A 142,782-nucleotide genomic window follows, 5' to 3' on the forward strand; every position below is an offset into this window, starting at 1 on the left:
TACACTTACACAGGGTATTCGAATTTATTTAAGGAAAAGGTAACGTTTTGTTTGATTGAAATGAAAAATACCTCATTTTGGGATGAGTTTTGTTAGAGCTAAGATCTAAGAGATGTGAATCTGAAATGTAGCTGATTTATGGGTTTAAAATAAAACAAAACTTGATTCAAATATATTTCTTGACCAAGGAATCTTCTTGATTGTGGTGAGTTCATATCAATGAGAGTATATATGTAATTCTGTTGAAACTTTAACTCCTTCCTTCAACAATTCCAAAAACCTTTATTACTACTTCGTTTCCAACAAGTTTTTTGAGTACCAAAGAATCTTATATATATATATATATATATATATATATATATATATATTACTGAACTTAGCTTTAAACTTTTAAAATGTTTGTCAATTTCAAGTTTTTTTTTTAATCTCTAAAAAGCTTAAAATTTGCATAAAATTTTGAGGTTTAACAATAGATTTTATGTAACTTAAATAAGTTTCACTTGATTCGAAAAGGTTGGTTAGTCTTACATTTACTCAAAGTTCAGACTACTTGGAAGTGTATTCAACTATTCGGCAGTTCTGAGGTCAACTCAATTTTTTTACTGCTGCAACTTGGGGGTGACTGCTGACTGCTGGCTGTCGTATGGGTTGAAGTTTTCGAGTGGCCCGCTAGCTGCCTGGCGAATGTGCCATACAAGTGGCTCACATCAGCGGGGGCAAGAACAGTGGTCGCCTTCCCAAGAAGTCGCTGGGCAGCAGCCGAACAGCAGCTAGCCCAAGTCCAAGTGCAGTCAAAGTTCAAAGATGCTGACGTACCGCTTCCGTTCAATTGACAATTGAACTTCTGGAAGCTGATGGAGCTGATGCTCAAAATGTAGCTGAAGCCTGGCCCCAAGTCGTGTACTTAATTTCCCGTTTAAAACGCCATTCATTCAATTAAGCCAATGAATTTGAGGCACGACTCAAGAGAGCGAGAGCGAGGGAGAGAGAGAGAGAGAGAGTGAGCGAGAGCAAGGGAGGAGGTGGATGCTCGACAGATCTTCAAGTTGTCGTGTTTTCCACTTTTACTAATCAGACGCGGGTCAAAATATTTACCACTTGACCCTATTGATTTAATTAAATAGTTGCAAGACATTCAACCATTTGTTGTCGCACAATCCAGAAAACTCAATGCGGAATATGCTGAGAGAGATAAATACGAGAATTCTCGTTCTGTTTCGCGCTGTTCACGATCTTTGGCAAGATCTTCGTCATCGGCTGTCAACACAGATTTCGCTTTGCTGCCCAACTAAAGACGTGTTAATTAACGAGAGTTAACTAATTGTTGTTAGCAAAATATTTTCGTAATTTGATACTAAATTAATGCTACGCTCAACTGGCTCGTTCTGCGCTTTTGTGTCGTACCAGTTCACCACACGCACAGTGGCACCAGACCACTGTAAAATATAAGCCGATTTTAATTGAGTAAAACAAAAGATTACTAATGATCGTATGTTCTTTATAGACCATACTTTTCCTGTTGATATCAGTTATAAAGAAGTTTTAAATTAGATTTTATTCTTTTTTTTTTATGTCAGTGTGATTATATTTGTATGCAAATAAATAATCTTAATATTTATCAAATATTGTTAAGTATTTCATTTTTTGCTCATTAAGCCACTTTATATAAGTAAGCCACTATATATATACATATATATATATATATATTTGATATCTAGAGTCGATATAGGTCTGTCCATCTGTTTATCCGTCCGTATCTTTCAGAACCTATAAGAGCTAGAGACTTAAAAGTTTTCCTTGCGGTTTCCCGTAGAGCGCGTGCGAAATGCAGATGTTAAATTCAATCTCGCACAGCCTAGCTACTTTCCTTGTTGGACTTATGCCTCTCATGATGGCTCCATAGAATCCACTATGACCCTGGGCAAAAGATATTAACAGGGAGGCATAAGGAATAATATTAATAATAATAAAATGGATTTAATATATTATATGTAAATTGTTGCATTTTCATTGCTCTTGCTCCACTGTGCCTCCAAAGAGCCGCCTCCAATGCCGCCAACAGGTAACGTGGTTGTCAGTTTTGTTGTTGCTGTTGGCGCTGCGCATGTCTTGGACGTGGGGAATTGGATACCTGAGTGCTGGCCAATGGCCATAGAAATGTTTGTGTTCGCAATTCGCGCGCGCCTGCCTCATGGCCTCAACCACGCTGTCTGTCCGTCTGTCTGTCTGCCTTTGGGGAAAGCGGGCTCCACGAGGTGAGCCACATGCAGAAAGTGGAGAGCAAAGCAATGAGCGGAGCGCAGGAATCGGCCGGGCAACGCCTTAAATGTTTTATTGTTTTAGCAGTTCGCGCAACGACGAGCGCCGCCTGCAGCAGGCATTGATCTCGAGCGGAGATCTGCGCAGGACATGAGTTCGGGACATGAGTTCCATAAATCAAATGCATTAAATGCTTAAATATTCATGAGCAACGTGTGAACAACGGGCGAGAGGAGGCAACGGCTCGCAGGGCAACGGCGTAATGTATTAATTTCATTTATTGCCATATTTATTCACATGACAAGCGGAGAGACAGAGAGAGAGAGAGAGAGAGAGAGTGAGAGCAGGGAGGAGAGAGGGGCAGGGGCTGAGGATGCAGCGCGCGCAATTTAACGGCATGGCTGGCAAAAACGGGAGCAGACATTGCGACATATAAATGACAAGGACACACCCATATTTAGCACATTTAAGCATTCACGCACAATGGCAACTGTGGCCAGGATATACGGTGGTGCTCGGCCCGGTGCTGTTGGTGCTGATGGTGCTGATGGTGGTGGTGGTGGTGGTTCATCCTGTGGCACCCTAAATTTCGACAATCACAGCGCGGGTTAAATGAAATGGAGAATGCCATTCCTAATTATGTGTTCCTGCCTGCCCAACTCCCTATCTCACATGCCCTCTCTAGCTCTCTCTCTCTCTCTCACTCTATATGTCGCTTTTACTCTGTCCTGCACCCTTTTGTTGCCGCTTGGGCTGTCGTCGCAGCCATTGTTGCTGGCAGCCGCAGGATGAAGGAAATTTCTGTTTCAGTTGCTGCCTTCGCGCATCCTGCCTCTGCCGCTGCCGCTGCCGCTGCCATCGCAGGATTCGTTTTGTCCGCCAGCCGCTTTTATTTATTTGTGTTTATAATACAACAAAATCAGCTACGCTTGCACCCTGCCATTGCCCATTACCAATCCCCGACATGGCCGCTCTCTGCCTCAACATTAAACTGGTTGCCACAGACTCTGCTCCTGCCTGCCCCTGCCCCGTCCCCGTCCCCTGTCCCTGGCACTGCCTGCACCCCAGCCCAGCTCAACATCCCAACATTCAGCTTTCAGCTTCGTCTCGCTTGTTCGACTGTTGTTGGTTTTGACTGCAATCGTCGACGTGATGTTTACATTTATGGATTATTGTTTCCGTATGTCCTGGGTCCTTGTTTTACGCCGTCGCACCATCGCCTGCCGCCTCATAAGTTCCGCACAATCATGCTCATCAGCATTTTTTGTTCCTCCTTTCCTCCTCTTGATTTGCGTGCCATGCTTCACTTGAGACCACAGCTGCACAGTGGGCCGCAATCGAGCAAATTTCAGAGACCATTTCGAGTGCTGTTAAAGTTTTTTAAGATCAAAAGTCTTAGTGTTAGAGTTTGTAGCTTCAGCCAGCGTATTTATTTCTGCCTAAAATTCTATGATTCTGGAGTTCATTAAAAAATTATTCATTAAATTTTTGTTTATATATTTTATTTTAATATTATTTGCTGGTTTTCGTGGCAACTCATTCTAGTTTTATGTATTATGGAAAATAAGGTTAATCATACTCTTATAGTTCTCATAGCCAGTTCTGCTATAGCATCTCTATCAGCCCTTCTCATGAACATGAACGCTAACGCATCTTTACTTAATTTTTAAGTCCCATGAAATATTAACATCATTTCAAGCTTTGTGGAACGCATTCCTCACACACACATACAATCCACACATATTTTATCCCAGTTTTGCACCACTGTGCGTTCTGCAATTGCCAACATCAACGCTGACGGCTTCTTCTTGAGCTGCTCTACCTTTTGGCTTTGCGTTTTCCACTTGAATTGCATTTGATTTGCTTGCGACGGCTGCTTCTAAAGTTTTCTTTGATATTCCACACACACACACGCACACACATTTATATATATACGCACACTTTTGTTTCATTTGTTGGGGTCGCATTGAGATTCAAATAAATAAAATAATATTTGGAATTTCGCACCCTAAATACCGAGGCGAGTGAGGCCTGTTACCCCTACCGCCCCTCTCCCATGGACGCGTTAAGCGCTGCCAACTGCTTTGCCCCGGCATTAGTTCGGCTTTATAACTGTTAAAGAGACGTTGACGTTGAGGTAGTTGTTAATATTTCTTTATTTTCGTATTTTTTTTATGATTGTTGTTGCTGTTGTGATTCGCTACGACATACAACTATGCCCGAGTGTGTGTGCGTGTGTGTGTGTGAGTGGATTTCTATATGACATTCAGGGCCCGCTGCGCTGAGGTCTTAATCTAACCAAAAGTGTAAACCAGCCAACCAACCCCGAGGGGGTTTCTGCTTTCGAGGCATATGCAGAGGCATATGCAGCGCATATGCTATGTTACACTAAACCTTCTCTCCCCGTCTCTGTCCATGTCTCTCTCTATTCATCGTATTACAGGGATTTATATTACGCTCTATTGACTTTTGCCTAGCTGCTGCCAAGTGGCCTTTGGTTAACGAGTGGGCTTAGTTGGGAATTTGGGATCAGGACTGCGATTCGAGTTTGCTATTGGCATTACCTTGCATTACTCTCATTCTCTCTCTCTCTCTCTCTCTCTTTGCCTCTCGCTCTCTTTCCATCCATTTATTGGGGTGTTTGCCATAAATGCAGATTAAGACATTAATTTAATTGCCTGACATTGCGAGGTGCGAATTCTGTTTTGCAAAAGTTGGCAACAAATTTTGGTTGTTGTTGGCTTGTTGTTTGCGCATTTGATTAGCAGCTCCTGTCACACTGTCAGCCGGGAAAATGGCTGTTGATTTATGTACTGTTAGTAAATGTTGATTTTTCCCATGGACATCAAACTGCACTACATTAGCTCATCGCAATTACCAACTGGTTTTCGACCGTGAAAGTGGGGAAGTTTGAAGAGCTTGGCAACGTGGAGAGAAGAGTGAAATGGGTGTATGTGATGTAAGGGAAAAGTTCTATAAAATATCGTATTCCTCTCACTCTCTCTCTCTTTGTTTTATTATTCATATACCTTTTTGTTTATGATTCCACTCCAAATGATTCAAGTATTATGTAAAGGAAATATTTTCTGGAAATTGCTTCAATTTTAATGATTGAGCTCACTTTACGATCGTTATCTTATCGATCATTCAGGGATACGCATAATCAATTAATCCGCTTGACGCTCGTTGTTGCAAAAAGCGTTGACTCATGCGGTTTTTACGAGCTCTTCAACTGCTGCCTTAGTATCTATCTTCCCTCTCTCTCTCTCTCTCGCTCCTCGTTTTTTTACCTTCAACTCTCTGCTTCTGTTAGCTATTTTTTTTTGGCTCTCTCTTATGATACCTCAAAATAAGCTTAAGAAATTTTTTTTTAAAAAGACTTTTGAAAAAGTTCAATAATTTGTCTCTCTCCTTATACCTTTTCTTGAAGCTTTGGCCTACATAAAGATAGCTAATAGGATTTATTATTATTAGTAAGCTTGTAAAATATCGTTAAAGCCATCTAAACTGCTCAAGTCACACCGAACAATCTCGAATGATCTAGTTAGTCTGAAGCTAAGCCACTCTGAAATGGAATTTATATTTAGATTGCAACTATTTATAGCTAACACTTAATGCAAAGGCTTCATCTATTTGACTCTATCTAAACTGCTTTTACATCAATCTATTTTTAAATCGGGCTTTAAAGCTCTCTTCTAACAGCTGAACTGCTACTGATTCTTGAGCTGCCTTTCGGCCACATGTGTGTGAGTGTGTGTGTGTGTTAAGAGTCAACAAATTGAGACATTTGCTTGGCACTTGGCTTAAATGCCAAAGCGGCTCGTACCTGTTCGCAATATCTCAGCGGCCGGCACTCGGGGATCAGTTAAGTGCCTGGCAACGAAAATATTATCAATAATAATTTTCACATTTTCAACTGCAAATTTCACACAGCGCCTCAGCTCGAGCCGTATGGCTGGTTGTCTGCAGTTGGCTAAGTAGCCGGATTGGCCAACTGGCCAACTGTTGGCCGAGTGGTTTGCAACTGCAACTGCTTCTCGTAAATCGCGCTGTGAAGCCAACAACAGCAACAAAATTAACAACAACAACAACAACAACAGCAGCAGCAGCAGAAGCAACAGCAACAATAACAACACGATACGAGCCACAACTGGCAAATGCTTTGGCTGGCTGGGCAAAAAATGTTAATTAACTTTTCAATCCTTAAATAATGAATGATCAACGCATCCGCGGCGACACGCTGAGTTCCTTTTTATCACTGAGCCTCAGCGAGTGTCTCCGCCCGAGCCTGACCGAGCCAACTAAATGAGCTGCCGCCAACAAGGATGACGTTAATATGGAATCATGACTACCGAATGCCCTTCATATCAATGAGTTTATTTATTTAGAATTATCGCATTTTCTCATTATTTTGTATATGAATTTATAAATATTCAAGTGCTTCAGTAAATATATATATATCCCTGAACGTAAAAAATCTTAAAGAGCCCAGTCGGCATATTAATTGTCCTATTAAAAATACCGTCAGATTGTGGAATGAGAGCTATAAAAACTACATTTGCTTATCGTTGAATATTCAATGCTTCTATTTTGCATGTTTCTATAACACACAAAATATGCATAAACATAACGATTTAACGTCTATATAAAGAATCGATAAAGATAAACACCTATGTTATGTTAAGATAAGCTAAAGGTAAATATAAAGATGAATGAGTAAGGAGAAATCTACATTATTTTTAGCTCTCAAAAATACAAAAATTTTTGTAAAAAAAAAAAAAAAAATAAATAAAAATATAGAATTGTTCTGGATTTTTTTTTTTTTTAAACCTGTCATATAGAAGCAAATATTATATATTATATACCACAAAATCAATAAAAAATTTAAAACATTCGTTGCTTTTAATTCATTAAGAGAGAAACCTTTTTAAAAAACGAAATATTAATGTTTCAAATAAAATCAAAAAGTGTTTCAAAAATAAAAACAATATGTGTATATAAATAAATAGCTATATAAATATTTATTCATTTTTATTTATTTAGTTATTTATTTTTTTGCCCAAAAATAAAATACCAAATCCTCAATAAAAATGGCTTTATGCTTTAAACCTGCATAAGTTCTATGACAAACTTATAAGACCTGTGCTAAGGGTATTACCAGAGTGTGTGAGTGTATGTGTGTTGGTGTTGTTGTTATTATTGTTGTTGTTGCTCTGGTGATCTGCTGATATTGCCTTATATATAATTTATATGCAATACGATAAATTTATGCGCTGTGCGCGCGCATGCGCCTGGAACAGCGACTACCGACTCAGAGAAGCAGGAGAAGCAGGAGTACGTGGAGCTGGAAGGGGGCGAGCAGGAGTTTGAATTTGGAGTCCGAGTTGGAGTAGCTGCTGCTGCCGCTGCTGCTGCCGCTGCCGTCTAGTTGCCGGCACGAATCGCATTCAAATGCGAAAGGGAACGTCTCTACTATGGCCAAATGTCAGCGGGTGAGCCGAGTGTTTACACGCAAATTTACACTCTCATTTGTTGCCAGCGAAATTGTGTTGTTGCACATCCGCAAATCGGTGGCTGCCGCTGCTGCTGTTGCAAGTTGCCTCAGCCACCGCTTGCCATAAATAAAGTTTTGTATTATGCGCACTCGCATTTGGCAGCGCATCCCACAACAGCACCGCTTGCACCACTTGGCACCACTTGGCACCGACGCACCACAAGTAGTTTCGGCTACATGGCAATTATCGCTCACTGTGCTGAGAAATTGGTTTTTGCCACTTCGCACTTTCATGATTTTCAATCAAGTTCAATTTTAATTGAAAATATTTTCAAAAGCTGAGAAAATAAAAAAAAAAAAAAATTGAAAAGAAAACCTAATCATAACTAGAATAAATGATTTGCAACATTGTAAGCTGGCAAGCACTTTGCTCTAGTTAGAGCCTGTTTACATATGAGGCAGCTACCGTGGCAAGCACTACCTGCAGGAGTGCTTCTAGAAAAAATTAACTGGTAATGATGATGAAAGTAGTTATTAAGCTAAAAAGTAATATATTTTTAATTGCTTACAAAATTTTTTTGAATGATTTTAAAAATTGAGGAAAAAAGAAATCTGTATGGAGATCTAGAGATCTTCGACCCTCATAGTGTATTTAACTGTAGCACATTTTTTTTTAAATAATTAAATATTAATTTACAATTCTTAAGTATAAACAATAGTTTATGCTGAAGAGCTGCTATAATTTTTTTATATATACATATGCACATATATACTTATCAGCAACAAATATTCTCATTTAAACAAAAAAAAAAAAATTCTTTAACATTTTTTATGACTAGAAATTTTGTATATCCATTTTTTATTAGCTTTTTAAAGAATTTTTAGCACATCTATTTTGCATATTTATCAGAACACAACAATTTAACAGCAATTTATAGTTTGTTTTCAGTTGATTAAAATTTCATTTGCATACGCTTCAGGTTGATTTTATTATTGCATAGCCGTAATGCTGTCTCAGTCGCTCTCTATAATCATCCTCTGTTTTTCCGCTCTCTCGCTCTTCCTTGTATTAATTTGCATAGTTTTGCCTACAGCAATTAAATAGCTGACCACATGGGCACAATGGGCGATATCATGGCTGTTCTACTAAGTATTTAAGTAGTTCCGGAGTTCGCCGACTCACTCACACCCCATCTCTCTCTTTCTCTCTCTCTCTCTCTCTCTCTCTCTCTTTGCCAAATAATTGCATAGACGATTATAAAACATAATACGCTGGGTATTTTGGAACGAAGCCTGGCACCTTTTGCCCGCTCGTGCTACCCTCTTGGGCTGCCAGGCTCTTGGCCCGGTTAGTTGCATAACGTGTATATAAAATGTATCGAGTTACGATCGTAGCCGATAAGCAGTCGAGCAAATACATGTATAATATTTATACGCAAACTTGCTCAAACAACAAACGGACAAACAGACAAATGTGAGCTGCGTGCGCTGATAAAAGCAATAAAACAAATACGCACAAATAGAGATGGGCGCGTGACATAGAGCGTGACACGACATCTATGAAATTCAGCTAGAGCTGACAAGCTTCAAATATATACATTAAAATTGCGATTTTTACTGAATATTGTCAATTAGTGACAATTCGTTTTATATTTAAATAATATTTATATTTTTATTATTATATTTTTATTTTTGTGACCATCTCTAATGCAACAAATCGGTATTTTGGTATGGGAAATCTGCAAATTTGTAACGATTTTCTAATATTCAACAAACAACCCTCCCCTTCTTGATTGGCACAAACAAAACTGATGATGATGTAGTTGTTGTTGTTGTTGTTGTTGTACATGAACGATATCTGTTGAAAATCAGCACAACAAACACAGCAGCAGCAGAGGCAGCAACAATGAAACTAGAGAAATGTAACAAAATGCGGATTACTTTTGTCTGATTGCCTAGCAAGCGAATGCCCTATACCATCACCGTAATCATCATCATCATCATCATCATCGTCATGATCATCTAACGTGTCCGAGTCGTTGCCGCCGTGTACACATTAATGAGAATATTGTTAAATTAGTAGGCTTTGAAATGTGATATGCCCAACCACAGGCAGAGCTAAGCCCAAGGGTCCTGCGTCGCGTCGCCTGCTTGACTCTTACGAAACGAGCAGCTGTGCTCAAAGGACCGAAAGGCCGAGCGGACAGAGGGAAAGTTGTATATGGAGTGTATACATAGATAGACATACATTTTATTCGCATTCGTAATGTTTGTAAATGTCATAAAAATGGGTTATTTCTATAGCTTCCCAATGCGCACACGTTGCCTCGTAATCTTTGCTGCAAGCTTCACGAGCTGCTCTTGGCCTAAAGCTCCCTTAATAGGCTTATGATAAACATGACACTTGACTTTTGTGTGCTGCCCAAATTGCCAGTTGACACTCAATTTGACACATGAGACCCGCAAAATGCCTTGACTAAAGCCGCGTCCTGCCACGGAGCACAATAAATTGTGCCGCATGTGGCACAACCTCAAGTGTGCTCCATGGTTACACGGCTCGGCTAATGATGTGTCCCGTTTTGCCTAGCTAGCCGGCTTGGGCTACAAGGCTTTTGCTTTCGATTACGCTTACGGCTACAATTTCCAGCCCAGACATTCGTATGGCCAGGCATTCGTCATTATGGCACCAGCCCAGCCAGCCAACCGACTCAACAGCAGTTACAATTACAATTGCAACAACGTGTTGCTACTGGGGGGGATTTGTGTCGAGTTGTCTTAAAGTTTTGCACGAGAAGTGCCTGGCTGAGCACACTTCAACTAGTGAGAAGTAATAGAGCGGCCAGACAGGTTGACATACGAATGAAAGTGTTTAGAAATTCCAAAATAGACATATATGTGAAGAAAACTAGCACAGTTTTTATGTAGAGTTGAAAAACTTTTAAATGTTAATCTTGAATAATATAATTGATTATTGTTAAAGCTTAAATAGGCTTCAAGAAATAAAAAAAAACTTTAAATAAAATTTAATGTATATCTTAAATAGGAGAATCTGACAGAATAAAAAATTGGTGAAAAATAATCACTTTAAAATTACTTTTCATTGTTATTATATTATTTAATAGTCAAATATACTTCAATTTCGCATCTATTTTGAAACAGAAACTGGAATCAGAATAATATTAAATGATAAGTAATAGGAAACTCTTTTCAAAATAATTTAAATATTTTGTAATATGGAGCTTCCCTGATACAATACAAATACTATAAATTATATAATAAAGTAAGCAATCAAATTCGAATACATGTGTTTTCCCTTTCGATTTCTCCTTCCCCTTCCTTGCCTTTTCATCCTATCCATACCCCCTTTTTTTAGTAAACCAAACAAAAAGGGAAGTATATCATTTGAGTATTATTACTAGGCAGCTTCATTGCGTGTATTGTTAAACATTAAGCCCAATGGAGCTGTCGACACCGTCAACCAAATCGCTGGAAAATCGCTCCAAATAGATCCCAATCGAAACACTTTGGGCATTGGGCATTGGGCAACGAACCAAGCGGCACCTCATCAACACATCAGCATTATCATCAGCATCGGCATCGACATTGGCATCGGCAAGGCATCGTCCGGGCATATGTATGTAATTTAGCCCCCCCGTCTCCTTAGCATAATGATAGCAATAATAATAATAATAATAAAATGGGGAACCTTTGGCTTTCTGTGGCATTTAGGTACAAAAATATTTATGATTATGAGAAATACACGGCAGGCTTATTATAAGATCTACAACAACTTTTCCGAAATCAAAAGAAAAATCTGGCAAAGCCGACGCACAATAACCGATCCGAGTTTATTTAAATATGTCTACCACAGCTCGCTTAAGTAGCCTCCAAACGGTTCGCTCACTCTGTCCGTCGCTTGGCCATATCGACAGGTAGCCCAAATATTTATAGTGTTCAATAATTGAGATACACATTAATGAGTCTGGACCTCGGAGCTGGAGTTGAAGTTGGAGTCACAGTTGGAGTCGGGGTGAGGGTTTGCTCTTTGAGTTTGAGTCAGAATAGTAGTAGCGCCCATTATTTCATATTGAATAGAGCGGACTTTACCCTATGGATAGACTAGTGTGAAATTGGGTATTATAAAATTTTCATGCATTTGGTGACGCACTAAACCATATGCAGAAAACACTAAATGTAAATATACTGTAGATAAATCATCAGTATCCTTAAAAAGTCAAATGTTTTTTAATAACTCTTCTCTGCGATTCTCATTACACACTTCGTTATGGTTATACAAGATATTGAACTGAAATCTGATGCATCAGAAAAATACAAAATGTTTGTAAAATAGATCTCTTCTTTGCGCTTCTCATGTATACATAAGCTATGCTTAAAAGTGAATATACTTTAATTATGGCTTATATAATAAACATTAGTCCACGATAACATTTAAGCTTTTCTATATCCAATATACCTGCAAAATATTTTTGGATAGAATAAAATTTCCATTGATAGGGTATATTAACATCGTTGCTCCAGTTATATACGTGTTTCTCATCTTGTTTTCGGCTCGATTTCGGTTGTTTGTTGTTGTCATTGTCATTGTTAATTTAAATAATAATTTTGTTGTATATATTTTATAGGGACTCGACTCTTTTTGGCTGGCATTTCTCACTTTGGACCAAAACGTGGGCAGCTGCTGCGCCGTATCTTTGTATCTTTCGGCTTGTGTATCTGTGTAACTGCAGCGCGGTGCCTTTTGTCGGCTCGCAGACGCTTTGATTGCGCTGCAACTTATTAGTTGTTGTTATTTGTTTGACTAGACAGAGTCATATATATGGCAGCAGTAGTAGTAGTAGTATTAGCAGTATCTCAACGATTCCGTTGGGGAAGCATTATTATAATGTTGTCGAATCGCCCCGGGGCGACAGTTGCTAGTTGCCAGTTGCCAGTTGCCAGTTGGAAGCTGCTGCTGTCTGTGGTGATAATGGGACAAATGTCGAGAGAAGAAATAACCAGGCTTAATCTTCCAGCTATCCCTCTCCCTCTCCCTTACTCTCGCCCTATCTTATTTGTGCCCTTTTCTTTGGCGTTGTCAACATATCTGGCTTATATGTGAGTCAGAATTATGTGACGATCGTTTGCTCTCAGTCGTCGGCCTTTTTGAGGTCCCATCGAGTGACTGCGGCCTGGCCACATGTTGTTGCAGCTTTAATAAAGACATCAGCCGCGTATAATTATGGATTTGTAGTAGCTGTCCCAGTGCCCAGTGCCCAGTGCCCAGCTCTCAGTTCTCCATTCTCCATTCTCCATTCGCCGTTCTCAGTTCTCGATTCCCCGTTTACCAGTTGCAGTCTCCGATTCTGGACCCGGCCACAAATGCAATTCGTTCAGCTTCGTTTTTCAGTGCTTCATAAGTCGTAGATTGGCATTATTGTCATGAGTTTGGCTCTGGATGTTGTGTCTGGGCCGCGTTCAGCTACCCCCAGCTACCGGCCCAGTTATCACTTAATTCTATTGCATTCCATTTCCATTTGCAGTTGCCGTCGCTCTTGATTTCTCCCCTCCTCTTCCTCTTCTCTTCTGGCTTTTCACTCTCCGATTGAAAACGATCCAATGCAAATGAGCTCTATTAAGTTTATATCAAAAATACATATAGAGATGCCCACATCTGGCTACTGCGTGACTCTTTCGAGAACCTGACTAAGTGCAGTTAGTCTTTAGCTTTTAAAATCTAATAAAAGTTTTGTTTTCGGTTACTGTTATGGCTGACAAAGAAGATTTTCCAATGAGACTTCTTGTTTACTGTTTAGGTCGTTGCGATAAGAAAAGTGAATTGGTGACTAGTTTATGCTAAAAGGCGGATGGTTTTTAATATGTAACTTGGCATGTTGATTGTGGAAAAAGCTATAATTAGAGGAAATGTCATAAAAATCATGGAATTTAAATTTAAAGCACTTGTATGAAGGTTTCACATTTAAGGCGAACATGAAATATTTTTTAGAACAAACAAGTGAATACTGAAAGTGAGAAATATAAATGTATATATTTATTTATATACAAAAATGTATTTGTATTATATTGAAAGATATCATTACGCAATGATTTGAAGTGAAAACTTGGCCAGCTCAAAAATAAATTTGATTTTACAGTGATTTAAGTATGAATCTTGAACACGAGCTTAAATTGCTTCACCTAAAGGCCGTAGTAATAGTGCTGCTTAGATTTGGTTCTTATATTCTGTAACTAAAATAATTTAAATTTTTAATACTTGTGAGCTATTTCATATATTTATGAGCTATAAGTAATTTAGGCATATCTACAATCTAGGAAAACCGCAGCCAAGGTAAGGAGTAATTAGTGGAGGAAGAATACCATTTGCATAGTCTTTTATGCATAAACTTTAAGTAGGCAGCATTCCAATGCTTGTTTTACATACTTAACCTGAAATCTAGGCTATTCACAAACATTAATTCACGCAGAAACGAGCCAAAAAGTAGTCTCAGTCCCCCATTGATCTAAGTGCAGCTTGAAAGCTCGATCGCAGTTCATCAGCTTCACATGAGTCTCTCACATCGTTTGCGAACGTTTGTCGATTGTCGCTGGTCGTTTGCTCGATCTTCCCATGAATTTTGCCATCCAGCTGTTTGGGAACTCGTACTCGGCTCTAATAATCCCCATGCCCGTTGACAAGCTGCCGTTGATATGGCTGTCATAAATACATAGACGATAGACGATGGAAGCTGCGAGGCTCTAATCTGGCATCTAATAGCCGACACATAAGCAGCAAACACCTCTTATCTGTGGCATGCAGAGCTGACACCCCCGTCGCTGGGGACAGCTAGGGGCTGAGGAGTGGGGACTGCGGCTTGGGGACACAGTTTGTGCAACGATGTTGAAACCGATTCAAATTAACAAATGTGTTTTAATCTCCGACAACAAATTTGAATTGTATTTTGCTGGAATGCGTTCTTTATTTACATATATGCAGACATATATATGTATGTGTATATATTTTGGGTGAAATTCGTTTGTCTCGGAACACCCGCTGCTCGTCAGGTAAGGCTGGGAATCAGGGACCTGGCAGCCGGGACGTGAAAAGAGAGAACTTCCTCCTGTGCGTTGCCCGGTTAAATGGTGACCCGCTATGCCAGTTGTTGTTGTTGTTGTTGTTGTTGCTGTTGCTGTTGCTGCTGTTGTTGCTGTTGCATTGTTGAACAGGTCGATCGATCTATGACAGATGAGATCATGTTGACTTTGCACAAAAGCAGTTCCAACAGTTCCAACAGCAGCAATTCAGTCTCTGAGCTGCTGGCTGCTGGCGTTTCGGCGAGTCCTGTTGCTTTCGATGATGTATCGCTTGGTAGCTGGGCCCACTCTCTGGGCACGGTCCTCTGGCATCAGCCATTTGGCCATTCGCCTTCACGCCATGCTGCGCTCCTCGTCAGCTAAACAAATTCACATTCGAAGTGACATTTATGCCATGCTCTACACATTCCGGGCGATATGATTTGACGGACTGCGCAGCTCAAGCCCCGGGCCTTTAGCAGGCATGCAAACATTTCACTATCCCTCCGCACACACACGCACGCACACACAATAGCTGTTTATTGTTGTTGATTTGCGCCTTATTTGTTGACAGTTTATTTGGCTTATCAATTGCACTGAGCCGTTTTGTTCAGCCTCTTCAGGCAAAATTTGGGCATTAGGCCTACTGTGCATAAACAGCACTGAGCGAAATTTTATGTTTATGTAAAAATCATATTCTAAAATAAATAACATAAAATGCGCATGGAAAAATATATGTCGGTTTTATAAAAAATCTATTGATTTACAGATAGATATTTTTCATAGGGAATTATTCTCACTACATATTAATTGAAGATTGATGTTATTTGAAAACCTATTGATATTTTGGACTTTACATTCAACCATCTAAAACTACATAGTTAATTCTTGGAGATATTCATTTTCATATCAAAAAGTTTTTTTAAAGAAAAAGTTTTTCTTATTAACTTTTGCCCTACTTAACTGCAATTTCTCTTAGTGTACTACGGAACAATTTGCATGTGCATCTTTTGCAGTTTTACCAATTGCCAATTCACACACATAGTCACACCTATACGCACACAAGCACACATGCAATTACATTCACACAAACGCAGCAAATCGAGTTCAAAGTGTGGACATTTCTCGTGCTGTGTTTAGTGGACATTGCCTCCGTTGCTCATGGTTGCTTCCGTAGCAGCAGCAACAACAACAACAATAACAGCAACAACAACGAGAAACTGGACCTCGCTCTTCTGGGCCTGGTTCATGTGGCATGTCCAGCTGACATTTTTGTTTGTCTCCTTACATATCAGCAGCTCCGCCTGTTTTCTGCGAGCTGTTTCCAGCTACATTTTGGACGGTTTTCTCTTTTTTTGTATACCCTATAAGTGATGAAGAATAGGGTTTATTCTTTGATGTGGGCATGGCAGGATAATAAGAAGAAAGATTTAAAAATATATAATTTATGCCTAATACGCATTTCGTACATTTGGTTTATGCTTTTACGTAATACACGACGCGATTACTGTACTACGCTTTAAGCTGCATGACTTACGCAATACGCTTTATGTAACACGCCTTACATAACACGCTTTGCGTAATACGCTTTACGTAATACGCTTTACGTAATACGCTTTACGTAATACGCTTTACGTATTGCGTTATACGTATTGCGTTATACGTAATACGCTCTACGTATTGCGTTATACGTAATACGCTCTACGTATTGCGTTATACGTAATACGCTCTACGTATTGCGTTATACGTAATACGCTCTACGTATTGCGTTATACGTAATACGCTCTACGTATTGCGTTATACGTAATACGCTCTACGTATTGCGTTATACGTAATACGCTCTACGTATTGCGTTATACGTAATACGCTCTACGTATTGCGTTATACGTAATACGCTCTACGTATTGCGTTATACGTAATACGCTCTACGTATTGCGTTATACGTAATACGCTCTACGTATTGCGTTATACGTAATACGCTCTACGTATTGCGTTATACGTACTCTACGTATTGCGTTATACGTAATACGCTCTACGTATTGCGTTATACGTAATACGCTCTACGTATTGCGTTATACGTAATACGCTCTACGTATTGCGTTATACGTAATACGCTCTACGTATTGCGTTATACGTAATACGCTCTACGTATTGCGTTATACGTAATACGCTTTACGTATTGCGTTATACGTAATACGCTCTACGTATTGCGTTAACGTAATACGCTCTACGTATTGCGTTATATACATTATGCGTTATATGTTATATTTATAAAGTCTGCTTAGGGTATCACAGCGTCTGGCACTCCTCTCCTCTCCGGACGAGCACAGACTTGTTTCTTCCTTTATTTGCAACTGTGTTCTGAGCAATGGGCAATGGGCATTGGCTGTGCAATTGTGGGCCAGTTTGACGTATGCGCATTTCTTGTGTTCTGTTTGTTTTCCAAATCGTGTTGACAGGCCATAGAAATAGCAGCAGGAACAACAGGAGAAGCAGTTGCATACGCCATTGCAGCAGTTGCTCTTGCAGTTCCAGTTGCAGTTGCAGTTGCAGCAATCAATCAAGCTGGCTGGACGAAAGAAAAAGGCAAACGTTCTCTGTTCCACATAACTGAGATGGGATGGCATGGGATGGGATTATTGTAAAGGCCCCATGGGGAATTCGACAGAGGCGTGCAGTTTTCATCCTCTATTTGTTGTGTGTTTGGATTCAGTCATCTGGTTTAACCGCATTCGGCGTAATCAATTGTTGCTACCATAATTCCATAGGGGCACGCGTGGCAACAATAGTGATTCTAACGGTTAACAGCTGGCGATGATGCTATTGCTGTTGTTTTTGTTGTTGTTGTTATGGCTTGTGGCTGGTCAAGCGCAGTCCATGACTGCCCCCCAGCCCCACTCAAAGGGTCTCCACAGCGCCATGAGTAATTACAATTTAATACTTAAGTAAGAAAAAGACAATTCAGCTGCAGCAACAACAAGTTTAACGCACAAAAGTACAACTCATACTCACACTCATACACTCATAGTCATAGTCATACTCAGACTTTATTCATACACTCATTCGAGTATCATTTGGCGCGCCAAGCCGCTTTGATCACAACAACAATGCTTGCCACAACAAAACAACTTCTTTGGCTTTGTGTTGCCCCTTGGCGGGGCAGTTGAGACAGACAGAGATAGAGAGAGTGCGCGAAAGAAAGATAAATAGAGAGAGAGAGAGAGACAGAGAGAGTGAAGAGATATAGCGGTAGGGCGGGGGTCTAAGGGTAGGGCAGCAGTTGAAAAGAAATCCATCTTCGCGAGCGTTTCACACTGATCACACCACAAGCCCAATCACTGCATCGATGTGTGCGTATGTGTGTGTGTTTGTAGCTCCATTTAGTCACACAATGGCCGCCGCCGCCGCTGCTGCTTTGGCCAGCCGCAGTTGTACCCTGCAGCCGTAAAAGAGCAGGGTATGATATACTCAAGAGCTGTGCATATTTAACTATGGAGACTTTTATAGGTATCCTACATTTTACATACTACTTTACATGCTCCCAAGATATGTTTCAGTGATCTGTCAGATTATCTTTACCATATAATAATTGAAAGGCCTCTGAAATGTAATCTTAAATATTAAGCATCAACTATTAGATTTCAAATTCACATAATATTCGTAAACTATGCAAAAATAATATTTTAGTTTTATGCATTTTAAAACAGGATATTCAAGCGATCGAAGATCATCAATATTAAAAGATCTACCTACAGGGTATCGCACACACAATCAATTTCTCCTTCAATGCTCATTTTGTTGTTTTTGGTAGTAGCCCGCGCCGAGTGGTAAAACATTTCGTACTACTTGAATCATGCATTTGTAAACAAATACGGCCAAGCGGGAGAGGCTCTACCCCTGCGCCGCTCTTCCCCGCTTCCACCAACCAACTGCCACTGCCACTGCCCCGTTCGTTTGGTTTACAGCTACAATAAGAGCAGATCACAGCAGAGCTGTATTCGTATTGTGCCGCAAGTGTGTGGCGTTTCAGGCAGCGCAATGATAATGGATGGCACATTCATAGCACATACCATGCATACCCAGCACAGTGGGATGAGTGTGCAAGAACTGTGAATTCAATGTAAACATGTGTGTAAATTGAAAACAATATTAAATTGAATTGTCTATTTTACACTCATAAAAACCTTTATCAAAATACATATTAAAAGGTAGACAAATACTACTAAAGTAATTTTTTGCGCCGTTTATAAATAATACAAAAATATATATACATATACATAATTATTAAAACTATACAAGAAATTATGTTATTTTTTATTCCTGTATCTTATATTTTATCTTACGATCTTCAAAGTACATTTTAAGTTCAGTTTTCATACAAATCATAACCCTTTCATAGGCAATTCCTACAATTAATAGAGCTATCATCCAGTTCCGAACCAACTCCCCTTTTTTGTTCACATATATTTTATATTCTATTTAATTTTCAACCACCGAAAATGAGCTTAGATTTTCTTCATGCTGGTCCCACTGTGCCGCAAGCATAGTTTCCAAGTGCTTTGGCCCAAACAATTCAATAATACAATAACAACAATCATAATAATAACACAAAACACCAACAGCAACGGCGGCCACAATGAGCGAGTATTACAACAACTGAACGACCAAACAACAAACACGAGAGTTAAAAAGCGCAACCACATCAATACTCCCCCACACACACTCACACACACACACACACACATACCGGGGGGATTGTGGGGCAGGGGTAGCAGATATAAACATACATCATAACGCACCGACAGCGACGACTGACGAACGACGCGACGCTCAGCCCGAAACGACCTTATTCCACTCACAATCAGTCAAAATTGAAAATTTATTGAATAACTGAAAATACCAAAAAGCAAAAAACGATTCAACCGGGTATATACGACTGCAAAATGCTCTGCTTAAAGAGAATTGATAATGGACTGAGGTCTTATGATAACGAGACTACAAGAGTGGGCGAGGCGTGCTCACTTAACCAGTAATGAATGAAGCTTGAATATGCTGGGGTCTATGTTTATAATATGATCATTAAAAAATTCTGCCAAGCTCATATTCCAAGACTTCAATCAATATTTAAAATTTTAGTCTGCATATAATGCAAGATATATTCACAATTTTAAAGATTCAGGTCTTTAAATAAGCTCCATATACGCTCTTCTTATAAAAAAGCAGGGTATATAAAATAAACTCCAAATGCCGTGATCTCGCTCTCTATGAGCCTGTATCTGTGTCTGTGTGTGTGTGAGCGCGTATCTCTGTTTGTTAAGATCAACAAAGGATTTCTTACCAAAATAGCTCGTGTCAAAAGACTTTGATCCATTAATCAATATGCCGCAGCCGCCGCGTGCGAAGGTTTTGGCCAGGTTGCCCGGTTGCCAGCTCTGCCCCAGCCCCCTCCTCAGTGCCGATAGTGTGTTTGTTGTAAGTTTGTTTGATGATGAGTCCCCGAGACAGACCCCCAGACTATGTGCGGCACTCGCTCGACAGTTCAGATACAAAAGCCCAGCTGTACGCGAGTATTTACCTTCTTTATATTTTGGATACTTTTCTCTCTTTGCTTACTGCCCGGTCAAGATCATGATGAGGCTGTTATTTGCTGTACTCGTATTTTGGTTGCCCAAGTCACGGTAGGTATTCACAATGAGTGCATGAGTGCGAGTGTATGTGTCTGTATGTGTGTGTGTGTTACTTGGTCCCCCATTGGCATCGCCTGACGCCCATTGTTGTCGTAATGCTCGACAAACCATGTGACATGTGTAAGTGATAGCGTTAATGCCGCTCTTAAGTAGTAATTACTACTACAATTGGGCTCTAGAGTTGAGTCTTGAGTTGGGTCTGTCGCTCTCAAAGAAAACTGTAGAAAATCTGTTATCTAGGTTAATTACAGCCAGGAATTGCATAGCTTAAGTGGATTACAAATATTTTCAAATAAGCAATACAATAGTTGTGGAGAAACTAACTGCTACAAGATTATATACATAATGATACTATACAGCTGAATCGAATTACATATTTTTATGTATTATATTCACACATTATTGATCAATTTCATAGCCAATGAGAATAAGATATTTCTAGTCGGTATTGCATTGTTACTGTAACTTTTTTCCTACTGCTTACTGTACTGATAACGATCCTCTACCCCCTTTTGTGTTAGTTATTTAATTTTCAGAGTGTTAATATAATTATGTTAATACTACTATGTTAATTCACTATTTTCTAAAAATTTTTACCCTACAGCTCATTTCTGAGTGCCTGGTACATCATCCAAATATTTGTTAAAGTTAGGGTGCAAAATATTGTAATACAGTTAGTTGCTCTCAGCGACCGCAACTGCCGATCGTGAGGTTCCAGCTAATATAAGACTGAGCAAACTATGCTATACATGTACATATATACAAAACCATTATGAAGCAACTCACCACTTTTCATGAAGTACTCAAACTTCATGTTTTTAATCAAACTCTCAAACAAATGTTGTATTAATGCTCCATGCTTTAATGCACTTCAGATCTAGAAAACTAAAATTCTAAGTAAGGATATTCTATACCGGCGCTTAGTGGGCAATTCGAGTTTAATGTTATGGTTGTTGTTGCCGTTGTTGTTGTTGTTGTTGTTGTGTCTGTTGCTGCTGCTCAGTCAAAGTGAAAACCAAAACAGAGCCAAAACAAAGCCCAAAACCCAAAGACCAAATGCTCAAGTTCGTGTGAAGCAATAATTGCCCCCTAATCTCTGTGAGGCGAGTTCCTACGACGAGCTCCAATGCGCCTTTTGTTTTTATCAGCTAAATTAAGCTTTTTTAATTGTTGTTGTTGTTGTTGTTGTTGTAGTTGCTTTTATTGTTGTCATAATTATTGTTTAGTGGCGCAGGATGCGCTTGTGTCCTGGCCGGATGCCCTCGTTCCCCTGCCCTCCGCCCTCTGCCTGAGCGACGACTTCTTCATCAACCGCTGCCTGCTAAAATACAAATGTTGTACATAAATCGCGCGCACAAACGAATGGCCGTAGCGATTGGGTCTGCGGGATTAAAGAGCAAAAGATATCGAATTACACACCTGACGACGCGGCCGACAACGCAGTCCCATGATCGGGGCGGAGATTGGCTGGCAGGGGAGGTGAATAGCAGAGAGCAGAGAGCAGAGAGCAGACAAAAGCTAAGCCAACGTATTTTATGTTGAACTTTCATTCGGCAGATTTTGCGTTGCGTTGCAGCTCCAGAACGCAGCTCCAACATTTGCCAAGTGTCAAAGTCAGCTGGCTGGCTGGCTTGGCCGGCTGGCTTGGCTGGAGCTAATAACCACAACGATGCACTGCATCCAGCTCGGCATACTTTATGGGCATTAAAAATTCAAGTGGCAGCAATTTTTTTTGCCGTTTGGCTACATCAAAAAGGCGAATGCCGCTGCCGCTGCTGCTGCCGCTGCGGGCAGTGGAGCGGGGCCAACTGGGGGCACCCAATTTAATGTGTCGGCGTGTTTATCGGCTAATGAAGTTGACAACACGCGGATTAGCGCATTTAGTTGCCAACTGCTGCGAGTCCAGGCTCCAGTTGCCACGACTACCGAACCTCGACGCTCGACGCTCGACGTTCGACGGACGACTCTGGACTCTCCTTTCTCAACTCTCGACGCTCCAGTCTTTGGCCAGCTTTTGGCATTAGCACAAACAACATAAGTTAATAACGATAACGATGAATATTATTTTTATGCACAAATTGCGGTACCTGGTCCTGGTCGAAATGGTCCAAGCCATAGCCTCACTGCAATCATCTGCCATCCTTTCGCCCTCTCTCTCTCTATATATATATATTCGACCTATCTCTTTCTTATGCCTTCTCTATTTTAGCGGTATTTTAAATAAATAGCTGCTGTGGGAGCTTAGGCCAACATCAAGCAGCATGTGGTTCAGACGTTAGCTCTTAATACCCTATACATTTTTATAATTAGTTAAGGGGTTGATATATGTATATGTTGTCAAGCCAAGGCATAAACAAAAGAATTTAGAATAAAATTTCCTATTATATTATGAAAACATAAATTTGTTTATTATGTATAATCATCATATAATCCTCGGTGTACCCTGATGAAAAGGATATATGTATGTCTATTTGATACTATCTATAATATATATTATCCGTATATGATACCTAAATATCTTATAAGTATGTGTACATATCTATATCACCTATCATATATATCTATCATATCACTTATAATCTATATACATAGTTTACATTTCATCTACCGCATATATATAAATTATCATCTATCAGCTCTCATCGACCATCATCTATCTATTGTCTCTTCTATATAAATATATATTAGCGATCCATTATATCATCTACCTCTTCTTCTCTTCTTAATAAGAAAATGTTTATTCGACTATAGCTAAATTTTCTCTTAATTACGGGGTATCCCATAGTCGATTAGTTCCAGTCCTCGCCTTGCGGCTTACCTATATTTGCTATTCATGGCAAATGTAAATTGTTGTCGTGTATTTTATGCTGTTGCCCGACTCCATTTCGATTGCATCTGGTTTCCTCGCGGCCTGTGGTGACATCGCAAGTTATACGATGTGATAAGACAATAAATATTTTTACCATTTACAGTTCAATTATGAATTCGTTTGCCATATAAGCCATATAAATTTGTCATTGCAACGGCTGTTGAACCACGTCGTCTCTGAACAGCGGGGAAGACCCCCAGACGATCGACAACTGACGCAGATGAGGCTAGTTTCTGCCTCTCGATACAACTAGTTTGAGAAGTTGTGCAAGGTCTATAGAGTGTGGCCAAAAAATTTCATATAAATATATATATGTTATAAATATTTACAATAAATAGCTAAAAATAATTTTCATTTGTTAAAATATTACGACAAACTCTTTTCAGCATTAATTAAAATTCAAGCTTTGTATTATTTTGATAGTGTTTATAAATTACATATTTAAAATGTATAAATATAAACTCTCGAATAAAACGAATCGCAAAAATTTCAAGATAATTTTATAAAAAAAAAATAAATAAATGTTAAATATTTGCGTAAGTATTGTGGCATTCAGAATGCTTTGAAAAATATTTTAAGCATATCAAATATTTTGCATTCAAATGTTAAATAAGGCAATCAATATAAAAAATTTTCATAATAAAAATATGAACTATGTAAATATTTATGTATGTAAAAACTAATAAATTAGACATCCTACGATGCTTTCCTATGATATAATATATTTCTCATAATGTAATATCTGTTCCTCAACAATACATATATCTAATATATCTTCTTCAATAATACTTTAATTACTTCCAAGTCGTAAAAGTTTGCATTCCGATTTATACACAGCGACAGCTGCAAATGACAACGAATTTTCCACATGTGGAAAAGCTCCGTTTGCTAGCAAATATTTATAATAATTATATACAACAAATTGTGGCGCATCCGGAATATGACAAATGAAATCATTTTGGGAGACATTGGAGGACATCGAAGAGCATGGAAAGCCGCGCAATTTGTGTACAAACATGCGACAATGAAAGCCAACTTTGTGGAAAACAAATCGTGCATGCGAGACCCGTAATTACCGCCCAGCTCTAATGAAGGATGCGTTAAAGAGGCTACCCGGCAGGTGTGGGGCAGGGCGGCTCGGAGGGGAGGCAGTTGAACGCGTGCTTCATAATTCATGCTTTCGAAACCTAAAATTAAGTTAAATTGCTCGGGAACCGCACAAGCGGCCAGCCCCACTTGCTGAGGCGGTGCGTACTGTTGGCTGGGTAGTTGGGTGGTTCGGGTTGGGGGTGTTGAGTGCCATGTAATTTGAGCCAAGTTTTAAATTGTTAACTACCTCGACCGAGCTGTGCGTGTGAATGTGTGTGTAATAGAGCGTCACCAGCGAGCGTCAGCAGCTGCTGCGTTCGCAGGTGCACTTCCTATTCATTGCTTACTTACATCATTTGTTTGGCCCAAGCAAAGCCCAAAGCCCAACCCCAGCCCCAGCCCCAGCCCTAGCCCAATAACCGAACCCTTAACTAAAATCACAGCCCACTCTCTCAGTGTCACGTGGCGGCAGTTGGCCTGACATCGATTGGCTTTGGGCGCATCATCGGGCTGCAAATTAATTCCATCTTCTATAACTCATCACAAAGCGCTGTCAAAATATTGAATATCTTTATATATATGTGTATATATAGACAGACTTATATTTTTGCAAAATTATCAACGTCAAGCAAGCAGTAGAAAAGGAAGGATATTTTTACTAGCCTAGTGTAGACGATTTAATACTCTTGCCAATCCCCAGCTCAACGTTGGTGCAAATATTAAATTTAAATTATTTTTGTATAATTTTTAAATTAATTTTATTCAATAAATAATTTAGATATATAATAATAAAATACTTACAATTTTCTTATTTATTTATATTATATTATATTAAATTTAATAAAAATAAAAAATAAAAATAAATAAATAATAATGTTAATAAGAATAAAATAAAAATTGGTCAAAAATAACTATAATATTATAGTAAACAAATTTACTAACAATTAGAAATTGATTTAAATTTTTGAATGAGTTTTACAAGATTCTTAAGCGACATATTTAACATAAGAATAACAGGGATATCCACAATTGATCAGACAAGCAAAAAAACAAAAACATGAATAGAGAAACTAAAATACCCTCCGAAAGAGCATTAGCAAAAATCCGGCATAAAATTCGCATTCGCGAAGTCGTGAGCAGCCGCAGCATCAACTGGGAGCGTTTAAAATTCCGCAGAAGCCAAAGGTAGCCCGAGCCGAGACAGCCCCTTTGGCAGCAGAACCCGATCCAAAGCCCAACACAAGCTCAGACTCAAATTCAGATTCAGCTCAACACAAAGAGCGGGTGCGAGGGAGAGAGAGAGAGAGATTGCGAGTGAGAGAGCTAAATGCATAACGACTATAAATTTCCAATTTTATTTTAGCGGTTGCCGTCACAGTGAAATGGCAGCGAGAGAGGTAAGGCTTATGGGCATTTTTTTTTTATTTTTTTTTTTATTTCTTAGCTTAAGATGAGACAGCATGAAAACAAAATAAGCTATAAAATTAATCGTCGACTTAGCTGCCGATTAAGTTTATACGACCATCGTAGATAGCATCCATTTTGTGTTGTGTTGTTTTCGCTGCTTTGGCAACTGAACACCGAACCGAACCATGAATTTTGATGGGCTCCACCATAAATGGGCAGTCGAATGAGTGTTGGGCGTCTATTGAAATGAATTGGAAATCTCATATGAATTTGTCACAATTTGTTTCTGATGCTATGGAAATTTGGGCAATTATAGAAAAACATTTTGTTGGCCGATAGAATACTATAACTTTATAAAGGGGCTGATGACTTTGCATACTACTTTGGAGTGATTATATGAAATGGAGTCGAGTTGAGTTAATGGAAATTGAATATGAAATAAGTACTTACTACGTTTGTTTATAATTGGAATTTGAAATTTTAATGATTATATCTTCAACTTTTTCTTTCGAATAATTAAAGGTTTGTATTTTTATAATCATATTTCATAAATTTTATCTACTATTTTTATCTACTACTAAGTACTCATCACTTATAAATACATGTATACACCGATATCATTTTTACTATAGACCATCTTGTAGGATTTTGTATTTAGGCACTCTCGACCTTAACATCTGTTTTTCTTTCGCTGAACAATTGAATTAGGTAAGAGATACACCCAGCTTTACACCTTTTGGCACTCATTATTCGAGTGGACATTGTTCGCAAAATGCCGACATCTTAACCAGCTGAAATGGATCTGATTGAAAAGAATGGATGTGGGCTCAGGTGAGGGCATTTGCTGATGTAACACGCATGCGATTAGATCGAAAACCATATGAGGCAAGCACAAATCAGCCATATATGTATACATAATCATCTATATAGATCTGCAGCGAAGAGAGGGGGAACCCTTTGTAGTTGAATAAAAAGTGAGGTAGCTCAGTTTCGTCTTATGCACACCTTGAACACTGTAAACTGAGCTCTAATCAATGTGCGAGCATCGAAATCCTTTTTAAGGCGGCTCAGGTTTATCAAAAAGGTGCCGATAATAGGCAAAAGGCTTGCACGCAGCGAGTGGGAGAGAGAGAGAGAGGAAGTAATAGAGTTAGGAGAGGGTAAAGTACCCACAAGCAGGACCCAAAGCACACACATGTCATCAGTCATTGAATAGACCCAAATTGGTTGGATCTATGCGAAGTGCATTGTGCAAATTAATTGCATTTTCGAATTCGAAATTCGATATTCTTCAGAGAATACCGCCTACACAATTCCCGATGTGAAACTCTAAACTTGAGCAGCGAAACAGACTTGCGGAACGCCCTCGCCCCATAATGAAGAATGGAATCAATGGAATTAATTTTATTTAATTAACAATTATACGGAGAGTTATATGGAAATAAAAGGCTAGAGCAATGGTTAAAGTAAATAGAATAAATAGAAAAGTATAAAAAATTTAAATATATTCAGATTTAGATTTGAAAAAAAAAAAAATAAAATATAAAATCACTTTAATACATACAATACATTGTTTGCTCGCATCTCTATCTGCTAGCAAAAGCTGAGAAGAAACTAATTGCTGACTATATATGTAAATTTTGGCAAAATATTCAAAATAATTACATATAATATATAATATACAAATATTTATTAATATATATATATAAATATTTTAAAATTAAACCTTTACCAAGGCTTTCCCTCAGCTCATTGTTAGATTGATTAAAGCTGAATTATTTATCAGTGTTAATTAATAATATTTAATAAACACGCAGCGCCATTATCGCACAAAAATAACAAAAATAAAGAAGAGGAAAATGAAAACACCAATCAGAAATTGCGAGTGACTAACTATGAGCTGGGCTGAGCCCACACGCAAGCTGGAGCGGAGGCTGATTCAGTGTGCCCGGGGCACATGTCCATATCTACATCTGCCATCCTGCAGCCACTGCACCGCAATATGTCTGAGAGACAGACGCACGCACACACACACAGACACAGGAACACGTTAAACAATTTTAGAGATGAAGATAAGTTCATCATCAGCCAAGCGGGCCAGTTGGACGAGCCGTGTCTGGTCTTTGGTCTCGGGTGTTGACGTTTTGTAGGCGGTGCCTCGAGTGCCGTTTAAGCGCTCATAATGCCGCCACAACTTATCGACAGATTTATATCGTCTCTATGTGAGTGTGTGTGTGTGTCTTTGTGTGTGTTTGCCGCACAGACAGATTCTTATGGTCTCCTCTGTTGCAGGGCTTTTGAGTTTTGACCGTTTTGCCGCAGGATCAGCGATAAATCACTTTGTACATCAGAATCAATAAAAAATTAAGAAATCTTGAAAAACGAGTAAATGACTGACTAGCAACTACCCTGTTTATAATAATATATATCAAATTTATTAATTACGACATATAGTATGTACGAACATACATATGTATGTGATGTGCAAAGCTTAAATTGAAGATGACAATTCTTATTATCTATTGATGAAATGCTGTGCTTAACTGTAGAGCTATGCTGTCGAGCCTTGATTTACAAAGCAATAAATCGAATCTCATAATATTCGCGACTATCGACTATCGATTTAAATGCAATTTGACAACTAAGCGATATACTTATGGGCACTTAGCCTATCTTTGAGCAAATTTGTCTAAAATTGCATTTCGGTTGATTTGTAAAAGGAGAAAATAAGAATTTAATTGCATAAGCCAATATATCCCACCATCAGTAGTTACGGGGTATTAAGAGAAACAAGCGGCAGAAGGTGTTTAAATTGAAATGTTGATGTCTTCATCATGAGCGGCGTTTGATCTGAGAATTCGTTCCACTCATGTAGGTCGACTCCGGCTACTTTTATGTGTTTGTGTCTGTTGTGTGTGCATTACAGGTAAGCGCTAACATCAAACCTGACTGATTTACGTGTTTGCAAGTTGCAGCCAAAAAGAATTGATGACCCATTAAATTGACATATAATCAACATAATTGTATTTAATTATTATACATAAATACGTTAATATGCTGTTTATTTGAGTTGTTATACCACTCAAGGAAATTGCTTAGCCACATTTTCCCAAGCATTGCATAAAATTTATATTTAAATGGGCGCCAACGTATGTAAAATATTGTTCTACAGCACTGGTTGCTTGGCCACACTTTGCGTTGGGCCACATTGCTTTCAAGCATCACCGTTAGTATTTTATGTATTTTGGTATTATTATAGTTTAGGCTGCTCGGTCACTTCGTTACAGCTTGTTGTTGTCTTAAGTCGTCCGGCTTTATGTTTGAAAATAAATAAAAATTCGTATTTTCGATCTAGTAATCTAATTAATAAAACGCAAGCATATTTTCGGTTTGCTTGCTCGACTATACTAACAAAATTAATTGTGCGCGTGTAAATGTAAAAGGTGAGTGTGACAAATCAGAAGAAATTCACAGAAACAGCGCCACGCCGGCTGCCTAAAAACCAACCACAACAACAACAGTAAAAAAATATAGATGCAAAAACAACAACAGCAGGAAGAAATTGCGCGCGCTTTGAATTTGCATTTTGAAAGGCGCGCTAGAGTCAATTGTTGCGTTAATTGTGTATTAGTTTCTCTCTTCTGATTTGATTTGGCCAGCGCCCAGCGATCTTGATTCCATTGATACGCGTCTAATTAAATAGTCTATAAACGAGATCAGCGAACGCAACCATAGCGGACTACGCGACGCGTCGGGGCGTCTGTCGATTGATCTTGGTGCTGTGCCATATCGAAAATAGCAGCCATTGACAACGTGCCGCGGCAGCAGCAGCATCACACACAATCAGTTAGCTGAAGTAATGGCGCTCATCACATAATGCAAACAAATATTTGCAAAGTTTCTGCTATTTGGAGAAATGTATTTATTTTGGCTTTCCCACTTGCAGTTATCCAAAATTTTCTGTGAAAAACCTATGGCACAGATCACAACTGATAAAAGGTCAACGCCGACGATGCGTCCACATACGACAGCAGGTAATGTTGCATCGGCCACTGCCTCTGCCACAAAGGAGAACACGGCCAGACATCATTCATCACAGACCCGTGGCAAGGGCATTGAGATATTAGATTTCCATGAATCCTGGCTAGAAGAGGTCGAACTCTACAAGGACAAGCTGGTGATGTGCAAGCAGCTGTCTCAACACAATCACCAATCATCCGCACATCAATCGTCACACCAATCATCGCATCAATCCCACAACTATAGCCCCTTTAATCCAACCCGCCTGTCCCCACACACGCGGAGTGTGGCTGGCCATTCCTCGCCCGTGGCCAGTGCCACCCAAGCGGCCGCCGCAGCAGCAGCCGTAACAACCGCCGCTACGGCGACAACTGCCGCTGCCGCTACCAAGTTAATCAAAGGACAAATGCAGAAGACGTCGCATCTGGCCCACAGGCGATCAAAGTTGCCGGATGCTTCAAATGCAGCCGTTGCCAGCTCAGCTCAACCCGTCAAGTCAATGACGACCCGTATCCTGCCGAAGTTGAACTCTGTGCCAGCTCCTGTTGTTGGTGTCCTTCAATCAGAGCCGTATAAGAAAGTCCAGGTGCGTAGACTAAATCGAAAGCGAAATGTAATTTCTTATGATATATATGTAATCGCCATTTATATATATATATTTATATTTATGTATCTGTATTTTGTCTTACTAAATCCAAAAGATCTATGCTATATACTTAACTAGTCACACTGCAATGCTACTGCTTTATAATATAAATCATATATTATAATCCCTCCATTTATGCTATACTACTATACTACTACTATATCATAATCCAAACCATCCAAAACCGTCATACTACACGCACAAAGATCTTACTCGAAGGTCGTTGCTAAAACTAACGTTTAATGATCTATTGTATATCTCTCTAAATCCGAAAGAAAATATTATATTATATGCTAATCATATGTGAGCTTTATGGATCAATATTTTCATCCTTCCATAGATCTACAAAGATCTATAAGATGTTAATACCCTTCATAGATAGCCGCAGTTAACAACAATTCATCCACTATATCCTTGATTTATATATATATACTCGTGAAAGCATTCAACAATGTTCGGCTTGCTGAATATATTTTTATCTGTTTTGATCATTCAACATGCTGCCTGCTTACATCTCCCCCCTTGTCTGTTGCCTGTTTCCTGTGCGTGTGCTCCCCCCCCGCTGTGCTTTTTCGGCTGCCAAATGCTAACACACAGATGCTCTTGAAGCGTGCTCGAGAGGATGCGCTTGCCAAGAATTCAACGAACAGCAGTGCCAACAACAGCAACAACTGCAAGCGCTCCAATAACACGGGCTGTCCAAGTCCACCTCGGGGAGGAATGGCCCACAGCTCGAGTGCCACGACAATCAAGGCGGCCAGCAAGATTGTTGTGAATACGTTCCATGGCAGCAGCATGCTAAATGGACAGCAGCATGACGAGAAGAGTAAAATACTTACCCAAAACGGCCTAACCAAATCGGCTGCCTCGGCCCTGGAGACGTCGCTCTATGCATCGCTCTATGCACAGCCATCACAGATGCCATTCCAATGCCTGAACTCACGGATCGCATCCGGCGAGCATTCGGGCAACTACATGGGCGTCTCCTTGAACAAATGCGTTAGCATCAACCATGAAGGACGGCAAAACGATGATGATCCCTGCGGTGGTAAGAGCGACATATCTATATAGATATATATCCATATTTGAATGGAATATTTTATGATTCACCAATTGTGCTTTTTGCAGCAATTGACGAAATTACTAGCTATGATGATTCGGATTCGGATGAAGACTATGTGGGCACACCGTTTTATCTGGAGGATGATAACGATGAGACTAGCCAGAGCCGCCATATACGACTTAAACTGGAAAAGGGACCATCCAAGACATCGGTAGCAACGACAACCACCACAACCACCACAGACTCCGAAGTATCGGTATACTTCAAGCCGGATTCTATATTATCGCCGAGTCTATTCCCAAATGTGCCTCCCTATTTAAATTTCACATCGCATGCCGATAAGGGTCCACCTATGCCGGCTGCACTGCATCGTGTGCTCAAATGGAAACTCAGTCCGGTCATGCCAAAGATTGTGAAGCGCGTGGTACTGAATTCTGGCTTTCGCATTATCAAAAGTAAGTAGTTTCGTTGGAAGCATTCCAAATGGCCAGAGATAATAAACAGTGCAAATAGATTATAAAATTTAACATTTACTCATCAAATATAAATATTCTTGAACAGATACCACAGACTGGATGGCCGTGTGGGAGAAGCATATGAAGAGTCCAGGCTTCCGTACGATACGTTCGCATCAGAAATATAACCATATGCCCGGCTCATTTCGTATTGGTCGTAAGGATACAATGTGGCGCAGCATTGCAAACAATATGAAGAAATTCGGTAAAAAGGAATTTGGAATCATGCAAAAGTAAGTAAAGTAAATGGAAGGCTAAGAAATCCAAGCTAATAAGGCTATGCTCTACCTGGACAGATCGTATATAATGCCTGATGATTTGGAACATCTGCGTCAAGTGTGGCCAAAGAACGCTTCAAAGCTGACCAAATGGATTGTGAAGCCACCGGCGAGTGCGCGCGGCACCGGCATACGCATTGTGAACAAGTGGAGTCAATTCCCCAAGGATCGCCCATTGGTGGTGCAGAAGTATATTGAACGACCGTTGCTAATCAATGACAACAAGTTTGACATGCGACTGTATGTGGTGCTGACCTCCATTAACCCGCTGCGCATCTATATGTTCAAGGATGGCTTAGCGAGATTCGCCTCGGTCAAATACAGCTCGGAGCTGGGCAATCTGGATGAGCGCTGTATGCATCTGACGAACTATAGCATAAATAAGTTTTCACAAAATTATACTAAGAACGAGGATTTCAATGCGTGTCAGGGACACAAATGGACACTGCAATCTCTGTGGTCCTGCCTAGAGAATCGTGGTGTCAATACGAAACGCTTATGGGCAACACTACGTAATCTGGTTATCCGCGGCATAGTCAGCGGCGAATCAGGCTTGAATCGTATGTATCGGCAAAACGTGAATTTCCGTTACAACTGTTATGAGCTGTTCGGATTCGATGTGTTGCTCGATGAAAACTTGGTGCCTTGGTTGCTCGAGATTAACATATCACCATCACTGCACTCGGAGCTGCCGCTCGATTTGCACGTGAAGGGACCGTTGATCCAGGCCGTATTGAATACGGCTCTATATCAGGTGCCGCCCAAGCTGAACGAACGCCAGCAGCAGGAGATACTGGAGGAGCTGCAGATGCAGGGACCGCTGGTCCACGACAAACGAATCTTTACCACCTGCCTAACAGCCGAAGAGGTGCGTAAGCATAATCACTTCACCAGTCGTGCCATTGAGTTTCGTGAGGAATATGTGGATACCATATTGGACAATCTGCTGCCAGATGATGTTCGCTGCCTTATTATTGCCGAAGATGAGCTGGCTCGGTGTAAGCCACTGGAGCGCGTCTTTCCAACGCTGGGCACACACGTTTTTCTACCCTATTTTGAAAATGCGCGCTACTATAACCGCTTACTAGATGCTTGGGAGACCAAGTACGCCAAGAATCGTGAACAGGGCATTGCATTATTGTCGCGCTTCTGCAAGGATAAATATCATTTGCAGGTCTCCGAAGCAGCGATGGAGAAGGTAAGTGTTGGGATTGCTATGAAATAATTCTGTTTATTATTTTCTATTGCTATTTCTTAGGAACCAAATGTAGCTCTTACTGAGATCGATATGCTGCATGTGAAAAAGGATGAAATTCTGGATAACCCGACCAATTTACCGCTCATTAAGGCAGCTGAGAGTAGTCATGCAGCTTTACAAGCAGCCATGGCCTTTAAAGCGGCCGCACATCATTGACACCGGAAGACTGACTATAAATTCAATCAGCGACTCTGCGCCAACAATCCATTGTCTATTTGTTAATTCGTATTGGTGCACATGATAACAGTAACCATACTAACTCCAGTCTTTTAAACACACGTTGAATTCTACAAAATTAAAGTTAAATCTTTACTGGTTAATATATTTTCTACACAACACAAAACACAATTGCTTTTTTTTTGTACCTAACATTTGAATTTAACTGCAGTTTAACGTATTCTGCTTGCTATCGTTATCGATTATTGAGTTGGTGTATCTAATTTAGAATTGGTGTATTTAAGCTGTTAAAAATAAAGAAAGCATCGAAATATTAAATTTTAGTATAATATATATAATATGAGTTCACATAAGTATATAAATAAATATATTTTGGTTTGTTTCAATGTCTAATAATATAAATAATATAAAGATAAAAATTATATACATTTTATATTATTATATATACACGTATATTAAAATTGTCACCAAATTTAATTTAAGTCTAAATGGACAGATTTTAGTATATTTGAAATATTTTGTAAATCGAAAAATTCCGATAACGAAATTAAAATTGGTTAATTGACCGAATTTTTACAGATTTGAAAAGGCTACTCCGAGAAGAACTTATCGATATATCGTCTAGAATCATAATACACGCACGCGATGGACCCATCGATGCATAGCCAGTCGAGAAAGATGCGACAACCCTAAATTATCGGCAAGGCAAACAATGAATGCACGACGTACGACGACGGCTCGTTGTAGAACGAAAACGCAAAATTGTTATTAAAAATTGAGCAAGCGTTTAGTTACGCGAAATCGCCCGGTCACCAATACAAATGCAAGTGCAAGTGAGTGACAAGCAACAGCAACAAATTGCTCGTGAGTTTTAGATAGCTTCCTGAGCAGCGTCACGTAGACGGCAAGCTACTTGCAAATCGATATTCACACTAACTCATATACACAACACACACGCACCCATATACACACACCAACACGAACACCCACCAGTACAAACAGTATGGAAAACACATTAGAAGGCGGCGGCGCTGATGGCGAAAATAATATTATGCCGCTACCCGCCATGTGCCAGGATACCGCCCGCGCCACAACAAATGTCGTAGCAGTAGCCGAGACAGCGGTAAGTGTCGAATGTTCTTGGAAACACCGTTGACTACAACGACGTCATGTATCGTAATCTGCCGCCCGAAATTTTGCGCCTAATACTTTTCTTATCCATTCCACCTTTACACACACATATGCGTGTGCATATGCATATATTTATATATATATATATGCACACACACAGACATTGATAAACAGCGACACAGCAGCAGTTGCTGCGGCGTCATCGACAATAGCAAACAACGACAACAAGTCGCAATTGGAGAACGAAGAAGGGGCCACAATGGTGAGCGCCGAGCACCACCACATGAACAACAACAACAATAATAACAACAACAACGAGAGCAGTGCTAAAACTAAACAACAAAAAGAGCAGCTGTCAGGCGATGGCAATGCAAATACCACAACAACAACAACAGCAACAAAAACTACAACAGAAACAACAGCAGCGGCAGTTGCAACAACAAATAAAACAACAACGAACTGTGTCAAAGTGACGGCAGCAGCGACGCCGTCAGCGACAGCCGCCGAATCGGACAGCAACAAAACGGGTAGGCAGAGCTGCCAAGAGCTTTTCTTTCGCCTCCCTCGCCACATTTACTGATGTACTCTTTTTTCTGTCTTTCAGCTGAGCGCAATCACAAGAAGAAGAAAAAAGATAAGGAACGTGAGCGAGATGAAGATAAGCGACGCACAAGCAGCAGCAGCGGCAGTGGCAGCACCTCCAAGGATCGTGAAAGCCAAAGCCTAAAGAGTAGCAGCGGAAGCAGCAGCAACAACAACAATAGCAAATCCTATTCAAATCGACACAACAGCGACTACAAGTCAAGTTCCAGTTCCTCCTCCTCTACAGCCTCGCGCAGCAAAGACAAGAAGCAACATAGAAGCGATCGGGACAAAGACCGGGATCGCGAGAGAGAGAAGGTAATTAGAATCAAACTATCTAAACTTATGAAACTTGTAAGGGAACTTTATAAAATCAACAATTGTTCACTAAATCTATTCAACAACAATTCAGATATGGCAAATCCTAATGCTGCACATATATTGATGGGCAAAAGCTAGTTACTCATAGTGAACTACAACTGTTTTGGCATACAGTAAATAATAATATCAATTCTTACTAACAGATACCATCGTCATCGTCCAGTTGCTCATCGAACTCGCACTCGGATCGTCGCCGTAGCTCGGACAGCAGTCGCAGCAGCAACAACAGTTCCAGTAAGTTTGTGGTCATCAAAGAGGAGAAGGAGAAGGAGAAAGACCGAGAAGCTGAACAGGAGAAGAAATCTGGTGAAGTACCCAGTATAATAGAGCCACAAATCAAAATAGAGGAGCCGCAGAAAGAGTCTGCCGCTTTGACGGTACTTAACCACAGTAAGGCTATCAAAATGGAAAACGAAATCAAAAAGGAAGCAGGGGAAACGAAGCCATTGCTAAATGGCGATGTGATCAAACAGTTGAAGACACGCGACGAGGTCACGCGACAGTTGAGCTTCAGCTCCGATGGTAGTAAGCCCAAGGAGAACAATTGCAACAGCAGCAACAGCAATTCAGCGTCATCACTTTTAATGCCATCGCCGGCTCCAAAAACTACCAACAGCAGCAACAGTGGCAGCAGTAGCAGTAGCAGCGCCAATCATCATTCCTCCTCAAACTGTAGCGCGCGTAAATCATCGTCCTCGTCGTCCAGTAATTCGACGAGCAGTCATCACAAGACTTCATCGTCCTCGTCCTCGTCCTCTTCATCATCACGGCATTCGTCATCCTTCTCGTCGCGGGACTGCTCCAAATGCTATAAACGCTCCAAGATCCGTCGGAGCAGCGTCGGCGTTCAATGCATTCAGCACCCGCCCGCTGCTGGCCCCTGGCAAACGAATTGCTTGCCAACGCCGACGGGCAACCGCAAAGCGCCCGCCGGCCTTGAAAATCTCAAATACGGTCATTACTTTCAAGTGGAACAGTATCCGAATGGCGGTGCATCGGTGGTGCATCTCTACCAGCACGAAATCGATGCACTGTCGCCGGATGAAATGGAACAGCTGGTGGATGAGTTCTTCAGCGTATGCTTTGCCGAGGACGAGCAGGGCTACGCGCACCATGTGATGGGCATTGTACACGATGCCGCTCGCTATATACCCGATCTGCTGGAGCATATGGCCGAGAATTATTCAACGTTAACGGTAAAGGCGGGCGTGCTTGGCCGCAACTCGGACATTGAGACGTGCACCATGGCCCAGTACAATGAACAGGTGAGGGCGACACTGACCAACAGCTAATCGAATTATTTATTATTAATTTCATTTGATTGCAGGTGGTGCGCAACTATTGCCAGGGCACGTTTCGCTATGGACCACTGCATCAGATCTCATTAGTGGGCAAGGTGCACGAGGAGGTGGGCGGCTACTTTCCGGATCTGCTGGGCCGCATCGAACAGAATCCATTTTTGCGCAAGGTAAATACTAAATTTATGCCTAACTGGCGTACATCAATTGATTCATGTATTATATATTTCAGACAATGCCCTGGGGTGTGAATTCCATACTCCAAACGGATCCGCGTCAATCAAACGATGGACCCATTTTATGGATTCGTGCGGGCGAGCAACTTGTGCCCACGGCGGAGCTGAATAGTAAGACGCCCCTCAAGCGACAGCGGTAAGCATTAACATTTGTTTCTATACATTTATTTATTTATTAATTCACTAACCAACCCCACTAATATCTGAAAATTTTATTCGAAATCTAAATTACATTTCCCTATATATTTATATTTAATTTTTTATTTAACTCACTTAACTCCAATTCTAATAAAAACCATTATTGTTTCTCATCATTTGTAATAATTAATATATTAACATTAAATAAATAATAATGCTATATTTAAAAAACATGTCCCATTTTAGTTTTAATTTTTTTATAGCAAATAAAATAAATACAAGTACATTTATTTATATATTAGTATAGTCACATTTGTATATTAATGTTTATTACTAAAACTAATCCCATCTTGGCGATATTTTGTTTAGACTATTCTTATTTTATAATTGATCATTAATATTGCAACTTTTTCCTGCAGCACGCGAATTAATGAGCTGCGCAATTTGCAGTATCTGCCGCGTTTATCGGAGGCACGCGAGACCATGATTGAGGATCGAACTAAGGCGCACGCGGATCATGTCGGCCACGGACACGAGCGCATCACTACCGCCGCAGTTGGTGAGCTATATATAAAACACTGTTGTTCTCTCTTTGACTGTTCCATTCCACACTTCTAATTCAATCTGAATTCCCGAATCTATTTCAGGCATTCTCAAGGCTGTGCACTGTGGACAATCTTATAACCAGAATCGCATCACCAAAGATGTGGTTGCCTTTGCCGCTCAGGACTTTAATACGCTGGTGGAGATGCTGCAGCTGGATCTCCACGAGCCACCCATATCGCAGTGTGTGCAATGGATCGAGGATGCCAAATTGAATCAGCTACGTCGAGATGGCATTCGCTATGCGCGCATCCAGCTCTGTGACAATGATATCTACTTTCTGCCACGCAACATTATACACCAGTTCCGCACCGTGACGGCTGTGACAAGCATAGGTAAATCATCCTTAACTATTTAACTAATTCAATTTAATTAATCCACTCCTCTGTCGTAGCTTGGCATCTGCGTTTGCGACAGTATTATCCCGGCCAGGAGGTAATCAATGAGAAGAACAATCCTGTGCTGGCCGAGACGCCGCATTATAAGGAGAAACAAACCATATTGCCCCATCCCGTTGGCCACGATGAGCCTGGCAAGAAGACGCCCTCGAAGCGTACTCATGATGGCAAAGCCAAGCGTAAGCTGATTGACTTGGATGGCAGAGATCGCCGTTCCAGCGAAAGCAGCCAAGATGATCATGTCTCGTCGGCGAGTGCCTCGCCCACGCGTCAGACCAGCAACAATAACAATAACAGCAGCAGCAGCAGCAGCAGCAACAACAACAACAACAACAACAACAACAGCACACCCAAAAAGAGGGCGACTAAGGATGACTCCAAAATAGATATGCGCAAAATGGTGCTGGAGCATACATACAAGCAGACCAAAGCGGCGGCCACGTCACTAGATAAGGATCGTAAGCCTTGCAGCAAAGATCGGGAGAAGTCGAATCGTGATAAAGACAAAGACAAAGACAAGGATAAAGATAAGGATAAGGACAAGGAAAAGGATAAGGCGCGCAACAAAAAGGTGGAGCATAAACCAGACCTGGCATCGCCTTCACCTACGCCAGCTAAACAGCCGCGTCTAGAAAACGAGACGACCGTATCCATAGTGGCAAGCGGTGCGTCCGTTACCACTCCCAGTCCAGCTCCCCCAGTTCTCCCAGTTCATGCTCCCCCAACCCTGACGCCAGCCTTGCTGCCGCCGCTGCCTCCTGTGCCTCCGACGCCGTTCACGCACCGCGAAGCTTATGTAAATAGTTTGAATCAAAAGGAGCCCGAAATCAAAATACAGCTCAAAATGGTATCCGATGAGCCCACCACAACGACACCGACGAGCGTCAGCAAACCTGAAATCCCGAATTGCGCGGCGCCAGCCTCGCCGGCGCCCAACCCGGTCGAAGATGTGGGCAGTGAGCTCGTTGTGGAGAGCACGCCTCAACTGGTGGTTGATCACGAGGAGGAGGTAACTGAAATGTGTGAGGAAGTAATTCCATTAGAAATGCCAGCAGTAACAGCTCCAACAGTCACACCTGCACCTACACCGACACCTACGGCCGCAGCTCCGCCGCCGTCCACATTGCCAGTTGTGCGTTTAACGCAGCCACCAGTGCCCACGACCTCAATCGGAGCAGCGCCATCACAAGTTGTTAAGGTGGTGCTGCCCGCTGCATCGCTGACACCGCTAGTAGGTCGCCTATCGGCGGTGGTTTTAACACCACCTCTGCCTCCTACGCCATTGCCACCACCTCCGCCGCCGCCACCACCACCAGCCAGAGGCCAAATTAGCCAGAAGGCAACATCTGCGACCAGCAACAACACCACCTCCAGCACCACTCCTAGTAGCACCACCACCACCACCTACAAAACGTTCACCTTGCCCTCGCACAAGATCATATTGGCCGGCAATAGAGGTTCAACGAAGACCAAAAGCGTGTCGCCAGTTGATCTGCTTGGCTCCATAATGGCCAGCATGGACAATAAGCCCAGTATCACGAACTCCACAAGCTCAAGCAGCGGCTCCACAGCAGCAGCAGTAGCGACTGCATCCACGGCAGGCGCCTCAGCTGCCGCCAGTAGCACAGCAGGCACAGCGAAGCCTTCACTGTCTTCCTATGCCAACTCCAATAACAGCTACTGAGAGTGCGTTGCCTGTTGCCCAGAGGCTTCTCCAGGCGATGTGCTCCCCAGCATCGCCAATCTAATTATTGCAGCTATATAACGAAGGAGACGAAATTGTTGGAAATTGCTTTTTTTTTTTTTTTAATTGTTTGGATAAGGCCACGTCTTTGGCGTCTAACGCAAGCGCGAGCTTTAAAAGTTGGCCCGAATATCGTTTTTTGTATATAGCAAAACTGGGGCTAAGGTTCGTTCGTATAAGCCGAACATCAACTTGCCCGCACATATTATTATTATATTTGGTAACTGTAGTTAATTAAGCTCAAAAATGCTAAAAATACTTTTTAGACACGTAGATTTTTAATTTATTTTCGCAGGCACTATAAGGTACACACACATTGGCAACAGTTAGAGAAGAACTTGATATACATAATTGAATAAGCAGATCCACATATATATCTATATATACATATATTTATATACATATATAGATTTGTATATTAGCATAGATTGCGCGCACATTGGCCGTGTATTTTTACAAGTCAAACTAAAGTGCAAAAGCGCCCAGTTGTTTTAAATTTTGTGTTTTTCCTAACGACATTTTTGAAACGTGTTTTGCAAGCACATTCACACACACACATATATATATATATCGATGATTATGATATATATACAGTTCTATATATATATACCACACATATAAATGTAGTTTTTAAAACCAATGCACGTTGAAGAAACAATAAAGATTCGGATCGTACAAAAAATCAAGACAAACTGTTTTTTTTTTTTTTTTTGTATAGTATAAAATTTAATAGAAAAATTGTGATGATCCATACGAGAAGCAATAACAGTTATATATGGGATATATAAATTCTTAACAACATTTTAGATGTGTATTTATATCATTGATCTATATCCTTTTCACTTACTAATACATATTTTAAGACGAGTATAAGATATCAATTACATTTGAAAAACAATATAAAATGAAATATAATTGCTACAAATAATACATCAGCATAAAAAAAATATGTATATATGTATATAATCCGTTTTAAAAAAACCCACCTAAAATTAATTGCAAATATCAATGGAATGCTTAAAGCTTGGAGCGCAGCTCCTGGATGCGACCCTGCGCTGAGCGCTGCAAGTCCAACAGCTTCATGGCGAAGCCCATATTGCCCTGAATCTTGATCTTGCCCTGGAAGAAGGCCTTCTGTGGTGGCAGTTTGCCCAACAACAGCTCGTACACATCATCGTCGCTGATTATAAAGGTAACATCGCATTTTTCTGAAATTGTAATTAATTAAATCGATTAGCTGTTCGTATTTCTTTGCATGTATTGACTTACGCGTTCCGTTGAAGATGACCTTGCCCTTGCCTTGCTTAGCATCAATTACCCAGAAGCCGGTCTGACCTTGGGGTCCATTGTTCACCCTGAAGCCATACACAGCACGCACCTTTTCAATTAGATTGTCTTGGTCCTCTTGCATGGCCTGCTCGAGCAGCTTAAGCAGCGGCGACACTTTGAAGCCCTCCTCGCTGGTTGCGTTCTTTGCGGCAGCGGTCTTGTTCTGCTTCACGCCACCGGCACCCGGGAAACCCAAGCGATAGAGAGATACCACAACGGCACCACCCAGACCCAGATTATGTTGCAGTGCCAACTTGACATTAGGCACCTGGCGCTTCTCAGCCAAGCCACGCAGCTGCCAGCACAGCTCGGCGCACTGAGCCAAGCCTGTGGCGCCCAAGGGATGTCCCTTGGAGATGAGTCCTCCACTGGGATTGATCACAAATTTGCCGCCATACGTGTTGTCTCCCTTATCGATAAACTCGCCAGCCTTGCCCTCTCCACACAGGCCCAAGGCCTCGTAGGTGATCAGCTCGTTGGCCGAGAAGCAATCGTGCAGCTCCACGACCTGCACATCCTGTGGCTTGAAACCGCTCTTGGCGAACAGCCGCTGAGCGGCAAGGCGAGTCATGTCATAGCCGGCAATCTTCATGAGGCTCTTGTCAGCAAAGGTCGACTCGGGATCGCTGGCCATCTCCATGCCCACAATCTCAACGGCCTGCTTTTCCAGACCATGACGACGCACGAATTGCTCTGAGGCCAGAATTGCAGCACCCGAGCCATCAGAAGTGGGACAGCACTGCAGCTTGGTGAGCACACCTTCTACCACCTGCGGAGACTTCATAATCTGCTCTAGGGTGTATTCGTCGCGGAACTGCGAGTATCTAATCATAAAAAAGATTAGATGAGTATATGCAACACATTAAAGCTTCAATTGAACAAGGGCACTTACGGATTATTAACCGAGTGCTTATGATTCTTCCAAGCGATCTTTCCAAAGTGTTCCGGCTTGGTGCCGTACTTCTTCATGTGCTCCTTGCCAGCATTTCCAAAGATCTGCGCAGCCATTGGTCCAGGTCCAATCTCTGTTAGCGCTCCCATTTCGGTAATGTGACGCTCCATGGGATTGGCACGATCAAAGTACTAACAATAAAGATAATGTTATGGGTGACTTTGCTTGGGGATGGATGTTCCCTCTAGCTACCTTTGACGCCAACGAGCCACGCTCCATTTTCTCAAATCCCAGAGCCAGGACACAGTCTGCGTTGCCCGACTCGATGATTTGCTTGCCCAGATACAGGGCACTCGAGCCCGTGGAGCAGTTGTTGTTCACATTGTAGACGGGAATGCCAGTCATGCCCACCTCATAGACCGCACGCTGACCGCAGGTGGAGTCGCCGTAGACATAGCCCACAACAGCCTGTTGCACATCCGTGTACTGGAGCTTGGCATCCTGGAGAGCTTTCGTGACTGCCTCTTTGGCAAAGTCCGGATAACAAATATCGGTGCGGCGACCAGGCTTCTCGAACTGTTGAAAGAGTCAATAGCTTTTATTTATAGACGAACAACCTTTAATCCGATTATTTTAGATAATAGTAGCAAAACATGGAAATTAGATTGCGCAGCAACAAGATTTCTATTTCTTTAATGACCGAAGTGCACTGTAGTTCAAAGTCCGAGTGCGATAATTACTATTGGGAAAGGGGGAGGAGCATGGAACAACTTGTTGTGGCAGCTTCTTTAAGATCGTCTTTTCTTTGTTGCACCTGTTTTTACATATGTATGTAGTAATAATACATAATGATATTTACCTTGGTCATGCCAACACCAACTACATACACTCGGGTCTGGGTCATTGTGAGTTCAAGTATTATTCTTTAGATGGACTACAAATTAAACCGCTACGACTCGGCTTTAATCAATAACTAAACATTAGCTGAAGACCTCAAAACAAGTTCTCTGGTAAGCTAAACAAAACTATCGATGACAATATCGATATGTTTAGGTATTTATAAAATATTCGCACTGCTTCTCGCAACTTGCGTAACAAAATAAAAGAATTTAACATAGTATCGATTTTAAATAAATTGTAGATTCGATATATAGTTGAAATAATTCAGTTTAACAAATAATTGACTACCTTGCGAGTCAGTTAATTTTTTATGCATAAAAACTTGAAGATTAGCTAAACTAGTTTTGCTGGCGTGAGCAGCTCAGCTTCAGCCATCAATTTCGTAAATAATAATTAAATACTAAATACTAAAGGACTCATATTCCACACTAAATACTTTAAAATTGAACTTACTCAAAATTATGGACCAAGTCAATTGAACTGATTCCATTTTTACTGAAGTGAATTCGCGCCCAACTGAAAATATGTAGAGCAGTTACTTCTCGGACGCTTACCACAATAGAAGCACATCAAAATGACTAAGACAAGAGTTTACGTTATCGGCGTTGGCATGACCAAGGTTCGTATCAGACAAGTGACCTTTGTCTCCAACTTTATCCGACTTTCGACTCTCAGTTCGAGAAACCAGGTCGCCGCGCTGATGTTTGTTATCCCGACTTTGCCAAAGAGGCAGTTACCAAGGCTCTCCAGGATGCCAACATTAAGTACGAGGAGGTGCAACAGGCTGTTGTGGGCTATGTCTACGGCGACTCCACCTGCGGTCAGCGTGCGGTCTATGAGGTGGGCATGACTGGCATTCCCGTCTACAATGTGAACAACAACTGCTCCACGGGCTCGAGTGCCCTGTATCTGGGCAAGCAAATCATCGAGTCGGGCAACGCAGACTGTGTTCTCGCTCTGGGATTTGAGAAAATGGAGCGTGGCTCGTTGGCGTCAAAGGTAGCTAGAGGGAACATCCATCCCCAAGCAAAGTCACCCATAACATTATCTTTATTGTTAGTACTTTGATCGTGCCAATCCCATGGAGCGTCACATTACCGAAATGGGAGAGCTAACAGAGATTGGACCTGGACCAATGGCTGCGCAGATCTTTGGCAATGCTGGCAAGGAGCACATGAAGAAGTACGGTTCCAAGCCGGAACATTTCGGCAAGATCGCCTGGAAGAATCACAAGCACTCGGTTAATAATCCGTAAGTTCTATATGAATTGATTAGTGCTCAGTCGAAAGTTCAATGCCATAATAGACGAATGCGCTTATCTTATCTGGTATCGCTTATCGTGGGGCCATCCTCTCGCTGAACATTGGCCATACATTTGATAGACGAGTGGTGCAGTCAGTCTTATCTTAATCTGTCGCCCCTTTCCTCCTGCTGTTATAGATACTCCCAGTTCCGTGATGAATACAGCCTGGAGCAGATTATGAAGTCTCCGCAGGTGGTGGAAGGTGTGCTCACCAAGCTGCAGTGCTGTCCCACTTCAGATGGCTCGGGTGCTGCAATTCTGGCCTCAGAGCAATTTGTGCGTCGTCATGGTCTGGAAAAGCAGGCCGTTGAGATTGTGGGCATGGAGATGGCCAGCGATCCCGAGTCGACCTTTGCTGACAAGAGCCTCATGAAGATTGCCGGCTATGACATGACTCGCCTTGCCGCTCAGCGGCTGTTCGCCAAGAGCGGTTTCAAGCCACAGGATGTGCAGGTCGTGGAGCTGCACGATTGCTTCTCGGCCAACGAGCTGATCACCTACGAGGCCTTGGGCCTGTGTGGAGAGGGCAAGGCTGGCGAGTTTATCGATAAGGGAGACAACACGTATGGCGGCAAATTTGTGATCAATCCCAGTGGAGGACTCATCTCCAAGGGACATCCCTTGGGCGCCACAGGCTTGGCTCAGTGCGCCGAGCTGTGCTGGCAGCTGCGTGGCTTGGCTGAGAAGCGTCAGGTGCCTAATGTAAAGTTGGCACTACAACATAATCTGGGTCTGGGTGGTGCCGTTGTGGTAACTCTCTATCGCCTGGGCTTCCCTGGAGCGTCCAAAGCAAAGTTGTAAATTATGTACATATTTGTTGTCTATGTAAATATATGAATTGGTATTTTTTATTAGCAAACATTTTTAAATATGCGGCTATAATTATTGATAGCTTTGCACTTTTCTTTATTACTAAATACGTATTATTATTAAATACGTATTATTATTAAATACGTATTATTATTAAATACGTATTTTGTATATAAATTTAAGTTTGAAATCGAATTTCTAAGGTATAAAAAGTTCTAAAGGCAAAAAATACCTAATTTTCATAAGCAAAATACCCATAGTATGCACTCGAAAACTTTTGAACTGCTTGCCAAGCAGTGCGTAATGTAAATAATCGTCTGGTAATTATGCAACTGTTCAATTGAACTACAGATTTTAAATCGCCCGCACTTTTATCAAGTTTGATTTAGTCGACTCCTTGCTCATTTATTGAAATGAGCGTTGACGTTGAGTTTTTATTGAATATATTAAGTAATTTTTATTATTATTATCTGCTCTTAACTAACTTCGCTTGGCTTTCAACAGTTGTCGCTTCCGTCCGCAGCATATACGCCATATTTTAAGAGCGATGACCAGGAGCAATAACAGAGCTGCCCCAACTGCCAAATAGACATCCAGCGAATAGTAGACAAAGCGATTGAGCTTCACAGCACTGGACCGCAGCAGTGGAGCACCGCGTGTCTCAGCCACATGGTGTACCCACCAGAGAGCGTTATCCATCGCCAATTGCGGACGTTCGTTGTAGGCAGCAGCAACCTTTTTGGCCTGCTGCTTGTAGCTGGGATCCAATGCCTGAGTGAGTGCGTCAAATATGGTCTGTTCGCTGAACTGCCTGAGGTCCACACGCACAGCCATGCCCCGTTGCACCAGAGCCGCCACATTCAAGTACTGATCACCATAGACTGGCATGCCCACCACAGGCACGCCGCTGGCGACGGCCTCCGTGAGGCCCATCAGGCCGCCGTGGCTGAAGAATACGCGCAAATTGGGATGCGCTAGGATATCGCGCTGTGGCAGCCACTTCATGATGTGCACGTTGGCTGGTTGATTGGGCAGCGTGTCGTTCTCCCACTTCCAGATAATCTGCTGCGGTAGACGAGCCAAGGCGCGAAGGAGACTCTCACGCTTAGCGCTGGACAGCGAGTTGGCTCTCAGCTGGGAGCCCCAGCTGATGAGTATAACGCCATGCTCAGCGTTGTCCAACAGCTGCTGCAGTGCATCGTCCAAGGGCTTCGCTGCCCTTAGATGCAGTCCGCCCACTTCGATGACATTCGGTGGCAGAGGCTTGGCGCCGCTGAAGGAGAAATGCTGATTGATGAGCATCAGTGAGGTGTTCTTCACCAGCTCGCCAGTGCTCGGGATGCCGGGGCCAAATCTCTGACGGAGCAGCGCATCAGCAGCGGGCACATTAAACAAGCTGCAAGCAGAAAGTAAATCTCTGCCCCTTTTCTGATCCATAATCAACTGCTGCTCACCTGTAAAGCCAATTGAGCGTGTGCGTGGTCAGCCAGTTGCCAAGGCGACCCGAGAAGGACATGTTCTCGGACTGGCCCAGAAACAGAGCCGAGATATAGGATGGTATTATTGGAGTGCCCATGCGTTCGTAATGCCACGGCATCAGGGCGCAACTGCTCATGGCGATGACGGGCGTCTGCAGTTGATAAGCCACACCCATCATGCAATCCGTATTGAATTGTTCCATGATGATGACGTCATAATAGCCAGCAGGATGTTGGAGCACCTGGGCGAGTGCCTCGCTATGCAGCGTCGCATTGCAGGCATCCCTGCCATAGGCGTACAGAATGAAGAACTCGCCGAACGGCAACAGAGATGGCATAGGAATATCTTCAAACATCTGCGGAAAGAATTGATGGACTGATTGATTGACTGATGCATTGCTTGATTACAGTTATTAATGCATTCTGATTGAACAGACTTTTTGACTGATTGACTGACAGACTGACTGCCTGCTGGATTGACTGATTAATATATAATATATTGACTCGCAGGCTAATTGTCTGAATGAGTGACTGACTAACAGATTGATCAAGTGACTGGCATGAATTGAGATACTGATTAGCTGCCTGTCTGTGATGCAGATTGTCTGATATGAATATACAATAAACCGAGATATAGTTACTAATTTTATTTGAAGAAGTCGGCCAATAAACAAGTATTATATATTCAGCAACTCACATCGAAACCAAGTTGGTTGCTCAAATTGACGCTGGGCAGGGTGTAGTCCGTATAGCCCTTCGGTGGCTGTGCATCGCGAAATGGGCTGACGACATCCACGTTGTGACCTATTTCGGCCAACCGGCGCAGAAGTGGCTGAAAGAACTGAAAATGGCTGATGGCGGGATGGATGAAGAGACCCAAGATGTTGAGAGCTCCCACTGGGCTGATTCCAGCAATCAGCGAAGACAGCAGCAAACATTTCCAAATACAATTTGCTTGCATTTTTTTTTTTTTTTCAAATTCAATTTTGCATTATATATTCAACATAAATCAAATATTAGATGAATTATATATTATATATATAATATATATAAATCTTCGCACGTAAAACGCACGCAGACGTTCGCTTGGGTCGAAAACTATTTAACAACTGAATGCGAATACTCAAAATATTTTGAGCACATATAAAAATAAAATTTGAGAGGAGAGCAATCTACCAGAGGGGAGATAAGAAAAAAAATAAATACAGAAATTAACTCTATAAGAGATCTCTTATACAGATAGTTCTCTTATATAAATAGACTTCAACATTTTAACTTAGTAGGGTTTCTATAAACCAATATAAGAGAAGGCTAGTTTAATAGATGTATATTTAAAATATACCTTTGCTGACATTTTTACTCTTAAGCAAATGTGGAAACTTAAAACATTGCATTACATATTATTTCCAAGATGTACATACATACATATATGATATTTAGATAATTTATAATATAGTTTTAGACTTAGAATTTAGAATTTACATTTCATATCTTTTCAATTTGGGTCAAGGCATAAAAGCTACAAGACGAATAGTGGGATGCAGGAGTTACTACACTAGTTATAATAGGAGCACAACATACGTTCACATACAAAATATCACATAGACTTAGCCAGGGATCGAATCGATTTAATCCCTTTTGTTCTTTTTATTGGATTGCTTGCCGCAACAGCGCCGTATGAGTGCGATCCAACTGCCAACTACCATGGCCAGAATGAGGCCAACGACAACATAGCAGTCCAGCGAATAGTACACAAAGCGGGACAGCTCTACAGCGCTGGATTTCAATAGAGGATCACCGCCAGTGTGAGCCACATGCTCCACCCACCAGATGGCCAGCTGCAGTGCCTGTTGCGGTCTATATTTGAACGAGTGCGAGACGAGCTTGGCGGCATCCACGTGTCTGCAAGCAACGAAGGAATATATGAATGATAGTCACAGTGATCTCAAGACAGCTCAACTCACTTCTTATCCAGCGCTCGCTTCAAAGCTCGCATGACCGTATTCTCGCCAATGTCCTCGTAGTGCAGCAGCACGCCCATGTCACGCTGCACCAGGGCAGCCGCATTCAGGAACTGATCCCCGTACATGGGCGTGGCCACGACGGGCACGCCACAGTAGGCCGCCTCAGAGCTGCCCATGAGGCCGGCATGCGTCATAAAGACCTTCACATTGGGATGGCAAAGGATGTCGCGCTGTGGCAGCCATTTCATGATGTGCAGATTGGGCGGCTTATTCTCGAGCGTCTCGTTCTCCCACTTCCAGATGACTTGCTGCTTGAGACGGGCCACGGCACGCACAATGCCATCGCGCTTTTCCGGCGACAACGAATTGGCGCGTATCATGGAGCCCCAACTAATGAGTATCACCCCGTGCTCGGCATTGTCCAGCAGGCGTTGCAGATCAGCGCTCAATGGATTTGTCTTTTGGATGTGAACGCCGCCCAGCTCGATGACGTTAGGCGGCAGCGGCTTTGGACCGCTCAGCGAGTAGTGTGTGTTCACAAACAAAACGGAGGTATTCTTCGCCAGCTCACCCACCGAGGGCATATTGTGGCCAAACTTGTACTGAACCATTGCATCAGCAGCGGGCACCGATAAGAGCCTAAAGATGTGAAGGAAACAGGTTAATGAGATCTGCTGGCAACACTTTCTTATGGGGCCACCTACTTGTACATCCAGTTAAGCGTATGGAAGCTAAACCAGTTGGCCAATCGTCCGCCAAAGTTCATGTCCTGCGATTGACCCAAAAATAAAACCGGTATATGCGATGGGATTATCGGAGCGCCCATGCGCTCGAAATGCCACGGCATCAGGGAGCAACTGCTTAGGGCAATCACTGGTGCTTGCAGCTGATGTGCCACGCCCATCATGCAATCAGTGTTGAACTGCTCCAAAATGATGACGTCATAGTATCCAGCCTTGCGCTTCATGACCGTCTGCAAAGCCTCGGAACGTAAGGTCGAATTGCAAGCCTCCTTGCCCCATTCGTAGAGAAGAAAGAACTCGATGAAGTGCTTATAGAAGGGACGCTTGTCGAAGAACTGAAAGAGGTAGATAGACAGAGTGAGCGAATGTGTAAGAGAAAAAGTCAGTCGGAACGACGGAGAGAGAGAGAGAGAGAGAGAGAGAGGAAGTTACTGCAGCTGAAATTAAGATTTCAGGTTTTTCATGATGAATTTGCAAATGAGTCGCGAGTGTGAAATGAAAAAGAACTGATAATAAAAATAAGTAGCCTGTAGACATACATTTTTACAACATATAATCTGGAAACTAAATTAGGTTTAAAATTGCTCATTACAGATGATAAAAGTTACATATGATCTAGAATTCCTAAGTTTACTTTCACTTTGTGCAGGGTATGTAAAAAATAAGTGACAATAAATCTCAGCGCATGAAACAATCAAATACGTCTAATACACCCATTAGTCTATTTTCATTTGGTACAGAGTATATAACGCAAAAGCGAAAGTAAATTTCAGCACAGAAAACAATTGTATTTTAACGTAGCTCGCGGCAATCCCTGAGCTATGTGCCGGCAATGCACCTCAAATACAATAGTTGTGCGTGGAATTACAATAAAATCAAAATTAACTAGCTTACCTTCAAGTCGACGCTGTTAGTCAGCTTCTCTATGCCTGTTAGCGGGAAGTCCTTGTAGCGTGCAGTTGGAATTTTAGCCGGAAAATGGCTAACGACGCTGACTTCATGCCCTGCCTCGGCCAGACCCTGCATGATGGGTTGAAAGAAATGGAAGTGACTGACGCCGGGGTGGGGGAACAGGCCCAGAATTTTTAGCGGCCGACCGGCGTCCACTGAGACGTGTGCCTGCAGCAACAGCAGCAGCGGCAGCAGAGCTGCCAGCAGCGAACGCAACTGCAGCATTATTTTATATGTGTTTTGTTTCTGTTGGCATGCGTGATAAATTTAAAATTAGAACAAAAAAAGAAGAAGAAAAAAAAAATTAGCGAACGAATGAACTAATCAAAGAAAATTGCAAAATAACACTTGTTGCATTTAATTGTTGCAAATTCTTAACCTTCGATGCAATTTGCACTGCGCATGCCTCAAAATTATGTAAATAATTGCAATGTGAAATTGCATGGAAAGTCCCCAAATCGCTGTTAACTTACAACGTATCAACCAAATCTGTGACGAAATTGCGCTAATTGAGTTTGTGAATGAAGCGGCACTCGAGAAATCAATCAAATGCGGAGCTTTATTGAAAACACAATTATTAAAATACCAAACAAACTGCAAGCCTCTTGTGCGCTTCGCAATCGACAAACGACTGACAAGAGCCATGTAGTCGCAGTCACAGTGCAACCCAAAAGCCGTTGACTGCGCTGCCGCTGAACATTCGAAATTGAGCTTATGTCAACGATCAAGGGCGCATTGTCTATTTTCTACACTCACGCATTTATTACACTCTCTTTTTCGACGAAGTTGCCGAAATGCTGCTGGCTGCAACGACGCGTCGCGAATCGCGATTCCCGACGCTCCATTATCCGAAAGTGAGCGCAACTTGTACATGTATATGTGATCTCTCTCACAGTTTGTGCACTTGCATTGCTTCAATTCGAGCGGCTCTCCCAAATTTTGCTCAGTCAGCAATTGCACACATGCACGCACATACGGTTCTTCTTTTACTCTTTTACTCATACAGAACATGAGGAAGAGTATATTGATTTCGGGCTGTGTCTGTTCGTTGGTTTTGCTCTGTACTCATACAGCTTGCGCACAGAGTATTGCAGAGTCAGTGCCCGGTTGCAATGCTCTTTTCTTTTACTTCCTATATGAATTTCTGTATATGTGAATACAATCGCATTTTTGGGGGCTTCAACCTGAGCGCTGAGCAACCGGTTGCAGCTTAGTCTGAGACGCATAAAAATTGCATTTTATTGTTTAACCATCGCTCTTATCGGTTATAATTTAGCTTAGAAGCAGACAGCTGAGAGCTGTTGCAAAAACATTATCAATTTGATTTGATAATGTCTAGTAGCACGTTTTACTGTCACTGATTAATTTTACTTGCTCTACTTTATTGAGCTGTATGTTTGTCTTTCGAACATACATCTGTATATGTATGTATGTTTGTGAGGCCTAACATGTACATATTCAAGTGTGATATTTTCATGCACATAAACAATACTACAACTGATAAGAGGGGCACTATTGCTATTATTATTGTTATTATTATTATTTTTAACACAACTGTTTTGCATTAATGGGAAGAATGAAGCTGGATATTCGAAGATCAAAATTTCTTTAAAATAGTACTACATATTAATTTGTTTTTACTAATAAGCCATTGTGTAGAATGAATTTTTCATTACGATCAAAATTGTCTGGGAATATTCTAATGTTATCAGTATGTTTACTTTCATGATGACTATACTAAAAATATTACGGGTCTCTTTATAATCTAATTGTTTATAATTTGATTACCATAGAACAACGAGTAAATTAAATATATTTAATCTTTTGAGGTCAGTAAAAATTTCTAGACTCTACGAAAACGAAATTCACATGTTGCTTTCGTGCATTAGTCAGCAAACACGTGATCAAATTATAATGAAATTGATAAGGCTTTTTAGGGTTCTGTTTTCACGGGTGCCAAACGGAATATTTATTGTTTCTTCAGTTTGTTTTGCTTAGCCACATTTCGCCTGCTACAAAGCCATTTCAAGAGCTTAAATAACTTCCAGACAGCGCCGATGCAGAGTAGTACGATTACCAGACAGCAGATGTAAATATCGATCGAGTTATACACGAACCAATTGATATTATTGCCCGCGCTCTGTACGAGTGGTGCTCCATTTGTGGCGATTACATGCTCCGTCCACCAGACAGCCAATTTGAGTGGGTCTTGAGGTCTCTCGCGAAATGCAATAGTCGAGCTCTTCATCTGCATAGCAAAGCTGTAAAAGAATTTAGTTATGAGTTATTGTAATACATGATGCTAACTCTAGAGATTTAGAAAATTTCCATCTGATTTTTTTTTTTTGCTCTCCTTCTCCCTGTCTTAAGTTTCTTGGGGTTTCACTTACTAATCATCCAGTATGGTTCTTAAAGCCCGACTTAGATGGTGCTCATCGAAGTTTTTAAATTCTACAATTACTCCAAAGCGTCGCTGAACAACAGCGGCAGCATTCAGAAATTGATCTCCATAGAAGGGCGTTACGAGCAATGGAACGCCACAGTAAATGGACTCCGAGGTGCCTAGCAGACCGCTGTGTGAAACGAAGGCCTTCACTTTCGGATGACACAAGAGATCTCGCTGTGGCAGCCACTCGAAGGTATGTAGATTCTTAGGCTTATTCTCAGGCATTGCTTTCTTTATCCAGCGCATCACGAATGTATAGCGATTCAGATTGGCTATGGTAGAGAGGAGCGCCTGCAGCTTGGGTGCAGATAAAGTGCTGGGATCAACCATTGAGCCCCAGCTGATGTAAATGACGCCCAAGTCGGACTCATCAAATAGAATTTGCAGGTGCTAAGCAGAGAGAAATTATAATAGGTCTGATATATTTATGAAATATACACCTACTTTGGGCAGTGGCTTGGCTGGACCCACGTGGAGACCGCCAACCTCCACGACATTAGCGGTATAGGGAGTTGAGCCGGACAGGGAGTAATGCTGATTGATCAGCATGAGACTCGTGTTCTTCACAATCTCATTGATGGGCGGGAGACCGGGGCCAAAGCGTTCCCTAATTAAAGCATCTGTGGCAGGTTCTGTTATATATCTTAAAAGAGATGACAAGGAATCAAAAAATCATACATTTCCACAAATGTGGTATAAATATACTTATGGAGTGCATTGGCAATATGAAAGTGGAGAAAGTTATTGAGGCGTTCTATAAATCCCATGTGATCTGTGTGGGGCAGAAAGTTCATGGGCATGACTGAGTTGATGTGGGGCGTGCCCAGTGTTTGATAGTGCCAGGACATGATAGCACAGCTGCTCAACGCAATCACAGGCCTACCCAACAGATGGGCAACTGCGGAGAGACAGTCATTGGCGAACTGCTCCAAGATAATGACATCGTAGCGCTGCGACGACTTGAGCAGCTCTGCGATCAGGGGCGAGTGCAAAGCCACCTGGCAGGAGCGCAAACTCCAGTCGTGCAGCATGAAGAAGTTGCCCATTTTCATGGGTATTCCCAAGAAATCAGATTGTTGTTCAATGTTCTGTCGGAAGAGAGAAAGAGTTGAGCTGGGGTGCTGTTTGTATCGACCATATGAATCACATTTACCTTTAGATCCACGAAATCCGTTAGCAGCGGCATGCCCTCAAAGACGTAATCCGTGTAGTTGGCCATTGGCTCCTTCAGCGGAAAGTAACTGTACATGCTGATATTGTGTCCCCGTTCAGCCAGCGCCACAAACAGGGGACGAAAGAAATCAAAGTGACTCTTGCCCGGATGTCCGAACAAGCCGAGTATCTGAGCCGACTCAACACCTGATGGCAGCGGGCCAGAGAGGGCCAAACCTAGCAGCAGCAGCAGCAGCAACCGCAACATGTTGCAGCCACACTGAGCGTATACTTAACTTTACTTCAAGGTCCAGATACGTTTGTATTTGCAAACACAAATTTGCAAACTGAAATCTTTGGTAATCTTATGGTTAGATCGTGACCGGCATTTAGCTATTGTTGCTAGCTTTGTGGTGGTTGCAGTTGCAATTATGTACTGTTGTTTTTTTGTTTTTTTGTTTTCTCGATTGCGGAACGATCAAGTCTGTATTATAGTCGTTTATCTAACGAGTTCTTAAATGCCAAATAAAGGTTGCAAAGTGCATTGTCTTGCAGTTACACTACACGTATGTGTTAAAATATCGCTTGACGCGAAAAGTAATTTGATATAGCGATATAGATTTGGTTTAATAATATATATGGTGTATTATTATTTCCAAGACTGAACTCTTAACTGCTTCAGCCCCAAAAAGTAACTAATCAGTTATGGAAAATAGATAAATTTTTTGTTGAACTGGCAGCAAGTTTTATATCAGCAGAATTATATAGATTAGTTTTGTTGGCACAAAATATTGTTTTGGCTTCATTTTTCGTCGACTTGATTTAAATTAATTTGGTTGGCAAGCAAAACAACTAATTTTAGAATATTATACACTTTGTGGTTTTTCTGTTCTATCAATGTTGTTAGAGAGTTCAATGACGCAATCTGAACTGAACTAATCTTTTTCTTCAAAAACTAGTCTTATATACCTAACATGAGGATCTTAAAGACACTTCCAGGCACTGGAAGGGTACACTTTCCATGCACACATGTTTAGTCAAGTGTCCCTTCATAGTTTGTTGAGCCTTTGTCTATGCTCAGGTTACATTTTATTAGCTGTTGCATTGGTCGCTGCAACTAAGGGATGACTGGAGTCAGGTAACGCTCAGGTTATTGGGTATTACTCTTTGTTTAGTACTTTTGACAGGCTCATACATGAACAATGTTTACTCTAATACTTATTTTGATAGAGCAGAGAAAAGAGAAATGTGTATACATATTTACACACCCACACATGTGTCTACATACAGGCACACAGAAAAACACACAGTTGTATATTCATATATACATACATAGATACCTACTCAGCATACATACATATATACAAGCACTCACACATACACACACACACACATGCAAACTTTGAACTTTAGAAAGCCCTTAAGTTTTTCCTGCACTTTTTGTTGTTTTATTTCTCTAATAACATTTGTGTTTAATTGCAGATTGTAATTAAAATTACTTAATGAATTAATAATACATTATTAATAGTCTCACTTCTCTATATATACAGATGAATGAATGAATGGTATACATATTTACCCTATTTATATATAAGATATAGTCTATGTGTATTAGTTATGTCAGAATTATGTCACTCATCATTTTTCACTTTATCGAAATCATTTGAGTTCCTTTAGGATAAATTTTTTTAGTGCTTTCTTGAATTTTCTATTCTTACATTTATATATTTCAAGCTTGAACACTATATATAATTAGATAGGTATATTTTCACAAACTTAATATTTTCTGCGCACTTGACAACTGTTTTGGAACTCGTCGCAGTCAGGTTGCCAGACAAACTGAAATTGCAAACTCAATGCGAATCGGTCAAAACGGTCGACTCGACGCATGGCTAAAAGAAGCAGAGAGTCAGTCAGAAGCACTGATCTCAGTTACTATGACTTACTCAGAGTCAGATCAGACCCTATCGGGCCCTGAGTCGTGAGTGTGTTGCAACAACAACAAGTTTAGTTACGCCCAGCTACATATGATGCAAATGCAAATTATGTAGCAAATCAGGTAAATAGTAAACAGTTGAAGATTCGCCAGTTAAACAGTTAATTAACTATAAACAATTAACCAACCATTTTTAATTTGTCAATGGTTTTTAATTCAATAAACGAATGTGCATTAATTTGATTTCATCTTTGTTTGCTTTCGCTAGAACGAGTTTTTATTGTTTTTATTTAGCAAACAATAATTAATAATGCACAAATAATTAAGCTTTTATTTGTAATACAGTTGGCATTTGCTATGATGGACCAGTTTTATTATTTATTATAATTAAGTATTCATTATATTTATATTTTTTTTTTAATTTGTTAAAGAATTTTAATTTTTGTATATACATACTTAAGAATTTTTAAGATTAGTTTAGTAAAAATTATTCTATTCAGAGCTCAAGATTGATATTTTTCAATTAAAAAAATTATTATTAAAAGTAATAATATAATTAATTTTTTAAATGTATAAATAAGTCAAATATTAATATTATTTATTTAATTTAAAAAAAATATATCTTTTCCACATTTTATTAAATTTTCTGCTTGCCCATTTTAAATGGCGCGCGAAGATAATTTCTTTCGTAGCGCCCTTAAAAATGCAATAAATAAAATATTTTTAATTTCCATTTGCTGTCAAACGCACCTTTCTGTAACATACTTCTGGGCTGTCGTCTGATTGGGAGCGCTCCACTCGCAGCCAATGGGAAATTTGGTAAACTTTCGGGATTTTTATGAGAATTGACAAAAGTTCTTGGGCCCAGGCGCAGGCCTATTTAAAATTCACTTCACTTGATAATTGTGCCGAGGGAGCGCGCAATAATCGTAACTTTTGAGATACTAATTTCAAAATGTTGCAGCATCGCATAAAATATCATTTGCGAAATGCTGGAATTTTCATATTCGTGTGGGCTATAGGGCCAGGCTGAGGACGGGGCCACGTCGTAATAATTGAGGAAATCATTTAATTAGGAAAAATTTTCACGTTCCGCTCAATTAGCGCACAACTTGAGGCAGAGATTTTTGGTAACTTTGACTGGGTAAAACTGGACGTTGTCAACAGCTGCGCTACTCTGTGGATGTTGATGGCTGACAGCAGAGGGGATGGTTGCTTGCTTGCTTGCTTGGCCATGGGCGGGGACGGCGGGGAGGAAAAGCGTTGGTTTGCTAGGCTGGGCTGGGCTGAGTTGACACGGCGTCTGCCAGGAAGTGTTGTGTTTATATTAGCAACACGTCATTAAATGCGCCTTAATTGTGAAAATTTTCACGAGGAAAAAGTGAAATGGCAAGTGCAGGAAAATTTACGACACATTATCAAATCAAGTGTGGAAAAACTTGTTGGAAAATTAAGCGCCCCAGCAAACATATCACAGCTGTTGCGCCTGAAAATCAATAGCTGACTTTTTATGCTAACCAATCCTGGCTACGACTAGAATTTTAGTTAAAGTTGAGTTTGTTCTTCTTGTAAAAAGTTTTCTATATTTAGTGGAGATAACAAAAAATCAGAGCCTATATATATATATAACAAATTAGTTCATTTTAGAACTTGATTTTCTTGCTTAAAAATCTTCTTCTTGAAGTTTAAGGATTCAGCTCATTTAAGACTATTTAGAAATTCATGAATAATTTGATTTTGATGGTTTTTTACAGTTCGACACATCTTTCAGGGTCTTGATTTGGTTGTTTTTCTTCTTCAACTTAAGATTAGCTCTGTGGTATCGCAGGACTAATCTTAACCCGAATTGAACGAGCCGGAATCAGTTGTGTAGATATCTGACGATAGAATAAGATATGGATCGGTAAGGATAGGACAATATTTAACAAATTTTTATGATAATATAAAGCAAACCTTTTGGGAAAATTCAATGGAAAACCTTGAGAATTAAATATGCTTTAAATTTAATCAGAGTATTTTCTATATAGTATAAGCTCCAGTTCTTAACATTCCTGTATTACATACGTAAATACATATGTACGTATATACATAAATACTCATTCCTCCCGCATTTTATTGACACACGTTGGGGGAAAAAAAATCTCACCCGTTCGTATCAATTTATTTTAACGTCTTCGGCATTTGAACTCTGATTATGTGCACTCGTTCACTTCTTTTTTTGTATTCATTTTCCATTTCCCATTTTCCATTTTCCTGGAGCTTTCTATTTGCTGATAAACGGCAATAAAATGGAATTTTAAATGATAGAAATCGCATTGAAAAGTCGCAGATAAGCTAAAAGGGTTACAGTCAGCGCGTGTTTGACTTGTGCAAAGTGGGCGGGGCACTTTGAACATTTTCCAGCCATTTACATTTAATAGAAGTGCATGAAAAGATAAGCACGCGTGTGAGTGAGTGTGTGAAATTTATAACAAATCAATAAAATGACAATAGGTGCAAACTTTATCGATGGATTTTGGCTGGAGAGTTGGGTTGGCAAGTATGGGTAGGGGCTGGCGGGGGAATGCCTCCCGGGAACGTCGTTCTATTGTGCAAAAACATTTGCCATTGATACGCCTGCGGGACTGGGAGATGGCTGAGCCGTTCGTACAGGGCGGGCAAGTTGTTGGACTCGACCCGTAACGAAAGTTTTCGATAAACAATTTTTCGCACGGAAGTGCAATTTGAAGTGAATGCTATCGGTTCCATGTCCTGAAAATGCGGAAATTATACAGAGAAAGTTTCTAATACATTTGTTACCGCCAATCAATCGCTTTGTCGTAAGGTGTTGTGCCACAGCTCAAGGGTTACCTGTGCAGCTAGACAGGTGGGCTAATGGTTTGTGTAGATAGCGAAGTTTTGCATGAAATAGATAGATTGTCTATAGTGGGCGAATGGCTGCCAATTATGAATAGTAGTTGAACTATATCGGGCGCCTAGACTATGACTTGTAGTTGGTGAATCTGTAGCAATAAGGATTTTAGGGTCGACTCTGCAAATCGGACTTAAAATAAGATCATAATATATATTTGTTGACTAATAGTTATATCTTATATTTAGAAATTTCAGTCTTATTTAGAATTATTCAACTTTTCTTTCTGAATCGTATGGTTTATATATGTACTTCCATGTGCAATGGTAATTTCCTTTTCCAAAAATTCCAATGAAATGAAATAATGTTTATAAATATATGTATATTCTTTATTATCCTTAAATAAAATTTCGTTTTTGTAATGTCAAGTTCCAGCAATTTGATAGCGTCTTTGGCCAATAGTCTTGCCTTGGTCTACGTTGTTGTCGGCCTGTCAGGAAACCACTTGCCCGGGCAGCTAGCACTTACCTGATGCAGGTGTCTTTAATTGACAGGCGCCAACTATTTATGGCCACGTCACGTGATCTATAAAGGTGACAGCCCCCGCCGCTGGCCATATGCCGCCTTGATTTACACGTAAGCTGCTGCTGTTGCTGACTCTCTTGAGTCTGAGACATTCGTAGTCTTATGGGCCAAGGTGTGCTATCCCTCAGCTATATCGATTAACAAACAACACTGAGAGTGGGTGTAAGTCTGTGTGTGTGTGTCTGTGTGTGTGTGTGTTGTAGCTATTTCCGTGACAGTAATCAATTTATTTTTGGCAGTGCGCCGATTGCGTTTCCGTTTCGTGGAGTACTCTGCTAGAGATTGGGGAAAAGTTAAGCGTGGGCCAAGTTTTTGGGGCCAAGTTACGTTTCGTTTGGTTTTTGGCGCAGCGATTTCCGCCAGAATGTCGATAAATCATGTCCCGCCGCAGCGCATAGTGAAAATGCCAGACGAGGATTTGGAATTGAGGAATTGGGCACGGATAGGTGGGCATTGTTATATATAATATATACATATGTATGTTCCGTACGCTGCGACAGATCCTTTCACGTTGCTGGCGTGATAGATAAGTTGACAGAAGAAGGGTTATCGCCGGCTGTCTGTGCGTCACGGCTTAATCAATCTTTCAAACTCTCTCCGTTTTTTTTTTTTTTTTTTGTTATATGGCAATTAATTAATTTGCGAGCCTGGCGAGCTGACGGCACGTGACCAGAAAAGTTGACTCTCAGCACGCGAGAGACAGAGAGAAAGAGAGGGACAGAGAAGAAGGGGAGGGACAATGAGGCGACGCCTCTTTAAAATCTCTCCAGTCTCTGGCAACGGCTCCATAATTCCATTCTGGGCTTGGGTTCGGGTTCAGGTCAAGTGCTGGAATTGATGTTTCGTTTATGATTTATCGTCAATTGCTTGGCCAGTCATCGTATCAGTTACCCCCAACCAGGCCGGGCTGACATCTAATGGCCAGCATATTGCACAGCAGCCATGCAAAAAGCCAAAAACTAAATTGAACTTACAGTGGCTAAGGCTGCCAGCCTAGAGATGAGCGCGTGACACGGATATCAGTGTAGTTTGAATTATTCTCTAAAGGACTTAAACAACCACAAACCATTTATGAATACTCTGTTAAGATATATGTTCATATATAATTAGTATATGATAAATGATAAATTCACATATCCACTTTGTTGTTTTCTGTTTTATGATTCATGATTTTCCCTATTCATTTTCATATATATATGTATATATATTATCGACGATAAATCATATGTATATAAATATATATATTATATAAATATATATATTATTATATATTTTTAGCTTCAATATAGCTTTAAATATACATATGTCAAAAATATTATTCTTATATATGTATATACTAAATACTATAATAATTCTAATCATCTCTCTGCTTTGTATAATATATATTTCTTTTCATATAAATACAAAATATTACACCAGATATTACCACTCACGACTCACGCACCCATCGCTAAATGGCCGTTTACGCTGAAAGCATCGTCTCCGTCATGCTGTCATAATCATCCGAAGACAGCATTCATCCATCCAGGCCGTTTTGCAACGCCCACATGTGCGGGGCCGCACCACCCGCGACTCGCAGACATCTCCATCAGCGCGCAACTCCAACCTACGCAATCCTGATGTAATAACCATGTTTTCAGCTTGTAATGCGGCAGGGTAACAACAACAACAGCAACAACAAGAACAACAGCCTGGCCCATTACATTGCGGGGGTTAAAGTCAAGTCCCGGCAATATACAGCAGGCCAAGCGATGATAGCGAAGGGGAGGGTACGGCAGGGCAGGGCAGGGCAGGGCAATAGCTGGGCCAAGAGGGTCGCCAGTGTGTGCTGTGAGGGTGCAGGGCGCTACTTGGGAGTTGTGAATTGTTTTTGATGTTAAATGTGTGATAATTTAATGACTGTCGACGCCTGACGCATCGCAGGACGCCCGGACTCTGTCTCGCAATTGAGCAATATGCCTGGGTGGGAGCTCTGCTGCTCTATAAGAACGCAATCTTCACTTGAGCTGAGCGTTTAATTTACTGGAATAATAAAAACGTTTTTCGGGCATAAAATTCTGTGGCTGGATATGATTTGTGCACATTTCGATGTAACAGATTGTCTTTTAATGGTTTGCAGTGCTACGAAAAGCATTGCTACCATCCCATTGGATCTGAGAGGGTTGTTTCCATTTCAATTTTGCACAGATACGATGATTAGCCACTTGGCTGTTGGCTGTGGGAAAACCCACTGGGTAACTGTTATCGAGATGCGCCAATATTGTAGCGTCAGGCGAATTCAAGTTAACCTAATCTATATTCTAAATAATTATAATTACACTAGCCTGTCGCTAGGCACAGTTTTATTTGTATGCATGAAACCAGTTTCATAGTTGACTTTATCTATCTTCCGATATTCATTTGCATACTGGACTTGTACTTCTCCATTTGCATAATATCAAAAATTCTTCCATCAATTATTTATTAGTGGAACTATTTTCTTCCACAAACACGATGAGTAACTATCCAGTTGACTATGCTTTAATACATTTAAATAATGTAGATATTAAGCTATGAAACATTTAAAGTTGAGCTGTTACCTATGCTGTAGCTTATGGCAAATATTGTATATATTTTTAGTCTTAGCAAGGAACTTTCCTTAGTAAAGAGTAATAATTATTGTTGTTGTTCTTTCTTGTTCTTCTTCTTCATTCTTTTCTGTTCTTGTTCTCTAGCTATGGCTGTATCGATCCAATACATTTGTTCATTTTTGATTGTTTTGTTTGTTATTCATATTAAAAAGTAGTTTTAATGTAGTTTCTATGAAAAAAAAAAAAAAAATATATATATATATATATATAATTTTTCACTTAGAATTTTTAGTATATTTGAATATACTAAATATTTATTCATTGAAGTTGGAACTTGCTAAAAATGTTTATTACCCGCAGAAAGGGGGCGTGACTCACTCTGTGAATTTTTGATGAGCATCTATAACCGACTTGAGCCTATTCTATCCGTCTGTCTGTCTGTTCAGACATTCCTCTCCCATTATTCCGTCCATCTACAGTTCCTCTGCTATCTGCTAGTCCGTCCCTCTGTCTGTACCTCCCTTCGTCTGTCTGTTTCTCAGTGGGCCTGTCTGTTTGTCTGTATGTATAATTAAGTCGACCTTGAAACCTAAATGAACTGTAGATTTTTATCACTTATTATTGGCCAGTCTTATCAAATTCTTAGTTATTTATGCAAGAATCAACTATTTGAATTTGCAGATTCTATTAAAGAATAATAACAAGTGCTCCCCTTTCTTATCTCTTCTAAATTAGCTAAGAATGATTATAGCATATGGTAAGACTACACAATTTGATGTTCTAATCACGCTCTTAATTGGCGATGTTATCAAAAAGTTGCTGTATTAAATATATTCCTTCTCTCATTCCCCCTACACTAATCAAACATATTCCGTTTGATATTTCAAAATCAGTTTTGATTCGAATTTATTCATTATTTGATATGAGGAAATGGGTATTTATGTATATTGTTCTAAGAAATTCAAATATGTAGTTTGTTCAATAACTAGTCAAGAGGTACATATAGAACCTGCTAAAGCTCTGAAAACAATTCCAACAAACTGGAATCTAAGCATATTTTACATATTTTTATTTGTGACCAAGCAGCAAGTGTGTCAAATATGTTTAGTTATCGATAAATACGATTCTTGTCTTAATAAAACATCACATATAAAAACGTGTCTATTGTCATGGTTGGGGGAGTCACCCAGTCAGGTTTTTGGCCAGCTTAGCGGGAATCCAAGTGAAATTTTCAGCCTCGAAGCTAATCAAAATTTATGCAAATCCGAGCTAGCATTTTGATTTTGCACTAATGTAGAAATATGGCAAATGTGTGTTGGAAAAAAACTGAATTTCAAATGTGCGAAATGTGGCAAACACCACGCGCACACACACACGCACACCCGCACACACGCACACATGTGTGTGTGATTTGCATGCGATGATAAAGTGAGCGCAGACAGCCGCAAACAATGAAAAATGTTTTTCAGCCGTCGGCAATGCGCGTGGGCGGGGCACTGAAATTCATGCTAATAATTTAATTTGCCAGTGAGAGGAAAATCCAAAAAAAAAAAAGAAAATATGTATATACACATATATATAATTTTTAACTGCGCCACGTGACTTCGATTTATGAGTTAAAACAGGCGTTCACAATTAATATTGAAATATTATATATTATATATTTATTTCAGACGTCATCTCAACTTAATCATAATGCGGCTTAGCAGAAGTGCAGGGCATTGAACTGCTCCCGATTATTGTTGACCATATTGTTGTATTTATAGGCAGCTGCAGTTTGGGAGCTGCTGCTGCTGTTGCTGTTGTTGCCTTGGTGGCCAGAGCCAACGCTCAGCCTGTTGCTGCGCAGAAAGCTGTCCGCCGGGCTGCTGGAGATGCCGTATTTGCCGGGCTGCATGTCCTGCGCGTTGCGCATGGGACTCAGGTGCTTGGCGGGAACGGCCTTGCTAGCGGTGCGAGTCTGATGGACCATGGTGATAGTGTGTGGGCTCAAGAGTTCAATTTTTCAGTTACAAAGTGTGTACAGTCGCGACTTGATCTAGTCAGGGCACGTTGGTCAGATGCGTGAGCACGAAGAATTCCAGGCGATTGCCGCAGTTGCTGGTGCGTGAACCCTTTTTGGAGGATAGATGCTTTGAGAGGCTGCAGGTGGTGCGATAAATATAAAATTAGTTAAAAATGTCCATCATTTGATTTCGCTTGAACAAACTGACCTTAAATTATTTAAAAGCTTCGCTTTGGAGTCCGGTGTCCTCATTGACACATTTGATTTGGCACGTTTACGAAAAAGTTATAATCTCACAAAAAAATGAAATTTTCTGGTTGCTTGTTTTAGCCACGTTGCTTGCTCTTGGGTTTGTGTTTTGAAAGCGGCTGTGTCGCGCGGCTTTTATACCTCGAGCCGAGGCGCTGATCTAGTTCGGGGGAGATCATCAGCCGCATCATGTGGCCAGAGCGTGTTAGCCAAGTTGTTGTCGTGCTGGCCACGACAAACATGTTACGGCCAGACGCATATGCAAATATTCGACTGTTATGAAAACAGCCAAAAAAAACTTAAAAAAAAATTATGTTGAAGATGCGTCAATGCTGTCTCAAAACAAGGGAAAAATATCGCAGACTACGTCATATTTCGAGAAGTTGGAAGAACATCTAGAGGTCTTTGGCCCAAGGGGATGAAAGTTCCGGAAAAATATGGGAAATACATCAATTTCTAGATAAATTTAGGTGTAAACAGAAACATAAATATTACCAAAGAACGAAAGTTCGGGAGAGATATAGACAAATATCTATACAGTTGGAAATAAGCCGCATCTATTAGCTAGCATTTCTGTAGCTTGCTCTTTGGATCTCTTCACATCTTTGTTGATTGTTGGTGGGGATAATATAAGTATAGTTATAGTTTTAGTGGCTCTAGAAATTAAGCTTGAATTTATTCTGAGTCTTGAGTCATTCTACAAATTTTTGTTTTTTATGTTAATTTGTTTAAGGGAAATTTATTTGGTTATATAATATGAAATCTAGTTTGCTAAAACCTAGTATTTATTAGCTTTGCATCAGTAAAGTTAAGTATAAATATATATTCAATTAAATAATCATTATATATATATATAATTTAATTATTATTAATAAATTTTTATTTAAGGTTCAGCTTGACTTAAGCTAACTTTAACTTAAATTAAATATATATTCTGTAGTACTTATTCCTTTTAAAAAGTTTATTTTTATCTCTCCTAACCTATCTTCCCCAAATTTTTACCCATTTCAACAGACTTCTTCTACATACTTATTTCAACAAAATGCTTCCAAGTTTTATTTTGCTTTATATACCTGAAATATTTGTGCATTTGCTACCACGTAATGGAATATTTTGTGTGGAGCCAATGTCTGGGCACGTTTCAAAATTAAAACATAAATTGAACAATGAAAAAAATCAGCCAAAATGTCTGGCTACATTTGCATAATGCATATAGCAATACGAAATAATAAAAGAATTTGACATTTAACGGTCTGTCACACATTAGCATCGATTCCAATTTAAAGCCAGAGAGCCAAGTGCAAATATTGACATTTAAGCCGAGAGGACCCTAGACGTTCAAAGTACAATACCCAGTTAATATTTTTATGTTGTTATTTTTGTTTTCAGTAGCAGTCAATGGCCGACTGTTTATTGTAAACAACAATATGTTTAATTATAAAAATACTACTGAATATATATTTATATATATACCAATTTATTGTATTTATTTTTACAATAACAATAATAATTTGTTCAACTCGATTTCAATTCACATTGTATGATAAATGATGTATGTAAAAAGTTTTACATAAGATAGGGAAGATGGAGAAGGGAGAAGTTTTTATGATAATTAAGATTAATAATAATTGCTCTAACAAAGCGAGTGTAGTTAGACTGAAATGAAGTAAGATATGAAGATATACCATAGGTTTTCTAAAATCAAGAAATATATGAAAATATACTATATGTTTCCTTCATTATTTAAATATCATTTCTAATTTTAAAAATACCAGATTGGCCTGTTTTAATAAAATTTCTATCGAAAAGGTTTTTTTTATTTTTAAATTTTATTTATTTTATTTTTTTTTAAGTATTGTTGCGCGTGCCATATTATTATCTCATAATGAATAAGGAAAGTAAATATTAGTTTATAAAAAATTTTAATTTTAATTAAAAAATAAACCATATGTCTTGAAGGAAATAACTCTTATTATTCTTGAAGTAACGCTAAGCCTTAGCCGTAAAAAGAGCTTCGTATTATTTATTTGAAATATAGAAATCTATCTACAATAAAATATATCCCATATCAAATAAGTATGTATTGATTCAAGGGTAAAAAATTTTATTTTTGTAAATTTGTACGTCATATAATTTGTATCTAGATTTGGATTGTTGCATAAAACAAGTAAAAAGGCTCCAGTCGAGACTGCTCGACTGGGAGATACCCTGAACCCTCTAAGCTGATATTCTACTCATTCTGTACTTCTTTTATGCACACATGCATACACACGCATCCACACGCACGTATAATCACGCGCTCTGCTGACTGCGCAGTAAGCAGCGACTGCACTTGGGCTGCGCTGCAGTGTGGGCAATATTATGAGAATTTCCTATATAGTATTCAATATTTGCGGGATTATTTACTACAGCAAGTTATATCACAGATCGATCCAACTCTAGATGACTATATACACCCTATATAACAACAAGAACAACAACAGATTTAAATACAAATATGGATATAAAGCTGTTTACTGGCTTTCGTGTTGATTTCTTGTCCGAATTGGCTGATGCAATGCAATGGTAACTTTTCATCAGTCAGGCTCATGCATAATCTACCGATATATACATACTATATATTCGTATACTCAGCAGAGACAGTCGTAGTATTGGATGTATACATATTCATATTATTCATGCGATGGCCACACGTCAGCTGAATGGAAATGCAACAGTGTTGAAAAACAAAAAAACAGCAAAAAATGTTAAGATAACTCATCTAGGCCGAGTTCCTCATAGAGCCGGCCGGTGGCAAATGTTGACGCAGTAACTCGTACTACGTGAGTCTCAGCAGGTTCAGACAGTTCACTCAACAGGCGGTGGAGTAGCGGGAGCGCATGTTGCTGCTCTTTGTATATCCTGTAGTATAAGTGGACGAAAGGGTGTTTTGCGAGAGATCGTAAGATTTTATTGGGTATATGAACTATATCGAGGATTGAGAATCCTTTACCATATGAGTGATCAGTTTACATTTGAACTATTTGATTTTGGTTTATTTTCAAGTATTGATGTACTTTTGATTAAGATTGTAAAAATATGACTTTATAACTAGGGAATGAGTTAGGATCCCAGCTGTTCCCATGCCTGGATACAGATCTATCAAAAATATATATTCAAAAGATGTTACTTGCTTGAAACTAGCTGGTATATTTGCTTTAAAATTCATGCAGGGTATCTGCCAGCTGACCATGCCTTACCCAATCTGCTTTCTGGCTTGTTTGTGTTGCGATTTGCAAATGTGACAAACCAGTTAGTTGGCAACTCTAATTTGCATTGCCGACGACGACAACGTCGAACGGGTTTTTGTCTGCGTCCGAGTCTGGGGCCCCAGGTCTGAGGTCTGGTCACTGAAACACAGGGCCAGCTTTGCTCATTGGAGGTGAAGGCGGTCTGGCAGGGGGTGCGGTTGGCGAGGGCGGTTAGCGGGGCTTTCTTTATTGCTCATGCGACACGTTGCCCTGCAGCTGCTGCTGCTGTTGCTGCTGCTGCTTAGAACCGTCACGCTGAGCTGTCGGGCTCTGCATTTTGAAGCATTCGCTTATTTAAACCAGTTGCAGGCATCGTTAGAGGCTCAGTAGAAAGTTCCGAACAGAGGCGAACGCTGCAGCTGAATCAAGCGCTTGGCAAACCGTTCACGTAATCCTTGCGTACAAAATTACAAACTCCATTAAATTTATCATTTCTTTATCAATGTGCAAATTGCAAAAGTTTTGTGTCAATGCCAAAAATTAGCAAACCAGTTACTAAACTAGACAAACAATTAGGGTAAGTCCAGTGTTGTTAAGTTATGCGAAAAGGAAAAAAAAAATGAAAACAAGTTAGCTAACTGAGGCCATGTCTGTGACACATTGCAGATTGGACAAAAGCCTAGCGTGCAGCAAAGGATCTCGTACGGGCAACTCGGCCAACAATAAGGAACTGAAGGTGCTGACTCTGCTGCAGACTGTGCCGTGAACTGTGAACCATAAGAGCTAGCTAGAAAGAGAAACATTTAGCTACTGCGCAGCTCAGTGTAATTGGAAACCGCCATCGAGAAGATACTAAAATTGAATCAAGCCAGAAAAGCAGCTCAAGTGAACCCAACAAAATGGTCTACACAGAACGCACCGACAAGTGTCTGTCGTCCAGCAAGGAGAGCGCCGGAAAGCATGACAAATCCCATTCGAAGCATCAGTCCAATTTCAGTTCCCGTTCGGGCTCCAGTTCCAGTTCGGGCGCCTGGAGCAGTCAGGCGTCGAGCGACGAGAAATGGAAATACAATAACATGGTCAAGGATAATCGCGACCAGTTCAACGGCATGCACTTCTCTTAACTCCTAGCCAGAAAAGGGTGGGGCTGCGGAGGGGAGGAGGTGTCTTTGGGCTAGTTTATTAGCCGTAGTGCAACGTGATTGAGACCAATTGTTTTGTCTGGGTTCTATGGGTAAATTTGTAAGTTAGTCTTAAGCCTGTTATTAGAAAGTGTTAAATTCTACAAAATTTACGAAAAAACTAAAGAAAAAAAAAAAAACAGATGCGCAAAAAAAAAGCAAAAAACGTGTTTTAAGTCGCAGATGAACAAAAATTGAGGTTATGTTGAACTTTCTGGTTGAATGCCGAAGCGTAGTATGAGATAATGATTTGTCTCTGGTGCTGGATATTATGTTCCATTTAATTTTATTTCCGTTAAACAATACCTTGTGGCTGAGTAACTGTTTTCATAAATTTAACTGTTGTCGAGTTATGTTAGGCGAAAGTATCTCGGAATTGGAAACAAATAAGCATATGGAGAAACCAGTTTTGATTTACTTGAATTATTTATTGGTAAACGAGGTGTGTAAACAGAGTGAGGTTACTTGAAAAGTTGCACACTTTTAGGTTAGTTAGAGAATTGAGAATTTGAGAATATTTTGGATAAATGTGGTGAAGATCTTAATCTATATATGTATGTACAATTTGAAGCTTTTATAACGTAGCTATATGTTTAAAGTTACTACACTTTTTTTGGAAGTGGGTAAGACCCAGAAAATATTGGTGTATCACTTAACTTGAATAACTTACTTTAGCAATTAATAGAGATTTTTAAATATTACTTAAAAAAACAGTGAAACTGGAAAAGCAGGTTTGCTGTCTTCCCCTTCGTCAGCCATTTTCTCTATTTTGATGTATAAATGTATTCTATGAGCTAGATAGTTGGTATACTCGTATAATACACACAAGAAGTGCTCTACTTTCCTCATATTTCTTGCCTGATACATATTGCTGATTACTTGATGTTATAAGAAATGGTTAAACTCCATTCCCTCTCTTAACATGCTCTACTCAAATATTCTCCCTATACTAATTTGCTTGATACAAATCATGTCGTACGACACCCATTGACCTTGCTACTTGACTCATGGCATATCGCATCTATTACTGTCTGCGAAACATTTGCATGAACTGTGGCTATTACCGTGATTAGCTTAACTTATGCAGAGGCCATCTCCCCGTCAGCCGGAACCTGGGGCAAAGTGCACTTAATACACATTAGGTACGCTTATTTGACAGACCCCGGGCCAAGGTCCGGGCCGTGCTGCAATATTGATGATGTCTGCCCGTCTTGACAAACAGCGCCCAGCCCACATCCCACAGCCCAGGGCCCAGAGCCCAGAGCCCTCGACAGGGGGTGGCGCGTGCCTGACTGTGGGATCAAGTGTATCTCTGTCCGCTCAGGCATTGCCGCAGGGTTCGACGGGGTCCGGTAGTCGTTGGTCGACAGAATTTACGCATCGCTTGGATTAGAAGTGCGAAATTTTTGATAATTTTTCAATTGTATTGTTTGCCAATGGGCAGATAGAGTCCTTCGTTCGTTGGGAGTGGGAGTGAGCTGCGGTCGTCCTTTTGACACACGACTGCACAAGGCACACGTGGCGCTGGCTATTAGAAACGATTTCCTTTATGCCGCTAATAGAACTTTTTCGATACACATCAGAAAATTTTATTTTTATTTTTTCTCTCTCTCTCTCTCTCTCTCTCTCTCGCTCTCGCTTTCTCTCTAGCTCTCTCTTGCTATATATATTTATTTTTTCCTTTGCGTGAAATGTTGTGGCATTCTCTCTTCCGGGTCTGCGACACTTGATGTGTGCGGCGTCTAATTGAAGCGACTTATTTTCAATTTATATACACACATATATATATATCTAAGTATATATCTGTATTTTTTCTGTTCCTTTTAGGCTTGTAATTACTTTGTTTCCAAGCGCCGGGCGGTCGCTTCTTAATCCTGTCAGGTTGCCGGCATATTTCGGTTTTGGCATCTTCGTCACATTGCAATTAAAAACGCACAGCAGGTGTGCTCCGCAAAGTCCTTTGAACTTGTGCTATAAAATGTGAATGTGTCACTTGCAAGGATTCCACAACCGGATGACGACGGCCCGGATGGCACCGGAATAGACCAACGGAGGGATGGGTAGACAAGCGACATTTGACGCCTGCCTCCCGTGATTTTTGATGCTATCCAAGTGCCAAGCAATTATCACGTCATTATCATAAGGAAGCCCGTGAACAGTTCGTTTATGATTTGTTTTTTTGCCCGTGAATATTTATAATTTATGAGAATGATGTGAGGCTGATGTCAGTAAGACGAAGGGGGTTATTCAATTTCATTAGTCATCTAACAGTTTCAACTGAGATATTTGTTAAAGCTTAGTGCATAGTGATTGTGTCTATATATACAATTCACTTTTGCAGAGAATTTCGTCGAGCAGAGTTGCCTTCCACACTGAGTACCTTAATAGGTTTGTAAGGAATCGGGAGAAAGTAAGTTTTACATATAGTATTACACCTATATTATATATGTCCATTTTCGATTGACCCCTCTGGCAGCCTTATATCTTTTGACAGAGATGCCAGATCGCTTATTAGCTTACCGCGTTTTCCAGACTCTGTAAAAAATCTCTCTTTAACTTGAATAACTTCTTGAGTTTATTTAATCGTTTATTAATAATATTAAAAACTAGCTTATAGAGTAAACCCCTGGCTACTGAGGCCTTCGGCGTAGATTAAATCAAATATATACTATATCATCTGACCACAACAGCAATCTTTCGCCAATATAGCCCTCGTACCCAGCCATCTATCTACAGGGGTATTTATATATGTATTTTTTATATTTTCAACCAAGATTATCATTTCATTTGCTTTTGTCCTTTTAAATAGCTCGAGCCCTCAGGCCTAATGAACTCCGGTCCGGCTAGTTTTCGTCGAAATGCTGGCATGTCAACCCGGTTTCCGCATGCTTCGACTCCTCCTCTATTATCTACCGCCAGGCTTCCGTTGACAGACAACCCTTATTGTGAGCGGGCGATAACATCTTCCGACAACATGTCACATGCCACGTGCTGGAAAATTATTATGAATAATTTCCGTAACTTCTGTTCGTTTCTGTTCTGTGCTGCCAAATCGCAGCTTGCAGTGAAAAAGTGACATGACCATGCCCGGCATTTGCAAGCCGCCCACTTTTAGAGCAGTTCGCTATGCCGCGTGCCCGAAGTGTGGGGCGTGCCGTCAGATACAACTTCCGACATCCGCGACAGATGTTTTTGTGCGGGAATGTGCAAAGGCGGCTCTACTCTCAACACCCCTCTCTCACCGCGCTGCTCTCTACCTTGGTTTTTGGTCTTGTCTCTGATTTTGGGAGTTGCGCCCGGTTGCAAAACAATTGGCAGGGTAATTTCTCGACGCGGATGTCTCCGCCAGCAGTTCGTGAAATGTATTTGAATTGTGAATTTGAATGTACTCGATAATCATGTACGGGCCAAAAGGTGTTCAGCGAGTATTTCTCGTTCCAGTTGTCGTTGTTATTGTTGTTGTTGTAGTTGCTGTTGCTGTTGTGCGTGTCACATGGCATCTCGTTTGTAAAATTTTTGTTGGCAAGGTGTGACGCAGTTGCCAAACATTAAACAGACATAATCCAAAATTGATTCGCCCCCTCACCCAACCGCTGCAAATCGTGCGTCATTTGAATGGAATCAAGCAGACAAAAATTCGATACGCCCCAAGTGATCTATATGCCTGTCACACGAGCTGTACAAAAGGTGCAATTACAGGCGCGAATAGATAGAGAGAGAGTGAGAGAGAGAGAGAGAGAGAGAAAAGTACAGAGAATGAGAAAGAGAGATAGAGACACTTATAGTATAAAATCTGTATATATTCTGGGAATCATAATATATTATTATATGCAAAATAATACATGTTATTTACAGTTACTTTTCAGAATTTTAAATTAGACACATCACATCAGGATTTTGAAATGTTAAACAGACTTTTTAACAGGGCAAAGGTTTTTTTTTTAAATTATTTATTTAATTATTTATTTTAAGATTATAGCAGTATCTACAAATTAATATACATCTCTGTCTGTGTAGCTTAAAATACAGCTGCTGAACAGTTCTCTGCATCTCTTAATCGCTCTAGTTGGTGAGTATAAAATTATTAAATTATTAAATTACATAAATTTGCCGGTTTATCTTTTTTTATTTTTCAATTCTATATTAAATATTAAACTACCTCGAGTAAAAATCTTGTTCGCATTGCTTAGATCTCTAAAGTACAAATTAAATTAAATCATTAAAAATAAGTCTGTGCAGATTAAGTCTAATTGAGTTTATGATTAAATACTCTATTAAATTGCTAATCTCAGATTTATTTAAAAACAAGAAATAAATATTAATAAACATTTTTGCATATTTTTTTCTAATATTTGCATTTTGAATATTTAATTTGTAGTATATTTTGAACAACAGACCAACAGACAAAAAGATTCAATTAATTTTTTGACGTGAATCAACATGACAAAATCGATGCCTAGATAAGCCCTGTAGAAGATACGCATTTGATATATCAAATCATATCATATAACATTTCTGTTTTATATTTTCCTTCTTTTTCTTTAGATTATGTAAATGCTATATAATTTACAAAATATGGCAAACATGCGGCTAAACAAAGGGCGGCAATTACATGAAAATCTCAATTCAATTGAGAGGCTGCGAATGGAGACGCGGCTGTCAATAAATTGCGAACCAACCACCGTTAAATATGAATACAAACAGCATCAGGCTCAGCCGCCATTCCTGATCGACAGCTGTCACGAATGACAATTGGATTGCCAAGTTCTGGATTGCCCTGGTTCTGGCTCTGGCCGGGCTCTGACTCCGGTCTCTGGCCTCTGCCCTCGGTCTGCATCAAAATCGTATAAAATATGCAATAAAAATATGAGACCGCAGAATTCTTATTTATAGAATACGTAAAATGCACGAGGTCATCAAAATCAGAGAAAACAATAATAACAACAACAGCAACAACAACGAAAACGACAACGAAAGCGATATGAAAATTGAAACAATGGCAATGGCTCTACTCGATCTGGGAGTGGGTTTCATTGCGGGACTGGAGGACACTTGAGTAAAACGCAGAAACGTGGTTGCGTTTTCCGTGACTTGTGGGCGAGAGTGCGGCAGAGGGGAGATGTAAAATTGAGTATATTCAATATAAATGAGCCACACACTTTAGCAATTGAGGTATACAAATATATTTCTGGAAATAATTTTTTTTTTTTTGAAATAAAAATGTGAATATAAATATCTACTTAGCTAATCAGATTTTAGTTTATTATGATTTGCAATCTAGTATCTTGTCTGAATTTTTATACAAATTATGAAAACCTTCAGGAGACTCTGGCTATCTTGTCTTCGAGCATTCATGTGCTTGGACTACGAATAGGAATGGGAATATAAGTTAACTTCCATATTTAAATATATGTATATATATGTCCTTAACTTAACATATCAACATTAACATCCGCTAAACTCAAGCCTAGTTGTAGGGCATTTCGCCAGTCAGTGTGAGCCCAAATAAAATAAGTCTGTTGTAAATAAATGTTTGCCATAAAGAAAGGCAAAGCTTTAAATGCAATTATGGTTCATGTGCAGCGCTTACAAAACGCCAATGATATGCGCTGAGTGTCTTTTGTTGTGGCTTAAATACACACACGCATACACCCATTCACCCATACCCTCACACTCGAACCACTCTGTTGCGCGCCAAAAAAAAAAAAAAAGGAGGAAAAAAGCTGCACGAAGCTTCCTCCATTTGTTGCACGTCGCTCGGGTGGTTCATAAGCAGATGAATATGAGCACATAACATTTTATATGCCTCGTATGCGAATATATGTGTATATATAGAATATTTATATATAGAATATATGTATGTATATGATATATAAATGGCATATGCATCGGCACCACAATCGCATCATTTTGAGCAATTAAGTATGTGTATTATCCCTGTCAGAGGGCCTTGAAACACACACACACACACACACACACACACACACACACACACACACACGCACGCACATACACACATATCAAAACAGACGCTTGCGGGGTTCCGCCCCTACCCCTGTCGTTCACTGGAGGTCCTGCCACCGGAAGTACATTGAATATGAGCCTGTGTGTGTGAGAGAGTGTGTGTGTGTATGCTTTTATGCGCAAATTGTGCATTTATGTCGACAATGCGCGTGACGACGATTCAACTTGAGGCTCGACGAGGTTCACCTTTGTCCCTGCCTCTGCTACTGATTCTGCTCCTGCTCCTGCTTCGACTCCTGCTTCTGACCCAGCATCAGCTGCAGTTCAACAACAAAGATAGAGTGAGATTTTGACAGAGGGAATGAGAGAGAGAGAGAGAGAGAGAGTGAGAGAGAGTTAGAGTGAGAGTGGGGGTTTCTGATCTGCTGCAGCTTTCTAGCACTTCTTTAACTAGTTCATTCTCTTTGTATTACAGCCATGCCCACTTTTACTTTCTGCCATTGTTAACGGCTCGCAGTAGGTGGACGGCTGTCAAGTCTGTTGATCGAACAATCAGCGAGTCAGTTACTCCCACAAGCTTAGCTGGGGCAGAGGCAGAGAAGAGCAGACTCCTAAGGCATAGGAATTACGCTGTTATACTATTTATAATACTATACTATACTATTTATAATAAAGAAGCATCCGGGTTTCAAGGGATCGTCATAGTTTGTCTGGGGACCAGAATATTCGATGTAAGAATCGTGCAGACGCTATAAGCGGAGTCGCTATAGCCGGATTCTACTGTCATTTAAAATTATTATAAGTATATATTTTATAAATATATTTCTTTATATTTGTATTTAAATTTGAATTTAGTATATTTTATAATATTTATTAGGTCACACACATACACAGTTACTGTAATATTAGAGTAGAATATGTTAATAATAAGCTAGATTCATTTTCTACATAACATTTGATTCTTTCATATAAGAAATAATCCAGCTGACAATAATATCACATCTTAGACTTCAGCCTCCTATATAGACTGTCAACTGCACGCGAAACTAGAAACCTTGCCACGCCCAACTAGCCTCAACTCTCAGCCATGTGTCAGCTCGTGGCCAATTTAAAATTCAATTTAAGTTCAATTGATTTGAGATCTGGAAAATGATTTAACAGTAGTCAAAAATACGAATAACGAAGAACGCCAGACTCAAATGCTCAATGTAAACACACACACACACACACACACTGAAGCGCAGCAGGGAAGCCCCATTAAGAGCTTTTCGAGTCTTTGACTCGGACCTGCGCTTTGTGGTTGCCAATGGGAAGGCGTTGAAAGGCAGCAGCAAAAAGCAAATCTAATTACAAAAGAACATTTCCAAACGTAACCCGGAGAAAATGCAGAAGTGAAAATGTGATAATTGAAATGGGGCTTCCAAGCTTCGGACAGAGTTGCCTGCCATAAGAAAAACAATAAATTATGCACACAGCACATAAAAGACACAACCTGCCGGGCGGGCAACCTGAGCACAAGCCGCACCACTACCACTGCCACTGCCACTACCAACACCACTCCCACCCATTCACCGTCCTAACAACAGGCCACAAATCTAGAACGGGGGTTTGGCCGGCAAGCAACAACACTAATTGCCTGGCGGGCAAGCGGAAGGCGGCTCCTGCAACAATGCGAAGCAATCCAACAAACAACAGTGGCAACAACAGCTTGTTTTTGTTTTCACAGCGACGACGTTGCTCTCAATGAAGGCCCGAAGCCGTAGGACACACGAGCACATCCCCCGAAATCGTTGAAGGAAAACGGAAAACCGTTTACTACTCCTTCACGTTCCGACAATCTCATAAATAATACCAAAATTTCATTAAGACAAATTATTGTCTATCAATATGTTGCCAGCGTAACGCCACCCCCGACTGACCCACCAGCTCAATACACTAGCCAAAAGGCAGCTCGTTATGTTTACAGTTTATTGGCCAAATTACATTCAGGTTAATGTTTGTCTATTAGCATATCGATGTTTAAATGCATATTCTATTAATCTTATCTATAGTTGATCATAGAATATAAACCATATGAAATATAATATATAAGTTGTTATGCTCTCAATTAAGTTAGTTGTCACTATAGTCACATTGTAGTTGATCAATTTATTGTCTATTCGTGTAGTGAACATAAAATCGTTTATTGACTGCTCCTGCGCTCAATTCATATTCTCGCTCACTACTCGCTATAAGTTACTCCTTTTATCAAATTTAATTAACGTATTTTATTTGAGTAACTGCTTATCTATCAGCTTTTTAACGTCGTAGCTCATCTATGCTTGTCAAGCGCTCAATAATAAAACACTTTACTAACCACTCGTTACTGATTACTCGTTACGATTTTGTTAGGTTGTATATGAGCATTTAATTAATTAATCATACATATGTTACTATCATATACTTATAGACTGGGCAACTCGTCTACTACTTGTTAATAATTATCTGGAATTCTCAATAGGTAACTCGCTGCTTTTATGAATACGAGCGTTGCGTGTCTGTTGCCGCTTATTCTCCTTCTCCATAACTTGGTATTTGTCTCTCAGTACATAGTCTTTGCTACTTTCCAACTGCCCCCTGAGTAGGCACTCGTACGATATTCAAATCACCTGACTCATTTCATATCGTTTACTTATTATTTACTCATTTACTTTTCAATGCAGCTGATATTAGTATTTATTTGAAACTATTCTTTGTTTCTATCTACTCGATACTTCTTTCTCGTTACTCGTTTATTCATTCAGCTATTTACTTTTCTTAGCTTATTATACTTATTATTTATGTTCATTATTTTAAATTTTTATTTATCATCAATCGTTTCATATTATGATGCATTCCGCCTGACGCTCGTTTCATTCCAGTCGTTACGTCTTTCCCTTTACCTGCTATAAGTCGTATGCTTTGCGTTGCTTTACACTCACTCACTTTACACTCGTTACTTTTCAGTCAAGTCTGCTCCTTCCTCCTCTTGATGCTCTCAATATATAATTATTCTTAACTTTCGTACAATCTCATAGTCAAAAGCCATTTGAACATATTCATATTTAGATGTTATGCTGATTTGCTGGCCTACTCGTTAGTTAATGCTGTCCACTCGCTCAGCCCGCTGCTCATTTGCTGCCCCCCAACTGCTGTCCTGGCAGTGCCCTTCCGCTGGTCGTATTTGTGCTTGTGTGTTTATATAATAATATTTGCGGCTCATAATTGCATAAATTTTTAAATTGAACATTTTGCGCGCACCCTCGCCCTCGCCCTCGCCCACGCCCTCGCCCGTTTGACCGGAGAGCAGACGCCCAACTGAAGCTGGAAACCGAGACCGAAACGGAAACCAACCCGGTTCATTGTGTTGGCTGCTTTGGAATGGTTAGGTTTTGGTTTTAGCTTAAATACGTTTGAAATGAAATTAAACATGCCCGCGGTACCCAACAGCAAATTGAATTACGGCTCGCGCCCCTCTACTCTCTCTTTGTCACGACCTCTCTCTCTCTCTCTCTCTCTTTGTATACATAAGTCACGTGCTTGTTTCGAAACTCTCAAGAGGCCTGTGAATTTCAGTTTGAGATAATCATCCTCGTCCACAGAATGGTGCGTCTCGTGCTCACTCGAGGGTAGCTCTTGGAGGCTCGCTCATGAAAATTTTTTATCTTGTCACAGATTTTTCCAAAACATTTTCCCAACTCAACTTAGCTTGGCTTGCTCAACCGCAGCTACCACTTGACTTCTTCCTAATTGTTATGAGCATACATAAATCCATATACATATACAAATTTATATAGATTTTCCCCAATTTGAGTCTGTCACATAGATGCGACGGCGATTCGATGCGATGCGATGCTTGGCCTCGTTTGGAGGTGCATCCAATGCGAGTAAATCGGAAAGATTTCAACGCGTTCCACTAGAAATCGAGTGTGAAATTTGATAAGTGGCTGAGCTGTCTGAAGATTACCGCACAGCTGGCCACAGGAACTGCACTGCTCTGCGGCGGATATTTGGAAATTGGAAAAACAATTTGAATTATGAATTACGCGCGGCGTTTTATGTACGTTTTATGACAGACTATTAAGATTTGTTTTGCCCGCAGTGACATAAAAAGGATCGTAAGTTTCGAATTCAGTCGACGTCTATATACAATATTTTGCTGCCTCAGTTCAACTCTCAAGAGTCTGACAGTCTTAAGTATATTGTAGTTGGGTTTTCTGTTGTATTTGGATTGGTTTGCGCTGGGAAAGTGTTTTTATTTAGATGTAAATCATAGATATAGATAAAGCTATGCTCTTTATTTTACTTACTCACGTAACTGGAACGCATAAATCGGCTGTGCACAATCAAAGGAGATATTAAAGCTAGAGACTGCAAATTTGGAATACTCACTCATGTGTAGCCTTGCTTTGAATCTTAAAATTTCTTGCTTAAGTTGATTAGACTTACAATTAAGTTAAGCAGATTCCTATATATATTTAAGGAACTTTTCCTGTATTAAATATCAAATTTTTAGCTTTACTGATTCAATCTTTTGAAATTTCGATATAAAGGCAGCCGCAGTTAAGCTTCAATTTCTTCCCATATACATCACTTACATTGCTTACCAATTTAACATTCTTCCCCCTACAAGTTTCGCCATAAACCTTATCAAACATCCAATTACTCTATCATATAACCAGTCAAAGGCAAAGCTAAGCACTGTTTGGCCTAATGCTTGGGGCTTTGAGCTCCTTCCATGGTCAGCTCCATTTATTATAACTATCACATGCAATGCTCATAAGCCCGGACTTTGGCCCTCTCCTAACTGCGCCCCCCTTTACACCCCCTTCATAAATGAACTGTTTCATGCATTTGTCAGGGCTGGGCTAGGAGGACTTCTTGTCTCACGCTTCGGCACAAAATCGCTTAAGGAGCTGCTGGTCAGTAACTTAGTATTTTATGTGTATGTATAAAGATTATATGGTCACACACACACACACACAGACACATACACACGCATGGCACTAAAGACACTAAGCACGACAAAAAGACATTAAACACGACAACGAAATAAAAAAATATAAGAGAAACAAAACATTGAAATTCCTTATCAGCATTTCCGCTTTTCGTGACCAATGTCTCGACTCTGCGCACGTGCCTCAGTGTGCGTGTGTGTGTGATTGTGTGTGGAAAGGAGTATCAATTTCGCACACACTCACGCACACCTACACACACTCTCTTGGTCCGTGTGGTCATGCAAAGGTTATAGAAATGAAAAAGCCAAGTGGCTTAGGCCAACTTTGTGTGCGCGCACCTGTCATTGGCTTTTCGGTGGTTTCAGTGGTTGACGCCACAAAAAGACACGCCACAAAAGTCAAGTCAAGCAGCCCCGTCCACTGCGCGGTGGGTGGGGCAGTCCGCCTCTCCTGGCCATCCTACATTATTCATAAATATGCAAATCGCCCTGCACTCTGGTTGTGTGTAATAAATTCTGAAGGCTGAAAAAGCTTTTCAGCATTCTTTTTGCCTGAGAACTTAGGATAGGGTATTTTGTTAGACAGCCATGTCTATAGATTTTGGATTGGATTCTATAGAGAAGACTTTATATCGGAAACTACATAATCTACGAATTCTAGAATGTAGATATTTCAAAGCTAAGACATAATTTAAAATTAAATCAATATGGAATCGATAATTATCGATTTTGCGATCTATAAGATTTATAAGAGCTAAAGTCCTCCAGTTTTTTATTCCAGTTTACGTTCGCAATTCCCATCGTTCGAGTATATCCAAGCACTTTCTGGTTCTCTAAGCGGTATCTTCAGGTCGAGCACTTCCCAGTTGGCTACACATTCTTGGTTTTGGCAGCTTGGCAAATCTTTGGACATGTTTAACACTCAATCTGCGCGGCAACTCCCAGGCCGAGGGCAGGCATATGCCGCATTACCTCCGAAACAAATTAAATCGTTTCGCATTCGACTCGAAGCGAGCAAACAGCTCGGGCATAACCAGCAGCCGCAGTAGCAGCAGGAGTAGCAGCAACTGTAAGGAGCAACTGCAAAGGACTATTACTACACACACATGCTCGACGCTCGTTAGGGGCGGTCGATGGTTGGCCGATGTGCGTGGCATGTGGTGGGCGTTGCCACAGCTTTGAGCACACACTCACTCACACACGGGCATATTCAATTGTGCTCGTAATCTATGGAAACCACAAACTCAGCCACACAGCTATACAAACTCTTCTCTCTTTTATCTGCGAGCATACATATGTCTTGGGAAATGTTCGCACACCCTGTAGTATAAGAAATTATAGAATGAGAACTCTGGCTGCCATAGTTTTGACTTGACTTAGTTGGTATTCAAATAAATATTAGGGATATGAATGAAAAACTAAAAGTTAAGACAAGTCATTTGGTATTATAGTATATCATTATAAAAGTATTTAAAATTTAATAAATAACATTATTTAATATTCGAGGTTGATCAAAACATTCTCTTTACAAAATACATCATGAGCTGATCAAAATTGAACTTTCAATAACTTAAAACTTAATTCTTATACATATTACAAATATCTGTAGTCTCTGATGATCTAATTGTTTTTTCTGTCTTACTCTCCCCACATATATAGCGAACAAATCTGTTTAGGGTCGGTCTGCTACTTATTGAATAAAATACAGTAATCTTTAGCCTGATGTGGATTGTCTTTGTAGCGCGAGTGCTGTCCGAAAACTCACGAATTTCTATCATATGCAAGGGTTCTCACAGTTGTTGCAATGGGTATTTCGGAATCAAGTATTCCATACGCATGTGACGTCTTAGCTGGCACTCCGCAAACTCTCTCCAATTGACAAATTCTTTCGTATGACACTCCTCGGATCGGCCCTGTAAATAAAGCTGTCGCCGAAGATCGGTCCAGATTGGCCTATGTTGGAGCAGAGCGCGCCTTTTGGGCATTACATAGCTCATCACTTTGGGAAAGTTATAAATTGTTGACCTGCCCACACACGCGGTCCCCAAATTTCCTCTGTATACAACGGAAAATGTGGATGATAATATTATTCATAATATAATAATATTTATAATGTGGATGATAGTTATTTAAATATATAAATATTACCCAACTACACATTTAAAATTTCTAGACTGTAGCTTTTGTGGTTTACGAGATCGCTGCGTTTATACGGACGGACAACTGTCGGACGGGCGGATGGTCGGATAGATAGACGGACAAACGGATGGACGGACGGATAGATGGACGGTGAGAGAAAGCTAAATCGATTCGCTGCCGTCATCAATAGTAAAGTGACCTCCTGCTTGTTAAGGACATTTCCGCAAGTATCCCACAAAAAATATATATATTACAGTCAAGAACTTTGATTGGTTGATCGTCAATGCTTACAAGGGATAATAGTTTTTAACTGCCTTTGAGTCGACCAAAATACGTTGCAGAGTAACTGCTCCATGTATCTTAAAGCGCGTATCTTGCCAAACACTGCCAAGGGTAAAGCCCCAAATGTGATAGACCCAGTTGCCTTTATAGTTCCTTTTGAAACTCGGCAATGGTAAGCTGAACTTGTGTGGTTCTTCGGTGGTAGATTCGGTCTCCTTGCGTGCTTCTCTTGATACGATCATGGTGGCATTGCTACCATCATCCAGAAGCCGCATAAGCTTTGGATGCTCTTTTGCCTTTTGACCATTCGCCTGACTCTTGTCAATTAAACGGAGTTCGGACTTTCCGTTGATATTGTGAGCAGGGATCCCTCGCGTTGCTACATTCAAATTCGCAGAAAGTGTCGCCTGCAAGAGCTGATTGAATTAACAATACCAACGCAAATCGACGGAGACTTACATTCATGTGGCAAGCGACAATTGCCAGTAAAAATATACCAAAATTTCCATTAGGCATTACAAATATATATGTAAATGTAAACAAAATTTTACAAAAAATTTATATACCTTACTCAACGATCGCTACAAAATCGCAATAAAACCTTTAACAGCATTTAAAAAGCACTCTTCGTTTTCAATTTCATTGACTGCTATGGCTACTCAAACGAGCATATATGACATATATGTACATTTGGCTGGATCAACATTATATTCTATAATTTTTATTCTGGACAGTACTTAGCACATGTGTATACTACATTAAGGCATAGCAGGAAATACGGCCGAAGACGGAGGTAAAAGTTGCAATCCATTTAGACTCTATGCACACACTGACCGACCGATCTGACTTGAGCTGTTCTGGCTGCGTGGTATTAGAATCCGCTGCCCATTTGGTGAATTGGATACATTGGAATAATGGAATCCAGGCGCATATTACGTCTGATTGCGCACTCCTGATACTCCCGCCATGTTTTGAACTTGGCTACGTCGTGGCACTCCTCGGAATTGCCCGACTTATAGATGTGCATGCGCAGCTCGTTCCAAATGGGTCGACTTTTGATTGGGTAACTATAGACCTTACGCACCAGCCAATTCCTGACAATGGGCACATTATATACTGTCGATGCGCTTGCACAGACCGTGGAGAGGGGGCCACTGTTGAGGGAAGAGAGAATTGTTTGAGAAAAAAATACAAAAATAATAAAATTATATTATATATACATAGTTAGAATAATAAAAATAACAAAAATGGATTTTTATCTGGAAAATATCGGATCATAAATTCTACAAATAAACAGGAATGGATTCTCCAATGGATTTCCCCCATATATTTAATTAAAGCAACTTACTCTGGATAGTAGTTTTTCTGGGCATTGGAGTCGATTTTGTTAGCCTGGATGGTCTGTCCGGCGACGAAGCGAGTGTCTTGGCCAATTATTCCATAGGTAACGCCCCACTGGTTGTACACCCAGTTGCCCTTGCTATCTTTGATGAATCGTGGAAGTCCGTTCCGAGAAATTTTAGCACCAGGAGGGACGGCATTACCACCACCGGCGGCAGCGCCTCCTGTGGCAGCACCTCCTGCGGCAGTAGAAGCTTCTGCACCAGCCCCAGCACCAGCACCATCACCACCTCCAGCAGCATCACCATCATCAGCAGCAGTATCGTCTTGCCTCTCTATACCATCCCGATTGAGTTTACCTTCACTAAATCCCAGGACCCCACCGCCACCACCGCCTTGACTTGGTCTAACGCCTGTACCGGTACCTGGACCGGTACCAGGACTGGTAGTCGGACCCTGAGCATTGCTCTCCGTTGTTAAGCTCACCTTTGGGGTCTGCGTTACGACTTTCGCCTTACTGACGGTGTCATTCGTGTGCAGCCCATGGCCTTGGTTTTTATTCCCAAATAAACTCATAACAGTCTTATCGGCTGATTTCTTCTCGGCAACCAAAACTTTTGGAGCCCTATCGCCTCGTGGAAGAGCTGCAGAACAGTTTAGCTGTGCGCCGATCAGGCATCCGACAGCCAAAACAAAAACAAAATTTGGCTTCAACATTTTGGATGCGAAATAAACTAGAAATTTGTGTTTGCTCAAACAGATTCACGCATGAAATGAATTTCTCTTTGATTTGGAAAATAGGAATCGGATGCGAACTCATAGAGTTCGTTTTCAAATATAATCTGTTTAGAAAATAGCTACGAATAGTTGTGCCACGGCAACATACGTAATGCCTACTTTGAAAATATATGAGTGAATCACTTTCGTTCACTTAGTTGCATTTTCGCGAATAGCAGACTTGAATACTTTCGAATGGACTCATAATTAATATGCAGAAACTGTAACGGGTAAAAATCATTAAGTTATATGGAGGAGGAAAGGTACGAGAAAAATAATATGTACTGAGCGAGCTTAACTGAAAGTATACGTAAAAATAGAAATTTTGTTTACTCACTCATGTTGGCAAAAGAGTATATTAGTTTCAGGCAACATCGGTCAAACTTTTCATTCACCTATTAAATATCTTAAAATTATATTTTACTAAGTTACTTGTACATATATATATATATATATATATATATATATATATACTTACTTACTTTTTTCTTATATATATAATTGTGCATCCAATATAATTTGTATCTTATTGGTGGAATTTTTTAAGGTTTTTTTTTTTACAACTTTACTTCTATATATCAAACTTCATAGTTCAACTTTGATATAAGACCTTCATTTCAGTTAACAAATTTAAGTTTCCTACGCTACACAGGGCATCTGCTGGATGGTCAATTAATTTAGGCACACCTCTCATTTACTTTCCCGTCAATTGCTGTAAGCTAATTAGATTGTCAAGTATGAAAATTTGACGCTACGCTGGCTAGTGGAGGAGCTGCCGAATCTCAGCTGGTAGCACATTTTGCAAATGTCCTTTTTAGCCATTGTTTGAGGACATTTTTGTGCGCGCTTTGCCAACCAGCAGTAATACAGATTTTCGCGCAGCCAATTTGACTAAAAACACGACCAACTGGAGAGTACGGGGCAAAGGTCTATCATGGAATGTTACTTGCTGGGCGTGGGCGTGGGCGTGGCTGGCAGAAAAGCCACTTAAACCCGCCACCGAATGCGACTAAAATGCGTGCAAATGCGCTGGCCCCGTCGATGCATACAATTCAAATTACGAGCATAATGAAATACTTTATTTCACATACAATTTCAGTTTAAATTTAAATACCCTGCACAGTGCAGCCAACTGGGATATTAGCTGCAGGCATAGCCAAAGTGCTGTCGATTGACTTGATAAGGAATTTTATTTTATTCAGTGCAAAATATTTATAATTTTTTAAAAATCTCTCTTTATTTATATACAGCTATATGAACAGCTTAAATGATTATACTCATTCACAAAAGTGAAAAGAGTATATTAGTTTACTTTAAATTTGGAATTTGAATGAATTTCACTTCGGTTTCAGCTTTGGATCCAGATGTTGACTCTTTACACCAACTTCCTTTCCTATATTTAATGAAAATTTATTGAACCATTTACACTTTGGAATTCTGGAGCCTTTGAAAGATATTGAACATATAGACAAAGTCTTATAGGTGAGTTCAGCTTAAGAAAAAATGTATTCTGCTCCTCAACTTCTTCTCTGTTTCGCTCTTAACTCCTCACTCATATTCTGAGCCTTCTAACTCCATAGGCTTTATAGCTGAGAAAAATGTCAGCTGCTTGTCTAACTCTTCTATTGATATCTCTCTATGATGTTCACTCTCTTTCTGTCTCTCTCTCTCTCACTCTGTTTACAGGGTATCTACATACTATTACTCTCTATAAACATATTTCTGCTGTTGCTATTGCTGCCGCTGCTGTTGTACAAGCATTGCGACTTCGTATGGCAAAATGGCAGTTTACGCTTCTTTGGCATTTTGTGGCAATGCAAACACGCCCCCACGGGTGCGCCCAAACAGCAGCCTGCAGCTAACCACTACCCATTACCCATTACCCATTACCCATTGCGCATTGCCCATTACCTTAGCCAGTTGCAGCTTCACCTGCCCAGGCATCGAGTGGCATACTCGAGCATGTCTTTACATCTTTTTACGCTTGGCTATAGCTCAAAGTGCTTAACTGGCTAAAGCGATGGGGCGGGAGGAGCAGTAGCAGTGGGAGGCAGGTGGGACTGTGGCCTGGGAGGGGCAGACAGCATAAGTTGGCTACAAAATGGCAGCAACCACCAAGACCCCTACCCCCCTAAAGCATATGGCATGGAATTGTACAGTGAGTATATATGTACATATTTATATATGTATATATATATATCTGTATAGCTGCATATGGTATATAGGTTGATGATAAATGCTGAAAATTCAATTATGCTGGATGTATGTTGAGGCGATAAGGGCTCGTTTCTAAAGAAGGTCTGACATGGTCAGATAGCTGGATGAACGGGGGAGCCCACATTGTATGCATGATCTCGAGTATCTTTGTTTGTATTTTTAAACATTTATCTGGCTGGCAACAGCAACAACAACAATAGCAACAACAACAGTAACAACAATAATAAGAACGACAACAATTGAACTTAGTTCTGTTTGCTCAGCACAACAGCAATTGATCAAATGCTTTAGACTAGGGCTGGTCGTGACTCGTGTTTTCTTTGCGTGACACGAGTCAGAAATTCTTATCGAAATGTTATAGAGCTTATATATGAGTTTATTTACAAATAAAAAAGTCAGTTTGTAGTCAAGACATAACTAACGCACTCAACGTATATAACTCATTTTCTAAGTTTAGGTAAGGGCAGCCAAATGAATAATATTTATTTAGAATTTTTATTGTAATACAAATGCGCGCTGCGTGCTAAAGTGGTCAAATCCTGCTGCATTTACTCCGACATTGCAGGCGAGGATGCAACGAGAAACTGGGAGGAACCTAGTATAAACCTGGGAACAGCCTGGGAGAAGTCTGGGATGAGCCTGGGAGTAAACTGGAAGGAACCTGGGATCCTTAGAGGAGCCTGAGAGGAACCTAAGAGGAAAACCTCGATCTATATATACATGTCTTGCTGTTGGTACAAAGCAGCAGTAAACCCTATATCCAATAGTCTGAAATATTCTCTAGAATTGTGCAACACGCGCTCATCGCTAGTTTGGCGTCGCCCTTTGTGTTCTTCACTGAGCTGATCTTGCCTTGGGATCTGTATCTGTTCGCTGTGGCCGTGGATTGTCTGAAAATCGATCTGCAAACATGGCAAGCGCCAAAATACGCAAAAGTCACGTAGTCAGCAAATGGCCACAGACAAGAAAGAGGGCTCCCATAAACCATCTGGGCTGGCAATATAGACAACGCTAATGAGTCCGCGCGATTTATGCAAATATCGGTACAACTGATTCGCAGTCGAACTGAGCTGAACCCGTAATGAGGCCAGATGCAAAAGAAGAAGAAGAAAAAAAAAAAGTAATAATAATAATAAGTAAACAAAAACAGTAGTAGCAAATAGAAACATGGTAGTCGTAGCTGCTGGGTGTTCACTGTACCTGGATGTAGTCCAGTGAGCAATTAAAGTGTCACAAGTTCGGGACATGCAATATTTCATGACGCAATGCCCAAGATTATGAATATAAATGCAAATTAGGCACAGCTCGAGTGGGCGCTTGAGCCGGCATTCGCCTGTCTCTTCTGGTGCGGGAGAGAGGGGCACAGAGTGTGCGAGAGCGTGGGGTTGGGGTGGGCGTGGATGTAGGGAGCGTGACAATCATTAAAAGTCAAGTGAACGTAGTGGCTCCTTCGTCGCTTGAACAATCACTGAAAATGAAAATGACTAACGGTAACCACGATAGTCGACATCCGGGGCAAACGGTTCCATTCGGTGGCCAGCAGGTGCCCCCACGGTGGCTAACGGTGGTGGCACTCGCAGCGGCACTGGCTGCCGCTGAAAGAAAATTACGCTCTTATCTTGCTTCCTGTCGTGACACAATTTTCTATCATAGCCAACTGAAGGACTTGTTGTTGTTGTTGTTGTTGCTGCTGTTGTTGGAGTCGCCGGATCCGTGTGTTGTGGCCAAAGACATAAAGTTATTATTGCTTTTGCTGCTGGCCAAGAGTGCACGGATTCCGGCCAGCCATGATAAATGTGTCCAGCGCACGTTTTGGCCAACGTCATAATTTAGTCCACATTACATCATATATATATATATATGTATGTATATTATATATGTATATTATATTGGCCTAGAAAACTTGGCTAAGACCCTGGAAATCTTGCATAATTAGATAGACCAACCGCATGCAAGCTCAAAACCGATTTTTATATAGATTAGCGGGACACAAACGTATAATTCTATGAATATCATAAATACTAATTCGTTATTAAGTGCTTGCCACTGCGAAACATATCACAAAACAACAATTTCTGTTGGTTGTTGTTGCTGCTGTTACTACTGCCGTTGTAGTAGTAGTTGCTGTTGCTGTTGTTGTTGTTGCTGTTGTTGTTGTAATGAGCAAGCCAGAATATCGAAGTGAAAATCTACCGTACGTGACAAATTGAAAAAAGCGCATCAGTGAAGCGAAGTTAACTAGTGAGACCTGTGTGGAATCAACCATAGAATATTGGACGACTTGGAACGATGTCGAACGACTTCGAGCAACGACAACAGTTTTGATGACTTCCTACGACAGCAGCAGCAGCAGCAGCAGCAGCAGCAGCCAAGTCAGTTCAAAAGCAACAACAACATCGGCACGAACAACAACAAAAAAGCTACTGCTCGCTTTTTTACGAGTGTTCGTTAAAAACAGGCAACAAACAGCGCCCCGACCTTACCCTACCTTAACTTACCCCCCACCCACACACGCCCCCTGCAGCCGAGTCTCTCAGACTACAGCGACGCGACGTCAATGTCCCATGCTCAGCGACGGCGACTACAGCTCTCCGTGCTGTAAGTAATAATACTATCTAGACACGTGAAATGAGTTATCAACGCAACGTGAAAAACTCTCGCTGGCACAGTGGCATCAAATGCATTTGCACAGCTCGAAAATGAGCAATCGCAATCGCAAAGATCATTGCACAAAGGATACCATTTATCGGTGTAAGCCATGAGTAGAGTAAAGTTAAATATATGGAAATAAAAATTAAGCTACAAATATAGAACGATAATTGTAATGACAATTATTTACTTCCATATGTAATTATGACAGAGAAATACTTCACAAAATAATTTAGTTAATTTTAAGTTCAAAAATCATTATTTTGTACTACTCATAAATCTATATTATATAATATTTTAAAATTGTTTGCACATATTTGAAAAATAAAAATAAAAATTTAAAATATTATATATATATATATAAAAATTTATTATTTATTTCTTTTCTTTTTTCAATTTATAATTACTCTTTTTCAATTGAGATTAATATTATTGAGATTAGCTGAATAACTGAGCAACATGAACCATCGAACCGCAATCTGAGAACCCCTCAGATTTCACATTGTGCTGGATCATGTGTCATTGTCAGAAAAAATAATATTATATGAAATTGTTTAATAATAGATTTATGATATGGTATAATATTGCCTGCATATGAACAATCATTTTGTATTATAGTATATATCTGAGAATTTTTTACAAGTCTGTTGACCACTGTGCACTGTTAGCGATGCATAAGCAAACCTGACCAGAAGTTACCCTGTCAAGTAAATTGGTTGAAAAGATAATATGAGATCTTGGCTATTGCATTTCAGGTTATGAATTTCTAACAATATTTTTCCACTATCTCAAGCTTAAATTTTAAATTTGTAAGTTAAAGTCCATTGACTAACTGTTAATAGTGCATGTCCAGGCAATCTCTGAGTGGAGGGTAGGCAAAGGGCCTGATTACCATGACGCAGATCAGAAATATTCGTTGAGTGTTCGTCGTAACGTTAACGTTTACTGTTACTGTTTGTTCTCCCTCCTCCACATACATGCACATGCACATTCATACACACGTATGTGTGTACATATGTATTGACCAGAAGAATGGAACTGTCGTTCTGGTTGCCATTGTCACCCGACAATCCCAATTACCGTACACACAGATGCTGTGGTCGAGCCCAGCTACAGCCTCAACTCCAACTTCGACTCCGAGTCGAGACCCTGCCCTACCCCAGTCTCTGATTCGGTTTTTGCCTGGGCCACTGGCTCTTATGGCTCATAACTTTTCAGTTAATGAAGACATAAAACTCAGCATTGGAAGCTGCTGCGGCAGCTGCGTCCATAAAGCTACGGCTCTGGGCAGAGAGAAGCTGCCGAAGCTTTTGTTCGCTTCTCGTTTGTTATTGTTGTTCTTCTCATCGCTGTTGCTGTTGCTGCAGTTGTTGTTGTTGTTGCTGCTGCTGTTATTTGTTTGTTTGTTTTGGCAGTCACAAGTTAGTTGCAAGATGCTTGTATCTGGCTTTATGCCAAATCCACACATATACATATATTTCTGTATATTTATTTATATATAAATGTATGTGCTTATGTATATATCTCTATGTATCTGGCGAGTGATAAAACGTGCTAGAGAAAGCGCATGTACATAGATACATACAGAAGTCGTTGTATATGCATGCACGCACGCATACACAGTGAAACGCCATTTTGAAGCGCTGTCGCTGTCGCAGTCGCAGTCACTGGCGACGGCGCTGCCACGGCTGTTGCTATCAGCGCACATCAATGGACCAACGACAGTGGCGACATTTTGGAGCACATTACGTTGGTCAAAGTGTGAGAGAGCGGTGCGGCATAGATGCGCGAACGGGATGGCCATAGTGAAGAGATAAGAGAGGAAGCGAGCGAGGGAGATAGATAGCGAGCGAGGCAGAGAACGAGAGCGACAGAGAGAGAGCGCACGCTGGCAAAATGAGCAGCGACAGCAACAGCAACGATGGCAGAGCGTCGGCGTTTGCGGCGACACAGAGATAGAGAGATATGATAACGGCAGCGACTGCAGCAGAAGCAGCAGCAGCGGCAGCGACAGAGGCCACAGCAACGGCTACTGTCTATGCCACGCCTATATGCGCAGCAGCAGTGATTGTCGTTGCCGTCGGTAAAAACAGAAGAAATAGTGGTGCGGGCTTGATTAACTTGCGGCTAACCTAACCTCAATCAAGGACTCGTTCCGGTCGGCCGCAGGCATTGTCCTTGGCGAGGCCAAAGCTGGCGTCGTCGCTGCGCTGCCATTGCAACAGTTTGCCTCCACGTTTGGCCTCTTAACACACTTCATTAATCAAAAAACATGCCACTGGGGCCAAAAGCAAAGCTGGCACTACAAATTCGAATTCGCCGCGCCATGGCGAATTCAATACGAAGGCACACGCGCTCTCTCATCCAAAGCTCCACCTACCGAAGTAAAGCGCAGACGCACAAAGCAAACACGCAACGCACAGTCAGCGCATATGAGAGAGCGAGAGAGCTACAGAGAGAGCAGCAGAGCAGCTCGTGTATTAAATGGGAGCTACGGCTGCTAGCAGCGCTGCCGTCAGTCGATGACGATGACAAACGAATGACAGACACTCTCCTCGCTGTTTCTTGTTGTTGCTTCTGTTTTGGGAGAGAGATAATGGGTAAGAGATAAGAGACGTCAGGTAGCGATGGCGATGGTTACAATTGTTGTTGTTGTTGTTGTTGTTGTTACACAAATGCCCGCCAGTCAGAAACGTTCGTTTTTCGTTTTTGTGCGCGTGTGTGAGTGTCGATGAGAGAATATATGTGCATATGCTTCAGTGTGTATGTGTGTGTGTTTATATTTCTGTGCACTGGGCAGATGTTAGCTGCGCTGTGAGCTTTGCTGTGCTGCAATTTACGATTACCTCATACTGTAAATTGCATCTCTTGCCATGCACAAACACACGCATACACACATACAGGTATACTATATACACATACGAATATATATATATTTTGATAATTAAATGTGCGCTAAATTATTTCATTTTACCAATGCAATGCCCCAGTCGCCAGTCACCTCCGCCGAGCTGCTCACACTTTGAGGCTGTCTGCTGTCCCGTCAGAGAAATTAATGAGAATTTTCTTATGGCTTGCAAATTGTAATTAAAGAGGCCTTCACTTATATATACATATATGTACATATATACATGTATTACTGTATATACTTGTGTTTGTGTGTGCTTAACTCTTAATTAAGCCATCGCATTTGAGGTCAATAAGTTGCGGCTGCAACTTGTGCTGAAGTTGTGGCCGGGCGTCATGCGTGGACAGCTTTCCGGGGTAGCTTTTCAAAGAAGTTAAGCATCTGGTCTGGACACGGAAGTTTAAATAAAAAGTGACTTACTTATGAAGACATGCAAATATACATACATTTAATGAAATACAATATATGAAAACAGACATTTGTACATGTATGTGATATTAAATTCAAAGTACATGCAGATTTGATTTTATATTTTTTTAATCAAACGTAAAAATTCTAATTTGTAAAATAGGTGATTAGATAATTTAACATCTGAAAACTTTTCACAATTATTTTAGTTTGTATATAAATAAATGAAATTTATTAGGCCAAATATACATAAAATCAAATTTAAATATAAGAAATAAATAAACGGGTTTAATATTAAAAATCAATTGCATTATAGACTAAGATTTAATTAATATTAACATTTATATTATATTTATTTTTTATTTATTTATATTAAATGTATTTATAACTTTTATTTCATTTTTTTATTTTTGTTTTTTAACATTTTTTTTATTTTTCCATAATTTTCAGATATTTATATTGTGTTTCAAAACATATGTATAACCAAATCGTATTTTAATCATTTTGTTTTCTTTTTTTATTGCTTTATTTTATATATAAGCATAATTGTATGTAGAAAATATATATTTAAAAGAGTAATTAGTAAAAATATATATTTTTTATTAGTTGTATACCCTATTCTTTCTTTCTTTTGATTTTGAAAATTAGAAAATTTCATAATTTAATTCTACGCAGATAAAACAGAAATATTTACGATTTATTGTTTTACGTAATTTATTTTGAAATAACTTAATTTGCATTCGATTTGCACAGAATGATAAATATAGATGTAAATATATATATATATATATATATATATATATATATATATATATATATATATATATATATATATATATATATAGCGTATAGAATATATACAGATATAGGTCACCTTGAAATTGGCAAATCCTATCGGCAATGTGTATAGATGTGTGTGTGTGTGTGTGTGTAATTCCGCTGCAAGATCAAGTGTGTTTATATTTAGAACAAAGCACAAATATCTGCATATATGTATGTATATATACATACATATATACATATACATATTTATAGGGATATAGATTTCTGACCAACTTTCTAGCACTCGTGTATGGCGCCCCGAATAACACACAGAACTTAGATAAACACCAATAAAAATTGTGTATAATATTAATAGGGCGCAACACATTTGGATAGCGAGTCGTTTACAACAATTATACGTATCATAAAGCTGCCAAAAACTACAACAGCAGCAACAACAACAACAACAACAACAGCAGCAGCAAGTGGAAGAACGACAACAACAATTAAACAGTTGCTAAGTGTTGTTTGGGAAAATCTTTGTGCATATTTTACGACATGGCAAAACAAATGTTATTCACTCGCTCGAGTTGCTTTTATTATGAGTTTTTCTCGTAATACGAAAAAAATGCGAGCAATGCGCTGAAATTGGAACGCAGACTGCAGCAGCAGCAGCAGCAGCAGCAGCAGCAACAGTAGCAGAAGGGCAGGTGATAGTCGAGGCAAGATGTGTGGCAGGGTGGCGGATGTTACCCTGCACATGCACATATTGATTGCGAGCACTTGACGTGGGCAATACTCGACGGGGGTTTCGCTTTTGATAAACGACTGACACGCGGCCTGCGCAGGCGACAAATGCAACGAGCAAGAGTTACTTAGAGCCACACTAAACCCAAACCCCAACCCCGTGCAGCCCCATCCCATCCCATTCCATCCCATCCCCCAACCCGCTCGACGGGCCACTTGACTGCCCAACGGGGTGGCCCTGACGCCCTGACCATTTGTCTGCCCATTGGCTGGCCTAGCGTCGAGCCTCGAGGGCTGTTCATTAGTGAAGGCAGCGAGTGCAGAGGGGTTGGCGCACGAGCTGTGTGGTCTCCCTCTGTGTGTGTGTGTGTGGGCATGTTCGTGGGCTTTTATAAGTGCCCAAGGCATATAGATAGATGGCTTAGATAACAAGGTTAAGTGAGCAGCAGTCGCAGATATGATCTTGGTTACAGTTAAATGCAAATAGTCATAAAACTTCAACAAATATGACTTTTGCAGTTTGACCCGGCTTACAGTGGGAATGTGAATCTAAGACTTACAGGTGTTCAAAAGTCTATAACAATGATGTTAATTCAAATACACAGAACACAGAAATTTTTAAATTAAATTTTACTGATTTTAAATATATAAATGTAAAATAAAGTTGTTTACCAAATCAATTATAGAGAAGAACATGAACTTTTTATTAAAAACTCGTAAGAACAAAAAAAAAAAAAAAAAAAAAAAAAAAAATAATAATAATAATAAAATAATAATAATAATAATAATAAAAAAATATAATATACTAAATATTTAAAAATAAAATAATATTCAAAATAAAAATAAAAAAATTAATGAAATAAAAATGAAAAAAAAGTAAAATAAATATATTAACGTAAAAGTTTGTAAAGTAAAAATTATTTTAAACAAATATTTATTAATTTTCTTTCTTTTGGTTTGTTTAATCTAAATAATAGAGCATTTCATGGAATTTCATATAATATATGCAATATTCATACAGTCGAGTCCCGATAATTCGAAATGGCAATGGCTCAGTTTTTTTTTCGAATTACACAGAAATTCTAAATATCGAGAATTATCGATAACGAATTTTGTTCAGGAGAATAGATTTTTGATTTATCGCGATTTTTTATTTAGCGGGGTACAAATTATCGAGACACGGCTTATAATATTTAGTATAATACCTAACATTATTTGTGACATGACTGTATACTATGATATTATACCTATTATAGTATAATATAGGAAAATAGTAATATTACAATATCATATATATACAATGATTATGAAATAATATGTGTACTCCATTATTAAATAATAATTCTAATAATTTGCTTTAGAGGTAGAATTAGAGAGAGAGAGAGAGAGAGAGAGAGAGAGAGAGAGAGAGAGAGACAACGAGAAAGTAACCGAGATGCGGAGACATCACTAAGGGGGCCAACTCTTTCGACCTGGCTACTTCTATTGCTCAGCTCAAGTTTTTTAATTAAAATATTTCTTATCAGCTTCATTCCACTGAGCAGCTGAAGTTTGACTCACTGCCACGGCGTCCAGTTCAATTCCAGCGCTAGTCCATATTGTCGAGCGAAGAGATGGGCGCTCTGGCCGAGTCCTGGCCAGCTGCCCCCCCTTCCCGTCATTTTGCGTGACTTCATTTGCATGAATTACGTCGCGCTTTTTTCTGTGTGTGTATTTGTTTGCTTCAAGCTTAGGAGCTCTTCTCCTCTCTCTCTCTTTGTCGTTCTCACTCTCTGCAGCTCCTTGTCCCTCTCTCACTCTCTGGTTGCCCCCGTTGACCTCGTGCTGGTCGTTAGTGTCCTTTGGCACACACAAACACACACACATACAAACAAGCACACGTGGAGCTGTAGCAACACCTACACGTGGCTGGCTGGTGGTTGAGCCAGGACTCTGGCTGCCATAATTGTTGCCGCCGCGTAGTCAGTCGCAGTCGCGAGCGGACTAAAAAAAAGTTTTGAATACAAAAAAAAAAAAAAAAAAAAAAAAAAACTATTTCTACAGCAGCAACAACAACAACAACAACTACACATAGACGAAATACTCGAAGACTTGGCTCGCGTTGTCGGTGGCTTCGTCGCTGTCGCTGCTGCCGCTGCTGTCGCCGTCGTTGCCGCCGCCGTCGCCGCCGCCGTTGTCGTCGTCATCGTCGTCGTCAGTCGCCTCTGAGGAGCTTCAATAGGCAGGTGTGTGTGCCACACAGTCGGAGTCGCGTCAAAGTTTTGATTGTTGTTGTTGCTGCGTTTTTTGTTTCGCGCTCTGTGCCTTAAACTTCAATTTGCTTTTTTCGTATGCCAAAAGCGCTGCAACAACAAAACACTTTTTGCCGTCGGTCTTTCGATCTATATATGTAGTGCATATGTATATATCTATGTGCTTGTATATACTATATAAATATTCATGTATTGTGTGTGTGTGTGTGTGTATTTCCAATCAACTGAACCGCATTTCGCACGTGCCTCAAGCGAGCAGCAGAAGCCCAAAACATTGCCTGGCCACAAATTTTAAAGTCTTAGCCATCGCCACGCCCCCCTCCCCCACCACTTGAATGGCCTAACGCCCGCTCATATGCAAATTTTAAATTGTGTCGGTTCTTTGTGCTCTTGATTTAAGTTGTGATTTCTAATTGTGCACACACATTCACCCACACACACTCACCCCCCACACACGCACACACATTGAGTGTGTGTCAATGTCAATGGCCTGAACTCTTGAACTCGTTTTGCCATGTTAATCGAGTCCTGCATATCATGTGGATATAACTAGAGAGAAGCTCAGCATTAATGACGTCTCTGCTTGAGATTATAATGCGATCCAAAGCGATTGCTAGAAAATTCAGTCAAGGTAAGCGAAGAGCTAATGGACAGATTTTCATATATTTCATTTCAATTATTATGACTTTGGAATATATATGTATATATATATATATTCCCTAATCATGAAAAATATAGTTTAACACTCTGTGTATGCAGTTACTGCTCATGGTGTTATAAGACTTTACCCCTTGCAGCTTTACTGCTCTAAGATCATACTCTAAGCTTGCAATTTTAATATGGGATTATAAAAGCGATTTGATCCAAATACAATACAATCCAAATACATACAAGTTTTGCCTTATAGAGCCAATGAGAATATTTCAAAGATATGATATATACATACACTCATGATTAAAATAATAGGTACACCCCTTAAAATTAAACTTTTTTGAGTTTAGTTTAGCAAAACATTTTTTCTACTGCCCTAACCATGTATATACAAAGATATATATGATATTTGGAGGTTTGAACTAAAGGCTAAATTGATAGTCCAATAATATTGCAGTTACGATGCAGTTATTATTAGAGTTATTTATTAAAGTTTCTTTACTATACCACTATTATACTATGAATACATATCATATTCATCTTATTTCTGCTGAGTCCTGTATCAGAGTTTTCATACATTTCCATTAGTCGCCCCCTGAGATTGAGACTTAAGCATTGAGCACTTGCTGTGGGCGCCGCATCGATTAATTTCTGATACCTAAACCAGGGGGACTTGAGCAACAGCTCGATTGTGAGTCGCTGATACGGCGTCTGTGTCATGTAGTATTGCCTGACAAATGTTTAATTAATGTTCCCTTCTTCGGTGCCCATTGTTGAGGCTTTTGATTCGTTGTTATTCTTGCTTTTTTCTTCTTTTGGGGTTTTTTTTATTTTTTTGGAGCTCTGTTTGAAATGAGTTTAAGCTCTGTTGTTCTTGTTCAGATAAACAATTGTAGCCAGTCGCACATGTGAATGCTCAAAGCTGTGAACAAAATCATTTGGTTCTATTTTAAGCAGAGGCCCCCAAGCATCCAGTCGCCAGGCCGTAAGTCTGCTTTTATCAGTGAAAACTTCCGAAAGCCATTTAGCAATACTTCAATGCATGCATGAGGAACGGATGATTATTCTGTTCGGCGCTGTTCTGCTCTGGCAATTGTCTGTAATCAACTGACATTGAAAATGTTGGCCAGTGATAAGTCCGCCTGACAAATTGCGAAACAAGTTCTTTTAAAACAAATATATGTCTGTACACATATATATACACACATATGTATATTTAAGTATTTGCATAAGCTTGACGATAGCAGCTGAAGAATACAGAGGGAAAGAGAGAGAGAGAGAGAGAGAGAGAGAGAGGGAGAGGGAAAACTAGAATTATTTGAGCTATCATTTCATTATGTCATTTGATAATCTGCAGCGTGGTCTAGTTCTATGAACTTACTTGTAGGATATGAGAGATTTCCGGACATAGGCACTATATGGGCCCATATATAGTACGATATCTGGCCTATATAGGGAGCTTGATGCAAGTATTTGTGTTATTATTGAAATGATTCAAAGAATTACCCAATCGCATTATAAATTTTATTTATAGCATATACGCGTAATGTTTCCCTTTCCCATGGGCATTGCGCTTAAGTTCGTGCTGAATTCGGGCCGCTGAGAGTTGATTGGGATTCTGGGAAGCCAGACATGCGGGCTTATAATATCGCTTGTGCTCATATATATATTGTCGATAGTCAGGCGAATATATTTTGCGTATATATAGATCCTGCGGTATGTAACGATACAACGATTCTGTCTCATCTGCGGGTGTACCGCAACCAGCGCTATATAGTTCACCTAAATGAATCATACTCACTCATAATCAAATCGATGAAAAGTTTATTTTTGAATTAGCTTTAAATCAGCCTGTTATATAATGAAGGTGGCTTTAAAATTAGAAATAAATTTTTAAAATGTTCAAATTTCAGAGTCGTATCAAAACGTGAGCGACAGCAATGGACAGCGGTATCAACGTGTGTACGTGTGTCTGTATGTGTGTGTGTGTGTGTGTTTTTTTTTATATTTTTATTACCTGTGAATCGATTGTATTAAGAGCTATTAAAATATTTTCTAAACCTGCTATCATATCATTCAATTAGGCAAGAAATGGCTATATATAGGATCATAAAACATAATATTTTGTGGCTGATAATGATTGTGAAGACTCTAGTCAATTTATTTGCTATTGTTGCTGTGGTTGTTGTTTCTTAACGCACATTAGTGCGCCATAAATACATCAATATAAAAATGTCGCCTTCATATTATTTACAACACGAGCGCAGATAATGGAAGACGCCAAAGAACCAGATAGTCAACGACTATGACAATGGATTGTGTATTAGACTATCGCTGTCTCGCTCGCTCTCCCAAACACTCTCTCTCTCTCTCTCTCTCTCTCTCTCTCTCTCTCTCTCTCTCTCTCTCTCTCTCTCTCTCTCTCTCTTGCCCACTCTGTCTTAGTCTACTTGTTTTTTGGCACTCTGAGACGCAGATAAACGATAGATAAGCAACAAGATCAAGATTGGATTACGCTTTATCAGCGCGTTTATTGCAGCTGGATGCTCTATAAACTTGATTAGATCTCTGGCATGCTTCTTCTTGCGCTTCGCTGGTAATTTCCAAAAATTTATGAAACCTACTTGATCACTATTATTATTTTATTTAATTTTCTTCTCGTGTATTTTACTATATCTCTCAAGGGGAAGTGGGTTAAACACACACTATAATAACTACAATAGTGTGCAGCTATTTTGAGTAGAATATGGAATCGAGACGGTTTTATGAGATTGTTGCTTCATCATATGGACGGGCATAGCGGCCAGGCACCTCGGCACCTCTAGGCACCTGATATATTTATGAATTTACAATGCTCGAATTATTCTTCCAATTTCGACAATTTATTACCGAATACTTTGGACGTTTATTTGCCCGATTCGACAGTCAAAAGACTGGCACTGTCCCCACCGAAAGCAAGAGTGTTTGTGTGCGCTTGCAGATAAAAAACGAAAATCGAAATACGAAACGAAACTCTTGTCTAGATAGAAGACAAAGATAGCCACGAGCAGACCCTGCGTATACGTTATATACGATTATATGATGGCCAATAAAGTTAAGCACCCTTTTAACTCGGCCATAATCGATCGACCCGTAGGCAACATATTCATACACTCGCACTCACGCACACTCATTCCATCAATCAGTCGAGTCACTCAATCAGTCGCTCAATTACTTTGCGAGTTGCTGAATTTCCTTCTGTACTCTTCTTATTTTTTTATCGTTCGACCTACTACGCAACTTGTTTACACGAGATCCGACCTCTATATATGCTACATATGTATATTATGAGTCGCTGATACAATTTCTTGGCCCCTATGCGACAAGATCGCTTCGTGTGTTTACTTTGATTCCGACTTACTGGGAAACGTGATTATATACTCCATTCTCCTTCACTCCTCCACACCCCCTCCCACTCTTTGTCTACTGTTCGCATATTGTATACGAGCGGGCTTTGCTTTATCGACGCCACTGTCATTCTCTTGTCATTGGACCATTGTTTATGAGTGTCGTACCGTTCTTCGTCTTTCGTCTTCCTATGTTTACAGTGTTCATTACATGACAGATAGTTCACACTTGATATATCATGGTATGCCATAGGGCAGTCCTTAAATGGAACATATACACATCGTTATACGATTAGTAGCTGGTAACGAGATAGTTTGGAGTTCTTTTTTGACGTGGAATGACATTTTGCCATTACAATCAAATCGACAGTTTATATGATTTGATGGCTATAGTTATGATGGTAAGCTATAAAGATAAGCGGCCCATTCATAAAATTCCTTATATACAAACATATGTACATATTAACGATGGTCATGCCTAATCTAGTCTGACCAAGTAGCGACAAGTGTGCGAGCAGTAAAAGTCAGCACAGTCAAGACTGTATTCAGTTTCCTTTATCGAGTGCTTACTGTCAATACCATCTGCCTTATATTCACTTGGTTTTCCTATCACATCAACTTGAACTCTTTAGTAATTCAGCTTAAAATCAACTTGCTGTCTGGGCTTACGATTACATTCTATATCATCTATAAGAGGGTATTACTCGGTCTCGTATATTAATCACACCTCTAGCCATAACATTGTATTTTATTGTTGTCAATTATAAAACTGTTTACAAAGTGTCTGATACCTGACAATCAGATAGCCTTGACTGGCACAGGGTATCACTGCGAGTGCCCAGAATTTTGCCGGCAACAAACCACAAGGCTCAAGTTTCAACATAGTTGAGTATTGTATGTCCTCTAGCAAGAGACAACTATTTACAGGGTATGCTGTGATCTGATCACATTAGGTGTACATCACAAGGTTTGCTTATGGAGTCTCTCTTACAGGGCATCTAAAAGTTGATCATATCAATGTTTGCTTGCTTCCCTTTAATCGCTAATGTGTTTATTTTCATATTAGAAAATAGATAGTAAATAATCGCCTTTCAAATAACAACAACAATAAAGTGCATAGTACACATTTATAGAGCAACATAGCGAGAGAGAGAGAGAGAGCGGGAGAGAGACATCGCTAGATAGGCGCGACAGCGCGCAAGTGCGACAGAGATAGAGTGAGATATGAGTGAGCAAGTGCTCGTGTTTTATGGGTTTTAGGCTAAAGCGACGTTTCTTCTCTGCGATGAACGTCGTGATGCCAACTTTTACTTTTGTTGTTGTCGCTGCTGCTCCCAATACTCAAGCGTCGACGTCGACGACGACGTCGACTGCGCAGCTTCGAGCAAGTATTGATATCAAAGCACTTAGCACTTCAGTTAGGCCATAATACAAATATATATATATATATATTTTTTTTGGAGCTCGTGCATCGTGCTTGTGTCGTGAGTATACACTGTTTTGAGAGCTAAGCAGAGTATATTGGCTTGATATAATATTCTTACATATTAAGTAGAGCACTTAAACTGTGATTCATTGAGTTAATTTAGTATTTAAATCAAATTATTATTATTGTTAGTAAAATTTGCCAGGAAAACAATATATTTGGACATATTCATTGTCACTATGTTTATAAATATATTTATACTTACATATACATATTTTTCCATGAAGTTTGTGTTTTTTTTTAAATCTTTGCTCTCAAACTCAGAAGCAGCTCAGGCTGCAGTTTGAAAGCAAATGCTTGGGAGTAACAGTTTCAGAATGTGCAATAAGAGAATCACTTTGTAAAAAATAGAGTATAAGTCGGTCGAATATTTTTAGTACTGCTTGTTTTTTTTTTTTTTTTTTAATTGTGTTGTATTGTGTCGAGAGATTTGTCAAATTTGTCATACAATTCGCTCTCCAAAATGAGCGAGTGTGAGTGCTTAGGTGTATGTATGTGTGTTGTGTTGTGTGTGTTTGTGGTAGCGCCGTCGTTCATTGCGGAGCTCTCTAGAACTTCGGCGATCAATTGATATCGAGCGAGTGAAACGTAAAGTCTGTCATCTTTTTTTTTTAAGAAAGTGTGAGTGTGCGTGTAAAATGAAAAAATCGGAGTATGTAGTCAAAAAGTGATACAAATAATGATATATGTTATTCATGTGGTTTTCTCACGTTAATTAAAAAAATATATAGCAAAAAAAATAAAACAAAAAAAAAAAAAAGATACAAAATGTAGCAGAGTTCTTAGCCCGGGAAGGGTTACGCATGTGAGTGACATTTTATAATGATTTCCGCGTATGTACGCTCAGTGATATTGAGGTATTTCTGGGTCCTTTTTTCTTGCTTTTGGCGAACCCTCTCGGACCGGGGCAGCTGGAGATAACTGCAGAGATCTTTGCCTGCAGCGTCTTCCGGTGCGAATTGCAGTCGCTGGGTAGTTAGCCGGTTGTTAGGGGCGCGTGCCTCGGCAGCGAGTGCGTTTGCAGCTTTGGTATTAAGTTACGTGCCACGCCTACTCAGACATCATCTGCCCAGAGTGCAGCGGGCAGGGCAGAGCAGGATCTGGCATTTGACCTCGTTATAATTATAGAGTGCGACGAGACTACTTCAATTTGACTTGAGAACGCGGTATGGGTTTTTTTTTTTTTTTTTTTGCCTAGCATTGCGATTCTACTCCGGCTTCTTCGTTTTGTATTTTTGGGCATTTGTACGGCAAAAGGCAGGACTTCCGTTTCCCGAACAATAGCGATAGCAGCCGTCGTCCTGGTAGTGCTGGCATGTCAATAAGACACACAATTGAAAAACGTGAGCTCTTACAAGATCAGCAAAGGCATATACACACACACACAGCACACACACACAGACATGCATATGTGTGTACAGTACACATTGCCACTCGTCGAACAATAAGCGAGACGACTTTTGATTTCTTCAAGCACCGCAGTGCGAAACTTGCAAACAAAAAAGGGGGCAGCATACAAATGAATATGAATACGAAAACGAATACGTACAGGAATACCTATACTCGTACTCATACTCATACTCATACTCATGCGCACACTCATACACATACTCATACTCCAACTTAGAGCACTCTCCGCATACTTGTTGAAAATCTCTTACAAAAGCTGCTGCACATATGCTCAAGATCCATTGTCCTTGTGCAGACAGTCAAAGTCAAAGATCAGCCATCCAGCTGAGTTAATTATAGACGACAGCTACGAGGCTGCGGAGCAACGAGGCGACGAGGCTGCAAGAGTAAAGTCCCTTGCACTGAAGACACAGGGCATTGCGGGGCAAGTGGGCAGCGCCTAAGGACATGCGAATATATAAAAGAAAAACTATTCAGCACAGTTGGACATTTGGCGCGAATATGAAAACAGCAGCGCGACTCTGACAGTTGTAGGGATCTAAAGGATATATCCGTAATTGGATGATATAAATTTATTTATATTATTGGTGACGTATATGTAAAGAGGCCTAGATGTCATACAAGTATATTTCTTATCTAGCGCCACCTTCCAGGAAAGTTTTGAGGAATAGGGAGAATTCTAAAATAAGAGAGAGAGAGAGAGAGAGAGAGAGAGAGAGAGAGAGAGAGAGAGAGAGAGAGAGAGGGGGGGGGGAGAGAAAGAGCAAGAAATCCCTTGAACAGAAGGGGAAAGAATGAAATATATATGTATATATATAGAGTGAGACAGACAGAGAAAGAAAGAGAGAGAGAGAGAGAGAGAGAGAAATGCATATTTAGCATTGTTATAATAATTGAATATTATTTACTTTATAAATCTAGGTTTATGTTGGTATGTGTTTAGCTTTCTATCAACATGATTCTGCTGATTTAGCACACCTGTGGCCATTTAATCAGGTACAAAGGAAGTGAGCAGATAGTATATACAATCATAACAAGATTTTGCCGCAGTTAGATCATTAGCTAATTTTGTTATCGACTGTTGCTGGCTAAGTTATAAACATTTCATATTTCTATTCTTGTTGATTAATTGCGAAGATAGTCAATGCGTGTACAGTTGACATAAGCTTTCTGTGAGCATCTTCCAATGAAATGCAATTTTTAGAAATTTATTGATATCCTCAAATAAGCAAAATAAGTCCATCAAAACAATAAATTTATAATATATAATAATTAGGGTAGAATGAATTTGATATCATTTTTTCCGGCAAATAAATTGTAAAATATAAACATATTTGTTTACAAAGTGCAACTTTACAAATATTATTAACATGATAAAATTTTAATATATGTCATATGTTTTCATTAATATTCATTTCCATTTATAGATACATTTTTCAATATATTCTCAACTCTTTCTTCTCACACATTTGCCCCTTAGCTGCTTATCTATTCTGCTATGCATAACAAATTTATTGCGTGTTCTAGAAAATCTGCGTAATGCAATGTTCAATATGAATAGAGTTCTGAGGCGTGTTTACACATGAATTATGTGTGACTAGCCTGGGTTTGTGTCTGTTCCTGGGTTAGAGCAATCCGAGCGGGGCGATAACAACGATTCGAATGGAAAAGCCATTGACTTTTATGGCAAACCAAAGCGAAATGCAAATACACGCCAGATAAACTCGACCCAATCCTTTTCTATCTGTTCGCTTCACGGGGCAGGCGACAGTGAGTGGAGTGAGTGAAGCGTGTGTGTGAGTGTGTGTTAAATTATGTGACAAGGGCGCAATGTTGTTGATTATGTTGTTTTAATTTAACGCTATTAGAACCTCAGAGCCCTCTTTTTTTCCCTTTACTTTTGGTGCGACGACCCTTGCAACCCTCGCTGCACCCCGATGATAATGACCTAACCGACTGCGACGTGCGCCTAATTGACTGCTGCTGTTTGACAAGCGCAAATAGACACAGATACAGCCACAGCTACGGTTGCAGATAGAGATACAGATGCAGATACAGATACAGATAGAGACACACAGTTGGGCATTGGCCTGACAGCTTTTGTTGTATTCATATTTTATGACATTTCGTGCAGTTAGTGCCCTAAAGTGGGCCCCATGCAAATAAATAACAAGTAAAAATATACAAATTTACGACCCCCAACAACAAAGGGTTGACATATGCCGGGACCTTTGGCATTGCGAACCTGTATTCCTCTTGCAAAATTATCATGCCTCAATATATGTTATTCCTGTTGAATGTTGATTTATGGCGGCGCGATTTCATTTTTTAAAGTACTTTTTAAATTAATTTTGAGATAAATTTATCAGCTATTGAAAATAAAAAAAAAAAAATAAAATAATATATATATATATATATTTATGCGGGCGCAGGCAAAAAAAGTAGGAAAGAAAACACTTTAACAATTATCAGCGCGTGCTAATGTTTACCAACAACAACAACAACAACAACAGCAATTATAGGGATCTGAAAGTGCTTAAGGAAATCAGCAAACAGCATCAGAGCTTTAATATTTGCCATTAGGCGCCCCCATAAAACCCAGCAAAGCCATTAAAATGACCGATAGCGCCTCCCACAGGAAAGAAACAACAGCCACATAAAGTATTTAACAAAAAACTAATGACGCCTTGATGTACACACATATATACATACATATGCATATATGGGCTGCTTAGAGAGGTCAACGGAGTTATTAAATAGCTATGTTAAAATTATTCATTAGAAAGTTAAAGTTGGTATTAGAATCAATGCAAACTGTATTCAGTTTATCTATTTTTGTTTAAGTATTTATAAATGTATATAAAAATAAATATATTCATATAAAAAATAAAAATAGTAATAATAATATAATAAATAATAGTATTTATATGTTTAAATACTCAATGAAATCAAGTGAAGGCGATTTAAACTTAATATATTTATATTTAAAAAAAATTTATTTATGAAATAGTATCTATTAACATTTTAATTTTTACAAACCTGAAAACAAATTTTCTACAGTTTTTGTTGTCTTTAGCATAATATTTTTAGTATAAATATATGAAAAGAATTAGTAAAGAAATATTAAAACATTTGAAATCTGTCTTTTGGAGTTTTAGTAATTTGACAAAGGAAATTGTTCTGTTACAAAAAGTTTGTTGGATAGTTTTTTAAGGATAGCTTTAAAACTATTTAGAAACTTTTTATTTTTTTATTTTTATTATTATTTAGATGTCTGGGTATATACAACAAAATATATTTTTTGTTTCTAAATTTGGAATATTTTTGTACTTTTATTTTTTTACCAGTTAGAAAACGGCTTACATAATATACACATATTTTGTTTTTAAGTTTTTATATTATTTTTGCCCTTATTTTATCATTATTTTTTCCATTTTTATTTGGAAAGCTGTTTATACATATTACTCAAAATATATTTTTTAAAAATTTATTTTTTATTTGATTGTTATTTTTTTATATTATTATTATTATTTTATTATATCAGAATTCATGTAAACACGGCAAAAATGTACTTTCCCACCTTTAATATGCGCATATCTTTAAGTACGTGTTAATTGTTAGCAACAGCCTAACGAATCGACTCACGAATAACAAACCCTCCGCATATGTATGTATGTATGTATGTATGCCCGATACGTAGCACAACCTGTTAAATCCATTTGTGTGTGTGTGTGTGTGTGTGTGTGTGTGGCGTAAACTTTGACGACAGATACTAAATTAAGTTGCAAACAAAGGCCAAGAGCCAAAAAAAAGAATCCAGCTTATATGTACATAGCTTAACCGCACACACACACCCACACTCACACCCACACACATATACTGAGAAATTTCGCTTGTTGGGGTCGCCACACAGGCAAAAAAAAAAAAAAAAAAAAAAGAAAGCAAAAAGCGCAACAGAAAAAGCCCCCAGGCCAAAAGGCAACGCAGTCGCTTTCAATTATTGCCGTGAGTATTTTTTTGTGGCCAATACACACACACAGACACAGCAACACACACACCCACACACACAGCCATTAGGCTAATGTGTGCTTATTGCGCACGCTTTGGAACAGGAACAGACGCAGGTGGCAGCAAGTAAAACCAACCCCCACAAGCACACTCACCCACACACGTACACCCTCCAAGAGGAGAAGGAGGGGACCGAGGAGGGGGCAGCCACAAACCAGAAACTTGGCAGTGTCTGACTGCAAAAGGTCTGCAGTGAGCAGGAGGAGCAGGGGCAGCTACCGGTGTGTGTGTGTGTGTGTGTGGGCGCAGTGGGGTTGGCCATGCCACAATACACACACCCACTTACACCCACAGCAAACCGCAAATAAGTTAGGTGTGTGCGAGCGAGACAGCAGGCGCACAGCAGCCAACTGTATTTGTATCTCTCAGTTTGTGTATCTGCAGCTGTGTATCTGTGGCTCTCCGTCTGCCGCTGTGTAGGTGTCTCAGTGAGGTTGTGTATGTGTGTGTGTGTGTGTGCATAATGAATGCGAAGATGTGCACGCCCTATTATCCTGCTTTGGCTCCTCCCCTCAGCTGCTGCTGCGACGGCGGCGGCTGGCTGCGACTGCGACTGTGACTGCGGCGGTCGTCGTTGTTGTTGTTGTTGTTGATGATGCGGCTCACGTTTTTGTCGTGTATCTGTGAGATACACACAGTGGTGTGTTGCTGCATTCTGATAGGAAAACTGTGCAGAGTAAATAAGAGCGCTATATATACACGCATACATTGCTGTGTGTGTGTGTGTGCTTGCTATCCTTTTGCGGCCAGGCAGACAACAACAAAAAGCTGGCAGCAGCTGAAGCAGGAGCTACGCCAGGGCCTCGGCTCGGTTCAATTCCAATCAGAACAAAACGTTATTGTTGTTGTTGTGGATGCTTATAAAACTGACACAGATTCAAGCACACACACACACACACCCGCACACACACAGAGAGAAGCAGCAGAGAGCGCCTGCCTGCAGGGTAGTCAGATACAGATACAGCTCTGCTGCTTTTACGCTCTCGCTCTCTCGCTCTCCTCTCTCTCAATTTTGGTGTCACTCTCTTTAGCAACCCCTGCGATGGCAGATAGTCAGCCGCTCGATCATCATCAGCATCCTCTGTGGCATCCTGTGGCTTCTGCCACCACCATTACCAGCAGCAGCAGCAGCAACAGCAGCAGCGACGCCGACTGCGACAGTGGCAGCAACAACCAACCAAAGCGACGCCTCTGCTGTGCACCCCCCGGTGGCATTGCCACTGCAGTGCTCTGCAGTCGGCAGTCGACTGAACATCATCACTTAGTCAGTTAGTCTCGGTCGCTGTGCGCGCACTGCCAAACGAAATCACAGTATTTTTCAATCGTCGCTGTCGCTGTCGCTGTCGCAGTCGCAGTTGCTGTCGTCGTTGTCGTTGCCGTCGACGCTGACGCCGGCATTCGTTGAAGCTCAACGATTTGTGTTTTTTCTTCTTTTGCGCTATCGTCGCGCTGCCAGCGTCACGTATCCGTTCGGTTCTCAGTCTTGCGAAGACAACCGGCAGATAGAGACGACACCAAATCGAACATAAACACATTTGAGTGAAGAACGGCAAACACCGTTCGAGTATAAAGGAAATATCTGTAATATAGCGCATACGCAACGTGGGCCGTGCATTCAACTCGCACTTTGTAGCCATGTCGCGTCGCGTCCGGCCCACCAAATGTATCTAAATCGGAATCGGAATCGGAATCGCAATCGGAATCTGAATCTGAAAATTGTTTACAATTGTAATTTGTGTTAGCTACAAGTGAAACGCGTATCATGTTATTCGAACGTTATATTATGTCAGGTTGGTTGGTTTCAGCTAAATACCCATATCGCTTATCTGGTGTCTATCGTTAGCTGGATACATCGCCTCACAGTCCCGACCCCAGCCCCCTGTCGTCTAGCCTTCGCGTTTATCAGTGCATTTTTATGGCGAACGTCAAGTTTTGAGTTACCAATTGATGTTGCCACAAATATTTCGCAGCAGCTACTTTGAAACAGAGACATTAGAACTGTGTGTATATATATATATATACAAATATACCTCTATATACATATATGTATGGATCTACAGTCCCCCGCGTCTACGAACAAATATGGCGATAATATATAGAGAAACTGGATTTAGTTTTCCATTCATTGTGTGACAGTGCAGACGTGTGTGAGAGAAGCTTCCAGTCCGTTTTGTGTGAGCTGGCCAATTATCTCAACTTTCAATTAAAATATCTAATAGATACTTTATTGAAGCACAGCGTGTTGAGCTAAATTACCCAGATACTTTTCACTGTGGGTGTTAAATTAAACTTAAAAAACAAAACGATTTCCGATTGAGGTAACATATCTAGAAAAGATATATTAATTATGTAAATTTTATTTTAAGAAGTGTTTTACAAGTGAGCGGTGTTCTATTGAAATATGGAATACATTGCTTGTTGTGCATTTTATAAATACTTTATAAAATGAGTTTGCTGAGAAAATGTAGTGAAATGTTGTGTATCATCAGATATGTATACTTTCTGTATTGCATAACTTTGTCATCTGACAAATGTATTTGAGGTTTCCAAAGATACTTAATTCATTCAAAGCAAAATAGAAACGCATTAAACATTTTTCTCGATTTGTGCGTAAATCTCAGCCACAAACTTATCTCAGCTGAGATGATTTATGCATGCACTCAGTTAACACATAGATACTTAATGGAATCATGATTTATCTTTGACTATATCACAGATAGATTTTATACAGACAGTGAGTTATCCACATACTCATTGCGAATTTGCCTTGGATACGTTATATTAAGTATCTTTAGCTACAGATTACTGATTGATCGATCTATCAGACTTAGTCTCATTGTAATTGCGATTTTTTCAAAACTTCTTTGGAATAAAAAGCAAAGACACACAACTTGAAGTAAATTAATTTAGGTGAAGTATATATAGATATTTGAGTGTGAGAGTGGAGAGTAAACTAATGGGAATTCGAATCTTTGCAAACTGGGAATAGGTTAGAATAATTTCAAGAACTTTATTACAAATTTATATTTAATAAATATATATAAAATAAAAAATTGGCTAGCTGAATATATGAATCCTTCATTTGATCTAATTGAAATTCTTTTTCGATTTGAATACTTGCTTGCTTAACTATTTCTAAACATTCCAAGAGCAGTAAATAAAAAACTTTGAAAATGAAAATACCCTGAGATCCAACTCAGATATTTACGCTATTGCAAATCTCTATGCCGCAGCTTGCATGTCGAGTGACTCACAGTTGGCATCTTATCAAAGAAGAAAGAGAGAGAGAGAAGAAAAGCAAAAGCAAAATACAATTTTAGAACAAAAGCGTAACAGTTTAAAACAAATCCGAAATGTAATTAACTAAACTAATTAGCAGAGACCCCAAACAGAACCGAAAACTTAAACCGAAACACATGTGCCTAAGTGGATGTGAATAATAAATTCTTATGATAGCTGTGAAGAACCGAAAACACAAAAAAAAAAAAAAAAAAAAAATTATAAAATGAAATAGAAATAAAATAAAAAACCCGCTTCATGCACAGCTGAAGGAACAGCTAGAACTGATACCGAGTACTCATCGCTTATCGCTGGGCGCAACGCTTTGCTATATAGTAGTAGCTCCGGTACGATTATAACTGTATAGCTAACGGATGGACTTAGTGTAGTTCTGGTTTGGTGGGCGCGAAGACAGACGGTGCCCACAAAGGCACTTCAAAGCGGGACGGAAGAGCGAGAGAGAGAGAGAGAGCGAGTGAGATAGACAACAGTAAATAAGGCTCGATTTCGGATGGGTTTGTTAAGGATATTATGCAAATAGCGTGTGCCACGCAAGTGCGAAACTTGTCAGCTTGTTGTGGATTGGTAAACCACTTGCCAATGTGTGTGCGGGTGTGTTAGTGTGTGTGTGCGGCTTATTTATATGGCAGATACTTATCAACTGGGTATTCGACAAGAGCTCGTATTACTGTTACTACCTATTGCGGCTGTCGTGTGTGCGCGCTCTGACTGACTGGACGATATCTTTTTTTCGGCCTCTCGTTTTCGTTTTCGTTTTCGTTTTCACTTCGCCTCTTATCGCGGCTATTTGTTGCCCTGTAACTTGGACAGCGCTTGTCATATACACATACAACACATACAAATACAAATACATATACATATACATATATATTTCTGTCTAACAGCTCAAATTACGATTTAGTTTCGAGTGTTTAAATAAGCCACTAGGTAGCTAGCTGCAAGCCCTAGACAACAATGACAACCACAACAACAACAACAACAACAACAACCACTACAAGAACAGTAAATAAATAAATAATCGGTGCGTAATTTGTGCAACATTTTTGACAAGTGTTTTTCATGATTATCTGTGTGTAAGTGTTGGTGTGGGTATATGTGTGTGTGGAGAATTAGTGTGAGATTAAAAGTGTGTTAAGGCTTGTTAAGAACTTTTTCAAGTTGTGGGAATATGGGTTATTAGCAATGAACAAGCAGACAGAGAGACGGAGATGGGGAGAAAGAGACAGAGTGAGAGAGAGAGAGAGAGAGAGTGGGAAGAGAAGGAAAGTAAGAGAAATTGAGAAATATAAAGAGAGTGATAATAATAATGAGTAATGAAAATGAGAATGAGAATAAGAATGATAATGAAAGTCAGGATGAGAATGGGAATGAGGATGGGAATGAGAATGAGAATGAGAATGAGGATGGGAATGAGAATCAGGATGAGAATGGGAATGTTAATGAGAATGGATTGCTAAATCTTCAACCAAATACAACAGAAAGATTTTCTGTATATCTTATTATTTCTTATGTAATTCTTATTAACTTAAATACAATAATGGGAAAAATATTTAATTTACGGAAACAAAATAAATATTTATTATAACAAATTTTAGCTTGAAGTTGAAGTCGATTTCAAAGAAAGTTTTTGCAATGAAGCAAAAATGTTTTTCTGAAACATATCAATCATTAGGATCTTATCAAATTATGATAAGTATTAACAGTAAACTGTTGATTATATCAGTCAAATGAATGAATGGAGAGTCCATATCATTTATGTAAAACTTTAGCGCTGAGTTAAATGTCATCTCAAATGTCTAGTCTGGTTCGGGGAATCGTTGTTCTGTTGTTTTGTCTATTTATTTGATAAACAACAGCTGAACAAGTCACATCTTTCGAAATAAATACAAAACCAAATGCAGAAACAAAAAATTTAATATAGCAAATAAACAAAATATCAGAAATATTTCGAATAGTTGCCGCGAGGTATTCGATTCGAAGACATTGTTTGCACAGGCTGCATAACAACAAGCAATAAAATACAATCGTGTAATTCGATCTACAGGTGAGCTGCGAACGCACACTTCACGCGCCATGCCGGGGCACAGTACAGTGGGGCCCCATTATAGATAATCGATGTACAAATTCAGGGATCGCCCATTCTCTCCCTCTCTCTCTCTCAGTCTCTCCCTCATTCGCTCTGAAGTGCGCAACAATTGCCAAACTCATTGAGATAGAGAGCCCAAACACCAAATTAAGCAACGATGACAACTCCGATACCAGGCTGATACGATGTCCACATGTCTATGTGGGTGAGGGTGTGGGTGCGGGTGTACGTTGTCATTGTCAGAGATATGAGACGTCTTTATCTAGACCACTTTCTATTTGTGGACTGACAGTCGCTGAGCAACTGATCTTGTTGTGGATTACGAGCCACTTGAGCAAAGTCAAACTTGCGAATGCCGAACGCTAATTGTTAATCGTTAATCGATAATCGTTAATCGTTATCGCTCTTTTTTCACAGGCTCTAACGGCGACGACTACGATCCGAGCGTCGTGCGCCACCATCATCATCATTTGGATCTCAGCAGTGGAGCGCCGCCCTTTGGCCCGCTGCCGCCGTCGCACTTAACGTCCAGCCAGGGTCGGCCCGAGGAGACGTTCGGCCGCCATCTACCGCCCACGATATCCCCGCCTCCTGCGGCGCTGCTTCAGCAGCCGTCGCAGTCGCAGTCACTGCAGCAGCAACCATCGCTGCCGCCGCCGCCGCATTTATCGTTGCATTTGCAGCAGCAGCGACTGCAACGTTCGCCGCCCGCTTCTGTCTCTGCCTCGATCTCTGCCTCCGGCTCTGGCTCTGGCTCTGGCTCCGGCTCCGGCTCGGGTTCCGGCTCTGGTTCCGGCAGCGGCACCAACATGGATCACCTGTTCAGCGACAAGACGCAGGAGCTTCTAATGCAGATGGCGCGCCTACGCGACCCCTTTTGTGATCTGGACATTCGTGATAATGGCGTCTATGCCAAGACCGATTTGCCACGCGACTCCCGCTACGGACCCTTTCCCATGCATCTGTGCCAGCAGCCCAGCGATCGCCATCTGGCCTGGGAGGTGAGTTAACTAGCTGATTATAATATATATTTAGTCACATGTATTTTCCCACATCTATTTGAAAGAGAAATTATTTCAGCATTTTTTGCTGTGATTACTCTGTGCCTAATGAAATTGAATTCTAAGCATTTTAGCCCTATGTAATATATAGAAGCACTCTAGAAGTATCAGTTTAAGTCACTTTTTAGTCTAAATGAAAGCTATATCCAAAAGCAGAAAGAAGGATATGTCATTTAAGTTCTTTCAATCTCTATTCTGTTAGAAATAGTTAAACATTTCTAGGGCTGTCATATATTCTTATTACGATCAAGATTTGATTAACAATAGTGTCAATACATCAATATACAAACACATATTTATTCTGCTTCTTATTCTCGCTATTTATAACTGAAAATGATATTACTATCTGTTTTTCATTTTAGTGTTTCCTTTTTAGAGATTATAGCATTGAGCTAGAGTCCATTATAACAATTACCAAAAACACTTCAATTGAGATATCAAAGGAATCTAGTTCTTAGAATATATCAGCCTTATCGTTAACTGGGAATAATAAAAGATAGTATTATCATCCCGACGACCATTAGGCATGACGTGGTTGAATTTTTAAACTTTGGACTAGATGATCTATAGTCAAGGAAATTGATAATATTGATAGCTGCAAAAGTTTGTATTCTAATCACATAATTTGTAATTACATTTTTTATAGTCTCTCATTTTTTTCTTATATGTTATGAAGGTTCTATCGATTCCTCAATTTGCTCTACCCTTAACCCAAAAAGAAAACCGCAAATTGAAACATTTTGTACAGCTCGTGACATTGTCATAGATATCACATATAATATATACCTCTCTCTCTCTCTCTCTCTCTCTCTCTAAATATATATATTTTCATCATAATCCTTTCGCATATGTGCGAATTTTCTGTCTGCAAATCGTCTCCAATTTCCGCTTCCTTTTTTTTCGCTCGGGAAATTTAATCCCATCAAAGCTGCGCGCGAAATTTTTATGCGAAAATTGCCCAAAAACTGTGCGATTTTTTTTGGTTGGGAAAATCAAACGATTGGAAAAAGATTTGATTAGCAGTGGCTGCGGCTCTGGCTCTAGCTCTAGCTCTTGCTCTGGTTTTATTTCTGTTTCTGGGCTACGCTCAATTGTCAGTCAAATGTGCCTAATCCTCGGCCAGAGCTAATTTTGTGAGTCTCACCGGGCCATCCACAAAGTGCGCCCTAAATGAGGCTTAAGTTGAGGCTCGGCCTGATGATTCCAATTAGTTTGGGATGCGAACCCTTCGATTGCTTGTCAGTCAGTCAGTCGGTCCGTCCGTCGGTCCGATTGTCGGTCAACTGACACTTTTGCAGGCAGACAAACTGACAGACAATCCAATCAAATTATCGCGCCTCGAGCCTGTTGACAATTGTCAGAGGGAATCTGAGGACCCTACCCTAGGCTCTCCCTCTCGCTCTCTCAGGTATTGCAACAATATTATTGTTGTTGTTGTTGTTGCTGGCACTCGAGCCAAAACGACAGTTGGCAGTGGCAAAATTGGCAAAAGGACACGTTGACAGACAGTCCTTGCGTTGATCCCTTCCTTTTCATATATGAATATACATATATATATATTTTTTTTTTGCTCACTGGATGATCCTCAAATCAAGCGCACTTTTCCCTCTCCCTCTCCCTTTGCCGCTGCCTCTCTCTCTTTCTCGTTCACATTTCCGTTTTGACAGATACATTGGCCATATCTGTATCTGTATCTGTAGCTGTATCTTTAGCTGTGCTTCTGTATCTATGGCAATTTGAAGCCCCTGAAGCCGTGGTGTGAACCCAACACTTTGAAGAGATTATCTCTGGCGCGTAAATATTTTTCTTGCCCATTGACTGTGCCATGTTTTTGTACGCATTTTGTGGCCTCTTTTTCATTTTTCATACTTTTTTTTTTTTTTTTTTTTAATAAAGTTATGAATAGCTACAAACGGTAGCAGGACACGTTTTTCCCTTGGCTCTGTCACATGTGCCGGCTTGCAGCAGGGATTAGCTCACAGCAATAACAACTAAAACAACTACAACAACGACAACTACAACTTCTCATATGACTGCACAGCCGTCGCAATCTTTGGCTAGTAGCTTAGTTGCTTTAGTCCTGTTATCTATCTATTGGATATCCTTCTGATCTTATCTGCTGCTGGTGACCAACTCATATTGCGATTTCCGCTCTGAGGGAGCTGAGGCTAATCTCTGTTTATTGCCGATATCCGACAGAGCTGCGATTAGCTCATGTTTTGCAGTTGTGGCATCAAATAAAAAACTGATTTCTTATAGAAACATACGAGGACAAAGATTGTAAGATTTGTAATTGTTTTAACTCTAAAAACTTCAACTTAAGCTGAAATTGTTGCTACCAGCAAAGTCTTTATAGGGCTTCACTCATTCTTTATATAACTCTTCTACTGATTTTATTTCACATTCGTCTTTTCCCCCGAATTTTGAGAATAGTTTTATTGCCTTTGATATGCTGTTTTATAGTTTCTGTCGAATTATTTTCTCAACGGTTTAATAAAGCTTTCAAGTCTTATGTGAGGTATATTGCAAACTTTTTATGCACTCATATACTATATATGTATATACATAGATGTGTATTCACACATTCATATAAAAGAAAACTTAAAACACTTATGCATTCATACATTCATGTATTCACACATTCATACTTTCATACATTCATGTATGTTAACATTCATATTAATATTCATAGATTAATGGACTCATATATTCACACATTCACGCAATCACACAAGCATGCATTCACACAATGCATTTACATGCGTAGAACAGTTCTTAAGTATGCATATAATAGCTTGGCAGTTATTTATATATTATTAACTTTTATTAACAATTAAAGTATTTGCATATAGAATAAGTTCAGCTTATGTTCTCATTATTTTGCATATACATATACATATGTATATGTGTGCTCTTCATCAGTTGAAGCCGCGGTCGCTCCAAATTTCACATATCGTTACACCCGCACTTGACCACACATACACACACTTATATGTACTTGCGCAGCAGCTGCGCTCATGTGTAAAACGCAACTTGAATTTTATTTTAGAAAAAATACTTACATATGCACATAAATATATGTATGTGTGTGTGTGTGTGTGCTTCGATATAAAGTTGGTTTGAAATAATTCTTTGCATAAGCCACGGCGCGAGCACTTGAGCGTTGTTAACTTAATTTTTGGAGCGTGCACAAACATATGCTCTCCTCACACGCACACACTCAAAAGCACTCTCTCACTCTCTACTCAGTACACCCGCTGCCGCAGCGCTGCCCAAACTCTGCAGACTCTCCCACTCACACACACACACACATACTAGCGCATGCAGACGCTCGCCACTTAATGAAGAATGCATAAAAAAAGGAGAAAAAGAAAACAAAATCGGTAAAGCACCGTTTTTCCATTCGACTTGTTGGACAAGAGCCTGACGGCGGCGGCGACTGGCGTTGACTGCGACGGCGTAACGGTAAATGCAAGTCATTTGGCTGCCGTTGCTGGTGCTGGTGCTGCTGCTGTTGGCGTCTCTGCGTCTTTGGTTGCCCTGCCAAACCGCAGTCGACGATTTGTATAAATTATGCGTATTTAGCGACGCTACGCTGTTGTTTGTTATCGTTGTTGTTGTTGCAGTGGCTGAGGCGCTGCTTTTATTTTGCATACAAAAACTGTCGGCGTCTCTGCGCTTTGCCCATTGTTGTTGCTCTTTTTTGCTGCAATTTTTTTGCCTTCTTTGAATGACCTTGTGATCAATCAACTGGCGTCAGCGTAGAGGGCGTGGCGCCATCCTGCTGCGCATGAAAGGCGTTAAAATTATTAGCTTTAGAGTAAATTGGTTGACTTTAACAGTTAACGAATTCATTTTCTGTAATAATAGCATATTTGAATCATAATATTTTTGCGAAATGTTGTATGTATTTTACAAAAGTCTTAATTTAAGTATGTTTATTATTCTTATATTTTTACCAATCTGATATATTTTAAAATTTTACTTTGTTCTCTTAATTTAATTTAAATACAAATGAATTTTCTTAAACATTTTTTGAAATATTTTTTTTTAGTTTTTGTTTACATATTAATATTTTAATTTTTCTTGTCATTTTTGAATATCTTACTAATTTTCTGTTATCAAGACATATACATATATGAAATACATTTTTTTTTTTCAAATTTTGTATTTATTTATTATATTTATTTATTTATTTATTTATAATATTTTTTACATTACATTTTTTGTTTTGTTTTGTTTTTTTAATGTAATGAACTTTGATTTATGATTCAAGAGATTCCCCTTTTGCCATATTTGCCTACCCTTCTGCTACTCTTTTACACTAAAAACTACTATTTTAAGACATTTCTACGACCTTTTGGCGCAGTCATATGCTGGTTGTTGTCACCACTGCTGGTTTGCGACTGCGCTAAACGCCGCAACATATGCCAGTTAGAACAGTTATGCGCCATTGCAGACAACAGATGGCGCCAGCGGTTTAATTTGTTAATTAACTAAGAAATATTTGTAATTGAATTAAATTTCGTTTCACTTGTATTTTAGGTAATTGCCGGACCGCTATTCCATGGCTGGCTGGAGCCCTCGGCGGATGTGGCCACATGGCTGAAAAAGATACGCAACGCTCAGATCGATGAGGCTGAAGAGGCTAATTTAAGGAATTTCGTTGTCGATCGCTGTGTGCGTACCAAATAATGACCGTTAACCTCCTATTTTTTCAATTTTTTAATTATTTTTTATTGCATCCTCATTTAGCTGTGGTACGAAACGAAACGGGATATTAGTGCAGGCGCCGAAATCGTGGTCGATCCCCGCTCCCGCACGCCCTACGACATCAGCGACAGCCTACGGAATGGCAGCAGCAGCGCGGCAGCAGTGGCAGCAACTGCAGCAGCCGCAGCCGCCGCCGCTGCCGCAGCAGCCGCCATGGCAGCCGCTAGCAACAACAACAACAACATCAACAATAACAATAACAACAACAATAGCGATGATCGCAGCGATCGTGATAATGGTGAGTTGCTAAGATTGAGATTGAAATGTTGATATATCGGATATATGTATATTCCTCTATATGTACATATATGCTGGCAGCAGGATAAATTGTACAGCTGAGGCAATTAGAGTTCCGGTTGCTGCATGAAATGCGCGTGACAAAGTCAACGGCACGAGCCAACAACAACAACAACAACAACAACAACAGCAACAGCAACAACAATAGCATCGACCAGCATCCCCTATATGTATAAGGGCTAAGCACGTCAACCCCCTCCCTCCGCATGTCCTTTTTGCGCATGCGCGCATGCAATCTGCGGCAACCGCACATGTTTTCATTTGTTATTAAAATGTTTGTTAATTTCATTTAGAGATCCATCAGCGCGCCGCAGCGCAGCGCCGCTCAGCACACGCTCAATTTAAGCCTAATCCAATGGCCTCGCGAACACCCTAATGTACATTAGGGTGCTCCGTGTTTGCCTATAAATATGTGGGATTTATGCACACGTCTCATTTGACAATATTCCATAGATTCCCAGCGGGCTTTGCCCCTGATATCCTGTTGTTGTTGTCGCCGTTGTCCTTGTCGTTGGCTTTTCAACTTATATTTCCTATCTTGATATCAATGTCAGCTTAAAAATATATTTATTTTTCATTTTAATACTTGATACAGTATATAAACATTCTGTATATTTCAATTAGCATATGCTGAGCTTAGCTGCTCAAATCTTTTTGCAATTAAAAAAAATAAATAAAGCCAAAACATAATAATAAAAAAAAAGTGAGCACGTTGCACACCTGTGCGCATTCGCTGCTCGCATTTTTATTTTTTAACGTATTTTTTAAATATTCTCTAGTTAAGTTTTCAGTTCACGCCCTGTTGGCCACATAAGACGCCGATCCTTGTGTGTCCTGCGCAGGGGTAGCAAATGTTTGTGGCATAAGTTGAAAATGCCAAGCATCGCTGCCTCTCTAGAACGGGGGTTAAACTAAAACTGACCGTTACATTGCATTTGTTTTACTGCTTAAGTATTTAAATTTTCATTTAGTCTGGAGTAACGGAACTTGTTGAAATTAACCGAAAGTCAAACTGAAATTGCTTTTCATTGAATGCGTTTTACATTTATTTCAATTAAATTGGAAAACTTAAATGAAAAAATTCATAAACTGTCTATGAAATTTAAATAGAAATAGAATTTTCCTATCATGCAAGGAATACCAAAAATATTTTAGAATATTTTATGCATTCTTATAAACTTCTTTAATAACCTTTAGTTTCATTAATAACATTTATACAAATTTTAATTTGTAAAATTTGTATATTAATTTGTAAAATAATAGTACACATTAAAAAAATTTAGTTTTAATATTTTTTACGTTCGAAAACTAATTTTCTAAAATATTTATAAATTTAAAATGCATATAAATTTTGTATATGTCATAAATAATATGTAATTTATTTTAACTTCTCTGTTTTCTTCAACCAAACTCCGACGGCTATTGAAAAATTCATAACAATTGCAAAAAGAAGAAGGAAAAATATTTGTTTATATATTATATAATATTGTATAATATACAAAATATTTACTAACAGGTTAATTAAATCCTTTTTCAATTACATAAACATATCTTGATCATCTATTTAAATCATTTTGGTGAGAGAATGAATGAGAAACCTGTCAAACTTTTTTATGAAACATTTCAATTTATCAATTCAAGCTATAGTTCGTGGTAATAAGATGTAATATTTAAGAAATGCTATTTTAAAAGTTTTCTTTGACCAATTTCATTTATCAGAAACTTAACCATAATATAGCCATAATTGATCATTCAACCAAAATTAAATTATATTCCATTTTGAAATACCTGTCTAAGAAATAAATTTTAATATACACAGCTTTCCTGCTATTCTATCTCTAAATACATCTTGCCAATTAAATAATTTGGCTTATTCATATACCAAATATGTTGCATCGATTTCTGGTTACAATTAAAGCTTTTATATGCTGAAACTTCTCGTCCCGCTGCCAAATGACAAAAACCATTCACTGCTGATGAAAAAAGAAAAAAAAAAAATACGAAACATATAGAAATAAAGCACTAAACCACTTTTGAGATGGTTTTCAGCTTAGCGCGCGGTGCGACTTCAATCGACCAATCAAAGATTAACAATTGAATTCAATGCTCGATGGATGCCGAGCTGCGATTGCCAGAATGATCAAGGGGGCACACGCCAATACCAAGCAAGAGCAAGAGCAAGACCAAGCCCAAGCCCAAAACTAACTGCCACACACACACAACACACACATATAGACACTGTGACATTGTCTCCAATGGATGATTAATGAGCTGGCATGTTATATGCCAAGTTACCAAAAAAAAAAAAAAAAAACTACCTAACGTAAACTGTAAACCGAAAACTTGGCTTCTTCAGCTAAATGATCGTCGATCGTCAATTTGGGCATCATTAGGAGTTGTTGTTTTTTGTTTTTTTATACATATTTGATTAGAGACCCAGCCGAACCCTTTTTTTGTGTTTTTTTTTTTTTTTTTTTTTTTTTTTTGTACTCTGACCGGCTGCCAAATCGATTAGCAGGCGGATCTAACTTTTGATTTTTGCCACGGTAGTTGTAAGGTGTAAATAATTCAATCAATCATTTGTCAACAGTTTTTGGCTTCCGTTTCGATATGAAAACACACAACACGTTTCACAATTCAGGGTCAGGCACAAGCCTTTCGCCCCCTCCGCTGCGCTCTCTCATCTCACGCTGCTGTCTGTCTCTCAATCTGCCATCCTGATTGCAGCAGCAGCAGCACCAGCAGCAGCAACTTCTGAAAACCCGCCTCCATTCAATTGTCAGCCAGTCGAGCGCTGTGGAGTAAATCAATCTGCCAGGTGGATAGCCAAACAGCTGCGACTGGTGAAAGGTGTGAAAGGATTTTGGATGCATGGGCTTTAGCGTAGCGTAAGGGGGGCGGGATGGAGGGGTGAGGCTAATGCACTCTGATAAGGCTCAGCTGGGAGTCGTAATAGATCATAGATGAGTAAAGAATTGCTTGTCGAAAATCTTTAGTAATCTCTGATCAATTCGATTGCCATCAAATGATTAATCAATTGTGGAATTTTATTTATTTTCTATAGAATAGAGACATTTAGACAACAGGAGAAAATATTTCTATATTGCATATAAATTTGCGAGTTTTCAATATTGTCTTTTTCTTTTCACTTCTTTTATTAATACAAAAAATATGCATTCCAATAGAGGTAGATATCCTATTTTCATTTAATTGAATTATTATTTCAAAGAAATGTATAAATCAAATATAGCTCCTATGAAAAGAGGATTCAGCAATGGAGACTTAAATAATATGAATTCTTATTAATGAAAATATTAGTAGAATTATTTGTCCTAATCAAAAAAGAACTATAGGTCTAATGTAAAAAAAAATCTAATATTTCCATTAAAAAGAGTGGAAGTTTTTACTACGAAACTATGTTGACAAACTTAAATAAAAATATATGCTTTAAAAAATATTTTTATAATATTCGATTTATCAAAAAATAAATAAATAAATAAAAAAAAATAATAATAATAATAATGGGAAAAATATATGTAAAAATGTATATACATTTATTAAATAAATATATATATATATTGTTATATTTGTAAAAATTTTTCAAAGAAAATATGATGAAAAAATGTATTAAAAAAATTTTATATTTAAATTTATATATTTCCCTAAAAAATAGAATCATTAAAAATATATGTAAAATATTTATACAAGTATATATTATATTTAAATCGTATACTAGAATTCATAGCTGCCAAGATATTTGAATTTTAAGTAACTGTATATTAAAACATTAGAAACGTTTTCCCACAATCGAGAATGCCGCTGTATAAGAAAATTGCCTGATGTTGTTACTTTGCATATGCAATTACTTAGCGTTACGTCGTCCATATGGCATCAAAGTCATTCCACTCGGCTCTACTTAGAGCCTTTTCTCAAGCCTGCGCCTTATCTGCGGCCCACAGCTGACGCTGCGCCTGCCCAGAGCAGCATGGGTGAAAATTCACCCGCCCAATATCCCACGCTTCCGGCCGCACATATTGCGAGCATAAGGAACTTGACGTGGGAATCTTTGATAGAGTCAGGAGTTGCAGTAGGAGTCGCAGTTGCCCTCCTTTGAGGGGCATATTGCACACGCTGAAAAATTAACTTTTGACCCGAAACATAGACGCGACCCGCAATTATGCAGTCTGACGAGAAGCACGTATATATGAATACATCAAGAGTCACCCTTAGTCACCTATGGGGTGGGAGGAGGAGGAGTAGGAGTAGGAGGTAGCGTGGGCTAGGGGGTGGGCTGCCTTGAGAGGCAACACCTGTGCCACACCAGTTTCAGTGTGTTTTGGTATAAGGTGCTATATGACTTTCGTATCAAAATCAGTCCAACGGAACCGAAGCTGACCGCGCTCACCGACCGAGTCCTTGTCAACCCCCTCTCCGGCGCTCGGCGTCCTCCCTGTGGATGTGTTTCTATGTTTGCATGCATAATCTTTCGACATTGTCATCCCTTAGGCTGCATTCTTGGCCACTTGGCCAGGGCAGAGGGCAGAGCGCAGCGGGTTAAGGGGCTGCTGCTGTTGCTACTGCTGCTCACCTGTGTCACCTGGTGGTTGTCTAAGTTCACGACGCGTCCAAGTCGCCGGACTTCTGGCCCGGCCAAGTGCCCGTCCGCTCTGATAGTCATTTCCCCTCGGAATTGTCATTCTTACCTCTCTCTCTCTCTCTCTCTCTCTTACTTACTCTTTCTCTGTGCTTGTCTGTCTCTCTCTTGCCTTGTGTGTGTGGGCAGAGGGTGCTTTACTTTCATTTTGGTAACAATTATCTATTCAACGTCAAGCTCTATGCCCTCTATGAGCTATATGAGTGCACACACGATTTGGTCGCTGCTACCAATTTTGTGTTAAGTGTTTGCGTGTTTGTCCTGGTGTAGGTGTGCGTGTGTGTGTGTGTGTGAGTGAGTACTGGTCATATGTCAGTGCGTCCTGGCTAGTCCTTCCGCAGATTGTTAGCAAGCAAATAAAACATTAGCTCGGCGGCACATTGCGCCCACTGCGACACACTTGTTCCTCAAACGCGAAACCGAACGGTTGTGTCAAGTGCTCCCTCGATTGTTAACCCACATAAGCATATACGTATATATATAAGTACAAAAACTCATCATCGGAAATCGTCCATCGACAAGTGAAGAAGTTCCTAACTTAAGTGTGAGTGCTGTGAGGAAACCCAGAAGTGGAAATAATTAGAAATCAAAGCTAACAAAAAAAAAAAAAAAATTATTAACAATAAAATATATTAAACAAATTAAAGTTGTAAAAGCTCGAAAACGAAAAAAATTTATACAATTTTATTAATTTATTTAAGTTTTTTGATGTAACTATTCAAGAAAATATCTAAAAACAATAGGAAAAATAGTAAAAAAAAAATAATAGATTAAAATACTCATTTTATTTACAATAAATATTTGAAGAATTAAATGCAATTCTCTATAAATATATAGAACATTTCGGTGTAATATTAAATCGAAAAGACAAAATTTGGTTAATGATCAAATTAATTAAATACCTGCATTTTTTAAATGAATATAATTTTAATATTATACCAATAAGCTTAATATAGCTAGAGATCGTATAATATTTATATATCCTTTTTTGTATTCTTTTTAAATACAAAATTGTTGATCAAAAATTAAATTAAATTAATTTTTAATTATAGATTTATTCATTTTTTTTTAAATATTAAAAAACTGTGTTAATTATTTGTTTATCTCTATTAACATATATGTTTATTGAAACACGTTAATACTAATAATACTTAAAAAATCTTTTCAATTTTTCATTTCAGGCTTTTACAGCGGCGACGAATTTGCGAAGGATAAGAAGAACATATCGATAAACAGTCAAGTCGATAACGATTTCACAGACGACGAGAACGGTTTCGATATACGCTGTGAGGTCTGTGATAATGTCTATACGGATTTAGAACGGTAAGTACTGTCAGCATCCACTGGCCCACAATTATTGTTTATAACGATCGCGATCGAACGCATAGTTTTTATTAAGCGATTTTTTAGGGCATGTCCGCAAATTGGTTTGGCATTTAAAGCAGCAAAAAACGTCAATAATCTAAATCAAAAATAGCAACAACAAAATTCACACTGAAATACAACCTATAAATGTTAAGACTGAAAACAAGCTGCCAATTAGCTTCCAACTTACCCGTAGAATTATGGGTAAGGCGCCTTGACTGGAAGCCGACAGCAAAAAAATAGCTGAGACAGAAAACACACAAAAATAAAACAAAACAAAAAAAAAATATATATAACAAGTAAGAAAATTCTAGTCGAGAGTGCTCGACTAGATACTACCCTGAACCCAACAAATAAAAATGCTCATTTAGTATGGCTGAAATTTCAATTTCAATGTATTTAAAAATATAAATAAAATACCAAACTCATTTAATAAAATATAAAAATATTTTGAAACAATTAAAAAAAATTAACATCAGTTGCATCGATCGGGATTCGAACCGCGACTCCTCGATCGAGCGTCACGCTGCTAACACACTAGGCCACCTCACTCCTGCTAGTGGCGCTGGCAAAACTCAAATAGATTCACTGCTGCAGCGCCATCTACCAAAACTAAACGAAACTAACTGCTGATGTGATTCTAAGAATCTGCTAGAATAACCAAACTATTAAAAACGCACATAAAGTATAGTTAAAATTTCAATTTCGGTGTATTTAAAAATATAAATTAAATAGAAAACGCATTTATGAAAATATAAAAATATTTTGAAACAATTAAAAAAAATTAACCTCAGTGTTGCACCGATCGGGATTCGAACCGCGACTTCTTGATCGAGCGTCATCCAGCTAACACACTAGGCCACCCCACTCCTGCTGGTGGCGCTGGCAAAACTCAAATAGATTCACTGCTGCTGCGCCATCTACCAAAACTAAACGAAACTAACAGCTGATGTGATGTTTTTGTTGTAGCTGCTGCACGTGCGTTTGTTAATTGGCCAAATATTTGATTATTTTTTATTAATTTTTGACTGAACGGAATTTAATGAAACTTTCAGCATATGATCTACATATTATATTGAATATTTGAGAAATTTAAAAAAAGAAAAATCATTCACAATTAGCTATAGAGGCATCTGATTTGAACTTGAATGTTTTTAGTCGATAAAAACATAACGGGATGATTTTTCGAATTTTAAAAGCAAACTCGACGTCCGCGCTGTATATACGGCCATTTAAAAAAAAAAATCAAGTCTCTAGCCCTTATATCTTCGGAAATCGACGCGTTCAAACATACGGACAGACGGACAGACGGACAGACGGACGGACGGACAGACGGACAGACGGACAGACAGACAGACGGACAGGGCTAAATCGACTCAGCTCGTCGCCCTGATCAAGAATATATATACTTTGTGGGGTCTGCCACGCCTCCTTCTGCCTGTTACATACATTTCAACAAAACCATTATACCCTGATTTCCCATTTTCAATGGGTTCAGGGTATAAAAACTATTCCCAATTGTTGCTAAACGTTTGAGCCGCATGTCGGCGATCTTAATTAAAGTTGATTACGATAATGCCTATTTAGTGTGGCCAATAAAAGTGCCATTAAACAAACGTCGTGGCGTTGCCAAACGTTTGAAAGTGAGAGTTGCCAATGCGCTTCAGATTTATCTATGTGGTTTATTAGCCAAGGGATCTCGGCTTAACTGCAAGCGGGATTTTCAGTGGCAATGTTTGGAATTGTAAATATTTTGAGTTGGGTTGAATTATTATTAATAATGGGAAAATGCCGAAAGAAGGATAAGGAGAGACAGATGGAGCTATATATACAAAGAGTGCAAAGGAGGCTGAGAGAAAGACAAATAGTCATTTCAGAGAAAAAGAGAGTGAGAGATGGGAAAGAGCGAGAAATAATGAATAGAGACTTAAGGAATGCGAAGCTGAGATATGGAGAGACTTAGAAGTAGAAAGACTGAGATACTCAGAGACTTACAGAGGTGACACAGAGAAAAAGGGTAAGGTTGAGAGATTGAGAGAAAAAAATAGAGATAAGGGATGGAGAGCAGGGAGAGAAAACAAGAGATCGAACGAGGCAGAACGATCAACAAATATTGAGTAGAACAGAGAGGTAAAGAGAAAAACAAAGGAGACATAGTGGGAAACTAAAAAAGAGAACCAGAGAAATTAAGCTCAACTAAGTCATTATTTATTTGGAGTCTACTTCGACTCCTTTGCCCTCTGCTGTATACTTTTATAAATACTATTCAACATCTGCATCGGCTTTTACTTTGATCTCAATTCGTCTTGAGCGCATCCCCAGTACTCCACTTTCTATTGCAAGGCAATAATATATCAGCAGAGAATTAGTTGTTGAAAGGCAGATATTGAGTGTTATTACATCAATTAGAGCTATTCATTTCTGACTAAAGAGATCCTTAATCAAAAAGCGGAATTACAATGTTTAATGCGAAACTTTTGTACAATATTTACAAATGTTTTACACGAAAATAACATTGCTCGCTCCTCTATTGTTTCGTTGTTTGTTTGTGTTCAAGTGCTAAAGTGCGCTTTGATTTGATTTGTAGGGAGCAGCGAGTGGGGGAAGGGGGATGGGGGCTCTACGTGAGTGGGTGGCCCAGCACTCACACACACAATTGCAGTTTTATCAGTTGGTATGCGTGTATGATTTATGGAATTTTATATGAGAAGCGCTCAGAAGGCGAAAGGAGCACCTCTCTGTCCTACACCATCTCCCTCCCTCTCTCTCTCTCTCTCTCTCTCTCTCTCTCTCTCTCTCCCACTGTGTCTGATGTCTGCGTGTCGCTGAGTCCGTCAGGCTTTGCAATTTATCTGATGTTGAACATGCATAGTTTATTGCTGTTGCTATTGCTGTTGTTGTTGTTGTTGTTGTTGTTGTAAGCAAACAAACGCACGCCCACACTTCAAACGCACAAGAGGATTGAAGCACTGGCCTAGTCAACTCTTCCATGTCGATGACAAAAATCACAACAACGACAACAACAACAACAACAGCAATAACGAAAAGAGCAGGAAAAATCGAATGAAAAAATGTATATATATGTATGTATATACATATATATGCACATATATGCTAAAAATGTGTCCGCCTTTTGTCGACTGCGGCTCCTCCCACGCGAGCTGCCGCGATAAGCATCGCACTCGCTGCTCCACAATCAAGGACACCCAGCGAAAGGGAGGCGTATGGTGCCATGGGCGGGTCTGCAGAGGACACTCATTGGCCACAGCTGTTGGAGGGCGCGATCGCTTATCAGCGTCGCATATTAAATATTGAACATCATTTGACTAATTGACGCCAACAGCAAGTGGAGAGTCGCATTGCCCAGATGTATGTGTGTGTGTGTGGCAGGGTATGGGCGTTGCCTGCTGTTGGACAACAAACAAAGTAGCTGAAGGCAAACATAGAGCGAAAAGGATAGATGGAGTGATAGAGAGAGGAGAGAGAGAGGGGGGAAGCAGCAGAGAGTGTGTCTGTGGATGGGGTCGTGTGAACTGACGCAAATGCCGCTGATTGAGGCTGTCGATTGTGCACAGCTTTTGTCCCAACTGTCACAAATGCTAATTTCCATTTGCTGATGCCAACGCTGGCGATAAGGGAAACTCAACCGCCGCATGGCATGAAAGTAAAACCCTCACTCACAATTACCTATGTTCTCTTTTGTTTTTGCAGGCTGGACGATCATCTGGTGGGCGCGCATCACTTCAAGCGTGGGGAATTCGCCTGTGAGTTGTGCTCCCAACATTTCTGCCATCGCCCGTTGCTGATCAAACACGGAGCGATCGCCCATAATAACATAAGGAAATACTCCTGCGAGAATTGTTCCAAGGTAAGTGAAGAAGATATTTCTTGAAATTTATAGGGAAAGTGAAAAGGGAGAGAGGTAGAGAATTGAAGCCAGTAGGGTAAAATGGGAAAACGAAGCAAGCTTAATCGATGTAGAATACATGAGATCAAGCACTAACTCAGCCGAGTAAAGAGCTATAAAATCAAGGGGAAGGGAAGAATAAGCCTAAGACATTTAGCCACATTTATATTTTATATTCTCAACCAGTTAAATCCTTGAAAAACCTATCTTGAAACCCTTCGGAACGTTATCACATTTGCTCTAAGTTACCCTAAGCTCTATTCTATAAGGAATAGAGTATATCACGGGATTTCGTTTTGGCTCTAAGCTAAGCCTACCTCCCCTTTCGTGGTATATAAGAAACTTCCAGCTCTGTCGCCTGCTCAGAGCTGGCTGTGACAATCGAAGCTCTGCCTTAGCCAACAAGTACTCTGGGGGCATTGTGAGGTGTGAGGTAAGGCCCTTTTGGCCAACACCGTTGATCAGGTCATTAATTATTATATCAGCTGTGCGCTGACGGCGGCGATGGCGGCGGTGGTATGTGGTACACGGCTAAAGACTTTTGATTTCAAGCAGATCAATAGCCCCGGGCCCAGAGCAACAGAAAAAACCTCTTTGCTGACTCTTGTCGCTGGCCGAAAAAAAAAACCTTCAGAGCTATCGCACGCGCTGTGGCAATACGAAATCAGGGCGTGTACTCATCCAAAACACTTAAGCGAACCATTTGAGCTGCTTGGGTAATGAGCCGACTTTGTTGTTGTTGTTGTTGTTGTTGCCGTACATCTTCGCGCTGCATTTGAATGCCAATGTAAAATTAAAGGGCCCCAGAGAGGAGCTTTTTCAAGTCGAATCACTATCTATACAAACAGTTAGCCGGGCAGGGCCAGGGCAATCCGGGCCAGCGATCCATCTATGCATCGTTTCGATTCGATTCGATTCGATTCCGAGCGATTCGTTACAGGGTCCAGCACTTCGTCATTGTCATCGACAACGGCTTCGACATCTCTGGCAAAGATGTTTTAATGGCATGTTGATTACAATCTTGTGGTCGTCAGCCTTACCAGCTACCAGCGCAGCTACCAGCGCAGCTACCAGCTTGCCAGCTTGCCAGCTTGCCAGCTTGCGGCGCACAGATCGAGCTTTTTCTTTTGGATTTTCCCTTTTTTCGTTTTTTCTTCTACTCATTGCATTTCCAACGGTATTTCAATCGTTGCATTACAGTTAGTTTACTTAGCGCTCTGTAATTGTTTCGGTGGCATGTAAGTAGCACGCATTGTGGTGGGGCAGACCCCGCCCCCTTACCCCCTTCACGGCTACCTTTGGGGCTAGCCCAGCTGCGACACAAACGGGAGCCACTGAGGCTAAACAAATGATGATCGATCTTGCGGGGCACTCGTAACTGGTCAATGCCTACATAAAAGGCCAAATACTTTCGCTGCTCTCCAGGTTCAGCATTGACAGGGCAACCAAAAAAAAAAAAAAAAAAAAAAAAAAAGAAAAAAAACGAATAAAAAACATCTCGGGGGTCTTTGCAGCTGTCAGCTTTGTTTGTTTTTCAAGCAGGCGGCTTAAAGCGTTACAAAAGGGATTTGCCACGGATCTAACATGTTTTCCATTTGCGCTTAGCTGCACTTCACCGAACCAACTGCGCTAAAGAGTTTGAATAGTTACTATGTACTTGAGACTTGACACTAAACTGGAGTAGCTAAAATGTTGGCCAAAGGGCTTTTAGTTGGTCTACCTGGGTCTAGGGAAGTTTACACATTTTACACGGAACAAAAAGTACCTCAAAGACAATCCTATATTTAGCATAGAAGGCAGGAATCATATATATATAGACCTGTAGGTAAGGTCTAGCCGCTATAAGCAATCTATGGCTAGGCCAACTCTGTCTTCTCATTGCATTTACTCCTTGATCAAACGAGTCTCTTTCATTGCCTGCTCAATATCTGCTGATCTTGCTTTCTCAGGAGAAATTAAATAAATTTATACACATGGGATCTGCCTGGTAATCTGAAAAAAGTTTCTCTACTCCTCTTGCTCTTAATTAGTATTTTATTTTAGTTTTTTTTTTTCGCGAAATAGATTTCCTTGGCTTGGCCTGGTCTGGGGCCAGGCTTGAACCAGTTTGCACTTCTGCCTGCACCAGATCTCCACATCATCATCTTTTAGTGCCCTACTCCAGACGCCTTTGGCTGACCCCACGTACGAGCCTAACGCCACACAAGCAACAACAACAATAACAGCAACTACAACAACAACTGACTGCCAGACAATCGCATTCCATAGACCAACCTTTGCGAGTGCTGCGCGAGAGCTCGTCTTGGGCTTTGCTGCCTTTGCATGCCACAACACCTACACTGACTCCATGAGGCTGAGGCTTCATTTGTAGCTCGTTGTTGTTGTAGCTCGTTGCTGTTGTTGTCTTTTGTGGCGTTTTTCGCCTTTTTGGAGAGGTAGTTGAATCTAATCCATTTGATGTAGTTATAGCACGAGCTATTCTTGTGTGTGTCGCCGTTTGTCTTCGGGCTTTCGGTGTCTCTCTCTCTCTCCCTCACTCTCTCTGTCTCTCTCTCTCTCTCCCTCTCTCACTCTGCGATAGACAAAAAAGGCTGACTCGATCATCGTTTGATATGAATTCGTAGCGCATTATGACAGCATGATTAGGCATAACAGTTTCGTAAAAGGCAGCGCGGGTGGAGGCTGACCGAAATCAAGTTTCAAGTGGGTACTGAGAAACTGGTACCTGGCTCTCGCACACTTCGCCAGACTTGGCTCTGGCTCTGCGCCTGGCTCTGCGCCTGGCCCAAGCGAACAACAAAAATGAATGGCCCGATCTGTCATTGCGTTAGCTGCCCCTACCCGCACCCTACACACAAAGTAGAAAAAAAAAAATAGAAAAATATATATCAAAGAGCTATGGATTAGACTAGGGTTGCACAGTAATTGAGTTGCAGTGATTGTAGGGACTTGCTCGAAATTGTGACTTTTGATAATTCTAGGAATTTTTGTAGTCAGGCAAATACTAGGTCGAGTGGAAGTCGAAGTAGAAAGATGATCTAGAATATAAAAGTTTGTTATACATATATTTTTATGGAGAAGTACTTGATATAATTTTGTAATTTTTTTTATTAATATTTATTTTTATAAGATCTACATATTATTGTATATAAGGTTCATTGGCATATTTTACTTCTCTATATATAAACTTTTAATTAATTCACTTAAAAAATCGAGTTTCCCATTTTAATTTCATTTACCAAAGAGTCACTGTTTTGGTGAAGCGGTCACAGTTTTTGTGAGTATCTGCCTAGGCAAATGTGTTGTAGTCAGTCTGGCGAAGGGCGGGGCAAGGGCGTCGAGCGGGTCACGGGGATGGCCAGGCTTACGACAATTGTAGCAATTGATGTTAATAATTGACGAAGGTGTTGCTGCCGCTGCCGCTGCCGTCGCTGCTGCTGCTGCTGTTGCTAGTGGGTGGAGTTGTTGTTGGCTTTGCGTAATCTGAGAGCGTCGGTCGTTCGGTCGGTCGATCGGTTGGAGCATTGTTTAGGCGCTCGCATAGATCCGTTTAGGGGCCACAGCAGCAGATGATTGATTAATTTCAGTTTCATTTCATTTGGCACTCGAATCAGAGCAAACTCCGCCGCGCACAGGTAGCAGCAGCAGCAGCGACAGCAGCGACAACGATTCGCTCACCACAACACACAGACACACACACACACACAGACATAACACTCATAATACTCATTCGCTATTCAAATTCAAAACTCATTGTCTTACCTATTTTTTCTGTTTCTTTTCCGTCGCCGTGCCGTGCAGGTATTCTGTGACCCATCGAATTTACAGCGTCATATTCGCGCCTATCACGTCGGCGCTCGCAGTCATCCGTGTCCGGAGTGCGGTAAAACATTCGCCACATCGTCCGGGCTGAAGCAGCACCAGCACATCCACTCCTCGGTGAAGCCGTTCGCCTGCGAGGTCTGCTTCAAGGCCTACACGCAGTTCTCCAACCTCTGCCGGCACAAGCGCATGCACGCCGACTGCCGCATGCAGATCAAGTGCCAGAAGTGCAAGACGAGCTTCAGCACGGTCACCTCGCTCTCCAAGCACAAGAAGTTCTGCGACAGCTCCGACAGTTTTCGCAGCGGACCACAGAGTCGCCTGGAGCATCATCAGCACCAGCACCAGCACCGGCAGCAGCAGCAGCAGCACCACCAGCACCACCAACACCACCAGCAGCCGCAGCAGACGCAGGCGGGGCAACTCATATTGCCACCTGGTGCGCATCAGCGACTCGCTGCCGCCGCCGCCGCTGCCGCAGCCAGCAGCAACAGCAGCGACACAGCCGCCATGGCCACGCCTCCGAATCACATGTTCACGATGCATCCCACGCACTCGTTCTTTCCGGGCTTTCCGCCGTACGCGCTGCCCAACTTCTTTACTAACTGCCGGCCGCAGCCGCTGCTGCCGCACATGTTTCCTGGTCCGCATCTGGGCGAGATGGGGCGCGGCCTGGTGGCGCCGCTGGTCTCACCGAACGCTGCCTTCCAGCAGCAGCTGCAGGCGGCGATGAGTCTCAAGCCGGAGTCGCCGCGCCTTAAACGGGAGTCCAGTACGCCGGAGCGCAAGCATCCCATCAAGACCGAGCTGCAGCCCAGCGACGAAGAGGAGGAGGAGCAGGAGGAGTCCAATGCCTATGAACGTCTAGACTCGAGCAAGGACTCGAACAAGCCAATAACTGAGTCAAAGCCGGAAGCTAGCGGCCCACAGCCAGCAGAGCACAATGATCAGGAGCAGGCCAACGATAATGATAATGAGAATGACAATGATAATGAGAATGATAATGACATTGACAACGATAGGGTAAGTTTTCAGATGTTCCCAGGCAAGCATTTCAGCCTTGACTTATGCAAATCTTCCCCTTACAGAAATCTATAGACATAATGAGCACTCCACCGCCCACTGAAACGGAGGTGCAGCCGGAGCAGGACAAGAGCGGCGTGGATCTGCTGCCACTGGATCTGTCCGTCAGTCGCAAGCGCCGCAGCTCACTGTGCACGGCCAGCACGCCCGTGCCGCTGGCCATGTCGCTGTCCAGTCGCACGTCCACGCCCGCGCTGGAGATCGCGGAGGGCGTGGCCGGCCAGCCGCCCGTTAAGGTGATGAAGCACAGCTCGGGAGAATCGTCCACCTCACATCAGTCCTTCAAGGGCAGTAGTCCCACGCCCAGTGTCAGCGCCTCGCCCGGACCCACGCCCTCGCCCTCGCCGCCCATCAGCACGGGCGGCGAGCTGAGCAGCATGTCCGAGAGTGCGGCGTCCGCTGCCGCCGTGGGCGCTGCCTCGGCGGCGGCTGCGGCGGCCTCGGTGATGGCCTGCCCGCGGCAGCTGCATCCCCAGCTGCTGCTCGAGGAGCTCTACCGCTCGCGCTTCAATACGCCACCGTTTCATTTTTTAGGCCAAATGGGCGGACGGCCAGGTTTTGAGCCACTGAAATCGCCGGCTGCTGGCATCAGCAGCGGCAGCAGCTCGCGTCATCTGCCGTTTCCGCCCGAGCACAATTTCCACGAGGCTCTGCGAGCCGCCGGCCTGGCCGCCGCCGCTGCCAATGCCTGCAGCAGCGGCGCCAGCGTCGTCGCCGCCAATGGCGGCAAGCTCAAGGACCGCTACACCTGCAAGTTCTGCGGCAAGGTATTTCCGCGCTCCGCCAATCTCACCCGGCACCTGCGCACCCACACCGGCGAGCAGCCGTACACGTGCAAGTACTGCGATCGCGCCTTCAGCATCTCCTCGAATCTGCAGCGGCACGTGCGCAACATCCACAACAAGGAGCGTCCGTTCCGGTGTCACATGTGCGATCGCTGCTTTGGCCAGCAAACGAATCTCGATCGGCATCTGAAGAAGCATGAGGCGGATGCGGCCGGCTTCGAGTACAACGACTCGCCCAGCTCGAATGAGGCTGGCGACCGGGAGGAGGCCTGCTTCGATGACATTCGCTCCTTCATGAAGCGCGTCTATACGCCCACGAGTCTGGGCGGGGCGGATGGGGACACCGAGGAGTATGCGGGCAGCGATGATCAGTTGTCCGTGTCGACGCGTCACTCCGTTAGCTGTGACAAGGACCTGCTGGCCAATGGCAACAACAACAACACCAACAACAACAACAATAACAACAACAGCAGCAACAACGGCGGCAGCAACAACAACAACAGCAGCAATCAGACAGGTCTAGGCGAAACGATCGCCGTGAGCACTTAAGAGCCTAATGAAAAACTGTGGAAACTCTGAACAAAACTGTAAAACTCTTCAATTACTTTAAAGAAAACTTTACTTAAGCGTGCCTCCGAGAGGGAAAACTAATCTTTAAGTAGTTCGCATTTTTCCTTCTAGACATTTAACCAAACACATCAAATGATTTACAAACTATATAAAAAATTAAAAAAAACTAATTGTAGCTATGCAATCAATGGAAAAAGACGGTGAAGTAAGCAAAAAAAAAAAAAAAAAGTTAAGAAGAAAATCTGGTTTAAATTCTAATACACTAAACTATATCTTAAACAAATGTTTCAATAGCTCTTATAAACAAAATACAAAATTGTAAACTTTTTAAACTTTAAATAGATAAAAGAAACATACTTAAATGTAAACTAACTCTATATATATATATATATATATACACACATATAAATATATATAAATCATATATACCATTTAATTGTTAAACTTAAGTTTTAGTTATGTGCTGTAAATATATTTAAGTGCGGAATTTCGCACAGCAAAGGATATTTTGATTGAATGTGCTATATAGAGCACATCATACCGATATATAAATATATAGGCTATGTATATGTAAACTGCATTACGATTAAGTTTAAATATGTTTAGTGCTAATTATTGCAATTCTCATAACAAATTTTATAACATTTACTTAACTTTTACTATATATATATATATATAGTATATATGTATATGAAAGAATTTGAAAGATCGTTATGGATATATTGAAAAATCAATAAATAAAACAATCACATCAAAAAATCAAAAGATATTTGTTTGATTTTTGTAGAATAAGAGATTATTTAGAGATAAGTTATGAAATCCATGTTCAGTTTCTAATTTGAAGAATGCAGAATCTCATCTCAAATAGTTATAAATCTGGGAATAGATTACATCAAATTATTTTCTACTTTCAGCTGGTTAAACTTTATTCAAAAGATTTCTCAATTTTTGGTTTATTTGTAACAAATAACTTAATTGAAGCAGTTTCATAATTCAGCTTTATATCTACCCAGGCAGAGACAGAGAGAGAGAGAAAGAGATAGATATTGAAAACCACATGGGCCAGGCACTTGGCAATCATAATAAAGCCATTAAAAAGCACATCTACTGTAAATGAGCGCATAAAAGAAGACTTTATACACCCATCAATCCTGGCAGCGCCCCAAACATCATTTGAACGCATTTGCCTATGAAGTTGCCTTATTATTAATCATTCGCGCAGCGCCAAAAACAAAACCAGAAAAAGAGAGAAGTTCAAGAAAAAAGAAATAACTCTGAGACTTATAGCTTTTTAATATACAGAGCTCTAGCAAGGCAACAACGAAACCAAAGCCAGTCAGAGTCAGAGTCAGAGCTGGAGCTGGAGCTAAAAACCAAACCCAAGCATTCATTCATTCAGCCATCTATCTATCTTCATATCTATCTGGCTATCTATCCATCCAGCGATCCATCCATCTGCTCTGAATGCAAAGGCGTGATCGGCAAAGCGAGTTAATTACCCTTCCGGTTTAGAGTGTGTTACGCCTTCGGCGAAATGCGGTTAAAACTATGAGCTACCAATACTTTTCATTTGTTTTTGTTTTTCTGTTTTATTTTTGAATACCCTATACCTATTCGAAATGGTTGAGAATGGTTGGATTGAAGTTGAGTTGATGCTGAAAGAAAAGGATTTTTCATTTCTGAGAATAAATGTTTAGCGATAAATTATCGAAATATATTATTAATGAGTATTAGGGCTTTTACTTGCGGTACCTTATATCTATGATTTGTATTTCTGAATCAATTTATATAAGTATCTGAAGTTGTTTTCGAAAATATAATGTTCTTGGTTTATGTACTTATCGATAACTTGCATATTTATTGCCACCATCTTGGTTGAGTAATTTGCTACAAGCTACTTAGCGATGAGTAACTTTAGCAATTGATTAATATCAATAACTGCAGTAATCGATTTATATCGATAACTGACTTTAATTTACTTTCTAGATGTAGATCAAAAATATTGTTTTGTGAGTTCGAAACAAAGTTTTGACAACAAATCTTATATAGCGCCGATTGGTAAATAGTTTTCTATACCAAGTCCAAATTTAGAATATTCCATTCAAGCATATCAAGCAATTTCCATTAAGTGTTGAAGAGTCTTGGCATATGGAGAAACTTGATATAAAAGCTATTTTAGGCAATTTCTAGCTATAAATGTTCATTTACCGTAATTTATGTCTGATCCCAGGGTAGCTCTTAGTCCGGCAAACGTCAACAAGACAGCACGTATTTCTTTGTATTTTGTCTTTTGTTTCTTTATCTATTGAATGTTGTTGCTCTTGTTGTTTTTTGCTATATTGGTAGCTGCTTTGTTTTTTAACTGAATTTTAAGTTGTATTCGCTTGGCGCTGTATTGGCATCAATCATTTTTTTGGTTTTTTGTTTGATTTTTGTGATTTTGCTTCTTTTTTTTTTTTTTTTGCTATAGTTTCAACCTGTGCGCATGAGCGGCGCACCAGCGCACCAGCACAGCAACTGAACCACCCCAAAGCCCCACCAGCGTGGAGACCAGAGACCGTTACCGCCGCTGCTGGGGCCGCACACAATGGGATCAGACGAATATCTGCGGTTCGGTCACTTTCGATTATGCGAAATACATTTGGCAGTTGGTAGCCAAAATAATAATCTTCGACTGTGGCCACAATTGGCCGGCACCGCCCGGCTCTACCGGCCGCCCCTCACTTGGCTGCTGTAGTGGCGCGTGGTTGGCCCTGACCACAGCCAACTTCCACAATTGTGGCACAATTTGAACGCAAAACTGGCCAAATTATGTTAAATTTGTGTAGAAAACAGTAGATAATTGGTAATTGCCTTCATTCCAATGAGCCAATTCCCCGCACAGTCCCCCGCAGCCCACCCGCTTGCTTAGAATCTAGCGATATGAGCGTATATTAGTCGCTGTTTGGCCTTTGGGCGTTAATTGAAGAAGGCATAATTTGAGGCTGAAAAATAGTTTGTATACGTTTGTATATTTGTACTCTTATGTGTTGGCCAATTATTCGATTGCTTTTGACTTGGTCAATGGCATTTGGCTTGAACTCTTTTGCAAAACTAAGCCGAAACTGTTCATGCGTGAGTATAGACTAGACTAGACTGCTTTTGTGAATGTCATAATTAAGTGGAAGAGCTCTGTCTGTTGTAATGGGAAATACATTTAAGGAAATTAAGTCAAGAAGTCAGAGAGATATACGTTGCATGAGTAGCTGTGGAGTATATTTCGAGCTTTCTTGAATAAGGCAAAAATGAAATATAATTTAAAAGACGACAAAAATATAAATATATTTGAGAGTAGACTATAGTTTCTATATTTATTTATTTTTTATTTATAAGATTTTAGATTTAATGTAAAATTAGAATTAGCTCATAAATTAAGAACTACATTTGCTGGCTCCCATATGTCTATAAAAATGAGTTTGTTTCAGTGCCATAAATATATTTGTTTTTTGTTGCATAGTAAGTTTAATTTATATTAAATTTCAAGTACTAATTTTTATTGAATTCGTTGGGACATTTGAGCGAATCAAAGAGTTCGGCATTTGAATGATGAATTTGTAATATTGAGAGTGCACAAACAATACTTTCTTTCTCTCTCTCACGCATACATTCATCATGCTTTCCATTGTGTCACAAAATAACAGAATATACAGAGTAAAACACTTTGAAGCCAGAGGCAGTTGGCCACTCTCAGCTCCCAAGGAGAGAAGAAACCGGAAGTTGGCATTTGTATGTGAGTGAATGATTAATTTAAATGAGTGGAGATTACGCTAATATCTCTCTCTCTCTCTCTCTCTCTTTCTCTCTCTCTCTCCCCTTGCTCACCACAAATGAACTTAATAATAATATATTCAGAGCAGAGATGATTTGTCGTGATTTGTCTGTTCTCCCAGATAAAGAGAAAGAGAGGAAGAGAGGGAAACAGAATGCAACCACAGCCAATATATCCACTTGGACACAATCGAATTTGATGTGATTTGAACTGATGATACTCAGAACAGCACAAGCTTAGCTCAATTTCACGGCATGCAGGCAGGAAACGTAATGCATTTTTAATCAAAGAAGAAAAACCAAGGCAATTGCTGGAATCGCTTTTCCATTTTGCAGACCAATAACAGTCCATATTTAGGTCACTTACACCTCTCGCTGATTACAGGGTAGCTGGCTGCTGGCTGCTGGCTGCTGGCTGCCGGTACATCCAAAAATGTGGAACAGCCTCCGAATGGAGCACATTATGATAACGAGCGTGCTTAAAAATATGAATACACCGACTGGCTGCAGCCCTAGCCGGATGGCCCAGACATGGGGCCTGACTAACCAACTGTTGATTATGTGCCAGTTACACAAATGGCCCAGTTACACGCCCCAGCTGCTATGATCGAGGGCTGGGGGAGCTCAGAAATGCGCATCAGTGCGCACATTAGGCCAGCACCGAGCATCGAGCGTCGAGCATCGAGAACCGTTAAACGCTGCCAGACTCTGCTATCTATGGGTAGTATCTGTGGTTGACTTTCGAAAGGCACCCGCGAAACGGATGCAAATGTAGACACAAGCCAACGGCGCCCAGCACAAAACTGGCCAAGAGTCCCAAGTCGAAAGTGGAGAGTGGAGAGTGGGGATTGGAGAGTCTATGGACTCCCTCTGTCTGCTGCTGGCTAATGGCACAATTATGGCAACGAAATCAAAGCAGCCAACGGAAGACGTGAAAAGCGCTGCAATGGAATCTAGCCGAAGGATATCACGCGTATCCCATTGATCCATGAAGACCTACACTGGCCCTCGCAGCAGCCGGCCAGGCAGCCGTAGATCGTCTAACTGTTGTTCATAACTTGGCTGAGTGATTGGGCAGAGCAATAGCAGTTGCTGTTGTTGTTGTTGTTGTTGTTATTGTTGTTGTTGTTGCTGTTTAGTTCGACTGCAACTGCAACCAGGGGGCAATCAGTCAGCAGATGTTTTCATTTCCTACAAACGAACTAAGTGAGCACCCAAGCACCCAAGCACCCAAAGGTAGCCAAAGCTCTGGCGCAGATGTTGTTGTGGCACAGTTTCGTGTAGCAAATTGCGCACAGTGGGCCGGCCCCGGGTCCCCGGTATTGAGTACCGGGTCTGTTCAGTTGTTCCGCGCTCCACGCCCCCCTTCCCTCCGCCAACCATCCTGGGCCACCACCCATACCACCTCCCGCGTCAGTTGCAGATGGAATCAAATATTGTGCAAACTACAACAAGAGCATCGTTCAAGTCCAACGGGGTTTTTTCTCTTCTCTAAGTCAGCGAGTCGACTCCGCAGTTGAAGTGTTGATACCCCTTCAAATACAGCTGAGATGGGGTATGATGAACATATATACAAATTTAATTGGCCTTCAGGAGAATAGAACTTCCTTTATTTACAGTACATTCCAGCAAAAGCGACTGAGTAAATGACTTCCATTTCATCATTTATTTATTAAACACAAGACTTCATATAAAATTAGGGATAGCTTTAAACTGGGCCTGAGGCCTCTAATTTTATGAGTATTTTTGAAACTTGTATGAATGAGGTGGTAATTGATAAGCCAAAACATTAGTGATAAATTTGGTAAATGAACAATTCAAATAGAAAGAATGATAAAATATTTAATCAGTTTTAAACTTAACTAAAAATAAGTATTATTTTAAATTAATTGTATTACAATGAAGTCTTAAAATTTCGATTTTTAATAAACATTTGATAAAAGAAATGTATATACAATTTTTTATACTTAAATATACCTGAATATTAAATTAAAGCTTTAATTTTAAAAATGAATTTAAACATTTAATTTAATTTAAAAATATGTAATAAAAATAATATATTATATATATATGAATGTTATATTATATATTTATGCATAAACGCTGACATGGGCAAGAAAAAACTAAAAACAATTTAATTATTTTTAAATATTTTTAAATCTGGTTTTAAATGAAATAATTTTGTTTATTTACTAAGCTAAATTTTTTAAATTAATTTATTTATTTATTAAAATGTTTTTTTTTTTTTTTTTTCATTTTGTTTTATGTCTCATATAATAATTTATTCTATTATTTTTAAATTAATAAATGAATTACATTTTTTTTTTTTTTAATATTCTAGAAAACTGTTCATAAAATTCAAAGGTATCCTGCAGTCGTTCACACTGTGCCCGCTCATTGCTTGAGCTGTTGTTTTTGTGTCTGTGTCATGCGCCTGGCACACGGCCTGTAACTAAATCACACTAATCAAGCCCCAAGTGCTGCTCCAGCTACAGCTCAAGCTACACAGCGTCAGCTTCAGCTTCAGCTGGAGCTATAGCTGTAGCTGTAGCTGGAACTGGAGCTTGGGGTCTCAGCTATCAGCTGAAGCGCTGCTCGTGCCGCTTGTCGTCGCCCCCGAGAGACAGAGAGTACGGGAGAGACAGAGAGAGTCAGAGAGAGAGAGAGAGGGAGGGAGCGCGAGAAGCGTCGAGTGATCACTGAAATTGGCAAATCAAAGCAATTGATACATTAAATTACAATGCAGACGATTTGTTCACGATTCCACGCCTCGTGCTTGATTTTTTGTTTAGCTTTTATTTGGTTTGGATTTTTCTTCTTGGTGATTTTTTTTCTTCGGTCTACGTCCACGCAATGCAACAAATTTATCACCAGACAACGTTGTTGTTGCTGTTGACTGTTGACTGGTGTCATCGTCAACGTTGCCAAAATGCCACAGCAAAGCAACAACAGCAACAGCAACAATAACAACAACAGCTACAACAAACAACAGAATGTCTTTTGGGGCCAACACACGCCATTCAACACCCATTACGAGCCTCAATTGTTTCGTCTGTGTGTGTGTGTATGTGTGTGTGTGTTTTTGCTCCTCCGATGAAGCGATGCGTGGGCTTAAATTATGTTGGAAATGTCATCGTAAGATTCAACACGACAACAAGGGATGACATAAATTTCCACCAACATCATGTGTTGCCACATGAGCGACGTGGCAGCACCGCTCCAGCTCCAGCTCCAGCTCCAACTGCTGCTCCAGCTGAAACCTCGGCAAGAGCCTCAGCGCCACAGCTCGCCTCCAAAAATGGCAATAGCTGTTGCACTTATTGTTGTTGTTGTTGTTGTGATTGTGATTGTTGCTGTTGTTTTATTTCAAACTGGAGCTGGCCAAGTTAAGGTTGAGCCTGTGCCTGGTCGGTCGGTGCAGCTCCAGCTACACACATATCATTGCTCTATCAGTTGAGATCTCAGCGATTGCGCGCCAAAGCCAAACTCGAGCGCTGCCAAAGGAGGAGGCGGTCGACGTCTGGGACGACGGACAACAGCAAGCGCATATCTAGGAATACATACGTACATATATGCATAAGGAGGGCAGCATTTGTAATTTGAAACTATGCAAAAAGTAAAAATAAATAATAAAATATTATAATAAAAATCATTTTTGACAGGTATGAAAACAGAATATTAAATGTGAATTTGTTTGAGTAGGTAAATATATTATTTATTATATATATTATATAAATATCATTTAATAAAATATTTTAAATATTAGGAAATATGAAAATTATTTTTTTTCTTTAATTAATTAAATTAAAAATATACACATATACATTACTCTTTTTATACCCTGAACCCATTTTCAATGGGAAATCAGGGTATAATGGTTTTGTTGAAATGTATGTAACAGGGAGAAGGAGGCGTGGCAGACCCCACAAAGTAT

The 142,782-nt window shown here is 40.1% G+C and overlaps 14 protein-coding genes across 39 annotated transcripts; 6 read left to right on the top strand and 8 right to left on the bottom strand.

Annotated features, from left to right (window-relative positions):
- The first annotated feature begins 28,570 nt into the window (after window positions 1-28,570).
- Window positions 28,571-34,001, top strand: TTLL4B (Tubulin tyrosine ligase-like 4B). Of its 2 annotated transcripts, none has more exons than XM_089464094.1 (7): window positions 28,571-28,799; window positions 29,820-30,479; window positions 31,137-31,587; window positions 31,668-32,057; window positions 32,164-32,350; window positions 32,414-33,593; window positions 33,654-34,001. In XM_089464094.1, the coding sequence occupies exons 2-7, from the start codon at window positions 29,847-29,849 to the stop codon at window positions 33,807-33,809; spliced, it is 2,997 nt and encodes a 998-aa protein (XP_089320220.1). In that variant the 5' UTR covers window positions 28,571-28,799; window positions 29,820-29,846; the 3' UTR covers window positions 33,810-34,001. The 2 variants fall into 2 exon arrangements, with proteins under 2 accessions (XP_089320220.1, XP_017858838.1); XM_018003349.2 differs by lacking the exon at window positions 28,571-28,799 and adding an exon at window positions 29,138-29,316.
- Window positions 34,002-34,496: 495 nt separating this feature from the next.
- Window positions 34,497-41,023, top strand: LOC108610956 (uncharacterized). Of its 3 annotated transcripts, none has more exons than XM_089466166.1 (9): window positions 34,497-34,663; window positions 35,122-35,488; window positions 35,566-35,861; window positions 36,068-37,189; window positions 37,252-37,392; window positions 37,455-37,594; window positions 38,016-38,155; window positions 38,244-38,534; window positions 38,594-41,023. In XM_089466166.1, exons 1-9 carry the CDS (start codon window positions 34,652-34,654, stop codon window positions 40,279-40,281), a joined length of 4,197 nt encoding a protein of 1,398 aa, XP_089322292.1. In that variant the 5' UTR covers window positions 34,497-34,651; the 3' UTR covers window positions 40,282-41,023. The 3 variants fall into 3 exon arrangements, with proteins under 3 accessions (XP_089322292.1, XP_017858835.2, XP_089322293.1); XM_018003346.2 differs by having other exon boundaries at window positions 34,498-34,953; XM_089466167.1 differs by having other exon boundaries at window positions 34,498-34,694.
- A 199-nt stretch (window positions 41,024-41,222) lies between these two features.
- On the bottom strand, window positions 41,223-43,595 carry ScpX (Sterol carrier protein X-related thiolase). Its single transcript, XM_018003351.2, has 5 exons — window positions 43,422-43,595; window positions 42,815-43,138; window positions 42,563-42,753; window positions 41,611-42,494; window positions 41,223-41,549 (listed from the first exon to the last, which is right to left on the bottom strand). Exons 1-5 carry the CDS (start codon window positions 43,464-43,466, stop codon window positions 41,359-41,361), a joined length of 1,635 nt encoding a protein of 544 aa, XP_017858840.2. The 5' UTR covers window positions 43,467-43,595; the 3' UTR covers window positions 41,223-41,358.
- Window positions 43,596-43,692: 97 nt separating this feature from the next.
- On the top strand, window positions 43,693-45,634 carry LOC108610962 (sterol carrier protein 2). The gene is made up of 4 exons (XM_089466190.1): window positions 43,693-44,081; window positions 44,138-44,461; window positions 44,523-44,713; window positions 44,903-45,634. The coding sequence occupies exons 1-4, from the start codon at window positions 44,037-44,039 to the stop codon at window positions 45,564-45,566; spliced, it is 1,224 nt and encodes a 407-aa protein (XP_089322316.1). The 5' UTR covers window positions 43,693-44,036; the 3' UTR covers window positions 45,567-45,634.
- Window positions 45,635-45,979: 345 nt separating this feature from the next.
- On the bottom strand, window positions 45,980-48,217 carry LOC149269686 (UDP-glycosyltransferase UGT5-like). The gene is made up of 3 exons (XM_089466189.1): window positions 47,751-48,217; window positions 47,030-47,409; window positions 45,980-46,971 (listed from the first exon to the last, which is right to left on the bottom strand). The coding sequence occupies exons 1-3, from the start codon at window positions 48,012-48,014 to the stop codon at window positions 46,056-46,058; spliced, it is 1,560 nt and encodes a 519-aa protein (XP_089322315.1). The 5' UTR covers window positions 48,015-48,217; the 3' UTR covers window positions 45,980-46,055.
- A 148-nt stretch (window positions 48,218-48,365) lies between these two features.
- Ugt36D1 (UDP-glycosyltransferase family 36 member D1) lies at window positions 48,366-51,351 on the bottom strand. Its single transcript, XM_018001394.2, has 5 exons — window positions 51,185-51,351; window positions 50,655-50,957; window positions 49,722-50,095; window positions 49,018-49,656; window positions 48,366-48,955 (listed from the first exon to the last, which is right to left on the bottom strand). Exons 2-5 carry the CDS (start codon window positions 50,934-50,936, stop codon window positions 48,682-48,684), a joined length of 1,569 nt encoding a protein of 522 aa, XP_017856883.2. The 5' UTR covers window positions 50,937-50,957; window positions 51,185-51,351; the 3' UTR covers window positions 48,366-48,681.
- Window positions 51,185-56,173, bottom strand: Ugt36F1 (UDP-glycosyltransferase family 36 member F1). 21 transcript variants are annotated; one of them, XM_089466177.1, is made up of 6 exons: window positions 56,104-56,173; window positions 54,311-54,869; window positions 53,863-54,245; window positions 53,602-53,800; window positions 53,102-53,547; window positions 51,185-52,972 (listed from the first exon to the last, which is right to left on the bottom strand). In XM_089466177.1, the coding sequence occupies exons 2-6, from the start codon at window positions 54,575-54,577 to the stop codon at window positions 52,681-52,683; spliced, it is 1,587 nt and encodes a 528-aa protein (XP_089322303.1). In that variant the 5' UTR covers window positions 54,578-54,869; window positions 56,104-56,173; the 3' UTR covers window positions 51,185-52,680. The 21 variants fall into 21 exon arrangements, with proteins under 21 accessions (XP_089322303.1, XP_089322312.1, XP_089322310.1 ...); XM_089466186.1 differs by having other exon boundaries at window positions 54,311-54,663; window positions 56,086-56,168; XM_089466184.1 differs by having other exon boundaries at window positions 54,311-54,793; window positions 56,086-56,160.
- Window positions 56,174-63,886: 7,713 nt separating this feature from the next.
- LOC108610963 (uncharacterized) lies at window positions 63,887-64,223 on the bottom strand. Its single transcript, XM_018003355.2, has one exon. The coding sequence runs from the start codon at window positions 64,221-64,223 to the stop codon at window positions 63,954-63,956; it is 270 nt and encodes an 89-aa protein (XP_017858844.1). The 3' UTR covers window positions 63,887-63,953.
- A 70-nt stretch (window positions 64,224-64,293) lies between these two features.
- On the bottom strand, window positions 64,294-65,233 carry LOC108610964 (uncharacterized). Its single transcript, XM_018003357.2, has 2 exons — window positions 64,465-65,233; window positions 64,294-64,393 (listed from the first exon to the last, which is right to left on the bottom strand). The coding sequence occupies exons 1-2, from the start codon at window positions 64,506-64,508 to the stop codon at window positions 64,294-64,296; spliced, it is 144 nt and encodes a 47-aa protein (XP_017858846.1). The 5' UTR covers window positions 64,509-65,233.
- Window positions 65,234-68,096: 2,863 nt separating this feature from the next.
- On the top strand, window positions 68,097-68,501 carry LOC108611983 (uncharacterized). Its single transcript, XM_018004848.2, has 2 exons — window positions 68,097-68,312; window positions 68,402-68,501. Exons 1-2 carry the CDS (start codon window positions 68,266-68,268, stop codon window positions 68,499-68,501), a joined length of 147 nt encoding a protein of 48 aa, XP_017860337.1. The 5' UTR covers window positions 68,097-68,265.
- On the top strand, window positions 68,499-69,755 carry LOC108611982 (uncharacterized). Its single transcript, XM_089464219.1, has one exon. The coding sequence runs from the start codon at window positions 68,635-68,637 to the stop codon at window positions 68,857-68,859; it is 225 nt and encodes a 74-aa protein (XP_089320345.1). The 5' UTR covers window positions 68,499-68,634; the 3' UTR covers window positions 68,860-69,755.
- Window positions 69,756-81,324: 11,569 nt separating this feature from the next.
- LOC108611803 (uncharacterized) lies at window positions 81,325-82,832 on the bottom strand. Its single transcript, XM_018004603.2, has 3 exons — window positions 82,736-82,832; window positions 82,286-82,683; window positions 81,325-81,910 (listed from the first exon to the last, which is right to left on the bottom strand). Exons 1-3 carry the CDS (start codon window positions 82,790-82,792, stop codon window positions 81,646-81,648), a joined length of 720 nt encoding a protein of 239 aa, XP_017860092.2. The 5' UTR covers window positions 82,793-82,832; the 3' UTR covers window positions 81,325-81,645.
- Window positions 82,833-82,965: 133 nt separating this feature from the next.
- Window positions 82,966-84,498, bottom strand: LOC108611800 (uncharacterized). The gene is made up of 2 exons (XM_018004601.2): window positions 83,625-84,498; window positions 82,966-83,430 (listed from the first exon to the last, which is right to left on the bottom strand). Exons 1-2 carry the CDS (start codon window positions 84,332-84,334, stop codon window positions 83,148-83,150), a joined length of 993 nt encoding a protein of 330 aa, XP_017860090.1. The 5' UTR covers window positions 84,335-84,498; the 3' UTR covers window positions 82,966-83,147.
- An 11,540-nt stretch (window positions 84,499-96,038) lies between these two features.
- Window positions 96,039-135,806, top strand: ham (hamlet). Of its 3 annotated transcripts, none has more exons than XM_089463559.1 (8): window positions 96,039-96,968; window positions 113,142-113,725; window positions 118,331-118,465; window positions 118,541-118,796; window positions 124,691-124,832; window positions 128,586-128,742; window positions 132,583-133,626; window positions 133,692-135,806. In XM_089463559.1, exons 1-8 carry the CDS (start codon window positions 96,908-96,910, stop codon window positions 135,018-135,020), a joined length of 3,708 nt encoding a protein of 1,235 aa, XP_089319685.1. In that variant the 5' UTR covers window positions 96,039-96,907; the 3' UTR covers window positions 135,021-135,806. The 3 variants fall into 3 exon arrangements, with proteins under 3 accessions (XP_089319685.1, XP_089319686.1, XP_089319687.1); XM_089463560.1 differs by lacking the exon at window positions 96,039-96,968 and adding an exon at window positions 108,577-109,128; XM_089463561.1 differs by lacking the exon at window positions 96,039-96,968 and adding an exon at window positions 111,086-111,107.
- Window positions 135,807-142,782: the final 6,976 nt, after the last annotated feature.

The sequence above is a fragment of the Drosophila arizonae genome, chromosome 3 (genome assembly GCF_054131065.1).
Source record: "Drosophila arizonae isolate 15081-1271.41 chromosome 3, UAZ_ARI_1.0, whole genome shotgun sequence".
Lineage (NCBI taxonomy): Eukaryota > Metazoa > Arthropoda > Insecta > Diptera > Drosophilidae > Drosophila > Drosophila arizonae.

Coding starts and splice junctions, on each gene's coding strand:
- TTLL4B (XM_089464094.1), top strand. CDS start 29,847: ATGGCACAGATCACAACTGATAAAAGGTCAACGCCGACGATGCGTCCA. Junction 31,588..31,667: donor CGATGATGATCCCTGCGGTG/GTAAGAGCGACA, acceptor TGCTTTTTGCAG/CAATTGACGAAATTACTAGC. Junction 33,594..33,653: donor CCGAAGCAGCGATGGAGAAG/GTAAGTGTTGGG, acceptor GCTATTTCTTAG/GAACCAAATGTAGCTCTTAC.
- LOC108610956 (XM_018003346.2), top strand. CDS start 34,834: ATGGAAAACACATTAGAAGGCGGCGGCGCTGATGGCGAAAATAATATT. Junction 38,156..38,243: donor CATCACTACCGCCGCAGTTG/GTGAGCTATATA, acceptor AATCTATTTCAG/GCATTCTCAAGGCTGTGCAC. Junction 38,535..38,593: donor GACGGCTGTGACAAGCATAG/GTAAATCATCCT, acceptor CCTCTGTCGTAG/CTTGGCATCTGCGTTTGCGA.
- ScpX (XM_018003351.2), bottom strand. CDS start 43,466: ATGACCCAGACCCGAGTGTATGTAGTTGGTGTTGGCATGACCAAG. Junction 43,139..43,421: donor TTGGTGTTGGCATGACCAAG/GTAAATATCATT, acceptor CTCTTTCAACAG/TTCGAGAAGCCTGGTCGCCG. Junction 41,550..41,610: donor GGTCATCTTCAACGGAACGC/GTAAGTCAATAC, acceptor TTACAATTTCAG/AAAAATGCGATGTTACCTTT.
- LOC108610962 (XM_089466190.1), top strand. CDS start 44,037: ATGACTAAGACAAGAGTTTACGTTATCGGCGTTGGCATGACCAAG. Junction 44,082..44,137: donor TCGGCGTTGGCATGACCAAG/GTTCGTATCAGA, acceptor TTCGACTCTCAG/TTCGAGAAACCAGGTCGCCG. Junction 44,462..44,522: donor GTGGCTCGTTGGCGTCAAAG/GTAGCTAGAGGG, acceptor CTTTATTGTTAG/TACTTTGATCGTGCCAATCC.
- LOC149269686 (XM_089466189.1), bottom strand. CDS start 48,014: ATGCAAGCAAATTGTATTTGGAAATGTTTGCTGCTGTCTTCGCTGATT. Junction 47,410..47,750: donor GCAACCAACTTGGTTTCGAT/GTGAGTTGCTGA, acceptor TTCTTTCCGCAG/ATGTTTGAAGATATTCCTAT. Junction 46,972..47,029: donor ACGCTCAATTGGCTTTACAG/GTGAGCAGCAGT, acceptor TTCTGCTTGCAG/CTTGTTTAATGTGCCCGCTG.
- Ugt36D1 (XM_018001394.2), bottom strand. CDS start 50,936: ATGCTGCAGTTGCGTTCGCTGCTGGCAGCTCTGCTGCCGCTGCTGCTG. Junction 49,657..49,721: donor ACGCTTAACTGGATGTACAA/GTAGGTGGCCCC, acceptor TCACATCTTTAG/GCTCTTATCGGTGCCCGCTG. Junction 48,956..49,017: donor AAGCGAGCGCTGGATAAGAA/GTGAGTTGAGCT, acceptor CGTTGCTTGCAG/ACACGTGGATGCCGCCAAGC.
- Ugt36F1 (XM_089466177.1), bottom strand. CDS start 54,577: ATGTTGCGGTTGCTGCTGCTGCTGCTGCTAGGTTTGGCCCTCTCTGGC. Junction 53,801..53,862: donor ATTGCCAATGCACTCCATAA/GTATATTTATAC, acceptor ATCTCTTTTAAG/ATATATAACAGAACCTGCCA. Junction 53,548..53,601: donor CAGCCAAGCCACTGCCCAAA/GTAGGTGTATAT, acceptor CTCTCTGCTTAG/CACCTGCAAATTCTATTTGA.
- LOC108610963 (XM_018003355.2), bottom strand. CDS start 64,223: ATGGTCCATCAGACTCGCACCGCTAGCAAGGCCGTTCCCGCCAAGCAC.
- LOC108610964 (XM_018003357.2), bottom strand. CDS start 64,508: ATGAGGACACCGGACTCCAAAGCGAAGCTTTTAAATAATTTAAG. Junction 64,394..64,464: donor AAGCTTTTAAATAATTTAAG/GTCAGTTTGTTC, acceptor CACCACCTGCAG/CCTCTCAAAGCATCTATCCT.
- LOC108611983 (XM_018004848.2), top strand. CDS start 68,266: ATGCCAAAAATTAGCAAACCAGTTACTAAACTAGACAAACAATTAGG. Junction 68,313..68,401: donor AAACTAGACAAACAATTAGG/GTAAGTCCAGTG, acceptor GACACATTGCAG/ATTGGACAAAAGCCTAGCGT.
- LOC108611982 (XM_089464219.1), top strand. CDS start 68,635: ATGGTCTACACAGAACGCACCGACAAGTGTCTGTCGTCCAGCAAGGAG.
- LOC108611803 (XM_018004603.2), bottom strand. CDS start 82,792: ATGCCTAATGGAAATTTTGGTATATTTTTACTGGCAATTGTCGCTTGC. Junction 82,684..82,735: donor TTGTCGCTTGCCACATGAAT/GTAAGTCTCCGT, acceptor CAGCTCTTGCAG/GCGACACTTTCTGCGAATTT. Junction 81,911..82,285: donor GTTAAAAACTATTATCCCTT/GTAAGCATTGAC, acceptor CGTTGTATACAG/AGGAAATTTGGGGACCGCGT.
- LOC108611800 (XM_018004601.2), bottom strand. CDS start 84,334: ATGTTGAAGCCAAATTTTGTTTTTGTTTTGGCTGTCGGATGCCTGATC. Junction 83,431..83,624: donor CAGAAAAACTACTATCCAGA/GTAAGTTGCTTT, acceptor TTCCCTCAACAG/TGGCCCCCTCTCCACGGTCT.
- ham (XM_089463559.1), top strand. CDS start 96,908: ATGACGTCTCTGCTTGAGATTATAATGCGATCCAAAGCGATTGCTAGA. Junction 118,466..118,540: donor ATTTCGTTGTCGATCGCTGT/GTGCGTACCAAA, acceptor ATCCTCATTTAG/CTGTGGTACGAAACGAAACG. Junction 133,627..133,691: donor ATGACATTGACAACGATAGG/GTAAGTTTTCAG, acceptor TTCCCCTTACAG/AAATCTATAGACATAATGAG.